This window comes from Lycorma delicatula, chromosome 1, assembly GCF_047948215.1.
Source record: "Lycorma delicatula isolate Av1 chromosome 1, ASM4794821v1, whole genome shotgun sequence".
In the NCBI taxonomy this organism is placed as follows: Eukaryota; Metazoa; Arthropoda; class Insecta; order Hemiptera; family Fulgoridae; genus Lycorma; species Lycorma delicatula.
In genome coordinates, this window is record NC_134455.1 from 8983572 (window position 1) to 9127750 (window position 144179).

The following is a 144179-nucleotide window of genomic DNA, read 5'->3' on the forward strand; positions in this document are numbered from 1 at the left end:
GAAGTAGGAAACTAAGAGTGGAAGCGCGCAGTAGGGCTGAGGCTGAAGCAATGACCAGATAGTGGTGGAAGGAGGCGTGGGATGGGGCCAATGTGGCGGCCTGGAACAGAAGGCTCATACACAATCTGGATGCTTGGTTGGACCGCCAACATGGTGAAGTAAATTTTTGTATTACACAACTTATGTCCGGTCATGGGTGTTTTAGACACTACCTTAAAAGATTTGGCGGAAGAGATACGCCTTATTGCGACTACTGCCAGGAGGTGGACGATGTGAATCACACGGTGTTTGACTGCTGGAGGTGGGAACAATATAGACAATTTATTGTAGACAACAATTTGGATGCTTGTCAAATTGAGTGGGCGCTAGTCGACGAGCAAAATTGGAATGTTTTCAAAAACTTTGCTAGCACAGTTCTTCGAACCAAAGAAGAGGAGTCAAGACGGGGGGACCGTGGGCGTATTCGGTGATAGGGAAGGGTGGACAGCCCCGTCTCTGAGAGCCTGCATGCCTTGGTGTGCGGGTTTCAATGAGGGGACGGGGACTCAAGGGGAGAAATCGCGGGCAAAGAAAAGACCTAGACCCGGCCTGCGGGCTGGTTCTGTGGGTGCGTGCGCCCCGTGTGCTGGTCACGCCGGTTAGAGGCGAAAAGGAATAAAGACCGAGACCCGGTTCCTGTCGGTTTGGGAACGGCATAGCCGGGCTTGGCTCCCCTTGGTGGGAATTAGAGGCAGGCAAACAAAAGATCTGTACCGGGGCGGTTGACCTGCCGTACCGGGTGTAAAACCGGCGGGTAGGAAGACCGCCTTAGAGTCAAAGACACGTCCCTGGACCGAGTATACTTAACTGGATGTCCGGCCCAGGGATTTAGGGGGAAAAAAATAAAAAAAATAAAAAAATAGAAATTAATTATTTTATTTCCAAAATAATCTTTTAAAACAAAAAAATCATCATTTTTTTATGTATAAAAGACAATTTTTTTTGCAGAAAAAGAAATCATAAAAAAAGAAGTTACAAAGTGTGCTTTTCAATAAGTTGTATATTAAAAAAATATTTTTATAATTTTAACCTTAAAACAGCTTTCAATTACACGAATAGAATTTTTTTAAAACGTACTACGTTTTACGTATAGAAGTAGAAGGTATTAATTTATTATCTTTTTTTAAAGGTAATTCTGATCAACGACAAATCACGTGTAAAATTTAGCTTTCTAGGTTAGTTTAGTTTATTTAGTTTAATGGGAATTTAATGATTTGATAAAATACTAATTTAAATTATTCTTAAATTACTCAATTTTATTAAATAGACATCAAAATCCTGATAATTTTTGATAATAGACTTTTAAAAATTACTCAAACTAATTATGTAAATCTTATTAGGCATGAAATATCTGAAGATTTCTACTACTGACTTGCCGATTAGAAGAAATCTTGAAAAATATTTTTAATTATAACTACCAGAAGAGGTTCCCGTCATAATAAATTTGCTTTATTGTTCTTAATTCCTAATTGTTCTTTCTATAGAAAGAAGATCTATAGAACTATTATAACTATCATATTTATTAAAAAATACTTTAAACAAAAGCTCTTTAAACTTGTAAAAATAGTTAATTATGCTAAATTGTTCTTGATGGCAAGAAAGGAAAATTATACGGAACAATTAATCGGCTGAATAACGTCCTAGACGATTTTACTTTAATATAACGTTTGCATCATTACATTTCTATCGCTGTTACTGTGGCAAGAAGATTGTGCTATTACTGGTGGTGTTTGTATTTTACTTTTTGATAGGAAGGTACACACTTAGGAAATTATCAAAAGGTGTATTATTAAATTTGAATTTTGTTAATTCATTTATTATATAGTCATAATGCAATGCATTCATATACTTCATAATGCTGTAATGCTTTAAGATGTGTTTTTATAAATGTATAGAATATCTACGTTGTTGATGTATTTACGATTTTATTTTTTGAGAGGTTGTTGGGAAAATTTGTTTTCCCAAATGTTTGTTGTTTAGAAATCAACTCGTTAACTGCAAAACTTACCCTGGAGCAGACATTGATAGCGACCATAATTTGGTGATAATGAAATGTAGCTTGGGGTTTAAAAACCTGAAGAAAAGGTGTCAGATGAATCGGTGGAATTTAGAGAAGCTTGAGGAAGAGGAGGTAAAGAATATTTTTGAGGAGGACATCGCAAGAGGCCTGAGTAAAAAAGATAAGGTAGAAAATGTAGAAGAAGAATGGGAGAATGTTAAAAACGAAATTCTTAAATCAGCAGAAGCAAACTTAGGCGGAATAAAGAGAACTGGTAGAAAACCTTGGGTTTCAGACGATATATTGCAGCTGATGGATGAACGTAGAAAATATAAGAATGCTAGTGATGAAGAAAGTAAAAGGAACTATCGGCAATTAAGAAATGCTATAAACAGGAAGTGCAAACTGGCGAAAGAAGAGTGGATTAAAGAAAAGTGTTCAGAAGTGGAAAGAGAAATGAACATTGGTAAAACAGACGGAGCATACAGGAAAGTTAAGGAAAATTTTGGGGTACATAAATTAAAATCTAATAATGTGTTAAACAAAGTTGGTATACCGATATATAATAAGAAAGATAAAGTCGATAGATGGGTGGAATATATTGAAGAGTTATACGGAGGAAATGAATTAGAAAATGGTGTTATAAAAGAAGAAGAGAAGTTGAGGAGGATGAAATGGGAGAAACAATACTGAGATCTGAATTTAAGAGAGCATTAAAAGATTTAAATGGCAGAAAGGCTCCTGGAATAGACGGAATACCTGTAGAATTACTGCGCAGTGCAGGTGAGAAAGCGATTGATAGATTATACAAACTGGTGTGTAATATTTATGAAAAAGGGGAATTTCCGTCAGACTTCAAAAAAAGTGTTATAGTAATGATACCAAAGAAAGCAGCGGCATATAAATGTGAAGAATACAGAACAATTAGTTTAACTAGTCATGCATCAAAAATCTTAACTAGAATTCTATACAGAAGAATTGAGAGGAGAGCGGAGGAAGTGTTAGGAGAAGACCAATTTGGTTTCAGGGAAAGTATAGGGACAAGGGAAGCAATTTTAGGCCTCAGATTAATAGTAGAAGGAAGATTAAAGAAAAACAAACCGACATACTTGGCGTTTATAGACCTAGAAAAGGCATTCGATAACGTAGACTGGAAAAAGATGTTCAGCATTTAAAAAAAATTATGGTTCAAATACAGAGATAGAAGAACAATTGCTAACATGTACAGGAACCAAACAGCAACAGTAACAATTGAAGAACATAAGAAAGAAGCCGTAATAAGAAAGGGAGTCCGACAACGATGTTCCCTATCTCCATTACTTTTTAATCTTTACATAGAACTAGCAGTTAATGATGTTAAAGGACAATTTAGATTCGGAGTAACAGTACAAGGTGAAAAGATAAAGATGCTACGATTTGCTGATGATATAGTAATTCTAGCCGAGAGTAAAAAGGATTTAGAAGAAACAATGAACGGCATAGATGAAGTCCTACGCAAGAACTATCGCATGAAAATAAACAGGAAGAAAACAAAAGTAATGAAATGTAACAGAAATAACAAAGATGGACCACTGAATGTGAAAATAGGAGGAGAAAAGATTATGGAGGTAGAAGAATTTTGTTATTTGGGAAGTAGAATTACTAAAGATGGACGAAGCAGGAGCAATATAAAATGCCGAATAGCACAAACGAAACTTCTATCAGAAATATAATTTTTTACATCAAAAATTAATTTAAATGTCAGGAAAAGATTTTTGAAAGTATATGTTTGGAGTGTCGCTTTATATGGAAGTGAAACTTGGACGATCGGAGTATCTGAGAAGAAAAGATTAGAAGCTTTTGAAATGCGGTGCTATAGGAGAATGTTAAAAATCAGATGGGTGGATAAAGTGACAAATGAAGAGGTATTGCGGCAAATAGATGAAGAAAGAAGCATGTAGAAAAATATAGTTAAAAGAAGAGACATACTTATAGGCCACATACTAAGGCATCCTGGAATAGTCGCTTTAATATTGGAGGGACAGGTAGAAGGGAAAAATTGTGTAGGCAAGTTTGGAATATGTAAAACAAATTGTTGGGGATGTAGGATGTAGAGGGTATACTGAAATGAAACGACTAGCACTAGATAGGGAATCTTGGAAAGCTGCCTCAAACCAGTCAAATGACTGAAGACAAAAAAAAAAGTTGGGAAAATGTTTGCATGTTTATTTCATTGATGCATTTTTGTTTGTTTGTTTGTTTACGTCTTTGTTGAAACCATCCTGTTTTTCCAATATAGGACACTGTTTTGTCAGACCATTTCGTTTTTATTCTAAGATCATTGTGTCTGTTTGATAAATATGTTTGTGCGTTGGTTTACTTGTTTCTTTCCGAAGGTTACAGTTATTTTTATAGAATGTCTATATTTTTTTTTTTGTGGGCTATTCTTTCGAAGGCTATGTTTATGTAGGGCTAAAGTGATTTTGTTTTGACTTATCTGTGTTTTTATTTATTTTATCGAGTAATTTAATGAATGGGTTTTAAAAGATTTTATTTTTATATTTTATTTATATTTTCTACTTTACAGTAGTGAATTATTTTTCTGTATGATTTTCAGGTGATATGGATGTGTTGAATGGTCTGTGGATTATAGTTCTAAAAGTTGAGAGTTAGAGGTTGAATGCATTTCTTAAAGTCTTATGTTATGGTGTCTGTTCTTTTTCCTCCAAATTTGGTCGTTTTTGGACCAAATAAATGTATATTTGTTTTTTTTTTTTTAGTTATGAACCATTTTTGAAGTCGTAACTTTTTCGGTCAGGAACAGTTGTTTTTAAAAATAAAAAAAAATCTTGGAATTATCGTTTTGATAATATGAATGAGAAAATACATATAATAATGAAAAAAATTATTGTTACTTCTTAAATAGATGTTAGTAAATAAATGTGATTAAACAATCTCCACTGTAAAGGAAATGCACCTCTTCAACAAAATAATTAGTCGGTGTATTATGTTTTGTTTAAATGAGCTATTATTTTTACCATTAAGATTTTTCAGCTGCCTATAATTTTTAAAACTACAATACAGGGAAAATGGGTGAATTACTTCTTATATCAAAACTTATGGAATTTTTCACAAATAAAATTTAATAATTCTCAAATTTCTATCATTGCCGGGTTTAAAGATTATTTAAGCGCTTTGGAACTTTTCGGAGTTTATATGAGGAAAATGTGTTTTAATATTAAAATACAAATTATTTTAATTAACAATTTATTCTTATATTAAATCTTATGTAAGTTTATTTTTTAATATTAATTAAATAAAAAAACAAGTATTTTCACTTAATGTAAATTGAATTTTAACTGAATAATTAATTAAATGAAAAATAGTTAAAAATAAATTTAACGGTAAAATTACGAATTATTATTCTTGAAATTAATTAAATTACTTTTTACAATAAAGAATTATTTTATAATTAATCTTCATATAAAGTGTAACCGGTCATTCGTATAAAATGAAATATAATCAAGTAAAGGATTTTATTTAAAATACTGGTGTATTAAACCAAATTTTTAATTTAAATTATCCATTAAAAATAATTATTTAACCTCATACATTATTTAATTTCAACATCAATTTAATTTAATTTTCGATTCTTTATTCTGTAAGTATCAACAGATACTTGGACGACTTATACTTATAGTGGAAATTAATTTTTCTGTAATGTATTAAAATGTCTGACTGTTATAAATTTTACAGACCTATTCGGTAATCGTACCAGGATATTCGATGTAGCATGGAAGCACGGAATCCTCTGTACCATCAAAATGGTCATTTTGATCTTTAAACGATCATTATCAAAAGGTATTGATGAAAATTAAAGCTGATAGAAATTAAAAAGAAAATTATAACGATAGAATAATAATAATAATTATTATTATTAACAGGCTTGTTATTTTTTTTTATAAAAAAATAATTCGCTTATAAAAAAGAAACTCACTTCTCATCCCTCAAAAAAAAGTAAAAAAAACGAAGCAATAATTAGGCATAAGCCTATAAATTTCAACCTTAATATATCGATTATCGAAAATACCTGGATAAACAATAATTACGAAGTAGTACTCGTAAAAAAGAAGTGCTCTACGTTTATAAAAATAAAACTTTAATTTTTGATGGGAAGGGGGTACCCCTCCTCGGACGTGACTCTTAGCTGTCTTTCGCTGAATTACTGCTACATCATTCTGATCAAATACGGCTCAATCCCTCACCCATGCAGCTGCCGCAATATGGCTTCCCATCTCACCGTGTTTAACGCATTAGCGACGTCAAGGAGGACAACCAGGAGAATCCTTCTAACATTATCTGGACCTCGGGCCACCCTCTCTACCACCTCTACCACTTTGGACCGCGTCCACCGAGCTTCTGCCCTTGCGGAAGCCTTATTACCTGTCGGAGAAACATTCTTCGCAGCTCCTCCTGCAGTCTGTTTGCCAACAGGATCACAAAAAGTTTACCTAAGCTGTTAAGAAAACAAACTGGCCTATAAGATGTTGGGCCACTCTCGCCTCCATCCCCTTTAGGCAAGACTACCATCGCCGCCTTCCAGGGTACAGGAATATAGTCTTCATATAGACATTTATTGAAGGCCTCTAAAAAGGTGGATGGAAAGGCCTCCACAAACACCTACATAACTTCGGCAGTCACGCCATCCACTCCTGGACTTTTCCTCGGTCGAAGTCGCAAAACCGCGATTTCGGTCTGATGAGTTGACCCCAACTCATTAGACGTGAATCATAGCATCTATGAAACCGCCAGCTCCCTCCATCTCGGAGCCACATCTCTCGGAAATAAGTTTGACAGGGTCCTCCTGAGATACATCTCAGGAAGACTGGGTAACGATCTTCCCAGCCAAACCCCAGGGATTCTCGTCCACCGGGCGCAAACCTCCCTTCACCTTCTCCTCTTAGCTCTATGTATTGCTTTCCGGAGAATCCTACTAAAGCTTTTCAATTCTATCTTCGCCCTCTCGCGTGCCTCCTGATCCTCCCTTCTCCGCATCCTGGTGAGGATACGCCTGTTGCGGACGCAAATCCTTCGCAGCTTGGCGATCTCCTCCGACCACCAGTAGACCATCCTTGGACGCCCCCGCCCAGCTCTTCTATTCGAAGCAAGTGTACACGCACCCTGAATGATGTTGTCAAAGTAAACATCTCCTTCTTCCTTCTGCTGCGCTTACGTCAATTTCTCTACGAAGGCCTGTGGTGTGAGTCACACCAGTCCAAGCTGGTGTGGCCCACACCGGAGAACACTGTGGCTCACATGCTTTGGAGTAAAAGAGAGTGGAAGTCGGTGGTCAGCCTGGTCGCTGGCATTTTGAAGATCAAGGCGAAAGTTAGCAGGGAAAGAGGAGATGAATTTTTATGAATGTATAAATCGAAAACAAATGTGTATAAATAAAATCTTGTTTTAATATGAATATTGTGTATTACTGTATTTGTATTAGTATAATATTACATTATTATATTGTATTATTTGTATTATGGTGGTGTATTATTACTGCATGACTATCAGGGTAACATTGACGTGTGTGGGTACGTCTACGAGAGGGATAAAGGTCGTATTATTTTAAAGGTTGCAATATGTTATAATGTATCACTGTATTAACTGTTGTCGTTGTAATGTGAACAAGATCGGCATTTAGATTATAAGAGGTAGAATGGTGTTTCTCTTTGCGCGTGCACGATCTGGCCACCGGGTGCAGCTCGTGCACTGTATTGTATTATTGTACCTACATGTCTTGGCCACCTTGGCTCGTCCACACGCAAGAGTGGGGGGGGGGTCGGGGTTTGCTCGATGATGACATGTGGGACCCTCGAGGTGTGAGTCGGGGGGGGGGGGGGGGGTGCAGGACATGTGTACGCATGTCTGGAGCCGTATAGGTTAGGGACGGGAAGAGTAGCTATCCCGCCGAGAGCTGTCCGGAAGAGGATATCGGGGTGCTCTTATGACGCGGGGGACTCCGATGTGAAACGTCTGAAGTGGACGAAGACAGGGGGCAAACAACTGTCACGACACCCGGGGGTGATTGATGTTATGCCTAACGGCGGTTCCGGCTACTTCTGGGGTGTTTATAAAAGGGAAAAAAATTATGATTAATCAAACATAACCTACGCTCGCTTCGCTCGCTAACCTCGTCTAATTAACAGTAATGCTTTGATTATTTAAATAAATGTTGGCATCCTGGAATAGTCACTTTAATATTGGAAGGACAGGCAGAAGGGAAAAATTGTGTAGGCAGGCCAGGTTTGGAATATGTAAAACAAATTGTTAGGGATGTAGGATGTAGAGGGTATACTGAAATGAAACGACTAGCACTAGATAGGGAATCTTGGAGAACTGCATCAAACCAGTCAAATGACTGAAGAAAAAAAAAAAAAATTCTGTCATTACTGTTTATAGTCTTGTTGTTATTTTAATATGTAAAATGTTAGTATGAAGAATACGGAAAAGACCGGTATATTTAATAAATTGTTATATATTTATTAAATTCTCCATGGAAGCGATTAATTAGATTCACCGGTAGTTATGCATTATCACCGGATTAATAAAATTTACCATAACATATACCACATAATACAAACTAATTTGTTTTTTACACTCATTGAATCTATAAGCTGCAGCTTGGTTTATCTTAAATTGTACAGATTGTTTATCTTAAATCAAACTTAAAAGAAACTAGTAAAATGCACGCGGGAATATATCTCAATATTCGGGACAAACGGTGTGTACGTTAAAATTTGTAAAATAAAATTATACAATAATAAGTCAGTTTGTGCAGGTAGAAGTAATAATAGCACCGTAATAATGGGATATATTTTATTTATAATTAATCTGATTTGAAACCTTTGAAATATAAGAAGAAATTTGTCAATGTTTCTTCTTTGCTGTATCTAATTTTAAGAAAGTGACTGTATGTAATTGATTCAAAAATACTAATCAAAAAACTTGAAGAAAAAAGCCAAAATTAGAAAATATTTTTAATAGTATTTGTTAAATTTAAGCTTTTGTTATTAGTGAGTAAGTTATGTTTGTAAATACACTTATTATTATGTGCCCGTTATAGATAATAAAAAAAAAATATTACGACTACTAGTTATTACTCAACACACTCTCGAACCACATCTAAGGTAGGCTGATGGTTATATTGCGAAAGTATCATTGAACTATAGTGCATAGACGGTGCAAAATTTGTTTAGACTCTATCCCTGCTAGTCTTGTTTATTGAAGTAACTTACTATCTCTGAGTGCGCGCTCCTAGTCGATCTACTGTTAAGTGTTGTTTAAATACAGATGATAATAGAGAAAACTTTAATAAGTGAAATAATAAACTAATACAAATTACAACGTAAGTTTATCAAACTAATTTATTTATTTTTTAAATTAAATTAAATTTTTAATAAAACTCAAAAAAATATCAACAAAATAAATATATATATATATATTTTTTATTGTAATAGAATTATATATTAATTTACCTATGTTTTGATATTACGAGTAAATATAAAAATTCCACAACAGATTCTCAATGATTTCAATATACAGAAGTACACACATTTTTTTATTATTATTATATTTAATTTTTATCATCCCTTTAAATGTTTTTTTTATAGATCATTTCCCCCCGCCCCACCACCAATCGGTTTACAAAAACATACGTAGTGTAAAAATTGTAATTTTTGTTTTAATTTTTTGTCTATAAAATATCATTCGGTTATTGTTATAATACCGTTTTTTTTTCTACAATTGTTTCTATTTATTATGTTTACGAATAATATTTTATCACTGTGACATATGAATACAGAAAACCTAATATAATGTTTTAAATTACAGGTAAGTTATATTAAACAAATCTTTAAGTCAAATGCAACGGTGAAAGGTACCCGTTCTGCATTTCATTATGTTCATACAGAATCAATAATTATTGACTTGAGTGAATAAACAAGTATGTCAATATTATAATTTAAATATCTCAGAAATAATTATTATAAAACCGCAAACAATAGCAATAAATTAATAAAATAAGAAAATAGATTAAAAAGCAAAACAATGAAATAATTAGGATTTTCAGCAATAACGATTTTTTTAAGTTAGTTATGAAACTGATACACTGTGAGTCTGATATATATACATATCAGATAGAATGTTTCATACTGAAGTTGTAAGAAACGTAATACGACTTAATTCTATTACTTAGAATTCCCTTGTTAAAAATAAAATAATGGATATTTTAATCATAAAACTATTTTTAGTTTCAGTATAACACCTTATCAAATTGTAAAACAAAAACACTCTTGGGTTCAATTATTTTTTCTCATATTACAAAATCTTAACTGAACTATTTTTACAAGAGGGTTTCAATTTAATTTTTTATAAAATTCACAAAACCATCAACAGATTAAATATAATTTTTTTTTTAGAAGAGGTGTATTAATTTACCTATTATATATTTTAAGAAGTGAACATAGGTATTTATCCGTATTTACCAGTATAAATTTATCTCTCTTTTGATATTAAGTATAAAAATTCAACGGAAAATTCTCAATAATTCCAATATACAGAAGTACAGAAATTTAGAAGATTAAAACAGTTTAAGGGGGGTTAAAATAATTTTTTCAATTATAATTGTAATTATTAATTATAATTATTTCAATTAGTTCGGTACTCTTATTTACAAAAGAAGTTTTCTTAAAAATAGTTTTATTATTAAAATATCCATTATTTTATTTTCAACAAGGGAATTCTAAGTAAAAGTATTAATTCGTATTACGTTTCTTACAACTTCAGTATGAAACATTCTTTGAAAATTTGGACGAATGCTCATTTTTTCTTGGCTTCGGAAACATTTTTTTTTTTTAATTAACGCTTGCGATGTATGTAGAGTATTATATATTTTATTCATTTTGTAGGAAATACATTTTTACATTTAAACAGGAATATAAAGGAGATATTAAATTTAAAGGAGAAACTGCATCCTATGAATTTGTCGCTAAGAATCTACAATATAAAAATTCTGCAAGTGAAAATTAAAATTAAATTTGATTTTAACAAATTTTCGTTGGAAGTATTATTCGGACTTTTGAAAGGGGCTTCGTTAACCTTTTTGAAAAAATGTTTATCCGTTCACTAATTTTTTTTTTTAATTTACTTATTCTGGATGCGTTAAAAAATTCTTCAGAAGGCAAAAACAGAAGCACATAAAAGATTGTCTAGTAACTTTTTTTTTATATTTTAACCGAATTTGTTTGCCAATTAAAAAACTAATCAATTAAGAACGTACAGTTTTTAACCAGTATGTGACCTAAATGATTTTTTTTACACTTACAATAAGGGTATTTGTTTAAGAAAATTATTAACATTGTGAATTGGAGCAAAATTAGGCTTGCATTACAGATCTTGTGTAATTCGATTTATTTCTATTATATTAAAATCACTAATATTATTTAAGTAACTAGCTCATTTTATTATTTATCAGTAATGAGTTTTCTGATTTAAGCCATATAAATGGAGTTAAATAATTATGTACAAATAAATTTTTCAAAGCACAAAAATCAAACTCAACAAAATTAATTCATAGATATTAAAAAAAAGTACTGTGGTAATTAATTATATTGCTCACAAAGAAGATAAAATTAATAAGATACAATTTAATAAGGTTCATGACTAATGTTCTTTGGTGGTTGGGTTTCAATTAACCACACATCTCAGGAACGGTCGAACTGAGAATGTACAAGACTACACTTCATTCACACTCATACATATCATCCTCTGAAGAATTATCTAAACGGTAGTTACCGGAGGCTAAACAGGAAAAAGAAAGGTTCATGACTAATAAAATATATTATTAAAGAAAATTCATATTATTTGTCTAATAAAATTTTAATCTAAATCTAACCTTTAAACGTATTAAAAATTCATATACATTGTGATTTGTGAAAAACACGTTTTAAACATAATTATAATAATGTAGTGGCCTTATATTAAAGTGGCGACATTTTGTAAATAAATTCCTGATATATACGATGAATGTAATTTAAAAAATTTAAGAAGATTTAAAAAATTTAAAAAAAATTTATTTAAAAATTTAAAAAAATTTTAAAAATTTAAAATTTAAAAAAAATATTTAAAAAATTAAAAAAAAAAAATTAGAAGTTTAGAAGGAATTTAATATATACGATAACATTTATTTTCTATGAGGTAAGAATTCCGATATGGGAGATGTGGTTTTACATATCGATATCGAAAAATTTGGACTTTTAATAGGGTTCACTATACATAAAATCAGGAGAGCAGATGACACAATTCTCTCAGTACATTTATTAAGGTTGAAGAAGAATTTTGTCAAAACACTGAAAAAATCATATAAAAATGAGATAATGGAAATAATCCCTTTCAATTTTCTTTTCACTAATACAATTTCAATTTTTAACACACTAAATTATGTATTATGAAATTTACGTACAAAAAGACAACTCGTTTCGGAACTACATTATTGTTAAAATTATTGTACTCACAATAAGTTTTGTACTTATTTAAAGTTTTTTAAACATTTTTACTTCTCCGGTGATGCGCGTGTGTATGATTAAGTACGGTGTTACTTTCGATCGCATGATGCTTAAGTACATAATTAAAATGACAAATGTAAATACACAAATATACATGTAAATGTTGAGTGAAACAATAACAAGGGTTAAGTATTTCTCACTGTATATCGCATTTTGATTTCTACATGACTTCATCTTATAAATCTGATGTACAGGCTATTTCATTTTTTAGATAAAATGGAAAATAATTATGTTAGGATCAGTATACATACTGTGTTAAGTAAGTTAGGAATTATGACTTTGGAACTGAAATATGCATAATTATGAAATTCAACGGTGAAGCGTGTCTGGCTGATGCCTGAAGGTGGAATAATCAAGAAAATTAAAAAAAAAAATTGTCTTAATTCGACCAGAATAGAAAAGAAATTTAATCTTTATATTACGGAATAAATCAAATTAATATCTAAGACACCGCTTTCTTTGGTAACTGATTTTACTATAGTAGGTAAATCAAGGATAATTTAATTTGAAAATATTTAGATTGCGATTAGCCGTAATTAAATGTAATGATCACGATTAAATCTAATGAGACTAAATATCAGGTATTCATCTTTTCAAATTAAGAAGCAATTAATTGATCATACTTTTAAAATTTTTTATCACGTTTAATACGAGCTAAATAAAATCAATTAAGAAAAAAAAATAGTGTAATGACCACGATTTAATATCAGGAATTAATCTTTTCAAATACTATCACCTGGGAGGTAATAAGTAACTCTTGACAGGAATAAATAAATTTTCTCAGGTATTTAATTTCTTTTCCAGACTTACATCTCAAGATTGTATAAATTAATTTTCTTTTCTAGAAAGATATTACTATTAGTATTTGCACTTATACAGCTCCATCATAAATAGCCTATTTAAGAATCAAGTATTATTACGCAAACTAATAAAAATTTAAATAAAATGCGCGGAAAATATTGTAGTAAATAATACTGAGAAAGAAATTAAAAAGAATATTCCTTTACTGAAAACTAATGACGTACTATAGTGATACGTACATATAGTACATATTACTTTCTAGATGAATTTAGTGAAAAAGTGTGAATCTGAATTCACATTAAAATAAATTAATTACTATTAATATTTTACGCAATAACTTTGCTAGAGAGTTACACAGCAATAATAAATTCAAAATATAAATTAAATATTTCTTAACCGCATAATTCTGTTGAAGAATACTTCTGTTTTATAAATATTTTAAGAATTAAAAAAAAAACTACGGAAATTTAGAAAAAAATTCAAAATACAAGTACATAACTTATACAATTAACTTATACTTATACATAACTTATTCAATTACCTAATGATTATATTACATATTCTATCCTCGTGTTTTATTGGGAACAATGAAAAATCTGACTACATCCATCAGTTTTTTTCTACTCTTTGCAGAAGTCCATCCAGTATTTGATTAAACTTTGACGTAATATTCAAACGCATTTTTCCGAATTACTCTTAATATAACAAGAGAGCAGGTGGAAATACATACTAAAATATAGTTGCCGATTCTAAAAGAAAAAGAATACGAGTTGCGACAATAAAGTAATGAGACTGATGTGAAAAATAATGTTGCTTACCTTTTTAGTCATGTTTAATGTTGTCTCCTTCAAAGTAGTTCCCCTCTGATTGCACACACTTATTCCAGCGCTTCTGCCATTGATAGTAACATTTCTGGAACTCATCTTCTTTAATATCCTCCAAGACCTTCGTCACAGCTTTTTGGACATCTTGTGTTGTTTGATAATGGTGTCCCTTGACCACCATTTTTACTCTTGGAAATAGAAAAAATTCGCACGGAGCGATATCTAGTGAATAAGGTGGCTGCGGTAGTACTGAAATTTGTTTTGAGGTTAAAAATTGCTTTACTAACAGAGCAGTACAGGATGGCGCATTATCGTGATGCAGAATCCAATTATCAGCAATGTTGGCACGGACACAAAGAACTCGATTACGAAGTCTTTCTAAAATTTCTTTGTAGAAATATCGGTTAACTGTTTGTCCAGGAGGCACCCACTCTTTATGAACAATTCCCTTGGAAGAAGCACACAAGCATGCATTTCCCTTTTTTTTTGACATGCGAGCTTTTTTTGGTCTGGGAGATCCCTTTGAGCACCATTGCGAACTTTGGCGTTTTGTCTCTGGATCGTATTGAAAAAACCAACCTTCATCACCAGTGAACCCAGCTCAACAAATCTGGATTGATTTCGGTTTGCTCTAACAGATCGGCTGCCACATTTTTCCGTGTTTCTCGCTGTTGTTGTGTGAGATTTTTGGGGACCATTTTTGCACAAATTTTTCTCATACCAAGATCTTCAGTTAATATTAGACGAACCGTTCCTCGATCGATGTTGAGTTCTTCTGCAATCATTTTCACGGATAATCTTCGATCAGATCGTACGATTTCACACACCTTGGTCAAGTTGATATCTGTCCGTGAGGTTGACGGTCGTCCACTGCGGTCTTCATCTTCAACATTCGTTCTGCCTTCGCTAAAAATTTTATGCCACCGAAAAACTTGAGCTCTTGACATAACCACCTCTCCAAAAGCCTTCTGAAGCTTACCACAAGTTGTCGTCGCGTCTTCACCCGATTTAACGCAAAAAGAAATGGCATACCGTTGCACAATATTTTGCGGTTTCATTTCTGTGACGAGAGACACAAACATGTGCTCACTTATTACAGCACAACTCAGGACTGAGCAGTTGCATCAATGTGCCGCTTGGACTAGAAGTAGCTTATAGACCAAGGTCAAAGATGGTGTGCCTACGCAATCTGCAGGGTTGCCACATCTTACAAAGAAAAATCAGTCTCATTACTTTATTGTCGCACCTTGTATATACATGGCGCACGCATATTTATACACGAGTATAAATATGCGTGTATATTATACAAAATAATTTTTTTTACTCTGTATACACAGTATATATATGTCACATACATTTTTGATATTTTTTTTTGTATCGACGAAATTTATTAATTACAGGTTATACAACAATGTTAATATTACGAAACTACATAAAAAAAGCTCCCGTCAAGCTGTGATTCGGTGAGTGAAGGCTATAATCGGTGCTCTTCTTTCTAACTCTTCTTGTTCCCGTTTAGAAACTGAAAACTTCATGAAAAATCGTTACAGATATTATGTTATTCACCTAATAAAGGATCTTTGCAACAGAATTTTATAAAGATTCGCATAAAATTATTTACAAGAGTCAAACAATAACTATTAACCGAATCTTATATGTTTAACTTATTAAGCGAAAATTTTCTATCCGACAATGTCGGGAAAACTGAACGATAAGTAACACGATCTCAGAGAGGTGAAAGGCATTGGTTTTTCGTAGTTGAGGCGACATCTCCATCATTCACATTCCCTATCCAAGTGCGTGTATGTACGTTTGCAGGTAATCTGATACCTTAGCTGAAATTATACCGAGTAGTTCTCATTTCTCTCTTAACTCTCTTTTTTCGTTCACTCACACAAAAACAAATATATCTTTGCTAGCGTATCTAATTTTTTAAATTTATTTAAACTACTAGTTAGTTATATAATTCAATAAGGAAAGAAAATAGAATAATTTTCAGAATACTGGTCTGATGTTCTATTAAAGAGAAGATAAATAACATTATTAGCATTTTATTTAATTTAGGTATAATTTTTAATTTAAGAGATTAACTAAAAAAATAATGAAAAACGCCAGTTTCAGAAAGTAATATTTTGAATAATAATTTTTTGTTGCTCATTACTCAAAGCCAAAATTCAAGATGAGAGGATAGTTCATAATGAAAAGAGAATCTTTTAAAAACCAAAAGGAAAACGTTTTGAATTTTTTTCTTAATTGGTTTTCACGCTCACATTAGACACGATAGAAAAATTTTAAATGTATGACCTATTAATTGCTTCTTAATTTGAAAACATGAATACCTGATATTTAGTCTCATTAGATTTATTCATGGTAATTAAACAAAATTACGGCTAATCGCAATCTAAAGGTTTTCAAATTAAAATTACTCTTGATTTACCTACTATATTATAGCAGATACCAAAGAGAGCGGTTTCTTAGACATTAATTTATCTGCTAATATAAAGATTAAATTTCTTTTAATTCTCGTTGAATTAAGAAAATCACTTTTTTTTTAATTTTCGTGATTATTCCATCCTCAGACATATTATCCAGATACGCTTTAGTAATTAAATTTCATAACTTTTCATATTTCAATCCCAAAGTCTTAATTCCTATTATACTTAACACAGTATGTGTAGTGGTTCTGAACATATTTTTTTTCCATTTTATGTAAGGAATGAAATATTGCGTACATCAAACCTATAAGGTAAAGTTATGTAAAAATAAAAATGCAGTAAGAAATCATACATATGGTGAGGAAATACATAAATTTTTGTTATTGTTTCACTCAAAGGGTTCGAATTTTACAACCACATCAACTCTGTCCGCATCGCCCAGATCAGAATTCTTACCTCATAGAAAATAAATGTTAGTGAAAAGAAAATTGAAAGGGATTATTTCCACTATCTCATTTTTAAATGATTGTTTCAGTGTTTTGACAAAATTCTTCTTCAACCTTAATAAATGTACTGAGAGAATTGTGTCATCTGCTCTCCTGATTTTATGTATAGTGAACCCTATTAAAGGTCCAAATATTTCGATATCGATATTTACAACCACATCAACTCTGTACACATCTCCCATATCGGAATTCTTACCTCATAGAAATGTTATCGTATATATTAAATTCCTTCTATACTTCAAAAATTAAAAAAAAAATTGTACATTCATCGTATATATCAGGAATTTATTTACAAAATGTCGCCACTTTAATATATATTACATTATTGTAATTATGTTTAAAACGTGTTTTTCACAAATCACAATGTATATGAATTTTCAATACGTTTAAAGGTTAGATTTAGATTAAAATTTTATTAGACAAATAATATGAAATTTCTTTAATAACATATTTTATTAGTGATGAACTCTATTAAATTGTATCGTATTAATTTTATCTTCTTTGTGAGCAATATAATTAATTACCACAGTAATTATTTTTTTTTTATCTGTGAATTAGTTTTGTTGAGTTTGATTTTTGTGCTTTGGAAAATTTATTTGTACATAATTATTTAAGTAACTCCATTTATATGGCTTAAATCAGGAAACTCATTACTGATAAATAATAACATGAGCTAGTTACTTAAATAATATTAGTGAGTTTAATATTTTTTTTTGTCTTTAGTCATTTGACTGGTTTGATGCAGCTCTCCAAGATTCCCTATCTAGTGCTAGTCGTTTCATTTCAGCATACCCTCTACATCCTACATCCCTAACAATTTGTTTTACATATTCCAAACGTGGCCTGCCTACACAATTTTTCCCTTCTACCTGTCCTTCCAATATTAAAGCGAATATTCCAGGATGCCTTAGTATGTGGCCTATAAGTCTGTCTCTTCTTTTAACTATATTTTTCCAAATGCTTCTTTCTTCATCTATTTGCCGCAATACCTCTTCATTTGTCACTTTATCCACCCGTCTGATTGTTAACATTCTCCTATAGCACCGCATTTCAAAAGCTTCTAATCTTTTCTTCTCCGATACTCCGATCCTCCAAGTTTCACTTCCATATAAAGCGACACTCCAAACATACACTTTCAAAAATTTTTTCCTGACATTTAAATTAATTTTTGATGTAAAAAATTATATTTCTGATAGAAGTTTCGTTTGTGCTATTCGGCATTTTATATCGCTCCTGCTTCGTCCATCTTTAGTAATTCTACTTCCCAAATAACAAAATTCTTCTACCTCCATAATCTTTTCTCCTCCTATTTTCATATTCAGTAGTTCAGCTTTATTATTTCTACTACATTTCATTATTTTAATATAATAGAAATAAATCGAATTACACAAGATCTGTAATGCAAGCCTAATTTTGCTCCTAGTCACAATGTTCATAATTTTCTTAAACAAATACCCTTATTGTAAGTGTAAAAAAATCATTTAGGTCACGTACTGGTTAAAAACTGTACGTTCTTAATTGATTAATTTTTTAATCGGCAAACAAATTCGGTTAAAATTTAAAAAAAGTTACTTGACAATCTTTTATGTGCTTCCATTTTTGCCTTCTGAATTTTTTAAATGCATCCAGAATAAGTAAATTAAATTTTAAAAAAATTAGTGAACGGATAAACATTTTTTCAAAAAGGTTAACGAAGCCCCTTTCAAAAGTCGGAATAATACTTCCAACGAAAATTTGTTAAAATCAAATTTTATTTTAATTTTCACTTGCAGAATTTTTATAAAATAGATTCTTAGTGACAAATTCATAGGATGCAGTTTCTCCTTTAAAGGATAAAATTCCTGTTTAAAATGTAAAAATGTATTTCCTACAAAATGAATAAAATATATAATATTCTACATACATCGCAAGCGTTAATTAAAAAAAAAAATGTTTCCGAAGCAAAGAAAAAATGAGCATTCGTCCAAATTTTCAAAGAATGTTTCATACTGAAGTTGTAAGAAACGTAATACGAATTAATACTTTTACCTAAAATTCACTTGTTAAAAATAAAATAAAAATAATGAAATTAATTCTTTGTAAGTAAGAAGACCGAACTCTCAAGTAAAATATTTTAATTAAAATTTCGTAATGTGAAAAAAAATAACTGAACGCTAATTAAAACATTGTGTTTATTTGTTTTTCGTTTTGCTAGTTTATTTTGTAGCTTAACAAATGAAATATATACATAGATTCTCCTATTGTATTATGAAGAATTCACGAAAGCAATGTTCATACTGATGAACAAATATTCATGGCCTATTGAAAATAAATGTCACGACATTTCACCGGTCTTCTTTTATTATTTAATTTGCTATTAACTAGTCAGTATTCACTTTCCATTAGCATTTTTTGAAACGGAATTAAATAACTGAAATTATTACGCCATAAATCTTTAGCGATTAACATTTAACTGTCATGTAAAATAAGGCTAGCAAACAAAATTATTAGTAAGCGTATTGTCTCATTAGGAGCGGTCTACATTGCAGTATACGTTACACCATTACATTTTACAATACTTTTTCTGCTTCGGAGTATCTATTTTAACAGTTAATAATACTAATTTTTTTCTTCAATACCAGAAAGGAATAATTTTTTACTTTTACTATGAAACGTAATTTATTATTAAAAGCTCTAAGCGTTTTTTTAATTTTTAAAAATAATCATTCCTGCATGAAACAATAGTTGCTTACAGAATAAGCAGATGGATAAATATTAGTTCAAAGATTCCGAAATTAAGCGACGCGAATTTAAATAATATTATTTATTAGACTGATATTAAAATAATTTTTAATAAAATGCGTGTGTGCGCGCGCTTGTACTTCCGTAAGTAATTCAGACATAAGATAAGAGATAAAAAAAACTAGTTCGAAAATCATATCGTTTCGTAGTATTTTTTCTAACTGCCATTTTTTAAGTATCTATTAAAATAAGTATTCACAATAAAACAGCGGTTAAAAATATAAAAGATACCAAGAAAAAATATTGAAAAATATATTAAAAGAATAAAAGGAATCATTGCCATGAAATTGGTTACCGTATTGGAAAAACTATTGAAATAACCAGCTTATGACTATTAAGCCGTTATAAGATATTTTTTGTCCAAGATAAAAAATGTCCTATTTTGTAGAAAGGAAATAATTTTTCATATTATTTTTTCCTGTAAAAAGATTTCACCGATAGAATAAATTATCTTTCTTTCGTAAAAATAAAGATTCTTTGTCAGAAAACAAGATTAGGTTAAAAACCGTTCGCAAAATGTTTTATTTAAAATTTAAATCCTCATGGCTATTTCAATTATTAAACGATCATCATCAGTGACAATGGTAATAAAGGGTCCATTAAAAAATATGTAAAAAAAATCTGATGTGGACACCACATGACTTCTTTGTACGTCTATTAAAATAAATATACGCATTTTTTAAAATGAAAAGTTTAGTCACCAGTTATTGAATCTATTTATCGATTAAATACGGTTTTTTTTTGTCTTCAGTCATTTGACTGGTTTGAGGCAGCTTTCCAAGATTCCCTATCTAGTGCTAGTCGTTTCAAATCAGTATACCCTCTACATCCTACATCCCTAACAATTTGTTTTACATATTCCAAACGTGGCCTGCCTACACAATTTTTCCCTTCTACCTGTCCTTCCAATATTAAAGCGACTATTCCAGGATGCCTTTGTATGTGGCCTATAAGTCTGTCTCTTCTTTTAACTATATTTTTTCAAATGCTTCTTTCTTTATCTATTTGCCGCAATACCTCTTCATTTGTCACTTTATCCACCCATCTGATTTTTAACATTCTCCTATAGCACCGCATTTCAAAAGCTTCTAATCTTTTCTTCTCAGATACTCCGATCGTCCAAGTTTCACATCCATATAAAGCGACGCTCCAAACATACACTTTAAAAAATCTTTTCCTGACATATAAATTAATTTTTGATGTAAACAAATTATATTTCTTACTGAAGGCTCGTTTAGATTGTGCTATTCGGCATTTTATATCGCTCCTGCTTCGTCCATCTTTAGTAATTCTACTTCCCAAATAACAAAATTCTTCTACCTCCATAATTTTTTCTCCTCCTATTTCCACATTCAGTGGTCCATCTTTGTTATATTTTGAAATATAACAAAAGTCTTTGTTATATTTCATGAAATATAACAAAGATTTTCAAAATTATTTGAAGGATTTCATAATTTATATTGTAAAATCTTTTCCTGACATTTAAATTAATTTTTAATGTAAACAAATTATATTTATTACTGAAAAATTTTATTTCATTAATAACTTCTGATATTTTTTCATTTTTTTTTTTAATTGTTATTATTGAATTATTATTTATCGTTATTTTTTTTTATAATCACATGTTAATAATTATTAATAAATCAATATAATTAAATAAAAAAAGGAGCTGAAGTCTGATTCAAACCTATGTGCCTTCCCCTTGTAAGATCCAAATATTTCATTAATTAAAATTTGTTTTAACTGTAACTCTGGAACCAATGAAATTAAGTACCACTTATGATATATCGTTGAAAAGCTCTCAATGAGGAATTATTACTGCTTTTTTGGACACTTTTAGTCCAGTCGATTGCAATTAAAAGGGGAGGTGAACAACTAGATGTTACAACAGTTCTAAATCCAAAATTTTAACATCCTACGCCTAATCGTTTTTGATTTATGATAGATAAATATGTACTCACATACGTACAGACGTAACGCCGAAACTCGTCAAAATGGTTTCAGGGATGGTGAAAATGGGTATTTCCGTTGAAATCTCATAACCGAAATTTTTCACGATCACAATAATTCCTTTACTTCGTACAAGGAAGTAAAAAATAAACGAAAAAGAAGAAATGATAAATATTGACAAATAAATAGTACTTATAAAACACCGTAAAACGAGTATTTTTAGCCGTTACAGCATTTTCGCACATTATTTTGTTTCGTAAGAATTGTTTATTTATTGATTACTATCTATTATTATTTCTTCTTTGTTCATTTATTTACTCACTTTTTATATATATACCTCTTCTGCAGTATACACCGATGATGATTGAAAAGTCCATCTACGTTTAAATTTTGAGTAAAACTTTTGTAAACATTATTGAGTTTAGCTTTGTTTTCCATTTTATTTCAACAATCGTTAAGTTCTTTATTTCTGTATATTCATTAATGTTTAACAAAACGCGTTTCTCCATACTTTTAATTTTTCTAGAATTAGATTCCTTAGTATTCCCTTTTTAAAAGTAATATTTAGAAACTCTAGTTCCGGTTCAAAAACCGGAACTAGATTTCAAATAGCTTACTCTCCAAAATTTAATTATTGTGCTACAAACTTTCATTATTTTTCCCTTTCCGTGAATCATTGACGGCTGACTAAGTTTTTATGACGTTAATAAAATTTTAATTACTTACTTACTCCTAGGCGCTACAGGCCTATATGATCCCTGGCCTCTCCCGTTCTCGTTTCGTAACAATAAATTCTTTACATGGTTAGGGTGACGCAGACCACCCTCCAGCCTGTAGGACCAGGAGATGTTAGTTTGGAGTTCCCTTCTTCTAGGAGGTTCCACATCTCACAGAGTATATCCTACCCTGGATTTTCTTCTGTTTACTCCCTTTCTTTTTCTTGTTTAGCCTCTGGTAACTACCGTTTAGATAATACTTCAGGGGATGAATGAGGATGATATGTATGAGTGTAAATGAAGTGTAGTCTTGTACATTCTCAGTTCCAGCATTCCTGAGATGTGTGGTTAATTAAAACCCAACCACCAAAGAACACCGGTATCCACGATCTAGCATTCAAATCCGTGTAAAAATAGCTGGCTTTACTAGGACTTGAACGCTGGACTCTCGACTTCCAAATCAGCTGATTTGGGAAGACGCGTTAACCACTAGACTAACCCGGTGGGTCTCGGTTTACTCCCTAAGCTCTTCCACTCTCTCCACTATTGAAAATTTCTTCCTTATCCGCCTTCAAGACCGTCAGCCAGTTTTCACCTGTTAATCTAGGCAGGCGCCCTATAACAGAGTGCTACAATCCCTAGGAATCAGATTGACCTGGGATTTTTAATGAGGTTGATACATCTCCGGCCCCTTCTTCTACATCAATCGCACGACGAGGCCCCGGGCTTGCAACCAGCAGTGCTAAAAAAAAAGTTGGCGGTTTTTACAATGATTTTAAATGTATGACAAACACGGCGGATCAAATATCAACATTTAATCACCCCTTCGGTACCAACACTTGACAATTACCGTAAATCTAATTATAAGTAGGAAAGTTAATTACAAGTATTTTTTCAGTTTTTTTTTTTTTTTTCATTATTAGGTGCCGAGTACTAAACGAATAACAATTCTCTACTCACTGGCTATCTGCAAAATTAAGTAATAAATGAATCCGGCAAACTGATTTTACGTCGTTACTAAATAAACAAACAAATCCAGTTCGCATCTAAAATTTTATAACCTTAATTTCTGTTGCTTGATTTAAGATTAATAGGTAATCCCCCAAAAAATTCAATTTTTTTTATTTGAATTATGAAAACTAAGAAGTCATTTAAAAGTTCACCACTTTTGTTATAAAATGATATTCTCATTTGTGTATTTATTAAACCGTTTTTCGTTGCTTACGATCCTTTGTATCAGTGTCCCATATAAAACGCAACCCATCAATCACTCATCCATGAAATTTCAAATGTCAAGCTTACTCGTTACTGAAATGGACTCGTCCAACATCTGAACATCGCGGCGACGCAATAGAACACTACCGATAGTAACAACATTGCAATCATAAAGTTCAGTGTATTGCTAGAGACAAGATGGTGTTTTCGCTAGATGAACGTTTTCATTGTTGAGTCGTACTTCGGTACGAAATCAGCGGTTGCAGTGCAAGATTTGTTTCGTCATAAGTACCCAGATAAACCGGCTCCTAACAAAACATCAGTATTAAGGTTAGTCGCAAAATTTAGAGAGACCGGTTCTGTTAAAAACAAGGAACACAAAAGATCTGCGTCAGTGTTGAATACAGATACAGTCGCTGAAATCAAAGACCGATTACTCGCCTCGCCAAATAAATCGATCAGTCGTTTGCCTGCCGAAATTAATTTGTCTAAATCAGCTGTTCATCGGGCGACCAAACGATTACAATTACGACCTTATCGCATTCAAACGGTTCATCGACTTCTTGAGCCCGACAAAGAAAAACGGCTACAATATTTTCAACGGTTCCGTCGATTTCTGCGTGAGGGAATTAATGTTATGGATTCGTTATTTTTCACAGATGAAGCACGGTTTCATTTGGACGGCTACGTAAACAGCCAAAACAGTAGAATTTGGAGGGCTGAAAATCCCCACGTTTATCACGAAAAACAATTACACCCGCAGAAGTTGGGCGTGTGGTGCGCGATATCGCGGAAGAAAATAATCGGTCCTATTATTTTCGAGTACACCATTAATGCAGAACGATATCAGGATATTTTATTTCAGTTCATCGCACTATTGAAAGAGGTAGACAGACACTGTCGGCTACAACATGACGGTGCGACATCGCACTACGCAGGTTCAACTTCTGTTTTTGTCGAGGAATTCTTTGGTAATCGTGTTATCGGTCGAGGCTTGTGGCCACTAAGATCTCCAGATTTGACTGCGGCGGATTTTTTTCTACGGGGTTACCTCAAAGAAAAAGCCTACAGCAACAAACCACGAACACTTGAACAATTGAAAGTCAATATTGAACAAGCTGTATTAAATATCCAGCCACAAACTGAAAAAGGTTTCAAGAAACGCTGTAAAAAGAATTGAAGCTTGTATTCAAGAAGATGGCGGCCACTTCCAATATTTACTCTAAATGTAAGGTAATGGATGGTAATAATAAAAATTACATTTACATTTACACATGCCTCTACATATTTACATATTTTAATACCTACCAATATAAGGTTGGGTTGCGTTTTATACGGGACACTCTGTAGTGACTATACAGGACGGTTATATTAACCGTTATCACTTTTCTACAAATGAAACGGACTGTATCATTAACTAGTAACATCGCTGCCAATATGGAGATAATAAAAAATCTGATACAGATATGATACAGGTACTATTGTGAAATTAAGATCGATTAAGACCAAATGAAATTAAGATAAAAGTTACAAGAAATTAGTGTGTTACTAAAATTAACGTTAAAGTTTGGTGTTTATGTGTGTATAGATTAAATTTTGGCGAGAATAAAAATTTTGCAAAATTTTTAAGTGAGGCCTGAAAAATAAATTATCGGCAAACATTTCTAAAACATATTAAAGATGAAAAATTATTTCTATTAATTTTGTTAGAAAAATTTTGGTATTTCCTACGAATTCGTTTAAAAATTCTTTCCCCAAATTATAAAAAAATAAAAATATAAAATCATAAATAAAATTGTTCTTTATTTTATACCCACCGTCTCTGTGTCTATCAACGTATGTATAATTAAACTCATGATGCGCGCATGTTTTTGTGTACGTGATAGATTGTGTGTTAAATATGTTTTATATAATAACTCTACACAAATTCTGAACAATTATGCTTTATTTTATTATTTCTTTCTTTTTTTACAAATTTTTATACGTTTATTAATTCCTCTTTATTGTTATTTTCACAATGGAAGACGCTTCAGTAAAACAAGAACTCATAATTTACTGGTATATAAAACAGTAAAAATGATAATATTGAAAATATTTCTAACGTTATCGATTTTATAAAAAGCAGTAATCATTTTAAAAATAACAAGGAGTATAAATTACATGTTTATAAAAAAAAATCTAAAGTGTGTTTATTAAATTATATATATATGTACGAGTATTATATATATATATATATTTTCTTACAGTCGCGATAATACAATTTAAAAAAAAACAAAGCAAAGCAAAGCAAAGAATTTTTGAGCCGCTCTTTTGAGTTTTTCGTGCCTCTGCCGTGAAACTTTATCTACATCTACATTTTCATTTTTATAATTAAGTTCGGGATAGAGTCTAATTTTTTAGGGATATTACACATTAACGTGACATTACCGGTTTACAAACATTAGCCGGCCTTCGTGGCGCGAGTGGTAGCGTCTCGGCCTTTCACCAGGAGGTCTTGGGTTCGAATCCCGGTCAGGCATGGCATCCCTATACGCTACAAAACATTCATCTCATCCTCTGCGGAAAACAATGCTTAACTGTGGGTCAGGCATGGCATCCCCATACGCTACAAAACATTCATCTCATCCTCTGCGGAAAACAATGCTTAACTGTGGACCCGGAGGTTAAACAAAAAAAAAAACATTAAGCGGTAAAAAAACACGAGAGTTGGTATAACGCCGTCAACGTGACGAAGTTTCTCGGCAAAATCTGTTCGAGGCTATCTCTCATTCCTTTTTCATCTCGCTTTCCAGTTATTCATCCTCATTCAAATGCTATGAGTTGAATTCTCTCCTTTAACTACTATGGAGGTTATCAGAAGAAAAAGGTGACATTTACATCTATGTAGTTTTCAAGATTTGGAAGAAAAATGGACGTTTCTAGGTATATCGGTTTTTTAGTGATAAACGTTTGAAGGGAGCATTTAAATCATGTACACTGATGAAGAGTAGAAAAACTTTTGGATGAATAGAAGTTTTTTTTTGATGAACTCGGCGCCAGAATTGGAAATATGATACGTATTATGAAAATAGAAAACATAAACCAATATGAGAATAGAATTCGGTTTAGAAAAAATGTGTGTTGATGTTAGTATAATTCCTATATATATTACAGACGATTGCTGTTCTCATATTGGTATCCTGAGAATGTGTAAATCTACTCAAACTATATATATATATACTTACTCTTACATACTATGTATTTAGTTTATATATATGAGGGAGTAAAGCAAAGGGATCATTGCGAGTAAAAAATTTGATTTTTCAGGACAGTGAATTTTTTTTGTTAATTTATCGATCGAAGATATAATTTATTAGTAAAATTGGTGTAATGAAAGTAAGCTTTTCACAAAAATATTATTACATCGTGTCCTTGTAATGTTGTTTTTGCCTTTACTAACTGAACCTTGACCTCATTTTGTGAACATAATCTATATACCCGTAAAAGACCGTCTACCATAACAAAATCTAATGTTGCCGAATTAATTAACGCAGAACAGGTTTTATTTTGGAGTATTATCTGACATAATAAAACAAAAATCAAGAAACACATTGTAATACTTAATTTTTGATTAAAAATTTTAACGCGTGACTCGAACACGGCGAAGGAAAATAAATTGAACAAAAGGGGAATACATAAAACACGAAAATTTTATTAATGAACAATCCCCGTGTTTACTAGACCAATGATCCTATGGTAATGACCTACCGCTCTCATCGAAACGTCAGCACGTTTTACAAGTCACCAGCGGTGGAAATATCCATGCCAGTCAACAGGATTATCATATTCCATATACAGTCAAACCGCCGATAGGTAACGAGCTATGCTCATTTATTACAGACGAATAAAATAGTTAACACTGATTTAAGTACTAGCTTTCTACTAAAGGCTATATCCTTAAAGAATAAAGAATTATTCTACATACCCAAAACTGATAAACTGAAAAAACTGTTAGGCATTGTAATAAGAAATTACTCCGGGCAGACAGCAGATCACAGGCAGTCGAACATTAACCCACCGGGTTGGTCTAGTGGTTAACGCGTCTTCCCAAATCAGCTGATTTGGAAGTCGAGAGTTACAGCGTTCAAGTTCTAAAGCCAGTTATTTTTACACGGATTTGAATTATCAAGTAAAGCCAGTTATTTTTACACGGATTTGAATACTAGATCTTGGATACCGGTGTTCTTTGGTGGTTGGGTTTCAATTAACCACACATCTCAGGAATGGTCAGACTGAGAATGTACAAGACTACACTTAATTTACACTCATCATACATATCATCCTCATTCATCCTCTGAAGAATTATCAAACGGTAGTTACCGGAGGCTAAACAGGAAAAAGAAAAGAAAAGAAAGAAAGAAAAGGCAGCCGAACATTAAATCTCATAATTCATCTTGCCAGTTTTTTTTTTTTTTTAAGGTAGCTGATAAGATTAATGGTATATGGCAATAAAATTGTACCGCGAAAGTAATTGATTACTTATGGGCTCATATACATTATGTGGTTGACAGCATCGCACCTGGCCGTCCGGCTGATCGTTAAGCACGATTGGACACGCGAGTAAGCTTGTTGAATAGCCTTTTATTTATGTAGATCCACTATATCGATTATCTAGGCGTTGCTACGATGTCGGAAGTGAAATCATTGTGAAATTTAATCCTTTTTGAAATGGAATTTTTTTTTTTGTAAATTAAATCGTTCCAGACGTCGAAGAAACAAAAAGAATTATTAAATTGAACACTTATAAACTATTTTTCTTAAATTAAAGAATCACGATAATAAACTTGTTGGGTATCTAAAGATGGGAATAAAATCATTTGAAGATTTGTTGACTCTTTTTCGAGAAACAATATAAGTGGTTCAGATAAAGTTTTAAAAACTGCATATCTGCTGAAAAGAAATTATTCGTTACTTTAAAGTAAATAAAAATCAATTCCTTTATTGTTTTATAGTAATTAAACGATTAACATATTTTTACTATGTATGTATATAAAATGGCTGGTATTTGTACAGTAAAACTGCTTCACCACAACTGAATTTTTTAATTTCTTTTTTCTGGCAATATTGTGGGGCTTTATAAAATTGCTGTGAGTCCCTTTCATTCTGACTGGTAATCGCTTGACGTTCTTCTTCAATAACTTATTGTTAATTGACTAATATTCACTGTATTTTTAAGAAAAAAGGTTTGTTTAAAAAATATATAACGGTTTTCTCCTTTGAATGCAGACCCAGTTTTAAAAACATTTTGCTCCCTTAACGCTTTCACGAAATTATTTTTAATATATTTTTTCAATTATTTTTAAGTTTTTGATGTGCAATTAAAAAATAAAATTGTTTCAAATACTTGGCTTCTTGGTAACTTTCGCCGATTCTTTTATCGAATTTACAGTGTGCAGATTTATAACGGCTGGTTCTTTTGTCGATATAATTGGAACTATACAAACCCTATATATATATAAGGTATATATATATATATATATATATATATATATATATACCTTACTATATATACCTAACTATCTTATACCTTCAGAGTAGAAGTCAGCCATCTCAGAAACAGTACAGCTTATGTGATCTAGATATGGCATTATTTAAATGAGTGTTTCTTCCAAAACCAATAGAAAAAGAATAGATTAATATTGCAAATGGGTTTTTTCAAAGAGCTAACTTCCCCGACTCTATCAGTGCAGTTGATGAAAAGCATATTTAAATCGTAAAACCTGAGGACAGTGTTGTGATTAAAATAATGCTTTTTTCTGATGTTATCGGTAGTCTGTGACATTATAAATTACAGCTATAGATGTTAGAGCGTAAAGTAGTTTTGTGATTCAACAGTATTTCAGAATTCCGTGTTATACAAAAAGCTGCAAGAAAATCAAGACCTAACCCCTACTGGTCTGGTATTTAGCTATACCAGACCTAACCACTACTTTGGAAAGCCAAGGGCCTTGCCCAACCCCCGTAGGGGAAGACGCCCACCTTGTGACGATTCCGGTTTTGTTTAACGTTAACGTTTACAATCCAATAAAATATGTAAAGTGATATATAGTATAAGCGGAAGGAACCTATTTGCTCGGTAAATTAACGGTCTTATTTACGAAATAAAATTTATTATTATGCAACAGAATAGAAAGAGACAAACTATCTTTATTTTTTTCTTTTCAACTATCATTTGCTTCTAAATTTAGTAAAATTTTGAACTTTAATGCTATTCGAAATTTTATTAGATAAAAAAATTTCTCGGTGGAATATATTTTTACGTTTCCGTTAGTACGTTGAGGAATGAAGAGAGTATTATGAGACATTCAGATATTACAATTACGGCAATTTATATTAAAAAAATTAATATTCGTGGAGATGTATGTTCAGTTTTAAGATTGTAGCGGCAGGAGGAAGTACAGTGTTTTTTTTTTTTTTAAGTAACGATTTGCTCGAAGTTCTGCTGCTAAAATTTTCTTTGTAGTATAAAAATTGTATAATTTACTAGACCTCCAAAAACGAAATAGCAAAGCTAACAGTGAAATGAATTCTCATTTGAAGAATGATATCAGGTCCCGGACTTACAACTAACCGACACATCGGTTACTCCTATGGAGTTATTCCAAGAGCAACATTATTAGCCGGTCAGCCTGCTCACTGCTACCAGTAGGTGCACGTCTCCTCAGGCTTTAACTCGTAGTGTAGCTAACAGTTAACCTTTACCCGTGATGAAACAATGTTCAGTGAAGGACAAGGAACCAATTAGAAAACCCAGTTACAAGGGAGTGAAGGTCAGAGGAAAATCAGCATCTAACAAAGTACACCATAGGGTAAAGGAACTGCCCAGTTTATACTTTCCCAAGAGTCATTATCACAATTCTTAAAAAAACCGCAGGATCCCGATTGGTTTGAGGCGTAGCAATGGGGGTGAGGATAATGACAAGACACATCGGTTACTGTAATAATACCAAAGTGGAGGTAATATTACAAGACAGGGAAAAGTTTTAGTAAGCAGGCTTACAAAGGAGAGTCCCATACTACCGTGGAGTTCAAATCGAGATCACATGGTGCCTATTTCCTCATATTGGTGAGATCATATTGGTGCCTATTTAGAGGTTTCTCCTCTTTCGATGAAAAAATCCTTAAGAGAGAACGGCTGATATTCTTATCCAAAATCTGATTTTTGGTCACTTAGTCTTTAGAAAATCCCTACAATCTTTCCGAAACAGCTCCACGAAATAGCTTCATATATTAGTGTGTGATCCATTTTTCAAGTGTAACTTTTACATAATACAGCTTTGTCATGCGACATTGCAGTTAATTTAAGAGCGTTTTTAGTATTTTAGGATATTAATTACACTAAAATTAATAATTATAACTAAGTATAAATTTTATAGTCAATAGTATGTGTAAATTCAATCATATATTACAAAGAAAACTAAATAAACTTTATGTAAGAAGTAGTGACGGTATATTTCAAACTCTTTAGTTATTCATCTTACTTTTAACGTAATAAACTGCATGAATTTGAATGAAAACTATTAATAATAAATTTTAAAAAATCGATTTGTGATATTAAAATTTTATAATTTATATTTTTTTACTATGAAAAGAGATTACAGTACTATTACGTAAAAAAGGTGTGAATCGATAAGATGAATTGCTAATCTTTTAATAATTAAACTAAAAATTAGACAGAGCTAATCTTTTGTCATGCAGGACCGTGTGATTGGCATACATAACTGTACGAAGTAAATAATAAAATACCCAATTGTAACTTCAAACCTATATCGTCTATGTGGCCAAACTAGGGAGCTGGTAGACCGTGTGTTTGGAGGATGCCAATTCTTAGACCCAAAAAGGTATACTTCGCAAAATAACTAAGTAGCGAAGATTTTACATCAAAAGTTTGCTCTAGTGAGAAGCCTTCTTGACGTATCTATGCCTCATTATTCGTATATCTCATTATCCGACCTAGAGAATGGAAATATAAGCTAGATTATGATCGTACAATATTGATGGATATTGAACATAATAGACTGGACATCGTCTTTGTCGACGAAGAACATAAAGCTACGTAGATCATCGATGTGACGATTCCAGTGGCGTCAACCATGAGTAATCGATATACAAGAATATCTTGAAATACAGAGCTCTAGTCGAGCAGATGAAGGAAATGTGGAGGCAGAATACTTTCAGGATAGTAGCCGTAGCGGTTGGGGAAATGCGTGAAGTTCCGCATTCTGTGCAAGAAGAATTAATTTCGCTGAGAATACCAAGCATACTTTACCTGAAGATGCAAAAGGCTGTTTGTTTAAACACCTGCTGTAACTGATATCTGTGATAAATAAGAAGAGCAACTGAAGACAAGGGATTGTGTAGCAGTAGCATGGAGAGATTCATTTATTCATACAACTTATGAATAACCACACTACCCTGAATTGAATTAAATCACGTACCCTGTTAAAATGAGAACTGAACATAATTTCACTCGACGATTCAGTTGATATAATTATAATAATAATAATAATTCGCTAACATTTTCTATTAAGTTTTATCACAGTCGGTAAAAGATAATCTTTATTTGAACGACAACATATTTTTTAAGTGAACCGATTACAACTGCAGTGAATAATGTTGCAAGAATAGAAGTAAAAAATTAGCGACTATTAGTGGAGCAGTGTGTAAATCACGTTATGCGTTTCACGTCTATGAAACGCGTAAACGTGATAGTTTTGGACAAAATACTTTAGGAACATTCATCATACTGCTTTTGCACTTAAGCACCAGTTTTTGTGAGGACAAACGTACCACAAAATAATGTCATAGAAAAATGTTGAAAATAATGTTGAAGGTGAAAGGGCTAGCGATATGCATACATAAAGAAAAATCCTTCACAGTTTTTGTTAGGTGATGATACGAACGAATAATTAATAATTCTTATTAATAGGCATAGGAAAAAATCCGAAATTGAATGATGGAGAGGGTCGGTGAGATGCTCTAATAAATAATATTTCTTCATTGAACGTAAACGAAATTTTTCAATCAAAATATTATAAACGATTAGCATAAAAAAAAACAAAATTACAACATGGAGGCTAGGGTTTCACCCCCTTCCATTGAACAAATTTAATGTGTTAGTATTTTTTTATTGAAACTTATTCAAACGATGCAGAAACAATTGAGATGATCGGTAATTAAAATTTCAAAAATGTGTGGGGCCGAAAATTTGACTATATATAGTATATAAAAGTGCACGTATCTCTCAAAACGTTTTTATTATTGCGATACTTTCTTCTATTTAGGAGAATAAATACAAATATTCAGATTCTAGATTACCAGTCTACAACTTACGTATAAGTTGAGGTTGCTGTAATCCTAATTTATGATAAATAACTGTAAATATATCTGAATAATTAATTTTAGTCATTTGGTATTAAATTTTATTATTATTGTTATTATTATTTCAAAGCTGTCTTTCAAAATTGCGGAAGAAATTAAATTAATAAATATGCACTGACATAACAGACCGAGTAAGGAGTATTTACAGATTAATTATTTCGCTTTCCTTAATTAAATAACTAAACATATGGCAGTCTTTATCTATTAAATTTCTGTAGCATTAAATAAATAAATAAAATATTGCACGGTGGTGAAAACGGAGAAAACCCTATGTCTATATTATGTTTTTATTGTTGAATCTGCTTCATGAAATAGTAAAAGGTCGAGAGTGGTCTTATTTTATTTTCCTCCTTACTTCACTGTTAATCTTCTTTTTTTTTTTTGTCTTCAGTCATTTGACTGGTTTGATGCAGCTTTCCAAGATTCCTATCTAATGCTAATCGTTTCATTTCAGTATACCCCCTACATCCTACATCCCCAACAATTTGTTTTACATACTCCAAACGTGGCCTGCCTACACAATTTTTTCCTTCTACCTGTCCTTCCAATATTAAAGCGTCTATTCCAGGATGCCTTATTATGTGGCCTATAAGTCTGTCTCTTCTTTTAACTATATTTTTCCAAATGCTTCTTTCTTCATCTATTTGCCGCAATACCTCTTCATTTGTCACTTTATCCACCCATCTGATTTTTAACATTCTCCTATAGCACCCCATTTCAAAAGCTTCTAATCTTTCCTTCTCAGATACTCCGATTGTCCAAGTTTCACTTCCATATAAAGCGACACTCCAAACATACACTTTCAAAAATCTTCTCCTGACATTTAAATTAATTTTTGATGTAAACAAATTATATTTCTTACTGAAGGCTCGTTTAGCTTGTGCTATTCGGCATTTTATATCGCTCCTGCTTCGTCCATCTTTAGAAATTTTACTTCCCAAATAACAAAATTCTTCTACCTCCATAATCTTTTCTCCTCCTATTTTCACATTCAGCGGTCCATCTTTGTTATTTCTACTACATTTCATTACTTTTGTTTTGTTCTTGTTTATTTTCATGCGATAGTTCTTGCGTAGGACTTCATCTATGCCGTTCATTGTTTCTTCTAAATCCTTTTTACTTTCGGCTAGAATTACTATATCATCAGCAAATCGTAGCATCTTTATCTTTTCACCTTGTACTGTTTCTCCGAATCTAAATTGTTCTTTAACATCATTAACTGCTAGTTCCATGTAAAGATTAAAAAGTAACGGAGATAGCGAACATCCTTGTCGGACTCCCTTTCTTATTAGGGCTTCTTTCATATGTTCTTCAATTGTTATTGTTGCTGTTTGGTTCCTGTACATGTTAGCAATTGTTCTTCTATCTCTGTATTTGAACCCTAATTTTTTTAAAATGCTGAACATTTTATTCCAGTCTACGTTATCGAAAGCCTTTTCTAGGTCTATATACGCCAAGTATGTTGGTTTGTTTTTCTTTAATCTTCCTTCTACTATTAATCTGTTAAAATTTCATTCTACTTGTTAATTCTTCTACTTGTTAATATTTAAAACTTCATTTCAATATTGAATATTCCTTCATTAAAATTAACAATTTTTTTCCTAACTCCCTTCACAAATGTCCTAATGTCTGTTCTAATTTATACTTGGATGAAATAAGCAAAACCACATTTTAATATTCCCTATTAATTGAAACTGGATTTCTTTTTTTAGGTTGAGCAGGATGGGAATCTGACTTTTTCTTTTTTTTGTCCGAGGAGGGGAAACCTTTTATAGGTACAATGTGGTCTCATTCCCATAGTAGTGTGAAACTCTTCCTTGCAAGCCTGTACAAGACTAAATCCCCTCCTCCTCTACAGCATGGGATGCTGGGCCCACCTTACGGTATTATCACAACACCCCATATATCTTGCTCCCAAGCAAGATACATAGAGTATCTTGCTTTATTCACCCGACCCCCCTCAACGTGTGGGCGAAGCCAGGGGATCCTTGTGAAGGCTTTTGCACATAGATATCCTTCGTGCTGCTCGCCACGTTGATGACAACAATTTTCCACCTCATGGTAGTTTTTTCTTTTCCCTGTTTAGCCTCCGGTAACTACTGTTTAGATAATTCTTCAGAGGATGAATGAGGATGATATGTATGAGTGTAAATGAAGTGTAGTCTTGTACATTCTCAGTTCGACCGTTCCTGAGATGTGTGGTTAATTGAAACCCAACCACCAAAGAACACCGGTATCCACGATCTAGTATTCAAATTCATGTAAAAATAACTTTTACTAGGCTTTACTAGGACTTGAACGCTGTAACTCTCGACTTCCAAATCAGCTAATTTGGGAAGACGCGTTAACCACTAGACCAACCCGGTGGGTTCACCTCATGGTAGTTGCAAACGGGTTGCTTCACGAGCTCCGACTTCTCAAAGTAATCCTCTGGCCAGCTCCTACAGACAAGGCTTACCTCGTCATCTGCCACCCACTGTGAAAGTTGAGACTTATACAAACGATGCAAAAATAATTGAGATGATCGGTAATTAAAATTTCAAAAGTGTGTGGGGGCCGAAAATTTGACTATATATAGTTTATAAAAGTCTACGTATCTCTCAAAACGTTTTATATCAAAACTTCTGACACCTTCCCCTCTCATATATGCCGGAGGAATTTGAACTAGGTTTAACCTAATCAACTCCCAGAGCTGTGTAACTGATAAAAACAACAATCTTTGCCAAAAACAAAAGGCAGCTGAACGCTAGGGCTTTTGTCGGACTACGCCGCCGGCAAAACAGATCCACCGGCAAACGCACCAAGACCGTAACAACAAACCCCGAATCACAACGAATTATTATTATTATTCTACTAAGTAGGTTAGCAGGCGACATCGGAAAGCATCCTCTGGACTATGTCACCAAGAAGCGCGCCGAGGTTTGTAACAAACCTTTTCTTTTCTTTTTCCTGTTTAGCCTCCGGTAACTACCGTTTAGATAATACTTCAGAGGATGAATGAGGATGATATGTATGAGTGGAAATTAAGTGTAGTCTTGTACATTCTCAGTTCGACCATACCTGAGATGTGTGGTTAATTGAATCCCAACCACCAAAGAACACCGGTGTCCACGATCGGTTATTTTTACGCGGACTGGCGTAAAATAACTGGCTTTACTAGGACTTGAACTTGGAACTCTCGACATCCAAATCAGCTGATTTGGGAAGACGCGTTCACCACTAGACCAACCCGGTGGGTTCTTGTGACAAACCTAGAAGCCACGTGCTTAATTTCAAAGAAAGATTAAAAAAACGAAAAGAAATAAGAAGTAATTAGTGTAAAAGAGTAGAAATAGAAATATTTGTTGAAAGAGAACTAAAAAGAAATAACAGGTTAGATAGAATGAGAGAAAAAAGTTAAATAGAAGGAGTAGATGAAGGAAAGCTGATGATGGTAGACAGCGGTGTCACAAATAAAACGGAATAGATCCACCACCTAGCGGATTAATAGGTTAGACTTTTTTATTATTTTTTTTTTAACCTCCGGGACCAGTGTTAGGTATTGCTTCAGAGAATGAGATGAATAACTTCTAGCGTGTGAAAATACCATGCCTGACCGGGATTCGAACTCGGGATCTCCGGATGAATGACCGAGACGCTACCACTCCCGCCACGGAGGCGGGATAATGATTAGAATGTCTGAAAAAAAAGGAAACCACTGTAAAGTATTAAACGGAAACGAAAAAAAGGAATAAAAAAGATATAGGTAGGAATAAATAATAAAAGACAGGTTTAGGTAAAATGAGGTTAAATAGAGAAATAAGGACGACAGAAAATCACGCCACGTGGCCCACTGGACGCACGAAAAACGCTAAAACGCTCGGAAAAACACGCACAAGACGCACTGAGAGTAAACAAGAAAAACAAGCTTACACTGCTACACGGAGATTGCAATGAAAACACGAAAAAACAACAAAACTGTGAAAATTCCGGTAGCTTCAAAAACGCACTTCTTCTTACATCAGTATCAACATAACTTCAACCATGGGAATCTCCCTGGGAGAAGCAAACGGTTCGATTTTATTTCGTGACACTTTACGACTCGGATAGGTTTCGTGTTTTCTGGTATGATTTCATTTTAAATTACTTGATTTAGTTTTTAAATTAAACTTTAATTTAAACGACGTCGGACATTTTTCTTTCATCTGGTATTTTTCTATTATTTCCTGAAATTTTATTATTTTTATGTTTATAATTTTCGACTTTCTGGGAAAAAGAAGTTCGTTACTAAATTTTAAAAAAACTAACAGAATAACTTGAGAGCCTACAATCATGTAAAAAGCTGATACCGTTAATTGAAAAGGAGAGATTACTTTGAGAGCAACTGATGGAAAATATACCAGACACAAATTATTCCTTATAACTTTTGCCTATGCGAAAGTTTCAAAGTAATTTTGAAAAAAAAGCCCAAAGCGGTTTTCTCAATAAAATAATACATTTATAAATTAATAAAAATAAAATTTGTGATTATACGAAGACATTTTGACTGAAAGGCTTGAACTAACAATTTTATTTTAATAAAAAAGTGCACAGAAAATTAACAAAAAATTCCACATATCCAGATAGTTTAAGAACAGATTTGTGTATCAGTAACTCCTTTTAAGTGATTCTAACGTATAAACTTAAAGATTCTCTTTATACATATATATATATATATATATATATATATATATATATATATATATATATATATATATGTATGCTCAAGATAAGATTCTATGTTTTAGTATGATGTTCCAAGATAAGCCGTTCATTTAGATGAAACTAAGCTAGCGAACTACTCACCGGGTTGACCAACCCGGTGAGCGTTCACCACTAGACCTAGTGGTGAACGCGTTCTTCCCAAATCAGCTGATTTGGAAGTCGAGAGTTCCAGCGTTCAAGTCCTAGTAAAGCCAGTTATTTTTACACGGATTTGAATGCTAGATCGTGGATACTGGAGTTCTTTGGTGGTTGGATTTCAATTAACCACACATCTCAGGAATGGTCGAACAGAGAATGTACAAGACTACACTTCATTTACACTCATACATATCATCGTCTGAAGAATTATCTAAATGGTAGTTACCGGAGGCTAAAACAGGAAAAAGAAAGAAAGAAAAGCTAGCGAACTATTACCCACCGGATTCATCTAGTGGTGAACGCGTCTTCCCAAATCAGCTGATTTGGAAGTCGAGAGTTCCAGCGTTCAAGTCCTAGTAAAGCCAGCTAGTTTTACACGGATTTGAATACTTGATCGTGGATACCGGTGTTCTTTGGTGGTTGGGTTTCAATTAACGACGGAATGGTCGAACTGAGACTGTACAAGACTACACTTCATTTGCACTCATACAGATCATCCTCTGAAGTAATATCTGAACGGTAATTTCCGGAGGCTAAAACAGGAAAAAGAAAAAAAAAGGCTAGCGAACTATGAGTGTTGGAGTATCAACAATGATATGCTATTTAAAAGTAATGATATCCCCTCTGCGTAAAATAAATCATAGTTGCTGATTATTGTCGGATTACTTTCATTCTCCTTTCTTGAAGTCATCTTTCTGCTGGTTGTAAACGATATTGTATGTGTAAAGTATGAAGTACAAGTTTGTATGGAACAGTGTAGTGAAATAAAGACAGTACCATCAACGTAAGTTGCTGTTGCGTCACGAGCAACATGGAAGTCCGATTCAAATTGAATTCAGAATGGGCAAAAGTATAAATCCTTGTGGGATTCCTGCCTCCATACTCTTTATATTTGAATTAGCAATACCATATCGTTATAAAAAGAATCTGCTTGTTAAAAATAACTTCAAAATAGCGTAGTACGAATACGGAAAAAATTGTTTAACTAATAAATCATTTTGCCTAACTTTGTTTTACATTGATTTCACATCAAAGGTCAGCGGAGGTAAATTCCTTTTTTAAAGCAGATTAACAGTGTATACTGTCAATCTGCTTGAAAAAGCAGATCGAAAAAGCATTCTGATTAATTAAATTCTGATTTATTTCGAATAGTTAGTATTAACTAACTATTCGATCTAATTCTTGGACAGCTCTTAAAAAAACAAATTGGGCCGCATATGATGTTATTTTTGTTAAAAATCGGCAATAAGTGTGTTCAAAGACCTTTGAAATTAAAGATAAAGACTTATAGATCTACAAGACGAAACGAGATATGGAGATTTTCCTGTTTTTGGAAAGAAATATAATATTTAAGAGATTTTCCATTGGATCGGATAATAGTATGTAGTTAAAATTCTTCTAAAAATTTGTGTAACCAACACGAATATTTTCGTTGGCATTTTCTTTAAAATTTCAAATATAGTAGCATATCTTAAGAGTACCGGTGTACAATAGTAACCTTTTTGCCCATGTTTATTATGTGATCGTTAAAGTAATTTTATATCTGCAAAAAAGCGCTACATTATTTTAATGGAGCACTTAATTTTAAAGGAATTTTTGCAGTTTCCACTTAATCCCTGTCGTAATAATGGTTATTTTTAATTAATATATACATTTTTATTTTTATTTAGCTTATAAAATGAAATGTACAACAGTTTTACAAACAAGAATTATGACTGGAATAGGCATTAGAAAATTTAAAAAAAAACTAGAAATTTATTAGTTCAGCATCCCAAAAACGTTCTAGAACATTTGAGAAAGGATTAAATTATTAATCAATTTTTTTGCGTATAGATTAATGTTCTGATTAAACGTTTGTTAAAAGAAAAATTTTATTGTTTTTTCACATTTGAATCGATTAGGATCTACAATTTTTATTCTTATTTTATTTTTCTTATTATGAGTTCATCGCTTGTCTTTTAGACCTCCACTTCTTTTTAAATTCTGATTAATATATTTTGACTTGTTAATCTTAGAAATAACTGAACTGCATACATCCTATTACTTCACAAATTAGGAGTGTTCTTACCCAGTAAACATAGTTGAACTTGTTACCGGCAGATTTCACGAATATCATATTACTTGTCAGAGTTTCGAAAGCTTAGCTGACGCGCGTGGTGAAGATGGATTACTGAACCGGAACGGCGATTCGCTTTTAGCTATCTACTACATTCTGGCGTTGTACACACCCCGTCCACTGTAATATTCGTAGAGCAGACACTACTTTTGACATCCCAGTAGAACTATTGCGCATCTGTGCATTTACGCCTTCCAAACTTTGTCGAGTATGAAGATTCTTTACTCACCGGTGTATAAAAATAAATGATAGATCATTATTAATTTTTTAGTTTTCTTTTATTATTATAGATAAATTAACAGAGTTTATTATCTTATTATTAAAAATTATATTTTGTATAAAATAATAATATTATGAATTAAATTTTCAGAATTGCATTTTAATAGCTGATTTTCAGATTTTTTCATGTGGTAAACATTTTGTTATGATATTAAAATAACTGGTCTTATTTTTGTATTTTATTCCCTACATACTTATTACAACAAAACAGAAAAAAAAATGTCAATGATATCGTCAGGTGGTCCAAGTATTATTAATTACATATTCGTTTTTCAAGAAAAATTACTGGTCTTTTCATGTCTTAATTTTTATTTTGATTTGCTTTTGAGATTTTTGAGGTTGCCGCATAATCAAAACTCCATGAAGGTTTTATTGATGAGTGTTTGTTATGGCTGTCATATTAACAGTTTACTTAAGAGACTAACCCTATTTGCTTAAACTTTTATAAATTACCTGTGAATATTTTCATCATGGCGTATCGCTTACTCAGAATCTCAGATGGTAGTGTTATTTGGAGGTTAAGACACAGAATGAAGTTTATTAAAGTAGCCCCTTATTTTTATATTTTTCTAAATATAGTACCTTAACTAAAAAAAAGGTTACTTTTTTATCTTCTATTAGTCACTACGTAAACGGTTACTAATTTCAATCGACAATAACATCAATTAATAAATACAAGCATTAACCGTATTTCATGACAGTGTGCTTGTTAATTCATGCAAGACTGTTAAATGATTAGAATGAAACATACATAGAATTCATTTTCAGTAATATTGACTGAAAAGATGTCAGAAAATATTCACAAACTAATCCCTCTCATCTATATATTTATATTTTTTATTTCCGTAATATACACATTGCTTAAATCATTCCTGGATAAAGGATTTTTTTTTGTCTTCAGTCATTTGACTGGTTTGATGCAGCTCTCCAAGATTCCCTATCTAGTGCTAGTCGTTTCCTTTCAGTATGTCCCCTACATCCTACATCCCTAACAATTTGTTTTACATATTCCAAACGTGGCCTGCCTACACAATTTTTTCCTTCTACCTGTCCTTCCAATATTAAAGCGTCTATTCCAGGATGCCTTATTATGTGGCCTATAAGTCTGTCTCTTCTTTTAACTATATTTTTCCAAATGTTTCTTTCTTCATCTGTTTGTCGCAATACCTCTTCATTTGTCACTTTATCCACACATCTGATTTTTAACATTCTCCTATAGCACCGCATTTCAAAAGCTTCTAATCTTTTCTTCTCAGATACTCTGATCGTCCAAGCTTCACTTCCATATAAAGCGACACTCCAAACATATACTTTCAAAAATCTTTTCCCGACATTTAAATTAATTTTTGATGTAAAAAATTATATTTCTGATAGAAGGCTCGTTTCGCTTGAGCTATTCGGCATTTTATATCGCTCCTGCTTCGTCCATCTTTAGTAATTCTACTTCCCAAATAACAAAATTCTTCTACCTCCATAATCTTTTCTCCTCCTATTTTCACATTCAGTGGTCCATCTTTGTTATTTCTAATACATTTCATTACTTTTGTTTTGTTCTTGTTTATTTTCATGCGATAGTTCTTGCGTAGGACTTCATCTATGCCATTCATTGTTTCTTCTAAATCCGTTTTACTCTCGGCTAGAATTACTATGTCATCAGCAAATCGTAGCATCTTTATCTTTTCACCTTGTACTGTTACTCCGAATCTAAATTGTTAATTAACATCAATAATTGCTAGTTCCATTTAAAGATTAAAAAGTAACGGAGATAGGGAACATCCTTGTCGAACCCCCTTTCTTATTACGGCTTCTTTCTTATGTTCTTCAATTGTTACTGTTGCTGTTTGGTTCCTGTACATGTTAGCAATTGTTATTCTATCTTGTATTTGAACCCTAATTTTTATTAAATGCTGAACATTTTATTCCAGTCTACGTTATCGAAAGCCTTTTCTAGGTCTATAAACGCCAAGTATGTTGGTTTGTTTTTCTTTAATCTTCCTTCTACTATTAATCTGAGGCCTAAAATTGCTTCCCTTGTCCCTATACTTTTCCTGAAACCAAATTGGTCTTCTCCTAACACTTCTTCCACTCTCCTCTCAATTCTTCTGTATAGAACTCTAGTTAAGATTTTTGATGCGTGACTAGTTAAACTAATTGTTCTGAATTCTTCACATTTATCTGCCCCTGCTTTCTTTGGTATCATTACTATAACACTTTTTTTGAAGTCTGACGGAAATTCCTCTTTTTCATAAATATTACACACCAGTTTGTATAATCTATCAATCGCTTCTTAACTGCACTGCGCAGTAATTCTACAGGTATTCCGTCTATTCCAGGAGCCTTTCTGCCATTTAAATCTTTTAATGCTCTATTAAATTCAGATCTCAGTATTGTTTCTCCCATTTCATCCTCCTCAACTTCCTCTTCTTTCTCTATAACACCATTTTCTAATTCATTTCCTCCATATAACGGCTAAAGGATAAGGATGCAAATAAAATAGTTTTTAATGGAAAGGTTTCCAACACTTTTGAATGAGAATTTCCCATTCTTGATAAAAAATATTTTATGTTTGATTGACTCTATTAATTATGAAAACTGAATTTTTGTCCACTTTATATTTTATTCCTGTCAGTAAAACCGATCGTTAAACTACAATCCATTTAGATAACAAAAGGAAACTGCTACAGCATTTTTCTGGATAGATCGTGGAATACTGTGTTAAAAGCTGTAATCATAACGCGTCGGAATATAAAAAAAAATAAATTAACTAAAAAGATAATTTTATCTTTCTTTTTTTATTTTGGAGCGAAAAACGCTTTTACTTTATCATCGCCCGGAAAACAAAAATAAAAAATAAAAAACAAAATATAAAATCTAATAAAACAACAACAAAAATTAAAATAAAATAAAATAAACACCAGAAACAAAAAAAAAACAAAATTAAAATATGAAGCACAGAAAAAAATTAAAACATAAACTAAAAATTGAATACGGATAAAAATCTAAAATGAAATTTTAACAGTATAAAAAGAAAATAGAAAATCAAACAACGCTACTAAAAAGTATGTAAAATACCAACACTTCGAAGAAATAAAAACACCCGGCCCACAACTTCTTTGTCATTGCCCAGGATTCGACGAATGTTCTTGGGCAATTTAAATTTTCGACGCAAGGCCTCATAACGCACGCAATCCTCAAGGATGTGGTGCACAGTAAAGCGGCAGTCGAATCGTATGCATACTGGTGACATCGGACCAGTATACATTACAAATAGTAATACTACTGCTGACATCAGATACCCGTGAATAGCAATCTTATGTCCTATCCGCAATCGGCATACGACAACTTTCTCACGACGAATTTTTCTGTATGAGTAATCCCATGGCAACACAGAACCATTAATCTGCCGCAGTTTGTTATTTACTGTAGCCGTCCAGTCATCCTGCCACTTTGCGTGAAGAGTGAGTTTTATATAGTTAATAATGTCGGACGTAGTAACACAGGTAGTGAAGAATGGTTGACTACATGCGTCTTTATCAGCGCAATCTGCACATTCATTACCCGGAATCCCCACGTGGCTAGGGATCAGCAGAAACTCACTTGTGCGTTGCGATGGTTCAACTCGGCGATTGCATTGTAAATTTCGGTGACGATAAGATGTCTGGAATAAAAATTTTCTTAGGCCTGGAAAGCATTACAAGAGTCACTGCAAATAAGGATATGACGGTACTTAGGGTTAATGAAAGAAAAGAAAATACTAACGTATAAATGAAGTCTATACAGAATAAGGTGATTTTTAAGACGTCAACTGACAGATACTTCCTCTTTTCTTTTTCCTGTTTAGCCTCCGGTAACTACCGTTTAGATAATTCTTCAGAGGAAGATATGTATGAGTGTAAATGAAGTGTAGTCTTGTACATTCTCAGTTCGACCATTCCTGAGATGTGTGGTTAATTGGAACCCAACCACCAAAGAACACCGGTATCCACGATCTAGTATTCAAATCCGTGTAAAAATAACTGGCTTTACTAGGACTTGAACGCTGGAACTCTCGACTTCCAAATCAGTTGATTTGGGAAGACGCGTTCACCACTAGACCAACCCGATGGGTTAACTGACAGATACTTGAGTAGGCTTAACGTAACTAAATACACTAAATGAGTGTGCAGAAACTTCAGATCTAGATAATTATAATGATTAAAAAGATCATTAATCTAGATAATTATAATGATTAAAAAGATCATTAATCTAGATAATTATAATGATTAAAAAGATCATTAACGGAATAATTATTTTTATTGAAAAAAATCTTTTGATATAATTAAATTAATTGAGGAGATCTTTTAGAGGGTTATGTAGTATATTAAGATGAAAAAGTTACAGATTTGATGGAATAGTCGGTGTGATTTTTAAATGTTGTTTTATATCCGATGTAAAGTCTATTTTTTCTACGTAAAAAGAATTTAAAAGGATTTGTAATTGAAAAAATCAGGAAATAGTATAAATGTTTTTTCAGCCGTTTAGACTACGGCTGTGTGGCATATTCATAGGGCTATAGGGTGATTCATTTATCGGTTTGGCTACAGCTACGTTTCGTTGAAGCCCTGTGATAAGTCTACTAGTGGTCAGTGATGAGTCATTTCTTTGGAATAGACGAAACCAAATAATCTGTTCCAATATAGCACGTATTAAAGCGCAACCAAATCATCCTACCTTTGATGCGGTGTTCTCCAACCGACACATCAATCGATATGAGGAACATCAAAGATCTACTGCTCCGTTAGGCGTCAGAGTTCAGCAGCTTTTCTTAGCTCTAAATATACAATTACCTCCAGTGCCATTTGTTACTCCCCTTGGCGGCCTTCTTTCGTGAATTGTTACTTTAGTCTTGGTCAATTTCAAAAAAAGAACACGAATACGGTTATCTTACGAAACAATTTTTTTAATATTGTAAATAGCATGACTCCAGATGCTATAGTTTATACAGACGGCACCACGATAATTCTGTTGGTTGTGTTATTACGGTTGGCGATAGGACATACGTGTTCGGCCTTCCCAGTATCACCAGAGTTTTCGTCGCGAACTGTTTGCGATTAATAAGACCTTAAATATACTTAGCCCAACATTTCGACACGTACTTTTCTGCTTAGGTTTCATAAGCGTCTTGCAAGCCATTAGCGATAAGTACTCCAGATGCCCTGTTGTCTGTGACGTACAGTCTATCATCTGTGAAATGACTAAACGTAATACATTTTTTAGCTTCTGCTGGATCCGCTGCCGTACTGGAATTTCAAGCAATGAGAGCGCTGACCGTGTGGCAAAAAAGGCTTGGTCACAGCCTCCTTCTTCCATTAATCGCGTTGTTTAGAAAGACCTTGTCGGTTTTCTGAAGAGTGTGTTTCGTGAAATGAACCGCACTCTACGTTGGTAACAGTGAATGGAATGCTAAAATCGATAATAAACTTCGACCAATTATGGATACTGTGTCGTCCTAGAGCTCTTCATGTAGGAATAACTGTCGTGAGGAGTTATTATTTGCCGTTTACGAATATGACACACTAGGCACACTCATGGTTATCTAATAACATAGACTGATATATCAGTTCGTGTTTGCTGCGACTGCCAACTGACAGTACACCATATACTTATGAAGTATGTCCGTTACGGGGCATTGCGTCGGAAGTTTAAACTAGAGGATAACATACGAATTATATTAGGCAACAATGTACCTATATTTTCTAATGTCCTAAGATTTTTTAAGGACGTACATCTAGATTCATACTTAAAATTGGATTAATACTATAATATGCTTTTATAATCATTTATTATAGTAATTTTGTGTTCGAGCGCTGACAACGATACCTCGTTGTGCGCCCAGGAAAAATCATTGAAATTTAGATATGCTGTAGTAGTGTATCTGAAGTTGTGCACGTAAAAATATGATGAATATTGGTCGAGTCGTTCTGGAGTTACTCCCAATTTACGGTCGACAGCAGACAACATAAGCTCAATTTGAGGTTAATTATAATAATATTATAGTATTGAGGTTTACCATAACCTCAATTTGAGGTTATGTAGTGCGTTGTACTCACTGAAATATAGAAATACTGGAATGTGCACTTGCGTTAGAAATCCGTGCCAACAAAGATAGCTGATTTAGAGGTATACCTCTCTTTGTCTACAGTCCGCTCAAAAAGTTTGTAACGATCTCTCTCATCAGAAATCGCAAGTTATCTTTCATAATTCAAGTTACTGTAGAAAGTTTTTATAAAAACATTTATATGATAAAATTATTAACTCAACATTTATTTAATATTCATAAGCATTGAAATTTTTCTATTAATTAAATAGAATTATGAGATTTTATCACTTAATATTAACTACAATTAAGTTTTATGGAATCACTTTCTGAAGGGACGGTACGTTAGGTAAAATGCGCATGCTCTGCACTGTGCGACAATGACAACTACACCTCTAAATCTATCTGTCTCACGTTCGTTTTCCGCTCACGTTGGACATTGGCAGTTCCCATTCCAGTATTTCTATATTTCAGTGGTTGTACTCTGAAAATCAGCGCGTTTGTGACCGCAAATAGCGACGACTTTGGAAACAAAAAGTCAGTTTTCTTGCGTAGAACGTGAAAGTTTTTTTTTTTTTTGCTAATAAATTAATTTACTATTTATATATATATTTAATATTGTTTTTAAATATGTGAATCACATTTTACGGCAACAATAAAGAACCGTCTACTTTTTTATCCTAAAACTAGATTTAATTATTTGAGATATATGAAATACTCTATTTTAGACGGGGTTACATGTAGGTGTAAAATAAGTACTTGGTTATGAAGACGATTTTTAGTAATCGATTAAAAACTTCAAACAACAATCGGTAAAGTCTGATGTGAGTGAAATCAATTTGATTATTAATTGTTATTATATATTATTGTAATATTAACAATTAAAATCAAATTTTAATTTGAGTGAAATCAAATTAAAGTTAAAGTTAAAGTTACGATTAATTTACGAAAATTAATCGTATAACAAAACTTCTTCGTCTAACAAAATTTCTTTCTTTACCTAACGTCTTATACCTTGTAGTAAACTTACAAGTTAAGTAGCTCTATTAAAAATCATTTGGAAGTCGAGAGTTACAGCGTTCAAGTCCTAGTAAAGCCAGTTATTTTTACACGGATTTGAATACTAGATCGTGGATACCGGTGTTCTTTGGTGGTTGGGTTTCAATTAACCACACATCTCAGGAACGGTCAAACTGAGATTGTACAAGACTTACACTTCATTTACACTCATACATATCATCCTCATTTATCCTCTGAAGAATTATCTAAACGGGTAACCGGAAGCTAAACAGGAAAAAAGAGAGCTCTATTACAGATAATTTTTTTTTATGTAGTGTGAATTCCGATAGTGAAAGAAGTTTTCATTGATTATTGGAATGACAGCTTATAAATATAATAAATAAAACATATCCTTGAAAATTTTGTAATTTTTAAATTTGTTATAGTTATTAAAATGTGCGATTTTTTATTTTAAATTATTTACTTATTTTATTTGTTTATTTCATTTAAGTATAGAATTGAGTATTTCTATACATGTTTGTTGACATGAAAATTAACGCACTCCGAGTAGAAGGTTAAAAAATTGTATTTGTTTGTAAAATTAACTTCGTGAACAATGTTTATTTTAATAGCAAGCTTGCAAACAGTAATGACCGTGAACAATTATTGTTAATTATTATTTAAAGTGTGCAATTTCTATTTGTTTTTGTTGTTTTTATGTCATCATTAATAAACGATATCTTAATCATCGTGCTGAGCTTATCGGATCGTGTAGGATCATTATATGGCAATTTCAGCATTTAATTAAACCAATTATCATCTTACATAAAGGTGAGTTTGAATATTATAATTTAAAGCATTTAGTGCTATAGGTGTTATCTATAAAACACTATATTTTGAGTTAATTTTTTTGTTTGTAACAATTAGACGTTTAGTTATACCTTTATGTTTTCACATTATGAGCGTAATTGGTAGCTATTTTATGATAGAAAAGCACAGATGTAGAAGAAACAATTTATATTAGTTGGTTATAAGTGGAACTATTACAAAAATAAAATTCATCGTGCGGTTACAGAGGAATTTGCAACAAAATGTACGTCTGTATGTTCAAAACATTACAAATAATTTGTAGGGATACAGTCACAATAATTACAAACTTTTACGAGTATAAAGATCAAAGCAAAGAGGAGTAAAATAGATAAAAAATAATTTTCTTAGACATTTCTGTTAATTTAATTATATAATTTCTGTAATCCAGTATAAAATTACACTTTTTTTTTTTTTTTTTAGAATTGGTCATTTTATTTTATTTTTTAAATCTAGGCTATTATTTTATGGAATCAATTATATTTTATTGAATATTATTATTTTTATCAATCAAGTTTCCTCAAATCCGCTTTTCATCTCAAAATACATGAAATGAAAATTTAAATTCTCAATTATTTTGGTTTTAATTACGCGTATTTTTTTATTTCTCTTCAAAATATAAGTATCTCTTTTTAAATAATATTTAAGTATTTTCGTTCAAAAAGAAAAACCGCCCAATATGTAATAAATTGAATGATCAATTATAATAATTAATAACATCCTTTTAATAGTGATTAAAATAACATTTTTTAACCTAGAAAATAGAAATATTTCAAAATTACATCGAAATTCCAAAGCAGCTTTGCAGTCAATAAGTTGTCTCCAAAGGTAAATGCTTTTTTTTTTAATAAAACCAATACATTCAGACATATAATATTATTGCTTTTTTCCGCTGTCGAAACAAACTACAGATTGTGAAAGAATTCATTTTTTGTACAAGGAATTATTATAATCGGGAAAAATTTCGGTTTTCAGATTTCATCAGAAATATCCATTTTGACTACTTTCGGCGTGACGTCTATTCGTACGTGTATATATACGTATCCACCTACGTATGTATCTCGCATAACTCAAAAACGATTAGCCGTAGAATGTTGAAATTTTGGATTTAAGACTTCTAGTAACTTCTAGTTGTGCACCTCCTCTTTTTATTGCAATCGACTAGACCAAAAGTGTCCAAAAAAGCCCAAAATCCAAAATATTTGGATTTTGGACTTTTTCTTAACTGCAGCAATAAGCCCTCATTGAGAACTTTTAAACGACATATCATAAGTGGTATGATATTGGTTATTTTCATTGGTTCCAGAGTTATAGCACAATAAAATCCTAATTAATGAAATATTTGTTCTTACAAGGAGAAAGCACATCAGTTCGAAACCGACTTCATTTCCTTTTTTTTTTTTATTCTTTTTTATTTAAATATATTGATTTATTAATGATTATTAACCTCTGATTCTAAAATAAATTTTACAATAAATAATTCAATAACAAAAAAAATGTGTCAAAAAAATATATATGTAATAAAAAATATATGTAATTTAATATGCGTACAAGGAAGTCATGCGATTAAAATTTTTTGATTATGAATAGTACGAAAATTAATCCAATCTGAAACTTTCGTCAGCATACGTAGGAAAGTTATTTCTCTCTGAAGGTTGTATGAGATTACCCCAAAATAGCGTTGTATTCTAAATTACCTTTTATAGCGTCGAAGTGATTGCCTTCTAGAAAACGACTGAGAAAGAAATTTTATTATCATTTTAGATAGACATACCTGAAAAGAGGGCAAAATAATTTATCAATTACTGTACTAATAGTTATTAATTAATCTATTTTTCATCTAATTTCTAATAATTTATCATTTTTAAAAACAAAAATACATTTTTGTTTTTACATTCCGCCGATCTTTGTGGCTGAGCAGCGCATCGGCATTTCAAACCCGAATACTAGTCAGGCACGATATCTTTTCATACATTAGCAATTTCCACCCAACTAATGACCGTAACTGTAATGCCCGCTCTTTCATAACAATAAATAAATAAAATACATTTAAATCTTCTTTAAAAAAAGTTCCCTAAATAACAACTACATTTTGAAAATACATTTAATTTTCTAAAACATTTTAATTATATGCGTATGACATTATCTCTATAATTGGGTGGAAAGGGAACAGTTAAAAAAATCTAAGTTAAGATATTTCAGTTATAAAATAGATGAAACCAAACGTTTTATTGGAATTTTGTTTGTTTAGATTAAAATAGAAAAAAACTTGCATAATCCTAAGTCAAAATTAACAAATTTTGCAATATTTACCGAACTCTGAAAAAAAAAAATATTTCGTATAAAATTATAGGATTGAAAAGCAGGAGGAAGTAGAAAATGTTAAACATCGATTTAATTTCTTGAAAAATTTTAATTTTTATCTTTTCATTAACAGTCTGTTACGTATGCCTGCTAGTTATTCAACCTATTAATATGCTGACGAGGTACTGATTTTAAAATGCTAATATGAAAATTTAACAGAAAATATTTATTGCGAATAGACAAATTAATTAAAAATAAAATATAGCAAAAAGGTAAACCGTTCAATCAGAAAAGTTAACACCCATTTTAAGCCAGGATGATTCGATAAAACTTTTTGAAAACTCAAAACACAATAAATTTTATTAATAAAAAATTTATCTAGTTTGTGAACGGTTAATTCATCACATAAGCTTTAAGCTTGTGATTGAAAGAATGGGATAGGCATTTTGTAATTCGAATGATTCAAAGATATTTTTGAATTCAGATGTAGTGGAGCTAATTTTTTCTGTAAAAAAACACAGTTTTCAAATACTGCAGGACCACCATATAAAATTGGTCTACAATATAAACAGGATCATTGAAATCTGTGTATGTGGTAAAGATTAACCGCCTGAACTACATAAAAAAAATACATTGTACCTTACATCTTTTTTGAAGTCTTGTTAAAAAAATGGATATTAAGTCGATTCCTAGCAGAATAGTGGGTGTTGGACTGGCGCAAACGGTTAGTTCTAGTCTACCTGAACGAAAGATCCAGTTACATTTAACGAAACAGTTTTTGATACCTCTAGGGTCATCGTTCTTTAACATGGTTTCAATTACCAACATCAATCGGTAGTTGGAGATCCACGGGTGAAAAAAGTTATAGGTGCAGTCATTATACGAACAAGAGATGCAGATGCCTTTCGGCTCTGAATCAAGTTAGGTGCACTAGATATTTGGAAACTGACGGAATATCATAAGAAAAGAATTTCGTTATTTGACAACTGTTGATGCCCGCTCTTTCATAACAATAAATAAATAAAATACATTTAAATCTTTTTTAAACAACTACATTTTGAAAATAAATTTAATTTTTTTTTAAATTTTAATTATATGCTTATGACATTATCCCTATAATTGGGTGGAAAAGGAACAGTTAAAACAATCATGTTTGCCGTTAATTGAACTGATAGGGAGATAGTTCTAATAATACTTCCTATTGTTTCGATTATGATTATTATTGGTGAGATTATTATAGGTGTTCACCTTGGTAACAGTTTTTTTTAAGCGTATTAATTACATTTACTATTTATGTAATGCATTTTTCTCATTTTGTTTTCAATCCCAAATTCATACAGACTCGATTATCAGCTAATTGTTGTAAATATAATTAATTAATATATGACTTTTATAACTGAGGTAATTGGAATGTAAAGAAAGTGAAACAATCTTGAGTAGAAAACTTTAAAAATGAATATCAAGATTACAGTAACTCTATGGAACAAATTTTTACAAAACGAATTCGTTTTATAAACGAATTTCTAAAATGGCGTTTGTAATATAAATTATTACCATCTGCATTTTCACTGTCATATTCTAAATAAATTTAAATTTTTCCTTTTTTCCTGAATTTATGTAACGTGTAATTACTTACATTCTTTCTTCACATTTTCATATTTACATTTCTGGTTCGGTTCGTTTATTTTTAGGTTATTCATTCATGGTTCGGTTATTCATTTTTCGTTTTGAAAACCTTTGATTATTAGGCGACAAAACTACCATCATTTCCTTTTATTTTGGACCATACCATTTTAAATGGATTTTAATCTGGATGATACGGTAAAATCGGTGATGGAATCGGTTATTTAAAGGCATAAGAAAGGCTCCTGGAATAGACGGAATACCTGTAGAATTACTGCGCAGTGCAGTTAAGAAGCGATTGATAGATTATACAAACTGGTTTGTTATATTTATGAAAAAGAGGAAGTTCCGTCAGACTTCAAAAAAAGTGTTATAGTCATGATACCAAAGAAAGCAGGGGCAGATAAATGTGAAGAATACAGAACAATTAGTTTAACTAGTCGCGCATCAAAAATCTTAACTTGAGTTCTATACAGAAGAATTGAGAGGAGAGTGGAAGAAGTGTTAGGAAAAGACCAATTTGGTTTCAGGAAAAGTATAGGGACAAGGGAAGCAATTTTAGGCCTCAGATTAATAGTAGAAGGAAGATTAAAGAAAAACAAATCAACATACTTGGCGTTTATAGACCTAGAAAAGGCATTCGATAACGTAGACTGGAATAAAATGTTCAGCATTTTAAAAAAATTAGGGTTCAAATACAAGATAGATTAACAATTGCTAACATGTACAGGAACCAAACAGCAACAGTAATAATTGAAGAACATAAGAAAGAAGCCGTAATAAGAATGTCCGACAAGGATGTTCCCTATCTCCATTACTTTTTAATCTTTACATGGAACTAGCAGTTAATGATGTTAAAGAACAGTTTAGATTCGGAGTAACAGTACAAGGTGAAAACATAAAGATGCTATGATTTGCTGATGATACAGTAATTCTAGCCGAGTGTAAAAAGGATTTAGAAGAAACAATGAACGGCATAGATGAAGTCCTACGCAAGAACTATCGGATGAAAATAAACAAGTACAAAACAAAAGTAATGAAATATATTAGAAATAACAAAGATGGACCACTGAATGTGAAAATAGGAGGAGAAAAGATTACGGAGGTAGAAGAATTTTGTTATTTGGGAAGTAGAATTACTAAAGATTGACGAAGCAGGAGCGATATAAAATGCCGAATAGCACAAGCGGAAAGAGCCTTCTATCAGAAATATAATTTGTTAACATCAAAAATTAATTTAAATGTCAGGAAAAGATTTTTGAAAGTATATGTTTGGAGTGTCGCTTTATATGGAAGTAAAGCTTGGACAATCGGAGTATTTAGATACTCCGATTGTCCAAGACAAAAAAAAAACAAAAAAAAAAAAAAAACGGCATAAATAATATAAACGGAGATCATGTCCACGTTTCGTTAGACGTTTGTCAAACAAATATACTATACTAATTTTCTAGTTTTTATGATCGAAGTTTCAACATAAAAAAATGAAATAATATTCATATTTAACTAGTTTTTTCTTGAACAGGAAATTTTTAGTTTTTTCTGTTACGGTATAATTTAGATGCGATGTCGGCTATCATCACTAAATTTTTTAAAACGTTTTTAAGATTCTTTTTAATTTTGATTAAAACGATTGTTGTGCACATTTGGTTTTGGATTAGATAAATCTTTTCAAGAAGCTAATAAAGCACAATTCTATTAGCGCACTAGGGTAATAAGCAAGGTTGTTAGGGACCAGGTTTATAGAGCAATCCATCTTTTCCTAAACTTATTATACTAGCAATTTCTGTATTGTCTTATGAAACTGGAGTCGTATCTAAAATTATCGCTTCATGATTTAATGCAAAATGAATACACGAAAGTATAACTTGTTAATATTTTACAGTAGATCAATTACCAATTCTAAATTTTTAGCCAAATTCAAATATCGCATAGATTCATTATATAACGTGTTTATAAAACCACTGATTGTCAATCAGGAGTTTTCTTTTATTTTCAATTTTTTTCCACCGGGTACCAGTTGTTTTAATATTTTTTCTTAAACTAGTTTCACTTCCTGAATAATTAATTGAACGTGTAAGCGCTAATTGTTATTCCTTAAAATGACAATTAGCGCGATAGTTGTTTATTATTTACGTCGTGAAATTCATATAAGGTTCTTGATGCGCTGCACAGTTATACACCATCAGATCCTATTAAAGTTTTTAATTACTTTTCATTTTTTGGAGTAGTGAAAGAATTACGCTTCGATTTAATTTTGTAAGTAATTATTTTTTCTTTCCTTATTCTTTTTTTTTTGTCTTCAGTCATTTGACTGGTTAGATGCAGCTCTCCAAGATTCCGTATCTAGTGCTAGTCGTTTCATTTCGGTATACCCCCTAAATCCTACATCCCTAACAATTTGTTTTACATATTCCAAACGTGGCCTGCCTACACAATTTTTTCCTTCTACCTGTCCTTCCAATATTCCAGGATGCCTTAGTATGTGGCCTATAAGTCTGTCTCTTCTTTTAACTATATTTTTCCAAATGCTTCTTTCTTCATTTATTTGTCGCAATACCTCTTCATTTGTCACTTTATCCACCCGTCTGATTTTTAACATTCTCCTATAGCACCGCATTTCAAAAGCTTCTAATCTTTTCTTCTCAGATACTCCGATTGTCCAAGAATCACTTCCATATAAAGCGACACTCCAATCATATACTTTCAAAAATCTTTTCCTGACATTTAAATTAATTTTTGATGTAAACAAATTATATTTCTGACTGAAGGCTCGTTTCGCTTGTGCTATTCGGCATTTTATATCGCTCCTGCTTCGTCCATCTTTAGTAATTCTACTTCCCAAATAACAAAATTCTTCTACCTCCATAATCTTTTCTCCTCCTATTTTCACATTCAGTGGTCCATCTTTGTTATTTCTACTACATTTCATTACTTTTGTTTTGTTCTCGTTTATTTTCATGCGATAGTTCTTGCGTAGGACTTCATCTATGCCGTTCATTGTTTCTTCTAAATCCTTTTTATTCTCGGCTAGAATTACTATATCATCAGCAAACCGTAGCATCTTTATCTTTTCACCTTGTACTGTTACTCCGAAGCTAAATTGTTCTTTAAATTGTTCCTTATTCTCTAAATCTGTAATCAGGATCATCTATATTCGGCCGAATCAACTTTTTAAAGAGATTAAAAAAGAAGATATTAATAGATTTTCCAAACCGATGATCTATTTTTTTTTTTTTTATAAAGCCGTTCACATTTTTTATTATATCTCCTGGCCTTAGGTCTTAGTTTTTTAACTTTTAATTTTCGTTTTCAATTAGCACATTTTTTTAAAACCAAAGGGATAAAATGAAAGCAATTCAACATAATAAAAATTTATTTCACTTTTCTACAAAGTAAAAGATGTAACCTAATGATATTGTCATTATTATTAAATGTCTACATTTATTAAAAACTTATATTTACGTCAATTAATTCAGTTAAGTCGTTGTAGCTAGTTTGTTAAAACAGACTTACAAAAAGTCATGATTTTATTTTAATATTGTTATATTATTCTAATTTATGAATTGTTGCAGTATATTACCGACAGTTTTGTTTCTTTAACTATTTCCATCAAGTTTACACATATGTTAAACTAACAAGTATTCTACGTTAGAATATTAATTTATTTCTGTAATGTAAAAGAATAAAAGTTTAATTTCAAAATATAATTTACTTATAATTTATTTTTTAAATATTAAAAAACTTTTATGAAAAAATTATTTTGCTTTTTGGATCAGTCATTCAGAGGTCGACTAAAGGCAGCCTAAAAAGGTTTTTTGTCTGCTATTGTTTTTTAAGGAAATTCTTTAATATTATAAAAATTAAACTTTATCCAACATTGTTATATTTACAAAATAACGGTAAAAGGTTTACAAATGCATTGTAGATCTTAAGCCAAGTTGAATTTATAGGCCGTTAATATTTTTATTGTTGCGGTTTTTTAATGATTAATCATTACACATTATTAATCCCTAATTATTTAACAAAAAAAATTAATAAATAAAAAAACAAAAAGAAAGAAATTTTGTTGAAAGTTTCATCTAAACAAGAATAACAGAATGATATGAAAATAGTGAATATAAAATAATATCTTGTTCTTCGCATCGTTTTCAATAATTATTTGTATACGTAAATAAAAATAGTTTTACAATATAAATTATGAAATCCTTCAAATAATTTTGAAAATGTTTGTTATATTTTATGAAATATAACAAAGATTTTTGTTATATTTCAAAATATAACAAAGATGGACCACTGAATGTGGAAATAGGAGGAGAAAAGATTATGGAGATAGAAGAATATTGTTATTTGGGAAGTAGAATTACTAAAGATGGACGAAGCAGGAGCGATATAAAATGCCGAATAGCACAAGCTAAACGAGCCTTCAGTAAGAAATATAATTTGTTTACATCAAAAATTAATGTAAATGTCAGGAAAAGATTTTTGAAAGTATATGTTTGGAGTGTCGCTTTATATGGAAGTGAAACTTGGACTATCGGAGTATCTGAGAAGAAAAGATTAGAAGCTTTTGAAATGCGGTGCCATAGGAGAATGTTAAAAATCAGACGGGTGGATAAAGTGACAAATGAAGAGGTATTGCGGAAAATAGATGAAGAAAGAAGCATTTGGAAAAATATAGTTAAAAGAAGAGACAGACTTATAGACCACATACTAAGGCATCCTGGAATAGTCGCTTTAATATTGGAAGGACAGGTAGAAGGAAAAAATTGTGTAGGCAGGCCACGCTTGGAATATGTAAAACAAATTGTTAGGGATGTAGGATGCAGAGGGTATACTGAAATGAAACGACTAGCACTAGATAGGGAATCTTGGAGAGCTGCATCAAACCAGTCAAATGACTGAAGAAAAAAAAAGAAAACAAATTTATGAAAACGTCCTAGATTTTGATGTTATCATCCTTAAGACTGCAGTAATTGACCAAAAATTATAAAATTCACTTAGAAGAACAGATTGGGCATGGACTGGCTTTTTTCTATCTACGAGGTTTGCGGGGTACCACCCCTTCCACTTTACTATTTGTAGCGCCACCACTACTTTAGATACCCCGGATAGAATTTTTACAAAATTGCGTGTTCACCTCTTTTTAAATTTTGATGAATGTTATAAAATTTATCATGAAAGTAAAACCTTGCCTTTGAATAGCTGTCTTTTGTCACAATATGAAAAAAATTGACTTTTATGCCACATAAAACTTGCTCTTTCTAGAGTTACTATTGACCCACCGGGTTGGTCTAGTGGTGAACGCGTCTTCCCAAATCAGCTGATTTGGAAATCGAGAGTTCCAGCGTTCAAGTCCTAGTAAAGCCAGATATTTTTACACGGACTTGAATACTAGATCGTGGTTACCGGTGTTCTTTGGTGGTTGGGTTTCAATTAACCACACATCTCAAGTATGGTCGAACTGAGAATGTACAAGACTACATTCATACATATCATCCTCATTCATCCTCTGAAGAATTATCTAAACGGTAGTTACCGGAGGCTAAACAGGAAAAAGAAAAAATTACTATTGAATTTTAAATTATTTGGAGAACATTTGGAGGAATTATGGAATATTTCGAATTTAAAATACTTACCCTTTCGATTGCTTTCGTGATAGTAAAACTGCCTGGCAGTTATGAAACACTGATTTCATAATTTAGTTAATAGGATATATTAAAATTTTCGTGTTTATATATAGTAATGTTTAATAGGTAGATTTAAACATACTTTTATTAATCAACAAACTATTTTGATTTTTGATTCCAATATGGCAGCCACTTTCGAAAATTTCTCTGCAAAGTAGGAAACATTTTAGTTGAACAATGTGCTTTAAACATATTACTATGATATTAAAATAACTTCATAATTTTAAGTAAGAAAGGAATGTAAAAATAATTATGAAGAAAAGAACAATTTTCATTACAACTGCTATTTATTAGAGAACGGTCTCATGACAATGCGCCGGCAGCGAAAGAGGTAAACAGATTCCTATAGTTTATCCAGAAACCGAAGCTGCATTAAGAAATATGTAAAAATTTATTTTTATACCTGTTCGTTGACTGAACATGATAACAAAACAATACACGCCAATAGCGATACTTGTTGAGACTGGTCGGCCAGCGATCACTGGATTTAGAACTACTTGGATATGTTTTCTTTTTAATCCAGTAAAATAAAAATAAAATCTAAATTTTCAAAAATCTTTTTTAAATATACATTGTTTTTGAGAATTTTTAATTAAATTTTTTTGTTTTAATCTAAATCGGAGTTCTTACATTTGAAAATAATGTGCTTAGTATATTCAGAATACTACATTTTCGCCTCTGATGATGTAAAATCAAAAAAATAAAGTATAATATATATATATATATATATATATATATATATACTTATCACCAGTAAAAGAATCATTATCTGAATGAATAAGTAATAAATGAATTAGCTTCTACGGCCCCAGTGGATTACAAAACGTTACGATAAATAAAACTTAAAACAACAACTTAAACATTTTATCAGGAGAATGATTATTCAAGGTACTAATATCAACCACTTTGGAGGAACAAGAACGGAGGTGCAGTTCTTTACACTCAAATGCATGCGTTCAACGCCAAAAAGATATCAGTTACACCCAGAGTATGTATTTAAATGTAATATGTTTTCTTCCCTTCCCATCTATTAACAGAAACCAAAAATGGTTTCTGAAATTTGCTTATAAATGGCATGTGAGTAATCTTAAAATTAAGCTTCACTTACAAAAGAAGCTTAAAAAATGTAATGCTTATATTGAAAATAATATACGATCAGTTTACCTATCTACTCCAGCAGACATTATTTATTATACGTTTTTAAATATTACAACTAAAATATTTTTATTGTGTAATAATTTTAAAACGGGTATATTTGCAATAGAACTAACGATGAAAATCGTGTATAAATCAGTAATCACATGTAAACGTACCTTGTGATTTAAAAGATGCATTCATTTTTAATTAAAAGCCAGAAATGATAATATAATAAAAAAATGACTACTGCGTTCAGATAAAAATTAAAAGTAAATAAATTGAGTCAGCTTCAGTATTTAATAATACTTCATAAAACATACAGATAAAAAAATATGTAACGAACATTCCAGGGTAAGAAACACGTAAATATTCTCCTGTATAATACTTCTTAATTCTTGCGAATCATTCTTAATTTAAATTTTCAGAATAAACATGCTTAAAATTCGCTGATAATATAGAATAGCAATTAAAGCAAAACTTCTCTTCTCAACAACAAATGACCGGTGTTTTTTAAAATAAATTGCTGCAACACACAATTAAACAGAAAATTATTACAAAATATAGGTTAACAATATCTTACATAAAGGATATATAAGAAATATATATATATAAAGAAAAAACTATATCTAAATTTAAAAGATTTGCAATCATTTTAATTGGAGTAAAACTGGTTTAAAAATTTTTAACTTTACTTGTTAGCTATATAATTCGGAAGTTAGAAAAAATGTGGATTTTTTCACTGTCAAGGTAATTGAAAGGGATTACAACTATTTATAAAACTCCAATAAATCCGTATAATTAGATAAATGAATACATAATTAAAATATTTTATGCCATTTAATTGCTACAAGATACTTAGTATTTCATGTGCTCGTAATTATAAAATTTTTACCTAAAAATAAATTTATTAGTTACACTGCTGTTAGATCTATGTAATGTATAAAATAACATGTTGTGATAATTCATAACCAACGCTCAGCAAAAACTACTGAAGATAAAGTGATTAAAACTTGTATACAAGTTCTTCTTAAGTTGTAAGTCCACACTAAGAAAAAAGTTTTTGAAATTTCGAATATCTAAAGACCAATTTCTTGATTCTTTGAAATTTCAAGGGTTTAAATGGATTTTTGAATCTTTGTTTTGAAACCCGACTATTTTTTTTTCAATTTCTCGGTAACAAATTAAGATATTTATTTGTTTTTTGGTGTGTAAAATCTTCATGTGAATATTTAAAAACCAATATAGCGATTAAATAAAATTCGACCTTGAAAGTAGTGAGGAAAGGTAAAATATTTTTACCAATTACTGCAAATTTTCCCAATTTCCGATTATATTAGATATTCACTAGGTTTCGGTTTGAAAATACTGTTTAGATAATTTTTTAAGGGGTTCGACGGTGTACAGCGTGGTGGATCAACCTACACAGTCATTACTACTGTTACTGTATGTGCGACGCGACTGGCTGTACCATCCGGTTACTTAATTAAAAAATATAAAATAAAAAAAGATTGATACTAGTTTTAATATAAATTACCTAATTACTTTAGATAATATATTCGTTTAATCATTATTTTAATTCAATAGATTTTAAGGTTTTCAGTTTTTCATATATTTTCACAAAAAAAAAGTAGATAAAATTAAGAATAATAATTTTACTAATAATGTATTTTCTATTAAGCCTTTCTACGACAGAAATACAGCTTCAGCCTTTATTAAATTCAAAATTAATTGGAAATAATAATTTTTCAAATCTCTCCTATTTACTGTGATAATTAAAGATAATTTTAATTTAACTTATATGAAATTTTTAACTTTTTTTAAAATAAAAAAAAATTCATTAGCTTGTATGAAAATTGGCAAAAATCAATTCTATATATTTTCAAGAGAAGGATATTCCTGGATATCCTCATTGGAGTCTTTATCCCTGGATAAAGACTCCAAACCCTTTTTAATTTTTCACATAAATCATCTTGGAAATTTTGATGAAAATTTGTACAGGTTTAAACATTCTAATGTTGTATTAAATTTAATGAAACTTAAAACGAATTTGATCTTAGAAATTATTTAACGATGTATTTGTGGTTTGCTCATAGAGTATTTTACACTGAAATATAGAAATACTGGAATGTGCACTTGCGTTAGAAATCCGTGCCAACAAAGATAGCTGATTTAGAGGTATACCTCTATTTGTCTACAGTCCGCTCAAAAAGTTTGTAACGATCTCTCTCATCACAAATCACAAGTTATCTTTCATAATTCAAGTTATTGTAGAAAGTTTTTATAAAAACATTTGTATGATACAATGATTAACTCAACATTTATTTAATATTCATAAGCATTGAAATTTTTCTATTAATTAAATAGAGAATACAGAATAATTAGTTTAACTAGTCATGCATCAAAAATCTTAACTAGAATTCTATACAGAAGAATTGAGAGGAGAGTGGAAGAAGTGTTAGGAAAAGACCAATTTGGTTTCAGGAAAAGTACAGGAACAGGGGAAGCAATTTTAGCGCTCAGATTAATAGTAGAAGGAAGATTAAAGAAAAACAAACCAACGTACTTGGCGTTTATAGACCTAGAAAAGGCATTCGATAACGTAGACAGGAATAAAATGTTCAGCATTTAAAAAAAATTAGGGTTCAAATACAGAGATAGAAGAACAATTGCTAACATGTTCAGGAACCAAACAGCAACAGTAACAATTGAAGAACATAAGAAAGAAGCCGTAATAAGAAAGGGAGTCCGACAAGGATGTTCCCTATCTCCGTTACTTTTTAATCTTTACATGGAACTAGCAGTTAATGATGTTAAAGAACAATTTAGATTCGGAGTAACAGTACAAGGTGAAAAGATAAAGATGCTACGATTTGCTGATGATATAGTAATTCTAGCCGAGAGTAAAAAGGATTTAGAAGAAACAATGAACGGCATAGATGAAGTCTTACGCAAGAACTATCGCATGAAAATAAACAGGAAGAAAACAAAAGTAATGAAATGTAGTAGAAATAACAAAGATGGACCGCTGAATGTGAAAATAAGAGGAGAAAAGATTACGGAGGTAGAAGAATTTGTTATTTGGGAAGTAGAATTACTAAAGATGGACGAAGCAATGGATGGAGCGATATAAAATGCCGAATAGCAGAAGCGAAACGAGCCTTCAGTCAGAAATATAATATGTTTACTTCAAAAATTAATTTAAATGTCAGGAAAAGATTTTTGAAAGTATATGTTTGGAGTGTCGCTCTATATGGAAGTGAAACTTGGACAATCGCAGTATCTGAGAAGAAAAGATTAGAAGCTTTTGAAATGCGGTGCTATAGGAGAATGTTAAAAATCAGATGGGTGGATAAAGTGACAAATGAAGAGGTATTGTAGCAAATAGATGAAGAAAGAAGCATTTGGAAAAATATAGTTAAAAGAAGAGACAGACTTATAGGCCACATACTAAGGCATCCTGGAATAGTCGCTTTAATATTGGAAGGACAGGTAGAAGGGAAAAATTGTGTAGGCAGGCCACGCTTGGAATATGTAAAACATGTTGTTAGGGATGTAGGATGTAGAGGGTATACTGAAATGAAACGACTAGCACTAGATAGGGAATCTTGGAGAGCTGCATCAAACCAGTCAAATGACTGAAGACAAAAAAGATTCTATATCAATTTCCAACCCGCTCTTTGAAGTCATTAAACTTTTACCTGGTGCAATACCTCTGTAATTACAGTAAAATCGTCTATTAGCTTTTGTCTTTAACAGAATTTTTTTTATTATTTTAACATATTACTAACCAGTATAATACAATGGTATATTTTTTTTATCTGCTTTTATAATTTTATAAATCTACATATCTCTATAAAAATATTTATTTATTTTAACACGATATTCTTTTATTTATATATATTTTTTTTAATGTTCAAATTTCACAAGTTTTTTTTTTTAAGATTTATTTCAAGTTCATTTCAAAATAATTTTTATTTTTATTTTTATTATTTTTTTTTTTAAATTAACATTATTTTTTTTCAAAAAAAAATAGTTATTTGCAATAACTTACCGGGGTAACTCGGGTCTGAAAACATCAAATTAAAAATTATTTTATTTCTCAGACCCTACCACTTACAGAAAGTAGTTAAATAATTTAAAACATTTTTATTTGTTTTAAAAAATTATTATTAATTAATTAATCTTTCGATCTTGACATTTATTAAGTAAAAGAACTGTTTAAAATATATTACATTATATTTTATGAAAAGCTTGTGAATTTTTTATTTTCTATAATAAATCTTCATTGATTATAAATCGAAATTCCATGGTGAAATGTAAATTGCCCTGTACGAATATACGTTACTATTAGTAAAATGCTGATATTTAAATAATATTTAATAAAACTGAAGAAAACGTCTTTATTAATGAATATAAATAATTAAGTTATGGGACTGCGGTTGATTTCAAAAAAACTTCTGAGAAACAGTTTGCAAACCTTTACTAAGTTGTCAGAAAATGGCTTTTTAAATACATTAATTTTCTTTACATTTAAAAACTAATATTAAGTTATAGTATTTTTTTTTCCGGAAAATACAGAAGTAACTAGCATGTGTGAAATAACAACGTGTGCGTGTTCAAAAAGTCTCCCAATAATTATTTTGTAAAATATCCCTTCTCGACTCATTTATTTTTTTTTATTTTACGATCAAATTTTATAAAACTTACTATTAAGAATTTCAGACACTTCATCGTGTTGATTTATATTATATATTTATATTTTTTCTGTTAATTCAGAGAAATTTGCTTTTTAAATAATTAATTTCAAATATCTTTCCTGAAATCCAAATTTTAATTATTTTGCTGTAAAAATTGTTATAATATAATACATGTAGATTAAATTAATATATACCCACTGGGTTGGTCTAGTGGTTAACGCGTCTTCCCAAATCAGCTAATTTGGAAGTCGAGAGTTACAGCGTTCAAGTCCTAGTAAAGCCAGTTATTTTTACACGGATTTGAATACTAGATCGTGGATACCGGTGTTCTTTTGTGGTTGGGTTTCAATTAACCACACATCTCAGGAATGGTCGAACTGTGAATGTACAAGACTCTACACTTAATTTACACTCATACATATCATCCTCATTCATCCTCTGAAGAATTATCTAAACGGTAGTTACCGGTGGCTAAACAGGAAAAAGAAAGAAGAAAGATTAAATTAATATAAATTATTTATGTATATTAATATATATTTTACTGATATTTAAGAGTGAGCCAAAAGTATGGAAACCCTCAACAACTTTTTTTTTAAAATTCTTAAACACAAATAAAATTGTTTTGTTACAATTTAATGAGTAAGTAAATAAAAGTAATTGTCCCATAATAATGCTGATCAGCTGATCATTGCTGGTCTCTTACCATTGCTGAAAAAATGAAACTTATTTCATCGTTGTGTAACAATCCATTTAAAGTGCATGATTACTACACTGTTAGTTTCTTATGAAAATGTATTATGATCGGTTGACTAATTGATTTTGTCTTTCTTTATCACTTTCGTTATTTACATTATTATTTTTGTTATTTTGTAAGCCATTCTTGTTATTTACATCTTTTTTACCTTTATTAAATTTATTTTTACTGAATTAATTCTTTCTGTGCTACCTGATAACATTGCTATCAACATGTCACTTAGTGAACAGAGGAAAATTACACTTTTAACGATGAGGGGCCTTCGTGATAAATTTAAGTCGTATAATGAAGTTTCTAAATTGTTCAGTGCAACATTTACTAATTGTAACCCTATTTCAGAAGGTATAATGTCAAAAAACTATCATACAATTTGAAAAAACAGGGAGCATTAATAAAAGGGGAAAACTAGGAGGGCCACCTATATCTGTAACAAATAATAATAAATCGTTAAGAGATATGCAAGAATTAATTGAGAATACTAATTTCTCGAGTGGAACAACAGCACGAGAACGTAGCATGAACTTGAATTCAATGATTCGGAATGGAATGCAAAGTTGGCAGGAGTCTATTACTCCCTACTTTATCGCAGAACCTGGACAGAGTCCCTTGCTGCTGGATCATTCTAATCGGGCTTGTTTTTAAAAGGGTTATTTTTTTTAATCTCGGATCTAATTTTTTTCAAGTTTTGTCTATTATTATTTTAGTGAATTTAAGACGGATTTAATTGCATTCCAATCCGTTGTTAAACCAGCGTTATCGAACCCATTTCATGGGCCGACCGCGGAAGGCTAGGCTATAAAGCCTGTCCTCCCGACGTAATTCCCCTTCAGACCGTCCACTGAAGTCCTTTCGGTGCTAACTCTTTAATAGGCTAGCAGGAATACGCCACAACGGGGCACTAGCTATAAGGAGGGAGCAATGCGTCCCCTTTTCCGGAGGAGTCGCAATTGCTGGGATATTTTGTCTTACTGTAAGTTTTTTTTTAAATTTAGACCGCGTTTTTGTTTTATGCGCGACTTACCGTGTTTGACGTCTTCAAACTATATAACTCGCGAAAACTTTTCACTCGCGACCCCGGAAACGCGTCTGACGCACTATTCCGTTTATGGCTCATGCGATATGGAGGCCCCTAAGCCTGGTTTGTCGATTTTCGGCTACCGCACCGCACCATCACGGTGGTTCGTCCAGTACGGCGTGAGGCCGCTTCCTTACAACTGTCGGAGTTGGGTCCTCTCGGCAGATGTCCCGAAGATGACTGTGTTCGGACACAGCCGCTCTCCCGAACAGTCTGCGCGCCTGCGCCACCCCCACCTCGGACACGGATTGAAATCTCGCATCAGATCGGAGAGTGGCGTTCCTGACGAACCACGGAGCTCCAAAGATCGTCCGCAACGCGATGTTTTGGACTCAATGATTCGTACATAAAAAAAGGAAAATTACAAACCTTTCAAAGTTCGTCTGGTGCAAGAACTTAATGAGTATGAATACGATTGAAGATTTTAGTTTTGCGAAATTATGATGAACAACATTTGTGCAGATCCTAATCTATTAAAAAGCATAGTTTTTAGTGATGAGGCCAACATTTTTTAAGTGGCAATGTAAATGCTTATAATTGACGATACTGATATTAATCCACACTGGTATCGTGAGGCACATACACAGAATCCAGTCAAAGTAAATGTACGGGCAGGTATTGTTTGTTGGACGATTGATAGGACCTGTATTTATTGATGGAAATTTAAACGTAGTGAAATAATAGGCTTTGCTTCCAGACCATATTATTCAAACATTCTAAACGCTGTTGGCCCCAACTTGCAAAACATTTGGTTTCAAGAAGATGGTACCCCGCCTCATTTCGGTCATCAGGTACGTGAAATTTTAAATGTACTTTTTCTTGGAAGATGGATCGGCCGATAGATCAAATAGAATGGCCAACGAGATCACCAGAATTGTCATAACTGAATTACTTTCAACGGGGTCGCTTAAAAAGTATTGTTTATAAGCTCCAAAATATCGATGATTTACAAAACAGAATTCGAGAATCAGCATAAAGTATCACTAGGGAATCATTGAATAATGCAGGATCATCCTTTCACCAACTACTGGCACACTCTTAAACAACAGAAGGAAGAAGTTTAAAACAATTATTACAATGTAATGTAAATAAATAAGTAAACATTATGCTTAATAAATATATATATTTTTTTTAAAATAAATTTATTCGATAATATCCATTTAATCAAATTCTTTAAAAAAATATTTATTTGCAGTTTCATTGCAGTTTCAACTATTTATTATAAATGTAATTTTTTCAAAATCCAGACTTTATTCCGCCATGTTACTGTTTAAAATATTTGAGTTACAACCCCTGGGTCACCCCCCAAGAGGGGTTGAAATTATATTTCTCGTAAAAAGTAGCTGATTTATACTTAATACTGAAAGTTACAGTCTTCTATCTGGAAGGTTTTAAAGATGTTGAGGTGTTTCCATACTTTTGACTCGCGCTCTGCGAGTTCATATATATAAATATATTATACGTATATGTAAAGCCATTATGACTATTTAAATATCATCTTTAAAGGATGAATAAAAGGCTATTGACTAGTGAGTGCTGAGTTCAAGCTATCTTAATTTGTTTTTATTACTTTTACTCTATGGCTCTGAGAATTATGTGTGTCACACTACCTTTTCTACTAAAAATAGAGAAATCAGTCATTATTTTTCTTATCATTTAGAAGCTATTAGCAAGATATTTAGTATTCCTTTGTTCGGTCGCATCGAATGAGCGTTGCGCACATTGAGTAATAACCGCGTTTGGTCAATTTCAGTACAATTCATTGTTTTACAGTTGATTCCCACCCTCGTTTTTTTATTTTGTTTCATTATTATTGTTTATGATATACACATTTTTCAATATTTATTAATTTTTTATTAAGAATTTATTATTTTTATTTTCTCTACGTTTTTTTACCTTGACGACTTTTTGTTTACTGGTGCAAGTGATGTTTTCTTAGTGCTCATTAAGTTATAACGTACTATATATATAAGTAATTTTTTTTTAATTTACATTTTTTTTTAAACTAAGTGAATGTAGATATAGAAAACAGAATATTAGGTAATCGTTTTACAACTATATATTAATAAGATAAGGTGCTTATTATTTACTTATTGATTTTATTTTTTGTTCATTCATTTAAAAAAGAAAAGTTATTCTTTTCATAAAGTTTACAAATGCATACAGGAATAGCACTCAAAAAAAATTAATAGAGTTAATATCTCCATCATTAACAAAATAAATTTATGAATTTCTTGTTTTACTGATACAAATAATCATGAACTTTTCCAAAAAGTGAATGACTTTTCCAAAAAAAAGAATATGATTTTTTTAATAATAATAATAATTAAATTTCTAAACTTATTAACGAAATTCACCGTATTACTATAGTTTAAATGTAGGTCGTCGCTTATGGCGGATGGAGCGCTTAACGGCCAAGGTATTTAACGTAGCATTAAGTTATGCTAAGTTTTTTTTTTTACCTTCGTGTCCACTGTTAAGTATTGCTTCAGACGATGAGATAAATGATTTGTAGCGTGTGTGAAAATGTCATGTCTAACCGGGATTCGAACCCGAGACCTCCGGATGAAAGGCCGAGACACTACCACTCGCGCAATGGAGGCCGGAAAATTATGCTGTCCGCTTTTAATTGGAATTGTTTAAAAAAATTGACAGTTGATTTTATTTTTCAGTCAGTTTTATTTTAATTTTTAAATACCGAATGAAATATTATTTTTGTAAGTTCGTAAGTACTATTTATGTATCTATTATTATTATATCAGAATCACTTTTTCTTTTATCTACATGAGTGTTTGATTTTTTTAATACTAATTCCTCAGTACCTACTGATGATTGTCTGAAATGGATATCTAGGTTTAGAATTCAATTAAATTTTTTTTCATAAACCGTTTATGACCGTTTTCTATTTTCAAACTTATACGTATAAAAATAAATCTATTAATATGAAACTAAGGTTTGGTGTATAAACAGTTATCATCAATAAATACAAGGCAATAGAAAAATTAAATGGAAATAGTAGATTTTTCTTTTCAAATAATAGTTTTCAAATCTAGTGTGTCATTTGTAGGGTTGAGAAACTAAAATAATTTGGTTCCTTTCTCACGAAAAAACAAATTATTTAGAAGAATTACTAGTTAATTTAAAATTGCATATTATTAACAGCCTGTGATTCATTATTTGCTATTCAAATTTATTTCGAATAGATTGTAACGTATATATTAGGAAAATAGACATAAATTTATTTTATTGTTTAAAATTACAACTGGAACCGTAGGAAAATTTTGCAAAATGCCTCTATTTAGTTTATGTAACTTCGAGTTTCATGAGAATGATGAGTTAAGGATTTTATAAAGATAAAAACAGATCACGTTAACTGCTGTAATAATTTACTTAGCCTCCTTGGCTGAGTTAGACATGGCATCTTTTCAAACACTTTCCACGGACTAATAATCGTAGCTGTTGATGCTCGCTCTTTCATAAAAAATATAATAAATAAATTATTTATAAACAGACTAAAAGTAAGTACAATGAATGAAATGTTACAGTAAATAATGTACAGAACATGAAAAATACAGCTGCTACAAAACAACTGATTCTGGTTCTATCACAGCGACCGGACGGTGGCGATTGAACAGAAAAAAGAGAGAGTGTATATTACATATACAAACACTATTTGATTAAACAGTAGGATTCTTCTTCTTCTACATAACTACTGAACACGAATAATGCTGATGGAATCCTCTTATAAAATTTTTGTGTTTAAACTTCTCTACCGTCTGGCACTTTTATCTTGTTTTCTTTTTCTCTTTTTAAATTCTCAATAAACTTACTTTCAACACTATATTTGAGATAGATTTTTAAATGTAATTTCTGAAAATCGGCACATCCTTTTGAAATTACAGTATCACAAACATATGTACGACTCATACTATATTGTCAAATATTATCCTACCTTTTAAACGAGTAGAAAGATGTGATATGTTTTCAAAGAGATCCCATTAAAGATTACCAGTAGGTTTAACTTAAAGAACCCACCGGGTTGGCCTAGTGGTGAACGCGTCTTCCCAAATTAGCTGATTTGGAAGCCGAGAGTTCCAGCGTTCAAGTCCTAGTAAAGCCAAGTTATTTTTACATGAATTTGAATGCTAGATCGTGGATACCGGTGTTCTTTGGTGGTTGGGTTTCAATTAACCACATATCTCAGGATTGGTCGAACTGAGAACGTACAAGACTACACTTCATTTACCCTCATACATATCATCCTCATTCATCCTCTGAAGTATTATCTAAACTGTAGTTACCGGAGGCTAAACAGGAAAAAGAAAAGGTTTAACTTAAAGAATTCGTCTTTGCTTTCGGTTAATCGATAAATCTGTATTTCCTTTCCGCCTCGCATGCTTTTAATGAATAAATAGTAATAAAATATTAAATGATTTATTAAGGATTGGTACTAAGAAAGGAGAAGGCAATATAACAAATTTTAAAAGTCAGTAAATTTTTGTCAGTAAAATTACAAAAGATGGAAACATTCAGGTGAAGATCAAGAGAAATCCGGCACAAATAACGAAATAAAAAATTTCTTATAAAAAGAATTTGCTGTTATGTAAAATATAACCCAAAAAATTAGAAAAAAAAATCTTATAGCTAGGTATGTTAAGAGTAGTACTTTTTAAATTAATTTTAGGTCTATGGTGTTACATGACGATTTTAAAAATGAAATGCGTTTTCACAAATTTCTTTTATTTAAGAAATATTTAAGTAATCCATGTTCTGTTAATCTTATAGCAGATAGAAGTATAGAAGGGTAAAAATTGTGAAAAAAAAAACAGAAATTGGAATATATAAAACAGTTAACACGGAATCTAAAATGTTGAGATTAAACGAATTGAACAGAATAGAAAGAAATGAAAAATAACATCAAACAATCGAAAATAATAATCGAAACACTGACGACTCAAAAAAAAAAAAAAAATGTTTACTAAAAGAAATTTCAACATACGAGTAACTTGTTAAGAGAGGGTTCAATGACTGATTTAAATTTCGGATAAAACTCAGAAAATTTACATGGCACATCCCATTTAGGGAGAGTTATTTGTAAAACAGGTTCTATATAAATTTCTTCAATCGTTGCATTTAAAGTAATTATTTTTATTTCTACTTATTACTAGAAACAAAATAAATAAAATATTAGGTAAGAAAACATAATTACGATAAAATGTAATAAATTTTCTATTAAATGACGTACCACATTCTCTTTGATTTATGAACCGGACAACTGACTTTTTAAACCAGTTTTTTGAGTTCAACTCGACTAAGAAGTGTTCTGTAATAAAACTTGTATTATAATAATAAATTCATTGTAACTATTTATTATTAGATTGTAGGTTATGTATTTATTACTAGGATATTCTAGACTGTAAATTGAATCTCATTTGTGGTAGTACACTTTTAGAAGTTAACTACAATCCATCATGCTATAAGGAAAAGTAGTAAAATTCTCTATAATCGCTGAAGTTTATTGCAAAATTCTTAATTTTGAAGTTATCTGTCTGTAATAATTTTAATAATTACTATGACATAAGGTAGACAGATATTAGTTTTTAAGTATAGGATCATCTTTCATAAATTTATTTATGTAGCCTACGTGTGATATAAAAATATTTCTTCTAATTAATCATCAAAATTGTATATTTATATATATACACAATGCTGTTAAAAAAATATACGTGCATCAATATAAAGAAAAATTATGCTATCAAATTCTCTACCACAAAGTAAAATTCTTATTGAAATATTATGTGAAATAAAATGTTCACATAATAATTATTCACGTAGGTAACACATAAGTAAAAACACTATTATTCTATTATTATTTAACACTATTATTCTCACAACCATGAGGATAACGAACACAGGAATGATCTAGGGGCTCCTTCCCCCGGATAATTATAAATTATCTTTTTTTTGGAGAGTAGAGTTGCAGGAGGAAAACTAGGAAGGTTTATATTAGCTTTTAAACTGCAGTATTGAAAATTAAGCGGGTAGATAAATTTTGAAGTGAAAAAGTTATGAAAGGAATCATAGAAAAAACCCAGGGGTATATCCTTAATAGAAGAACTAGTTTGTGGTTTATTATATTAAGATAACGAGGTTTAAATAAAATTTGAAAAAAGCATAGGTTGCAAAGTTCTAGGAAAAGACGAAGCGCATGTATAAAATAATTGATTCAAAATGTTTATGAAAATAGATACTTGAGTGCAGAATAGGAAGGAATGAAGGAACCATGAAACCAGTCATGAGGGAGGAAAAATTAATAGAAAATATATAGTAATTATGAGTATACGTATAAGAAAATGACGTAACATATTTTGCTTAAATCCCCTGAATTCTTGAATTTATTTTATTTTTGAAATAACGATTTAGATATTCCTCGTAATTAACGGAAAGTATTTAGAAATAAATCCGTAAAGAAATTTACACAGTCCAACGCGTATTACAATAAACAGTACTGGCACAAATAAAAATCTATATACTAATTTCAAATTGAAAATAAAGCGCAAGAAAGAAAACATATTAAATAAAAAAGAAAAAGAAAATACGAGTAATTACAAACTACTTTACTCGTAACATTAACAATATGAAAAGTACCATTAAATTAAATATTTCATTAAATGGGTGTATAGGTTAAAAAAGAAAAACATACGAACTCGACTTAACAACTCCTAGTGTTGTTTAATGAAAGATATAATTTGTAATTTTTTTTTACCTACATTACTGCTAAAATTTGTGGTTAACGTTAATACACTTATGCAAAGTAACAGGAAAATGGCGGTGAAATGTTTTTCAACATACTAATGTTACTAAAATTAATAGTATTATTTGTCATTTTAAATTACAATAAGTTTTTTAAATTTAGAAAAATATTTTTTCTTGATTATTTATTTATTCATAAATAGAATATAGGTATTATTCCAATTACAGTTACAGTTAGTGATTAAATATCAATTTTGACAAGACTGACCGGAAATGGATTTTTGAATCTATCAGAAATTGGTTTAGAATTTTCGGTTCGAACCTAGAATTTTCCGTATCGAAGCTGTATATTATTTATAATTATATATATATATATATATATATATATATATATTACTATGTATGTGTGTGTGTGTGTGTGTGTGTGTGTGTGTGTGTGTCTGTGTGTGTTTATTTATATGAATACGTTACAATCCGTTTTACAGGTCCACATAGGAGTATTACTTGCACTGGTATAAGAAGATCCATCCTTACATGACAATTTATCTTTTCAGTTACTGCTTTAGTTTTTTACTCGTATTTAATAGATTTGTGGAGATCACTACTTTATTAGAACTTTACTTATAACTAATTAGTATTTAGCGTTATGAGATTAATTAAAGTAGCACAAATAATTAAGAATTAATTAAAAATATATTTTTTAATTTTGAAAGAAAGTCCTAGAAACATTAAGTTATTTGGTGCACTCAAACTTTTACTAATTTTTAGACATACATTAATTTTAACACAAATACGAGTATTATGAAAAAAATTTACCGAGTCATAATTAGATGCTGAAAAGTATAACCATTTTTTTGTTTCTCTAGATTATTAATTTTTTTTTAATTCGATATTTAATCCAAATAGTTCGTGGAGCGACCAAAACGTCCTGAAAATTATTTGAAACGACTCAAGGTAATTTAATGATTACCATTTATAAAAATAGTATTTTATATATCATCTGGTATAACTCAATATACCTTCTACGTAACAACTGTGTAATCGTTCCGTAAATCTTCCATTACTGTTAACGTTAGAGGTCATTGAAAAGGAAATTAAAATTAGCGCGCAGTAATAATTTAGCGCTAATTAATTAATTAATTAGCGCTACTGCGACAGTAGCATTGCAACAGTAATAATTGAAGAACATAAGAAAGAAGCCGTAATAAGAAAGGGAGTCCGACAAGGATGTTCCCGATTTCCGTTACTTTTTAATCTTTACATGGAACTAGCAGTAAATGATGTTAAAGAACAATTTAGATTCGGAGTAACAGTACAAGGTGAAAAGATAAAGATGCTCCGATTTGCTGATGATATAGTAATTCTAGCCGAGAGTAAAAAGGATTTACAAAAAACAATGAACGGCATAGATGAAATCCTACGCAAGAACTATCGCATGAAAATAAACAAGAACAAAACAAAAGTAATGAAATGTAGTAGAAATAACAAAGATGGACCGCGGAATGTGAAAATAGGAGGAGAAAAGATTACGGAGGTAGAAGAATTTTGTTATTTGGGAAGTAGAATTACTAAAGATGGACGAAGCAGGAGCGATATAAAATGCCAAATAGCACAAGCGAAACGAGCCTTCAGTAAGAAATATAATTTGTTTACATCAAAAATTAATTTAAATGTCAGGAAAAGATTTTTGAAAGTATATGTTTGGAGTGTCGCTTTATATGGAAGTGAAACTTGGACGATCGGAGTATCTGAGAAGAAAAGATTAGAAGCTTTTGAAATGCGGTGCTATAGGAGAATGTTAAAAATCAGACGGGTGGATAAAGTGACAAATGAAGAGTTATTGCGGCAAATAGATGAAGAAAGGAGCATTTTGAAAAATATAGTTAAAAGAAGAGACAGACTTATAGGCCACTTACTAAGGCATCCTGGAATAGTCGCTTTAATATTGGAAGGACAGGTAGAAGGAAAAAATTGTGTAGGCAGGCCACGTTTGGAATATGTAAAACAAATTGTTAGGGATGCGGGATGTAGAGGGTATACTGAAATGAAACGACTAGCACTAGATAGGGAATCTTGGAGAGCTGCATCAAACCAGTCAAATGACTGAAGTCAAAAAAAAAGCGCTAATTTGCTTATATTATCATGTGCAAGATGATAATTTGGCTGAAAGTAATAAATTGTTAAAATTACTGAAAAGTTTTTAGATCCCAAAAATTTATTACATTATCCTCAATATTGGTGGGAGCCCTTTAAATTCCGACCTTGTCAGTGCTTAAATGAACAATGTTAATGTTGTATACATGTTGCTTGTTTATTTTAATGCACTTTATTTTTTAGTTCTATGTTAGTATGCTACTTCTTCTAATACGCTATAATTTCTTTGTTGATTTACAAATAAACTCTCTGGTTTATTTATTTCCATCTCGATATTTTGCATTTTGGCGGAAACGTGTTGTAATCGGTTACCTTTTTATTTCTTTATTGTATATATTTGTCACTGTTTTAGATAATTTTTTCATACGAATTCTACATACTTTATATTCGTACATACTAAAATTAAAATAAAAATATTTTTCCACTTTTCCCTTTAAATTCTCTAACAAAATATCCTAATCTGTATTTAGTATGCCGCAATTCTAAATTTATAATAAAAAATACAATCAATTTTTTTTCTACATAAAACAAGGTTATAATTGCAAAAATAATTTACTTTGTATTCTCACTAAGAGCTATAAACTATTGAAATTAGAAAGATGTAACCAACGCTTTTGTTTTGAGTGTACATATGCAATGGAGTGAAAGTATAGGGAATGTTAATTCTAACTCGTACCTCGAAGTGTGTAAATAACTTGATTTTTCTTTGTAGAGAATTGAAAACAAATATACATATTTAAAGAGGAATAGGTGTTAGAGTAAAATCTTATTGACCGAGTAGAAGTTAAAAGTCAAATATAAGTAGTAACGTGTTTCTCACTTCTAAATATATAAATCTAATGTTTTACAGAAATAAATTTAAAGTCATAAAAAAACCTATATTTTTAAACCTTGAGAACATGATAAATTTAATGAATTACGACATTATTAAAACTGTAGAAGGAATAGACAAATTTTCATTATAGTGTATATACTTTCTGCTATAACCTGGTGTTGCAGCATCGTAAAAATAATCTTAAGTTATAATTTTGAGTTAAAATTATCTGTCTGTTTGTGCTGGGTGAAGAAGTGTATTAAATAAAAACTGTGAATCGTTTTTTATTTATTTTTTATCTCATTTATTATACACAGTTGTGATCCTTCTTATTACGACTAAAAATTACAAATCAATTAAACCGTTTTTTAAAAACTGTAGAATTTTTAAATCAAAGTAAATGTTTGGTTTTGTGCGATGAAGGTAAAATTGTAATGATAAAAACTCTGACTTCGGTTTAGAAATAATTACTTTTTACAAATATTTGAAGAAAAATATTTGATTGTGCTGCTCCTATCCTGCTCCTGACTCCCAAGGGAACTGGGTACCCTACTGCTTGGAGGAGGCATTAAACTATCCTCCGATTGAAGTTGTTATTTTGTACAGTGGATCTTCGATGGATTGTCCTTTCTCAATATCTGACACTTTTCTTTAACCATTTCTCATTTTTTGTTCTATGGATGTAGGTCTAAATCCACGCCGAGAATTTTGAGACCAGTTTATTGTGAGGGGCTGTTTTTTGAACTAATCAGGAGACGTTTTCCTTTATGGTGATGCATTATTACTATAACCTATTGGCCTTAGTGAAAAATTTTTGAAAACCCATTTTCTTTTTTATTGCAGCCAATATGTTACATTTTAGCAAGTTCCATTTCCATCCTTACATGACAATTTATCTTTTCAGTTACTGCCTTTGTTTTTTACCCGTATTTATTAAATCTGTAGAGATCACTACTTTATCAGAACTTTACTTATAACTAATTAGTATTTAGCGTTATGAGATTAATTAAAGTAGCACAAGTAATTAAGAATTAATTAAAAATATCATTTTTTTTAATTTTGAAAGAAATGTTTATTATCTTGGTCACTCTTATAAAATACTCAAAACAAAAATAGCAACAATACCATTAATAATAGAGATTGTATAACTTTTACGTTGAATTAAATTTAATAAAATACGAAGCATTTGAAAGAGGTTATAATATAAATGACATTAATCGTTGACAGTTTTAATACCGGACGTACAAAAAAAAGAACATCGGGATTTTAATTATAGTAGCTCTTGGATAAGATGTACAGTGGTAGACTCAAAGAATAGAAAAAATTGTTTAGTTGCGCACCTGGCCGTAAATTGATTCCCTAACTTTCCTAATATTCTTTTTTGTACACTAAATTTTCATACGCACCTATACTTGGCGGCCCAGCCGGTGTACGAGTTTGTGACGTCACGAGCAGACTGCGAATTACTACTCGGTCTGAAAACATAAACTCGGCGTATCAAATCGAAGTACTACTTATTATCACTTATTACTTATTATCTATTTATTACCGCGTATAACTATCATATTTACATTTACTAATTATAAAGAATATGTAATTAATTCTTTTATAGCCTTTATTTGTACTTAATTATTAATTTTTAATAATAAGCCAAAGCTTACTTGATATAACGTTCTGTCATTTCATCTATCAGTGGTTCCAGTTTTTCATACTCTTTTTCAATATTTATTTTTACGTTTTCACAAGAGGGTTTTCAGTCAACTTCATTCATGGAATTAATTTTCTCCGTAGTTAATTTTTCAATTTTTGTGAATGAAAATGTTGTGTTATGACTCGCCACATGTCTTTTTACGGCTGACCATACCATCTCGATCGGATTCAAATCAGAGTCTAAGAACACGATGCCCATGTTTTTTCAAAAGTTCAAGTGATATTTTTGAACTTTAGTTTTTGTAACTTTACTAATTCATTTAACTGTAGTTTCAGCATTTTTGAACTGCAGGGAATACCGGTTTTCTCCATCCAATCGGTCATATCTTTTATTCTGGAGTTAGAATTTGGCGCTTTATCAATACCTGTACTGTGATAAGGGGAGTTATTAACTACTACTGACATTAGTGGAAGACTTGGAATCAATTTTTCACGCGCCCATTTCATGAAATCGTCTGTATTCATGTTGTCATGATAGTGGCCACTTTTCGAACTGGCTTTCCAAGTTAGTAATGCGTTCGGAATAAAACCGATTTCTCCTCCAGCATGAATTACTATTAAACGGTCACCTTTATTAATCGCTACAAAAAGTCTCTCAAAAATACCATCAGACCACGAATTTGTCGAACATTGCGAACTTAAAATGTACGTTTCATTCAAATAAACAACTGTAGCACTGCTTTGTCCGTAGTTAGCCATCGCCTGCAAATATCCAATTCTCTTCCACCTGACATCGGATTTCTCAATTAAAGGTTTTGTTCTTGATATTTCACAACCACTAGCAGTTCTTTCTTCGCATTTTTGAATGCCAATTATATGTTTGTCATCAGTTAATCTACCTAATATTAGAGATTATTATTTCATAAAATCATAAACATTATACATAATTTCATGTACTTGATTCCTACGTTTTTTTTCTTAACTATGGATTTAAATTCTGCCATAACAAACCGCACTAATACCAGACGAACAAAAATAATATATTAGAAAATGTTTGCGAAAAACAATGAATAATTATGAAATAATATGACCGCACAAAAATGCTATCCGTAACCTTTACTGAACACGATATTAACTGGACTAAATTTTATTTCTTTACACACACATTGTATACTACGAATGACGGATCTAAATATAATCGTGACAAAAGACATCATTTCTAACTGCATGTATAAATTTTTGTAGGGCTGTACATAATACCAATCAGTGCATTAGTCATTGGTTAAAGAATTGTTTTTGTTTACAAGATTTAGTCATTAAGAATTTTTATATATGTAATCAACTCAAGTGGAAAGAATTGAACACACAACAACATAAATGTATTATTTGGGCACCTGTAAGTCGAAAAATGAAATAAAAATAATAATTACGCAAAAAATTAATGTTTTGGAAAACAATAATGTAATGAGATGTCAGAATGTGACGTCACAAGGTCGTAGATTCGCTAGAGCAATTATACCAGTATCTACAAAAGACTTTTTCTTTAAAAAGCCCATTGTTTCTGAACAAGTCAATGTGAAGAAAACTCTATCTCCCACAAACTGACATCACGCATGATGAATTATTGAACTGAATAAAAACTTCTTAAATTAACCTTCGTTTATTTTTTCAGCCATTTTTAATTATATTGAAATTAATCACTTTAGTTCAACAGAAATATATATATTTTTTAAAGACCATTATTATTATTGTTACACTTTTTTCTAATTTTTTAGATACTATTGTTTAAAATATTTTATGTTCGTAAACTTACAAATTACTTTTGAAGTTAATCTTTTTTTACGCGGTTTAAAAATTGTTTTGAGAATAAAAGAAACTGATTAAAAGTATTTTTATGTTTTCACTTTTAAAATTGTACTTTTTTTGGAGTTTTATTACATATGTAATAAATCTTTTTTTTAAAACTTGATTAGAAAAACCTATAGCTTTTTTATAAAATTATTTAAAAATGTTTTTATTATTCCTTTTTTAATTTTATTTATTTATCAGTAAAATTAATAATTTTACTGACACAATTACAATTACTGACACAGCGAAGCGTGGCACATTGTGCCACGCTTCGCTGTGGTAGCATGGATGAGAAATGAGAAACAAAAAAAAGCATAAGTTTCATAGAAGTTTAATTTTGCAATACTTGTGGATATACAATTTTTTTTTCCACTGTCAGCGTAGATATAAAGGCTATCTGGTTTGCCGACTCGGGAACATGCAACATACAGTTGTCCATGTGAGAATCAATCCGCATCTAAATCTAAACCACACAATTCTAAAGATTGACCTTGAGCTTTATTGATTGCGACTGCAAATGCCAATCGAATTGGGAATTGCAATCTTTTAAATTAAAATGGTGTATCGGTCGGGATTATGGGTATTCGAGGAACGAGGACATCTTCACTTTTGAAAGGCCCCGTTAAACGTTGCTTCCACTACGTTATTCATCAATTTCTTAACTGCAAGTCGCGTGGCGTTGCAGAGTTTTGGCTGATTAATATTCCGCAACAGGATAGTTGTCATTTTTTGATCCAACCGTTGCTAGAATCAATGTAATGAGGAATGTTTTCCCAGTTCCTCCTGGCGCATCCAAGAAGAAGGTCCCCCCAACTCCGTCATTTATCATTTGCATTATGCGATCATAAATGCCTTTCTGTTCACGCGTTAATTTGGGAATGTTTGATTGGACATATGACTGAAGATCACCGATGTTGTAACTCTGTTCACGGCGTAAATCCACATCAAATGAAGCAATCGCAGCTCGGCTGGGTGCTGGCATTCCCAATTGACTAAGAACTTTATTTGCAATAGCTAAGCACTTGTCTTCAATATTTATCAATGCTTCGTTGTAAATGCCTTCTGTAAATTCTACGATCATATTGGTATTTTCTAGGCGTACTCTATGCAAAATATCCTCATCCATTTGCGATCGATATCTTTCCCGTAACTCTGTGGGAGATGAAGTGAAGCAAGCGGTCAATATAATTGCGAATAATGCGCGAATTTGGTTTGGATGTGCAGTGTTGCACGCGTCATTAATACATATATCCCACTGTTGGTCGTTTTCTAATAAATTCAGAGCTTGGTGAAAGGCGCAGCTCAATCACGACACGATCACACAAAAGTACCTCGATTAAAGTGAATATTTAATTCAGATTGTATAATAATCTGAATCAGATGCAAGTAGATACGTTTTTTTTTTTTTGTTAATAAACAATGTAATTGGGAACAGGTATTGTTTCACATGTGACTGCGGTTGTCGTTAGCTAGTATGGCGAATGTTCCCCTCGCTTCCGGCAGATGGCGCGGTCACTTGTACATAACTGACCGTTAAAAAAACTGTTTTCTTGCGGTCGCGGGTATGTGACTGATGCGAAAAATAGATAAAGCAATCTTTGATGCGGGTTATATATCGTGCTAAAATTTGAGCTCAATCGGTGCAGAACATTTTGAGTTTTTGAAGCGTACACAAACGAACTTAACATCTTTATATATAAAGATTTGTGAGCAGCGAAAAAAATCCCTTAAGACGTGCGAAAAAACACATCATTTTAAATGCTTACAAAAGCAGAATAATCAAACGGCGTTGATTTCAGATGTTAATAAACTGCTAACGTAAGTAGAAGATGTGCTGCTTCAGTGTACAAGTGATTCTCGAGTATGAATCTACTATTGAATTACGGTCTCCAAAGAAAACAAAACCCCGCAGGTCAATCGAGAAAAAGGTGAGATTTTGATAAAAACGCGATTCGCAAAAAAATTACACGAATTTGAATTATTTAGAAATAGTTTAGTGGTGAATTATGTCCTTTGGAAGAGAATTCAGTTATTGTCTTCGACAACGCTTCTTATCATTAAACGAAAAGAATTCCAGCCGTGTTATAGAAAAACAATGATATCAAAATGCGGCTTAGTTCAAAAGAAATAATTTTTGAAGAGGTTTAAGTTAATGTTCAATCATTGCAAAGGGTTTCGCGTATTAAAAGTAATTATAGTTCGTATAAAATTGGTTTGACACACAACGCCATATTGGTAAGTCGTGTTTTTATTCGGTTCCTAACGAATATGTTTGCCGGCCTCCGTGGCGCGAGTGGTAACGTCTCGGACTTTAATCCGGTGGTTCCGAGTTGGAATCCCGGTCAGGCATGGCATTTTCATACGCTGCGGTTGTCCTTCCTGGTGGCTTTTTTTTTTGTTTTGGTGTTTTTTTTTTTTTTTTTTTTTTTTTAATAAAATACAGATGTTTTGGTTGTTAAATGTAATTCAAAGAAATTTGTTACTTAATCAGTTGTGATTTTATTTACATTGGCAATGGCCAATGTACATTGGCAATGGCCAATCACAAAGAGCCCGTATTGTGATTGGTCGTTGTGTTTGACAGCGGCCATCTTGCATTGATCTGATTGGTTTTCCTTTGTTTACATTTCCATCTGATTTATTAGCCTCTTATTTATTAAAAAACTGTACAAATTAAAAATAGATAGATAGATTTATTAAAAATAGATGAAAACAATCTTTGATGCGGGTTATATATCGTGCTAAAAATTTGAGCTCAATCGGTGCAGAAAATTTTGAGTTTTTGAAGCCGTACACATATAAACTTAACATTTTTATATATATAGATATATACAGGTATAAATATAAACTCAATCAACTGAAATGAACAACAAATAATACAGTCTTGTAAAAAAGGTGTTAACTAGCTATTCATTTTCGGATTGTATCTATAAAAATTAATATAAATATTCTATGAAAAATGACGAGATTCCCGCTTGGTTCTTTTCCTGACTGCTATTTTGCAATTTTTATAAAAAATGAGCATTCCGAGATGGCTTGAGGGCTCATTATAATATCTGGTGAATAAGTTTACATCAGCATTCTTTAATAAATAAAAAAATTACGTTGTAAACACGTTCACGAATTTCAAAATGTTGGCTAGTCAAGTTTTATAATTTTTTACATTTCTGTAATCGTTAGTTTGATCAAAATACGTTTTATTAGCTAAAATGTTAAGTCTTTCATTACATATAAAATGCCATCTTACTTTTGAAAACAATCGAGTTATTACAGAAAATTGGTTACATAGTTTTCAACCAGAATTAATCTGCACTGCTACTCAGTTTAATTTGAAAAAGTTTGACCTTTTTCATGCTTTCGATATTAAATAACGAATAATTAAACTTAATGTATATAAACTGATTTGTAAATCATTATTTATATTGCAAAATGGCGCTCGTTTATTTATTAAAAAAAGTGAAATAAATTAAAATACTAATTATTAAAAATAAACAGTTTTCTGCTATTTTATAAGTTCCGCTGTTAACAATGACTAAGTGAAACTTATTTATCATAATAGGAAAAAATGAAATTTAATATATTCTACACGATTACAATAAACAGTAGATTTATTTAAAATTTAAATTTGAACAGGATTTAAATAAAATAAACATTAAATAAATAAATAATAACACAACAGTTTTTACTTTAAATTTTTCCTTAAGCAAATGTTCAAGATGGTCTCCATCAGTGGCAGTACACTGTAGCAACCGACGATTTTAAGATTATCTCACTCTTAAAAATTCTTTGCATACCTGTGATAGGTCGAAAATCTCCTTAAATTCTTTGCGAAAGATCTTTTACACTGAACATCGGTGCATTGTAAACCATACTTTTTACTTATGAAATACATCGGTTTGATTTAAATATGAAATCTCAAAAATATCTGTTGTTTTTATAGCAGCGAATTTTACGCGCCAGGCTATCAATCCTGTACGACTAATTCAACTGTAAACTCATGATCGTTTTTATTCTTCTCTTAAATCCAGATGTTAAAATTTCATTCCCGTGGCCGTTGTCTAATCCCATACTTTGCAAGAAACCAAGGTATCTAAAGGTCGCTACGCCCTGTAGCTTTCCTGAAAGCAGGAGGATTCAGAGTCAGTTCTTCAACTTGCACCCATTGACAGTTCTTCAACATATCCGACATTTATTCAGACCAAGCCTCATTCATATGAATGAGGCTTTATAACATTGGTGTTTGGTGCTTTATAACATCCGTATTTAACTATACTGACCTGATTATAATTAAAGTACTAGAAACCGTTACTGATAGACTGAACTCGGGTATGTAATGAATTCAATCCCAAGAATCTCAAGTAACTCCTCGAGTTACCAAAGTAACTCAAAGCATTGCTTCCTATATGTCTTAGTGGATAGATATACCAATCAATTTCGGTATTAGCTTTATTCGGAGTACAGTTGGAGACATGTTTGCTTCTTATATATAATCCTGTTCAAAAAATCAATGATAACAGCCAGGAGCGTGGCTCAAAGTCAATATATACTATATATGTCCATATATGCTCTTTAAATCTTCATATGTCTGTAGTTCATCAGTTAATACATCTGTAATGCATTGGCCAGTCACTACTGTCACCGTAAGAGCACTAAGGCAAGTTTGAGGACAAGTCATACAGTTATTACATAGACGTATCTTGTACGTTACTAGTTACTAAACAACTCAAGCATCCTTTAAGGGTATTCTCTAATGGTGCCATGATATTTGCAGACCACCGATTGGCAATGAGCAATGATCTGCTTTGATCTAGAATATTCTGTACCTTGTTGAAGGAAGCGCTCAGTCATTGTAACTGAACGATAAAATGCAGTGGGTTATATCGGTTTCCATTTTTATGATTTGTAGTTGGGAGCAACAAAGATATTCATTTACAAAGTTCGTTTAAACCGTTTCCACATTTCACAAGGTTAGCTTTTGATAATCAGGCGAACACTCGTCGTAGGTAGTCCAGATAGCTGGAACTAAACCACAGAGATAAGGCGCAGTTGCTCCCATCCTCAGAAATCTCATATTTATATGTTCCAGTGTTCGTCAACCAACTCATCGACCTAGGCTGTAATTCATGCTCTTGGAATAATGAATGCAAAGTAGTTTAGATACTAACTTGACCACAGGTGTATACCGGTTCCGTTGTGTGACCACTAAAGTGGATTATAAGAGCTTTCAAGATGAGAAATTGCAATTACTAATAACTTGAGATACCCCAATCCAAGTACAGAACTGGATCTATTAGAGTACCTCACTCACCACCCTTTACAAAATTAAAAGTCTTCCGTCAGCCATTAAAACTTTCCCTTAGCTTTTGTTAATGCTATTATTTTTGTTCTTATTGTATTATTATTATCATTTTGTTATTACAGTTTGTCGGCTCCCAGCTAAGAAAAATATCCAGAACAAGCGGAATTGTGAAATTTTGAAAAGACGTTACTGACATTGTGGTTAAAAATAGGAAAAAATAATAATAAGGAGGTAGGTGGTTATTGTATAAATTAATTTATGTCGATGACAATTTGACTGTATGTAGTAAATTATTGTTATTGACGTTAGTAGTAATGATAAATAATTCCATTTTAAATATAGGCAGACTCGTAATATTGCAAAAGTATGTTACTAAACGGTGATCGATTTGCAAAATTAAAATTAAATGTTAAGGTTGATTTTAGTAAACTGGAGTAATTTATTTTAAAATTAAATATTTTTAAAGAATAAAAAAAGAGAAATTGACTTCAGAGTATCTGTATAAGTTGTGTTCGAGCGTGCGTGTATATAGTGTTCAGTTAACTTTGTTGGATAAGTGTATAATTGTAAAGGTGAACTTTTTTGTTAGTCGTGTAAGCTGTTATACTGTTATTCCTTTTAATTTTATTATTTATAAATATTATTTTTTGAAAAAATAATACTCCAAGCACATTTTTATAATAATACCTGACAGACGTTGTCCTGACGCGGCATTATTCTGTAATAAATGCACACACATAAATATAAGTAACTTAATTAAGTTAAAATTAGTAGGAATGTGTTCTAAATTTCGTTAAAATGACTATTAGTATGATATTATCAGTTTGTGATTATTGTATTATTGTAATGGGTTTATTGATTAATTATGTGTAGTATGGTTATATTTATTTTCACTAAATATTGAGATGTCTGATGAAAATTGAATTAAAAAATCGAAATGTCGTAAAATTAATGATTAGTTAATTAATTAATAAATTTTCATCCACATTACTACTAATTTTCACTTAATATCATTCTAAAAAGTACCTCCTACATATTTTTTTTTTTTATTTAATAATTTTGATGTTTCATAACCATGTAACAGCTTAATTAATCAATTAATAAAAAAAATTAAAGCACTGTAAAAAAGCAACGTAGTTAAAATTTTAGTAGAAATTTTTATCATTTTTCTCATTCTTTATTTTAGCATCTATTTTACCAAATTTTAAATATTGTAAATTAAAAATAATTTTAGAAAACTTTTTATAAAATTAATCAGCTAAAACATTATAAATTCATTTTTTAAATATACTTTAAACTATATTATAAGTAACTTATATTTTAATTTTATAAATGTTATAATTTATTTTACAAACTTAAATTTTTATTTTCAAAGAGCCGTTCAGTACTTTAGAAGTTGCATAGAATCAAATGAGAACTGACAATACAAATTTGTAGGTTAAGTTGATTGTTATTGAATGCACGTGTATACAACATTAAAATTCATGAAAAATCATGTAAAATACTCAATTCAATACTGCACCTTACAAATTTACACAATGTACATTTTTTAATTAAACTTTAAAACGTTATTTCAATAAATAATAATATAATATAATATTCTTCATAAGCGCGTAATTCTAGCAATTCTCGGCAATGCTTCGCTATTGCTAGATCTGAGTATACATACAGATTAAATGACAACAATTGAAAGTTTCATAAAACCTTAAAAAACTGAACATTAGCAATTTAACAAAATTTAACCTTTCACTTTATAAAAGTCAGAATGTAAATAAATCCAAATGGCAAAACAATATCATCACCTATCGGATTTAATTCACACCACTCTCTAATCACAGCATTCGGTGGAAAATAATTTTTTAACGAAAAGTGTTGTGGCTGCAAAATCATTACAATTAATACTGAACATTAAGAAACTTACAAAACATTACGGAACCTTATAAAATTTCACCTTTAACTTTATAAAATTCGGAATGTAAATAAATTCAATTGTCAGAACAGCACTACCTATCGGATTTAATTCAAACTATTCTCTAAACACAGAAGTCCGTTACAAATACGAATTTTAATGTAAGAACAACACTAAGCTACAACGCAAGTAACTGATATGCGAAAAAGCAACAAAATAAAAAAAAATTCCTAGAATCCGATCGCAGCACCAACTACCTTTGGGTTTGACTGATAAACCAAAAATTAAAAAAAAACTTCTAAAACGCGATCGCAGCTCTGCCTACCAGACCCACACGCTGCCTACCGGACCCAATTGTGAACCTTAACCATCCCAAGTTCAACAACACATAAATAAATTTAAAAAACATTTTCACATCAATACTGTACCTTACAAATTTGCACAATGTGTATTTTTTAATTACACTTTAAACATTATTTCAATAAATAATAATATAATATAATATTTCTCAATACGCGCACAATTCTAAACGCGATCGCAGTGCTGCCTACTTGTTACTTAATCAGTTGTGATTTTGTTTACATTGGCAACGGCCATATGGGCTCTTTGGGATTGGTCGTTGTGTTTGACAGCGGCCATCTTGCATTGATCTGATTGGTTTTCCTTTGTTTACATTTCCATCTGATTTATTAGCCTCTTATTTATTAAAAAACTGTTTTCTCGCGATTTTTTGTAACACAATAATAACACAAAATTACGAAATATTTTTCTCAATTTGATCGCAGCACCAACTGTCGGGGCAAACTAAAATTAAAATAGAATATTTTATCGAATATTCGATACTGCGATGGTAGCGCAGTCTGCCGGATCCAATGTAAAACATTCCAAAATCAACTACTTATAAATAAAAAATTAATTAAAAAACCATTTTCCAGTGGACCAAATTGTGAATCTAAATCATTCTCGAATCCCCTTGAACACACACAAAAAATTTCATCAAAATCGGTCCAGCCGTTTAGGAGGAGTTCAGTGACATACACACGCACGCACACAAGAAATATATATATAAAGATTAGTTTTAAAAGTAAAAATTTTGCGATCGGTTAAATAATTTTTTTATAATGTATGTATGTATATTTTGTAATATGCGTAAGTATGACTGAAATACCAGTTCCTGATTTTGGAAAGGTATACTTTGTTTATTTTTAAACTAGTTTCAAATATCATCTCATTTCTGTATTGAACTATGAATATTGAAATTAATCCCTCTACTGATATTTGTAAACTATATTTTGTAATCATGAACATACATATATCTATCTAATAGTAGTTACATACAATTAATTGCTTTTGTATAATTTTTATTTGAATTTATAGGGCACGTATAATTTTGTCTTAATTTTTATAAAAGCATTCACCACTTCTGGCAATCAATTAATAAATAAAAAAGAAACTTCATTAATTTAATAAATAAACGGTAATTAAAATACGAAACAATATTTACTAGATTATAAATAAATTGGTGGGAAATAGTAAGGTTTAGAAATTGATGATGTAATTAAAAAATGCTTAGGAGATTTGAATGAGTAGCCTATTATTTATCGGTTTAATTAACCGAGTCGATGCAATAGTAACATAACGCTTTAATCTAGTTATTCCTGACCGTAAACTAGGATTTCATATGTCAGCTGTCACTGTTGAAGAAGGTAAGAAAGTTATTTTATCTTTAAATGAAAAAAATATCCGTGAATTGATTTATTAAGAATACCTGAATACAGGTCGAAAAATAAGTTCACTTGTAAGTGTACTATAAATATATTTATTAAAGAATGTAATTTTTGGGGTATTTTAAAGATTGTAATATTTCGACCAGTTTATAAATCTGCTTTTCTGTTTTGACAGCACCGAATTGTCGGCAAATTTCATTGCTCCCAGTTGCAAATAAAATAATATTTGAAGGTATATACAAAGAAGGCTATAAATACGTTGAGGAGAAAGGATTTTTGGAGAACTGCCTATAGGTTTTAGAAAAACCTTGGAGGTTAATAAATTATCTATGAATTTTTTTAATTATTTAAATTTGAATTACTGATCCATATTATAATTTTATTTATTGAATTTTCAAAGGTTTTATATGTTCTTTCTCACAGGAAATTTTTGGAAACAAAAAACTATTCGGTTGGAGGGAAAAATGCCTTGATTTAGAAGTTATTGATTCAACTTCTTTATTATTATTATGCTTTTACGGCCAACATGGGACCACTTAAGTCAATTTTAGTTGGATCTTTTCTGAGAAAAGCGTGTTATTTTACTCTTCCGAGCTGCCCAGTATTTCTTCATCCGTTCAGATCTTGCTTTCTTTTCTTCATCCGTAAACACCCTCTTCGTTGTATTTTGTCTTTTGTTTAAATCTAATGCTTTTGTCTTTTAGCTTTGTAATTTTTCCAGTTTTATTCTGCAGGTCAGTCAGGGAAATTATCAATTCTTTATATCTTCTCTAATTTCTTTGATCTATCCAACTTCTAGCTTTTGGAACCAGAGCTTTTCAATGATATTTCTTGACAGTCTTGTTTCCGGTGTCCTTATGAAATGACCAAAGAAAGAGATTCTTTTTTCCGCATAGTATCAGTAACAGGCTCTATTTCTCGATACACCACCTCATTTGGCACAATCCACCATTGGCCTTCTTTTTGGTGTTTTTTATTGATATTTGGTTTTTTAGATATTTAAATTGTTTTACTATTTTAATTTTCTGATTGTTTACCGTAATGTGCTCTATTACCAGAGGATCTATGGCCATTAGTTCAGTTTTTTCGAAAGAGATATGAAGCCCTATCTTTTGTGCTAGGTTTTAAAGGCTCATGATTTGTGTTTTGGCTTCTTGAATATTATTTGCTAAAAGAGCGAGGTCATCTGCAAATCCTAGGCGATTTAGTGTGATGGAGTTTTTCTTAGTACCCATTTTTATATTTTTGGGATTTATTTCCTACCAACTTCTTTATAAAAGAAGATAAAAGTTAATGATTACTTTCATAATCATAAATCGCTTCGGTTCAGTACACCACAAATCTTGGGACTTCAATTGTTTTTAATCAGTAATTTGAATATATATTGAAAACTTTTTAAAAATACAGCTAATTATTTCAGTTAGCTAATAAGATTCTGCAAATTGTAGTTATTTCAAATACAATCACCGGGTATTGATAATAACGGCCATTAATAATCTGTTCTGTAATTATAATACATTACTACGTCGGGTTCATGATATCAGGGATTAATAACTAATGAACGTAGGACCATCTAAAAAGTCCCATGTCCCATCTAAAAAGTTTAAAATTACTGGTAAAATCCTACAGTTGTATATAATCGTTGCGTATCTTAGTAGTTATGTACATGTCCTGTTGTCAAACGTAAATCGGAATATAAATTTTGAGTATTTCAGTTGACAAACTTTTTCCTGTAATCGTATAGAAATTATCTCTTATCGCTTGCGTTCGGTGCAATGTAAAATTTATTATTTGTAATTCTTGTTTGTGTTCTGAGAACGACATATGATTTATTTGACTCTATTTTGAGGTATTTAATCATTGTGTTGGAACATGTTGGCTGGAAAAAATTCTTCTTATTCAGCAATACGTCATTAAACTGATACGTCTTTTAACTGAAGGTTAAATTCAGTAAAAATTTAGATAAATTTACGTATACTTAGCGTGCTCCTTTTTCCAATGGCGCGATTGACATTTACAATATTTATATGTAATTATTTTTTCTTAACATTATTTTAAAATTAAAAATGTCAACAAGTCCAAAATCCAAGTCCAAAAATCGCAACAAGTCCATATGTTGCGATTCGAGCTAAATGCAAGTACTGGTTTTGTGAGTGTTTGGTTCATCAAGTAACTCTGTCTTGTTATCGAATGTTCTTAGTTTCTACTAGTAAAGTAATTCTAATTTATGATTAGAATATCTGTCAAATTTAAAAAATTCGGTACTGTATGGGAACAGTGTGTTGCCGCAGCGTAGTGTCTACGAATGAATTAAAAAATTAAAAAATGCTCGCACAAGTGTTACGCACGACCGTTTACCGCCACAAATGAGGAAAACATTGAGCGTGCACGTTCATGGTTTTCTTAGACAGACAAGTAACTATTGATGAAGTGACACATCATCTGCAAATTAGTCACGGTTCTGCCTACGAAATCATCCACATCAGACTTGGGTTTCATAAAGTCCGTGCAAGATGGGTCCCAAAACAACTCACACAGTCGCATAAATAAACGCGCTTGGATATCTGCCAAAAACATTTGGATCGCTATGGTAACGAACGGGACATCTTCTTAGACAGAATCATCACTGGCGACGAAATACGGATCCATCATTACGAGCCGGAGAGTAAACGGCAGAGTATGGAATGGAAACATCCAAATTCGCCCTGCAAAAAAAAATTCAAGACCCAACCATCCGCAGGAAAACTGATGCTTACGGTTTTTGAGACTCACAAGGCCCAGTACTAGAAAATTATGAGCAAAGGGGCACGACAATAAACAGTGCACGTTACAGTGAGATGCTTACTGCCAAGCTGAAGCCTGCAATTCGAAGCAAACGCCGAGGACTGCTGTCGAAAGGTGTTGTGTTGTTGCACGACAATGCCCGTCCACAAACTGCTGCCCACACTGTTGAAACGCTCCAGAAACTCAACTTTGAAGTATTGGCTCATCCTCCGTATAATCCTGATCGTGCCCCTTCTGATTACCACTTGTTTGGTCCAATCAAAGAGGCAGTAAAGGGTCATCGATTTACCTCGGACTAAACGATGAAAGAAGCGGTGCATTCCTTTCTCGCAGCTCAACCGAAAACCTTCTTTTATGAGGGCCTCAGGAAGTTTGTGCAACGATGGACCAAGTTCGTTGAAATGCAAGGGGACTATGTTGAAAAATGATGTACATGTAAGTTTCTTATTTGTATTGCAATAAAATTTATAACTACATTGCGGATAATAATTGACTTACCCTCGTATATTGACAAGCAGAACAATCAGTTATAGCTAGAAGGTTAAGTAAAATATGATAAGTAAGTCGTACAGCTGCAAACTTCGTGTACTACATAAATCATTGAATGGGTTTGTTGGCGGCTACGTCTCTTCGCTTGTTGCAATAATTCCGAGTATTTGCATCCGTAAATATAAATTAAAGTTTGAACACTTTAAGCACTTAAAAACCTTTTTTTAATGAAGTTAATACAGCTGCTCAGGAAGCGGATTTTTTTTCAGTCAGGTCATCTGCTTTAAAATACTATTACAGACTATCTGAAAAATTGTCCTTTTTGTAGTGCATAAATATAGGTAAGATAAAGTAATTTAAAATAAAAGCACTTATACAAAGATATATGACCGTTTTAACGTGCTTGTTTCCCAGATTCTGGTTGTAATGGTATCAACAGTAAAAATGTCGGGTGGGTGGAAGAGCTACAAAAAAATAAATAAATAAAGGGCTATCGTTTGATACTATTAATTATGATAAATTATTAAAAAATTAAAACAAGTCTAAATGGGTAAAATTTTATTGAAATAAATATACTATTATTTTTCTATAGAATTCATGTGAGGTTAGGTAAGTAGGATAGTAGGAGTAAAAAATACCGCGTATTCAGGAGTCATTAATACCATGATGAAAGTAACAAGGTGTCGCACACCCAGCGTTGCACAGTGGCTCGTCCCAAAATCCTTTTCCCGCCATGATGTTTAAATTCGTTTATGCGGTTGGCGCACAAACAGAAGCAAGACATCAATGTGATTAAAGGCAGAATTATCAAAAACAAACAAACTTTTGAAACATAAAATAATAAAATTTATTGACGTATATGAAAATTGGCGTCGAAATGTGGATTTTTACTCTAATATTTATAAATAGGAAGTGCCGTACTCACGTGTGCGTGTATACGCACTTTCAAATAAATATGGAGTGTAGGTTTTTTTGTTTATTTTATATAAAATTTAATTGACTGTATGTGGAGTCGAGAATTATGATCTGAATGATTAATTTCGTTTATTTCTTAACAATATAATAATTTCTAATAATTTTTCTTTATAAACAATTTACCTTGAATTAATTATTAATGTACTATTAAATACAGAGCGGTTCAGAAAATAATTAACTTTAATTATTTTAATTCAAAATGTAAATATAATGGAAACATTTTATATGAAATAGAAAATAAAATAGTTTTCATTAACATAAAAACCAAAACCGACCCTTTTGCAATTGTTCTCTTTATTGCACGCGGTTTAAAATGGTTTACCTAGAAAATCCCTTGAATTTCATTTGACTGATTAGAAAAATATGTTTATTGAATATAAAATTATTTTTCACTAAACAACAACTTTTTATTTCAGTATTATAAAGTAATATTCATTTTGGTATCCGTAAAAAAATAAGTAATATCTCATTTTCCCGTGTAAATTAGATTATTAAAAGCAATTTCTTTCAAAAATTGTTTTGCGATAATATTTTTAATTAAACTAAAAAATCATCAATTCCGAAGATTGACCAAAATAAATAATATCAGATCTAAAATTATAAAATTTTGAAATATTTTATCTCCCATTTAGTTGATTTTCCATTTTAACAGCATTAAATAGTTTCACATAATAAATGGAAAATAATATTAGAAAAAAAAAATTTATGAGCATAAAAAAAAAAATTATTGGTGATTCGATACCGAACCCCACGAATAGCAAAAGGAGTCGTTACCATAGAGCCACACACGCTACACGAAGACTTTGTGTCAGTTGCACTTGATAAGATGTGTCCCCTGTTTGTTTGTTTAGGTTTTCATTCATTATTTTGAATTTTATCTTAATTAACAATCAATTTCAATACTCTTAAGAATCAATAGACTTGTATAAAATATTTATTTTTATTAAGGATTATTAAAAAAAAAAAAAATTTATATGTTTAATAAATATTCGATTGTTAGCTCGTTGAATCATTATCATGTATTTAAAATTTTTGTACGACTAAAAACTTTTGTCCCAAAATCTCTTACTTATATGTTCAAATAACCCGGTAGAAAATGAGATTTTGGGACGAGCTTATACGCATGCGCGCCGAATACTGTGCGCAATGCTACCTTGTTACTTTCATCATGATTAATACCACCGGTATTATTTAACATTTGTATTTGACTGAAAAAAATTTGATTGATTGTTTTAAAATAGGCGGACACAGTATTAATATACATTCGTACAGATTTAAGGACTCCCGTTCAGAGGTTACGAATCAATCTAAAATCAATAAGTGTTCTAAGTGATCTGAGTCACATATTTTTTATTTAATAAAACCTGTTTGGGTAACAGTTTTAACATTACTATTTGGGTTTAAAATTGTAATCTGAAAATTACAACCTTAAAAAAATTTAACTTTGGAAAATTATTTGACATGATTTTTATATTTTGATCCGTCATATTAAATCTACCATTTTGAATTTCCTAAGTTTGATTTCATTGTCATTTTAAGCATCCAGAAAAATATATAAATATTTAGGTTTTCTTGCAATTTTTGAATGGTTTTTATAATACCCAGATCAGTCAAATGATTCACCATTTTAAATTCCACAATTCTGATATATTCAATTTCAGTGACATTGAAAACCTCATCTTAAATACTGATTCAGGTAGATCCGCTTTTAAATTATCAATATAAATTGAAAATTAGTAAATATATATATATATATATGTATATATACATACTGGTAAAACGGCTTGTCAAATCCTATTAAAAATAATTATATTTTTCTTGGGCATTATAATTATTAATATTTTTTTTTTTTTTTGCAAAAACTTACTTATGAACAGAACATAATTATGTTTATTCAATTAATAACATTCCATATAGAGAATGTTATTAATTGTTTTACTATCTATCCCTATTCAGTATATTATCTAGTCCTATATGGAATATTAGGATATATATGTAAACACAAATCAGTCATCATACTTTATTATGACAATATTAAATACCAAATTATGACCATCTAGGCAAAAAACCATGAAAGTTTTAATTGCACAATTTATAACCTAATATTTTTTTTCCTAAAAGAAAAATTAATTCAAATAGTTAATTTTTCTACAGACTTAGTTATGTATTTGACAAGAGAATTTTATTTTGGTTAAAACTAACAAGAAATATTTACTTAGATTTATAATTAGTTTGTAACAAAAAATTATCCATACCAGTCTATTTAACAATTATTTTATTAAAAATTTCATTTGAGACGTCTATCCACCATTCTTATATGTACATAGATATGTAAATACTTATATAATATACATACATGTTATTGTACGTCCATAACTTTTATATGTACTTATATAATTGATTTTTATATTGCACTGTAATAATAACCTTAATTGATCTGTACTAATTGTGTTACAGAATGGGGAGTTCTCCAAAGCTAAGTCTACAGCCAATCATATGGCTTAATGTAATATCATTAATATTGTTACATTTGGTAGGAGTTTATGGCATTTTGTTTTTGGTGACTTCTACACATTGGAAAACATACATATGGGGTAAGTTAAATAAGTTAATTTTATAAAACAGGGAAAAAATTAACAATTTCCATATATTTTATCATAAAAATTAACAACCTTGTCAAGGTTGGTTTTTTCTTCCAAATTAACTCCTTTTGTATTTCAGTTTATTAATTAGTATACAAAATGTTTAGGGTCCTGAGTAAGATGGTAACTTACATTATTTACAATCTTATTGTAGCGTAACACTGCCTCTAGTAGTAGCAACTTGGAAAATGAATTAAGTATATATATATATATATACAATTATAATACAGATGATGTTTTAGTTTTTGACAGACCAGATCAAGCACAGTGAGGCCAGAAGCTTGTGTGGTAATTGAAGCCATGGTGAAGGAGAAAAGCACATAAAAATGAATGGAATAGCAATTGTCAGGATCACACCCTACATTATTCATAACATTCTAAAATTTAATAGTTTGCAAGTTTCGTGCCATAGTAGTTGAATGTAGAATTGTAAGAGAAATATTTTGTTATCTCCAAAGAATTTTGTGGTGTACTGAAGCAGAAAGTAGTAGCTTCCTAGGAAGAATTATCACATGAGATGAAACCTGACACTACTTCCAATAATTGAAAATCGAGAAATCAAGCAAGGAGTGATGCCACACCAACTCATCTTAATAAAAAAAACTCAACACATAATCAGTGACTGAAAAGGTTATGCTGATTCTCTTTTTGAATGGATTAGAAGTAATTATACACCACTATTAGCCACTGTAGTATAATTACCCACTGCCATTAGCGACAGTCAGCCAAAAGTATGCAAACCTCAAGAATCAACTATACTCTATAACCAAATTGAAATGTCTTTACTCAAAATGAAACATCTGAATTGATATTTTTTATATTTATTTTTACATTTATTGATATTTTTTTGCAATTTGACAATGCTCACCCTATTCAACTGTTTCATATATCCAAGATTTATTTTTTCAGTGTCATCTGCCATAATTGCCAGATCACACTATAATGAACTTTTTCTCTTTAGATTGCTTAAAGATTATGAGATGCATGTCAGTCAAGTCTAATAAAAAGCTGAAGCAATTGTGTGTAAGTGGCTGTACTATTTTTTGACAAAAGTATTCATGCATTTGAATCACTTAAATTGAGTTTTATAGAAAAATTATCTGTAACTTTGCATTAATAAATTATCATAAACAAATGTTTAAAGTTTTCATCTGAGTTGCCCAAGTTTTTAATTAAATTAAACTATTCAAATATGATGATTATTCTTCTAGTAATTAAACTTTTTTCAAGCAATTTAATTTAAACATTCCATTTATAAACATCAAAATGTAAAGTGGAGATTTAAAATTAATGATGATTATTTAGACAAAAGTGAAAATACCTGATTATTAATTTTAAATACTTTTTCAGATTTTATGAAAATTAAACAATTTAATTAAAAAAACTTTAACAAGCTCTAAGCAGTCTCAAATTGTAACCACAAATGTAGTATGTTGTGTGTCATAATTGATGATGAAATCAATTTGTCATATGAAATCACTGAGATTTCAATGGTGAAATAAAAATGTATTAAAATTCCTTCAATATATGTTAATGAATAGTGTAGAGAAGCCAGATGAACCTCAGCCCCAGTCAGGGATGTCTGTATATTTACTGCATAAGAAATGAGATACTTGGTTAGGTTTATGCAGAGCAGCCAATAACATGAAAACCCACCGGTTTGGTCTAGTGGTTAACGCATCTTCCCAAATGAGCTGATTTAAAAGTCGAGAGTTCCAGCGTTCAAGTCCTAGTAAAGTTAGTTATTTTTACACGGATTTGAATACTAGATCGTGGATACCGGCGTTCTTTGGTGGTTGGGTTTCAATTAACCACACATCTCAGGAATGGTCGAACTGAAAATGTACAAGACTACACATTTCATTTACACTCATACATATCATCCTCATTCATCTTCTGAAGAATTATCTAAACGGTAGTTACCGGAGGCTAAACAGGAAAAAGAAAAGCCAATAACGTGAATTCAGCATCTTTGAGATCCCCATACCTTTAAGATGGACTTAGTAGATGTCTAATAAAAAAAACTATACAGGACCACTATACTGGAAGAGATCAAGGATAAGGGAAAGGAATGGATGGATAAAGAATGATTTAGCCAGATTGACCATATAATGAGAAAAATGAAAGCACCCAAAGGAGTACCTCAGGCCTTCTCTTAGCTCTGATCACCATCCTGCCCTCAACCCCTCAAGAAATCAGGGTGTCTAACCTAGAATTGTATGGAGTGTTCAAATATCTGACTGAAACTTATAAACCACTCAGGGAGATACTCATTAGAAGGCAAATATAATATTAATATAAAATAATATATTATATTATTATAACATTATTATTATTATTATTATTGGAGTTGGAGTTAGAGGTCTGCTGAGTACAGACGTACTTCTATGCGCTCTGTTCTTATTTTGGTTTTTTATTGGTGTTCGATTTAGCTATCTGGTCTGTAGGATTGGCAATTGTTAGTGAAATATAATTGGATTTGTTTTTTATTTTAGACTGATTTTGGAAAACGGACTTACCTTTTTATTAAGTTTTTTAGCTTTACGGCTTTTATTGGCAATAAAGTCTATAGTTGACTGTCAGTGGCGGTTTCAGATATCATCGATTATTATAATTTTGTTTCGTTCGATGATAAGAATTGGATAGAGGAATTAATTGATTTTATTTCAAATATTTGTTATCTAATGATAGCATAGACTGGTGAAGCACTATTTATTATTATTATTATTATTATTATTATTATTATTATTGTTATTATTAAGAACATTCTTTGCGATATTTTGAGGGTTTTTCTGGTTGCTAGGGACTGTTTATCTGTTTGTTTACATTTATTTATTTATTTATTTTTTTTGTTATTTCTCTTTATTATTTTGCAAAAGTTTGGAAGTGTAAAATTTGGGCCTTTTACCTCTTTTAAGTGATTTTCTTTCATTTTCTGGTTCATACGTTGTTCACGATGCCGGGCAGCGCGGATCGTTGTCCTCTATGTGATGAGATTTTCTTTGGGAAACAGAAGTATTTTCGTTGTGTGGTGTGCACAGTTCGGTGTCATCAAAAATGTTTGGGACTTTTGGCGGAGGAGGTTAGATTGTATTCTCAGAGCAAGAATTTTAAAAGTGGCTCTTGCATAAAGAAACACGTCATTATCGATGATAACACTTCTGTTGGACACAACGTAGAATCTGATAATGGCACTGTTGGTGGTTCTATTCGGGGAGATATGCTGTCTGTTAAAGGTGTTGAATGTATTTTGAATGATACGGGTCTTTCAATGAATCCACCCAAGGTGGTTTGTGATAGCTGTTATAAGCAGAGCGATATCATTGCTGATAAGGATTTGCTTCAATCTCTGCGGTCTGCTGTTGACGAGGGAGTTCTGGAAATAATTCGTGCCCTCCAGTCTGAACTTAATGATATAAGGTTTGAACTTAAACGTCTTCGATATGAGAATTCTGAATTGAAGTCTTCGATTAGCGAAATAAGAGGTGTAGTCGTGTCTGGCAAGGTTGTTCAAGGTGGAAATTTACACAGGGATGTTCTTTCCTCTGGTTCTTCTTCTCTTTCGCCTGCTAACCTTATTCCTGATCCAGTTAGACCTCGTTGTGGTGACGATAATATTAACCTCTCCTTGCCATCTCACTGTGCTACTTCTGTATTTAATGCGGCTAAGAGGAATGGCAACATGACACGAGTGCGGAGTTTTGATGCTGGGTGTATTCAGGATGCAGTGAGGTCATCCGGAAACACTTCGCATGTGGGTTACAAAAATGCTGAGGGACTTACTTCTGCTATAGTTGATGCTGTAAATAAATCCGCTAACCCTGTGAATGATGTTTTGACTGCAGCCTCCCATGATGTGGCTAAGAAATCTGTTTGGACTGTTGTTGGCTCTGAGAAGCGTAAAGGCCCCAAAGTGAAGTCTGTTCTTGAGGGTTCCATTGCTCCGTCTAACCCTAAGAAAGGGGTGAGGTCTCGAAATGCTGTTTTTGGGAAAGGCGACGTATGCTGTGATTTGGTTAAGCCCAGGACTAAAGCTCTTTTTGTTTCGAGGTTTAACTCTTCAACCAGGGTTGGTGATATCACCAAGTTGCTTGGGGGACACAACTTTCAACATCTTCAGTGTATTCGTCTGAAGACTAGGTACGAGTCGTACAGCTCGTTTCGAATTGAAGTTTGTGCTTCGGATTTTGACAGCTTAGTTCGTCCTGAGATCTGGCCTGTTGGTACGCTGTTGGCTCCATTTTATGGTCCGTTGAGGCCTGATGCAGTGTTTGTAGAAAAAGATTCACGGGAGGATGGATTGCAGCTCGGTAGCGATGGGTAAATTGAGGATGATCTACCAGAATGTTCGTGGTTTGAGGAGTAAGCAGGATGAAATTTTCGCGTCCTTGATTGATTTTCACTTCGACGTGGTTGCCTTGACTGAGACTTGGCTTGGCGATGAGCACTGTGATGTCAATCTGTTTCCAGACTGTTACCATGTTTTTCGGGCTGACCGGGATTATGCTGCTTCTTTACTTCAGCGTGGTGTTGGTTCAGTTATTCTTGTAAAATCAAGCATTAGGTGTACGAGGAGGAAGGACCTCGAGGCGTTTCCTGAGGCTGTATGGGTTGAGGTAATTCGACCAGGCATGAAGAATTTGTTGGTTTGTGTTATGTATGTTGCTCCGTTTTTAGCTTCAATTCTCCTCGACCAATATTTTGATTTTCTGTATAGGCACGTAGATATTTTAAGTTTTGATATTTGTATTGTAGGCGATTTTAATGTATCTGGAGTGTACTGGTCTACATGTTCCTGCATTTCGTCCTAAGTCAACCAAATTTCCACCTTGGTTCAATAGGAACATTGTTAATCTTCTCAAGAGGAAGAAGGCTGCTCATCGCAGGTTTAAATCTTCTGGTCTGTCGGATGATTATTTCTTATTTTCTCGGCTGCGTAGAGATGTTAAGTATGCGATAGCGGATGCCAGAGTGGTTTGGGCTCGGAAGTGTGAATCTGTCCTTTGTTCTAATCCGAGGAATTTTTGGAAATATATTTCTCGACAGAAGTCTAACTACGTAAGGACTCCAGCCCCTATTGTCGATGGGCGGACTATTTCTGATCCTTGGTTGAGTTGTCAGTATTTTGGTGAATATTTTCAATCAGTATACCAGGACTTTCCTACGCAGACTACGTCTGGTGGCGCCTGTATCAACAACCATCGGATTCTTGACATTCCGATGGTTTCATCTTCTGACGTATCCAGTGCTATAGGAATTCTTAACGCTAGATCGGCGGTCGGCTTGGATCGGATTCCTGCGTTTGTTATCAAAGGTTTGAATGAGATTGTTTCTCCTATCCTTGCTTCCCTGTTTAATTGGAGCTTGTCGTCTTCTTCTTTTCCGTCCCTATGGAAACACGCAGTTGTTACTCCTATACCTAAGCCTGGTGTCCCTTCCCTGGATAATTTCAGGCCTATTTCTATCATCGGTACTTTTTCCAAAGCCTTCGAGAGGATTCTATTTAGACATGTTTATGACCATGTTCTCCCGATGTTGTCGTAATTTCAGCATGGATTTATTAAAGGTCGTTCACCAGCTTCTAATTTGGCCGCCTTTTTGCAGGATTCAGTTAATGCAATTGAGCATAGGGGTCAAGTAGATGTGATATATTTTGATTTTACCAAAGCTTTTGACAAGATACCCCATCATTTGTTGTTAACAAAACTTTGACTTGGTTTTCTTTTATAAAGCTCTGCACAACAGACTTCCGACGCGTTACCGTGTTGTCTTGCGGAACCAGGCCAGGTCAGTGAGGTCTTTTAGGCAATTTGTGACGCCGGTTGGTTCCACCGTGTCTCCGATTGAGGGGTGTATCAGTGTTGCAGTGAAGTTCCAGGATAAGCTAAGCTTTTGGGAAGATGAGGCAACTTACATTAAAAATTTGAGAGGGTTACGTGGCGATGGATCATTGTCCTTGGTGTAATTCTCACTTTCATGATTTTAAAATTATTGTTGTTTTTTTAAGGATTATTACTTATAACTTGCTTTATTTGGAATGTATTAGTAATGTTGTCTTTTTGTTTTTGTATGTTTTCATCTATGTGTTTTTATTATCACTCCGTAGCTACCGTTTTTAAAGTTCTAATTATTTGTTGTATTTGACTGCATAATTGTTATTATTATTATTATTATTATTGTGTTTTGAATATTGTATTTTTAATTTATATGTGGGTTGTTGGCTTGTGGCTGTTCTTTTGTGACTTTATGTGATATTGTGCGGCATACAAAGGTTTTGTAACTGTTCTGTTGCACAAACAAGGCAAATAAAAAAATAAAAAATTTAAAAAAATTATTATTATTATTATTATATATTGTAATATAATATTAATTCAAATAAAACTTGAGTACTATAACTTAGATCTAAAAATTACAAGAAATTTTTTATTATTATTTTTTTTTTTAATTATCAGCCTGATTCTTTCCTTTGCAGGTTACACTATTGGCACGTTGAGTGGAATTGGAATTACTGGAGGTGCACATAGACTATGGTCACATAAGGCATACAAAGCAAAAACACCACTTAAAATTATTCTTCTTATTTTTTATTCTATGGCAGGACAGGTAACTACCATGTTAAAATGTTATAGTGGTATTTTAATGAGTTCAGTAATACAGAACATCTAGTAAGCTTAATCTTATCATAAAAATGAATAGTAAAAAAATTATGTGTAGAAATGAATGGTAATAGGGACTGGAGTACTGGAATAGCTCTTCCAGTTATCTGTTACAAAAAGTAAGTTCAAAACTATTTCAGCCATGAAACTAGTGAAAAAAGAGAGATACAGAAATATCCATTAAAATTTTACTTGGAAATATTTTTTATATTGTAGTATCAACATTTAATAAACCTCAGTGTAAATGAATAAGAAATTTAACGAAGTATTAAAAATAATTTTGTTGTTTTAGTTTGTTTACATAATGAAAAACCCTTAACAAAATTGTTTGGAAAGTTCACCAACTGCACAAAACTAAAAAGTCGCTTCAAAACAAGTATTGCCCAAAACTAAACTTCAGTGCAATAGTAAAAAAAATGTACAAGAACTATCCTAAAAGTTATTAAAAACAGTAAAATAAAGTAAATATAAAATCTTCAAGTATTAACTGTTAGTATTTTTTTAAAAATCAATGAAATAAATGTGGTGGGTTTGGTTAAAAACTCAATGATGATGTATATAACAAAATTTCAGAATTGAAATAAATTTTTATATTACTGACCATTACAATCATTATATAGTTAATATTGTTCATTTAATTTGATTTGTATCTACATTTATCAAAGCTCTAGGAGCCTGAGAAAAGAATCTAATGTCTGAAATGTCTCAAATGCCAAGTAAGACTACAATAAAAAGTATAATCTTCCAATCTTCTCTATATTCTTTTATAACTTCCTATGGAAGTATAGAAAGTCCTTATAGAAAATTTGTACTATAATTATGTATGAGGTGCGACAATAAAGAAATGAGACTGATTTTTCTTTGCAAGATGTGACAACCCTGCAACTTGCGTAGGCACACCATCTTTGACCTTGGTCTATAAACTACTTCTAGTCCAAGCGGCACATTGATGCAACTGCTCAGTCGTGAGTTGTGCTGTAATAAGTGGTCACGTGTTTGTGTCTCGTCACAGAAATGAAACCGCAAAATATTGCACAACGGTATGCCATTTCTTTTTGCGTTAAATTGGGTGAAAACGCGACGAAAACTTATGGTAAGCTTCAGAAGGCTTTTGGAGAGGAGGTTATGTCAAGTTAGTGAGAGAGCTCAAGTTTTTCGGTGGCATAACATTTTTAGTGAAGGCAGAACGAATGTTGAAGATGAAGACCGCAGTGGACGACCATCAACCTCACGGACAGATGTCAACTTGACCAGGGTGCGTGAAATCGTACGATCTGATCGAAAATTATCCGTGAAAATGATCGCAGAAGAACTCAACATCAATCGAGAAACGGTTCGTCTAATATTAACTGAAGATCTTGGTACGAGAAAGATTTGTGCAAAAATGGTCCCCAAAAATCTCACACAACAACAGCGAGAAACACGGAAAAATGTGGCAGCCGATCTGTTAGAGCAAACGGAAATCAATCCAGATTTGTTGAGCCGTGTTATCACTGGTGATGAAGGTTGGTTTTTCAATACGATCTAGAGACAAAACGCCAAAGTTCGCAATGGTGCTCAAAGGGATCACACAGACCAAAAAAATCTCGCATGTCAAAGTCAAAAGTGAAATGCATGGTTGTGTGCTTCTTCGATTCCAAGGGAATTGTTCATAAAGAGTGGCTGCCTCCTGGACAAACAGTTAACCGATATTTCTACAAAGAAATTTTAGAAAGACTTCGTAAACGAGTTGTTCGTGTCCGCGTCAACATTGCTGATAAATTGGATTCTGCATCACGATAATGCGCCATCCCATACTCCTCTGTCAGTACAGCAATTTTTAACCTCATAACAAATTTCAGTACTACCATAGCCACCTTATTCGCCAGATATCGCTCCGTGCGACTTTTTTCTATTTCCAAGAGTCAAAATGGCGGTCAAGGGACACCATTTTCAAACAACACAAGATGTCCAAAAAGCTGTGACGAGGGTCTTGGAGGATATTACAGAAGATGAGTTCCAGAAATGTTACCATCAATGGCAGAAGCGCTGGAATAAGTGTGTGCAATCTGAGGGGAACTATTTTGAAGGAGACAACACTAAACATGACTAAAACGGTAAGCAACATTTTTTTCACATCAGTCTCATTACTTTATTGTCACACATCATATTCCATGTCATCAAAAACAATTAATATTATACGTACATATATGGAATGATATGTAGGCACAATGTAGGGTTAATATCTGGAATATCTGGTTGTTACAGAATACAATATATGATTGGGTAAGAGATCATAGAGTGCATCATAAATATACTGAAACAGATGCTGACCCACATAATTCTAAGAGAGGATTCTTCTTTGCACACGTAGGTTGGTTAATGCAGCGTAAACATCCTGAGGTACTCAGCAAAGGAGCACTTATTGATATGTCTGACATAACCAATGACCCAATCCTGGAATTCCACAGGAAGTAAGTATATGTTGGTTTTTTCTTCAGCATACATTAAGATTGATGTAACATATTTTAATTTACAATTTTTTATGTAAATCATTTTTTTTAAATTATAAAACTGATTTCATAAAACATAATAAAAATTAGAAATTAATCATCCATTTTTTTATTATTCTGACTTCACAATTTTGTGCCAAATTAAAAACAATTATCAACAGCTCACTACTCCTTAATTAAGTTAAAAGATTTAAAGTTAAAATCTAAAAGAATTGCAAGTTATCGTTTAACATTTTTTTGAAGTCAAATAAATTTTTTAAATTTAATTTACTTTTTTAGTTTTATTTTTATTCAAAATACAGATATACAATTAAAAAAAAAATTCCTTATGAAAAACTGTTTCAAGAAACACACATGCTTCATAAAAACCAATGTCTTCTTAAAATTAAGAAAAGGAATCGGAGAGTAAATGTGTGGGTCCTTCTTTGAAATGCAGTTATACTATGTTTACTCAATCCTTTTAAATTAAATTTCTTGAATTTTCATGTGATAAAACTATGAATATCAGAATGAAATCACACTATGTATCCCTACACTACAGCATCCAGTATTAAGTAATGATGAAGAATGTCTTCAGGCCACCTAAATAGTAAATGCATGTTTTCATAAAAGAAAACTTTCAGTTAATTATCTGAAAAAAACCTACTACAGCACAGCCAGATGATGATCATCTACCAAATAAAAAAAGAATAATTAAAAATCAATCAATTTGATTGCGAGTAAGATTTAAATATTCATAACTAGTACAGTTGAATTGAAAACCTCCTCTTTTTTTTAAATCAAGAACTATTTTATTGCAGTAGAAACACTCATTATGGAAAAAAATACTTTATTTAGTTTCACTGCATAAAGGCATCTTTAAAATATGTTATTACATTTAGGATGATATTAAACTGATAACTGAAAAGATGATTTAAAATACTCAAAAAAGCTCAAAAGGCAAATCAAATTTATGCATTGATATAATGTTTATATGTTCCTCCAATGTACATATTAATTTTATTCTGAAAATTAATTTCTGAACCCAGTAGGTACTTCAGTCTCTACTTTGGCTTTTTTTTCAGTCTCTAAATAGAAAACAGAGTTCTTAGACAATTCCCAGTTGCTACCATACTAGCTCCAATAAAGAAATGTCTGCTTTATCACTACTGTAAATATAAGTATTATATAAGTATTATCCAGGTGAGACCAGGCCAATTTCTATGCAATTTACCCAAATAAGAAAGAAGGAAACAGTAAGGTAAAGATGAGAGTATTTTTTTATCTTGTCCTTGACCTGATATGGAAAGGTCAAACTGTTCCTTCAGTTATTCCATATAGAGAAGGTATTCTAAAAGTAATTAAATTAAAAAAATATAGTGTTTTACAAAATATTGCACAGCAGATATTTGTCACTGATAATTTTCTAATACCAGTAAAGTTTACATTCATTTTATTCTTTACATCTCTCTTTGTCTCCTAACAATTACTTCATCATCCCCTGGTTGCACCCCTTTGGTAACTAAAGATCACATAAATAAATAGAATATCAAACCATGTATATAATAATAATGGTTTACCACTCTACAACTTAAAATGAAATGTTAGAAACAAATGTAAATTAACACCCCACTTTCTAAATTTATGGAATGTGCCACTAAAAAACTTTTTCATGGCTTTTATTCAGCTTTTTCATTAGTTATAATAGGTGGGTGTAGTTGGGAAATCAGTGTAGGTTTGCAGTTGTTAGTAATATAATTTTGAAACGGTTAGAAAACATTATGTTATTAAAGAACATGTTCGATTTGTACTATGTTTGTTACTTGAGTGTTATTTTTTATGCCTCATTGCTTGTCAGTTTAGGTATTTGTGTTTCACTTTGTGTATTTTTTTGTACTTTGACTGTTTCTCTGAAATTCTAGATTAATTTGAATACAGCTTTTATAAATAATTTTTGCTTTCTTGGAAAATGATTTTGATTTCTAAAGCATTCAAATTTATTTGAAACTAATTTTTAGTAGTTCTTAATCTTTTTTTTTTCCATACAGCTTCCTCTTCTTATATTAACATATTTTGTATTCAAGTTATTAATCTTGAACAATCAAATTGGTTCCATTAATATCACTCCTACCCTATTTAAGTTTGTATAGTCATGTGTTATACCTGTGTTACTAAAACTATGGTCCTTGGACTGCAACTGATCCTTGAGGTCTGCCCTTGTGATCCTTCAAAAAAGACAGAAGAGAAAATAAAATTCTAATGAACTGCATATCACACTACAGCTGCAAATCTCAGGGTTTTGAAATTACATATAGCAATCGCCTTTCACTTTTTGTCCCAGTACTGACATTTTATGAATTTATTACTCTACCTGCCTACCAACTACCCACTCTGCTCTAAGCAACAAAAAAAAATTAAAAGCAGTATGACCATGGTGTGATTCTTGCCCTCTTTTCCCTGTACATCTTGAATCGCACCTGTAAATCATCCAGGGACTACCTGAATTCAATAACAGCGGATCAAAGTACAGAACCTTCTTCTCATGTATTTATGATTTTCTTAAGTTTTGTCACCCTTTCTTTCTTTTTCCTGTTTAGCCTCCGGTAACTACTGTTTAGATAATACTTCAGAGGATGAATGAGAATGACATGTATGAATGTAAATGAAGTGTAGTCTTGTATATTCTCAGTTCGACCAATCCTGAGATGTGTGGTTAATTGAAACCCAACCACCAAAGAACACCGGTATCCACGATCTAGCATTCAAATCCATGTAAAAATAACTGGCTTTACTAGGACTTAAACGCTGGAACTCTCGACTTTCAAATCAGCTGATTTGGGAAGACGCGTTAACCACTAGACCAACCCGTTGGGTTAAAGTTTTGTCACCCGATCTTAGCTATCTGCACAGGGTGAAATTGTCACATACATCACACACCAATAATAGAACATGCCAAATTGCATCTCTATTTGTTGAAAATTGAGCACGTTTCTCCATTTATTTTATTTAATTTCTGATTTTCCAGTTGACGATATGAACAATTTTAGACTCTGCCTGTTTTAAAATCCAAGTGAATCGGATCCAGAAATTCAAATTGCAATACTTTTCGAATTCTATTTTTTGAAGCCAATCACAATTAATTTATAACAAATTTTTGTGTGTTGTTGATTCATTGCTTGTCTGATAACAGTTAATTGTTTGAAATCCTTGTTACGTGATATATGCTAGCTCTTCATTAAATACTGTCCATTATACATAACAGAAAACCGGCTTCAATCCAGATCTTTGAAAAAAGGAAAATGATGATTCGCTTCAGTTAGACAGTGCTAATAGTTCAAAATCTGTGTGTAACGATACTAATATCAGGGATTCTAGTGCCATAATAGAAATATCTAGCGGTAGCTGTTCAGAAGAGGAAGTTGAAGAGGATGAAATGGGAGAAACAATACTGAGATCTGAATTTAAGAGAGCATTAAAAGATTTAAATGGCAGAAAGGCTCCTGGAATAGACGGAGTACCTGTAGAGTTACTGCGCAGTGCAGGTGAGGGTGTGATTGATAGATTATACAAACTGGTGTGTAATATTTATGAAAAAGGGGAATTTCCGTCAGACTTCAAAAAAAGTGTTATAGTAATCACACCAAAGAAAGCAGGGGCAGATAAATGTGAAGAATACAGAACAAGGATGTTCCCGATTTCCATTACTTTTTAATCTTTACATGGAACTAGCAGTTAATGATGTTAAAGAACAATTTAGATTCGGAGTAACAGTACAAGGTGAAAAGATAAAGATGCTACGATTTGCTGATGATATAGTAATTCTAGCCGAGAGTAAAAAGGATTTAGAAGAAACAATGAACGGCATAGATGAAGTCCTACGCAAGAACTATTGCATCAAAATAAACAAGAACAAAACAAAAGTAATGAAATGTAGTAGAAATAACATAGATGGACCGCTGAATGTGAAAATAGGAGGAGAAAAGATTATGGAGGTAGAAGAATTTTGTTATTTGGGAAGTAGAATTACTAAAGATGGACGAAGCAGGAGCGATATAAAATGCCGAATAGCACAAGCTAAACGAGCCTTCAGTAAGAAATATAATTTGTTTACATCAAAAACTAATTTAAATGTCAGGAAAAAATTTTTGAAAGTGTATGTTTGGAGTGTCGCTTTATATGGAAGTGAAACTTGGACGATCGGAGTATCTGAGAAGAAAAGATTAGAAGCTTTTGAAATGCGGTGCTATAGGAGAATGTTAAAAATCAGATAGGTGGATAAAGTGACAAATGAAGAGGTATTGCGGCAAATAGATGAAGAAAGAAGCATTTGGAAAAATATAGTTAAAAGAAGAGACAGACTTATAGGCCACATACTAAGGCATCCTGAAATAGTCGCTTTAATATTGGAAGGACAGGTAGAAGGGAAAAATTGTGTAGGCAGGCCACGTTTAGAATATGTAATACAAATTGTTAGGGATGTAGGATGTAGAGGGTATACTGAAATGAAACGACTGGCACTAGATAGGTAATCTTGGAGAGCTGCATCAATCCAGTCAAATGACTGAAGACAAAAAAAAAAAGCTGTTCAAAGCGAAAATACTTTCATAAATATCACAAGTAATTTGGAACTTGGATTTACTTAGTGTGACAATGAGAGTGAACCAAAACCTCAGTATGTTGTTTGTTACAGAGCGCTTTCAAATGAGTACATAAGACCTTTTTCCTTTCTTTTTCCTGTTTAGCCTCCGGTAACTACCGTTTAGATAATTCTTCAGAGGATGAATGAGGATGATATGTATGAGTGTGAATGAAGTGTAGTCTTGTACATTCTCAGTTCGACCGAGTACATAAGACCTACAAAACTGAAATGGCACTTACAGGTGAAATATGCAAGTATAAAAATTAAATCTATTGAATTTTTTTCAACAATTTGTTGAAAAAATGGATAAAGGAATGAAAATTGTTTCTAATGTAGGTTCAGCAACTAGAAAGGGCTTAGAGAGTTCTTGAATTACAAATCTTCATATCGCAAAAAGCAGCTCACCTCATTCTACGGGATAGACATTAATTCTTCCAGCTGCAAAAGATACAGTTAAAACAATGTTTATTCAAAAATTACATGAGAACATTGTTTTAATACCACTCTCAAACAACACAATTACACACCGAATCAATAATATGGCTAATAATGTAGAATCTGAACCTATCGTAGAATAAAAAATATTTATTTTATTCACTTCACAAAGATGAGACAACAGACATTTTGAATGATGTGCAGTTGATTTGTTTAACAATGCTTTCAAAGGGAACAAGAGTAGCATGGTATACAGAACTGTTCTGACTTATAAAGTAGTCCCCACTTCAAAAAGGTTTGAGAAACACTGTTATACAACTCTAACTGACTATTACACGTTCTTGATTATTTAAAAACATAGTAAAACAGTAATGTTTTATCGAACATGGTGTTATATTTAATAATCATTATAATTATATTTAAAAACACATAATTAATTTTTTTTTTAATTTATACTTATCAAATAGCATATTGATAAATTTTGATATTTTTAAGTTAAGTTACAGATTTTTTGAGCAATACTTCCTTGTTCCGACTGACATCTGTGTGTGTACATTCTGCTCTATTGTGTGGTTTGGAAAGGTTGATTCTGTTGCTGTGTATCATGTTTGTATTTGTTCTCTGGGACTAGTGATTGAATGCAGTACATCTAGTCTACCAAATCTAATATTTGTTCCAGTCCTTCCAGTTTAATACTCTTGAACTGTAGTGTTTCTATCCGTGTTTATTTTGTGCATATCTAATCTTTTATCTTGTAGGTTTTAAGTTCATTTGGAAGTTTCAGTTAATGAATAATAACATTATCACCAGTTGTAGTTTTCATTTTATATAACATCCAGTTAATCACTAAGAGTGTGTATCCTTTAGTTTGTGCTAGAAATATAAAAATAAAAATACTGATAAAATTAGTGCCAAACAACATGTTAGACAGACTGATGCTTCATAATGACACATAAAAATTTTGAGCTATGTAATGAATTAATTAACTAGAAAAACGAAGAAAAAAAGAACAGTAGGTTTCATAACCACCTCATAACAGATACCATCAACAATAAAAACAATGCTGCTAATGAAGGAAATGAATGTTTCCAAAAAAAAACACTTCTGAAAGCATATTTCACAGACTTAAAAGGTGTGGTGTTCATGTGGTTTTTTATTCTTTTAATTTTTTTTTTACATTTTGTAGCATAAAATACTAAAGTCAAATAGGCTATTTAAAATAAATAACTTTAAAAAATTAAGATTTGAAAACAAACCTCTAAATTTATTTTTCAAAGTAGTGTTCCAAAATTTCATTAACATGGTCAATGAATTTAAAAATGCTAACTGTTTTAGTTTCTATTATAACATTTATCAAACGCATTTTAACTGAATTCTATGTTGTGATATGCATCATTATAGTCATGTACCAATCAAGGAATTGAGACTTAACATTTTATTTTTCACTTTTCAATTTAACATTTTTTTTAGCTTTTTAGTTTTAAATAAAAGTAAATGTAAAAATGAAATTATATTAAATTAACTACCACAAAACTTGTAATAAGTCATTCACTAGTTTTCATAGTTAACACCCAACGAACGAGGTCAGAATCTACTAAAAGTATAGACATATTGTAATTAATAAATCATTAGCAGCATTCATAAAGGTTTTCAGTTTTATATTTTTAAATCATAAGTAATTTATTAAATCAAATTATTCCATTAATATATATCTATATAACAATATATATTTATTTATCACATTAATATATTTATTAGTAAATTTAGTTTTACCTTTACCTGATGAAGATAATTTTTTTCTTTGTATCCTGTAGTTATGAATTTTAGAATTACTAGTCACTGTGTTATCATTTGCCACTAAAACTTAAAAAAGTTATATCAGAAATGTAGAGTTGAAATTTTATGGTTTTGTTGACACTGACAACTCGGTTTCCTACTAAACATTCTCTTAAGGCTCTTAAGAAGAATAAAAACAATATTTAGGTTTTATTTTGTTATTACACCTCTTAATTACAAAAAGGATAGAAATGGAAAAATTACAACTACTTCTAAATAATAAGAAAATGGAAATCTATAATTACTGATTTTCCAATAACTTAATCCTTTTCTTTCATCATGTTGTTATTGTAAGAACATATGCAGTTTTACAATATCCCTTTTTGCAGTTTTGTTATTTTTGTAAAGAAGCCAAGTGTTACAGAAAATCATATCAATAATCTTTTGTGTTGAATATAAAAACTGAAAGAACAGAAAACCTTTTACTTTTTAGTAAATTTAGATGTTGTATTTCAATAGTTTTTGTTTTCAAATTATACAAATTTCATTAAACATACATAGAAATGTTTTTTGATTTTTATTTACATAATATCTGATGAGTTTTGAACAAATAATAAAAAATGGTAAAGTAAAAGTATTTTCATTATTGAAAAACTTTTCCATCTATATTAGAAGATTGATATCTTAATATTAGAATATTTGACACTGAAAAAGTAGCCTTATGAGATACTGTCATATTGTTGGGTATGACAATTATAAGCTCCATTTGCTCAGCATTCTAGAAATATGTCCAAATGCACCTTAACAAATATTGTACTCATCACATCATATGGTTGTTTATGGGTATCAAGGGACCTGCCCTTTTACCAAATCCATTTTCATTATTTTTTATTTCCAACTAAACTTCTAACTCTCCGACAGCTCCATTTTCGTTTTAGATTATGGCCATCTTTTTAATCGTTTCCAGAAGCTCCTTCTCTGCTTCTTACCTTCCATTAATCTTTGTAGCACTCTTTTAATAAACGTTTTTCTATCACGGTATGTCCCAGTAAGTCAACTGATTGACTGCTAAAAAAATAAGTTCTAATTTAGTAAAAAATTATTTTCTATAAATTCTATTCTGATTTTTTCTGATTAACCACTTATTCCTGTTGAATCTCATTAATTTATTCTTCACTCTGTATATTTAATTTTCTCCTTCATGCCCAATATTCAATTTCAACTCTCTACTATAATATTTATTTGTTACTGATGAAAGGTTATTTTATCCATCTTAGCAAAATAAGATATGACAATAAAATATTTTATTTAATGCTTACAATTAGTTTTTTGTAATTACAAAATTAAAAATGAATATATATAAATACATTATTTTCAAAATTTGTAGCCTTCTAGAAAAAAATCACACCAGCAACTATGGTCTCCGAAGTTGTTCTATGAGGACATACTTTTATATCTACTCAGTGAATGGATAGAATTTATTAATATATCTTATTTTAAGTATTCCTGCAACCTAAACTTACTTATTTTGTATTTGATTATAAAGTCTATCTTTTGCTTTTTTATTATAGGAAAAAAAATTATTTAATCATAAATAATTATTTATACATTATTGTAATTTTCATTCTGTTGATATTTATTTCTCAGGTACTTTACAATCTTAAAAATCCTCTTCTGCTTTATTATTCCTGTGGCAGTACCATGTATATTTTGGAAAGAGAAGCTTAGTTGTTCAATCATAACAATGGGATTTGTTCGCTACATGTTAGGTCTGAACTTCACTTGGTTGGTTAACAGTGCAGCGCACATCTGGGGAAACAAACCTTATGATAAGTAATGTTCATAATTTATTTTTGAAAATTATTATTGTTACTATTACAACAGAGTTTTTCCTACATTGCAGGACATTTAAAATAAATTTCATTTTGCATTCTGCAATTACATTACCATTTAATTACATTAACAATAGCAACAGACTTAATATTTGGAATACGTTTAATTAAAAAAAAATTTAAAGCTAAGAAACCAGCAAACAAAACAGAGGATAAATCAGTAAAATCTTGAAAAAACTTTTGGGTATAAAAATTAATTTTTATGTAATCTTCTTATTCTGTTAAATGGTCATTAATATAAATTTAGAAATAACCTATTTTTCAAAGTTATATAAAGTGCAAATTAAAGGTGGCAATATTTGGAATTTTGCCTTTGTTAATTAAAATCAAGTAAAAGCAGCTTGATTGAATAAAACATGGATGTGTTCCAGGTGACGCTGTCAATTTCATCTGTCTTGAAATGATTAGAAAATTATCAAATTCTGGTTAAATATTATTGTGAAATTTGTTGTTCACTTTGTTTATTTTACATGGAATTAGAATGTTGAGATCATAGCTTTTATGTGCTATATGTAAAATTTATGTCTTACGGTTAATATCTGGAAAACGTGGTAGCTGGTGGTAAATGTTTAGCAATGAATGATAAGATACTATCTAAAAATCCCATGATCTGAATTTAAAAAATGGTTGTAGGAAATTTAAAACTTAATTTAATGATTCAAAAGAAATTATTACAAATTTTTTTATCTGATAAGAATTTTCTAGTTTTTGAAAATATTAAATATAAATTCTGTGGGGAAAGGCAGTTGAAGTTATCAATTTGAAGTTATGAATGTTTTTTTTTACATTAAATCAGTATCCAATTAGGTGGTTTAATTAATTACCGTTTTGACTGATAAATGAGTGCAGAAATATAAAGAGATTTTTCTTCGGCTATTTGACAATGGAATGGTTTTCTTCCTTGATCCAATAACAGATTATGAAATATGTTACACAATTACTATAAAAAAAAAGACCTGGTATTGATGACTTATTATTTGTTAAATTATTAAAAGAGATTGCCACCGCAGTGATTATAATATAAAATGCTGATATATTTAACACAAATATCTATTCTCTTTCCCTTCATCAACCTAATACATATCCTTTATAAAGGTTGAGTTGAATAAGAAAGAATCTTTTTCTCTTCAGAGATATAAGCAAAATGAAGCTTAAACCAATCAAACAGAGCGCTCCTCCTATGGATAAAATTTAAGGAAGGGAATAACCATTTAACATTTGTATGATGGAAAACATTCTTAAACTGATTTTTAAAAGTTTCTTTTTCTTCACGGGTACTAGATGTTACCTCCTATCATTATTCAACAATGAAATTTCTCCATATTTTTTATGAAATAGGCCAAGTTTTCCAACTATCTAAATTAGCAATGCTCATCTCCAATAAACTCACTTTACAACTATTCCTCAGGCAATATTGGGTTACCACCAGCAGCTAGCTTCGTTGGTCTTGTACATTTATATTGATCCAACTCATTTATTCTATTTTCATTTTTTTATTTTTATTTTTTATTTAGCCCCTTTTTCCTAAATTTTAATTATTGTTTTTGTAAGTCAATGCTTCTCTTAATGTTATTTGTAGCATTACTAAAGATAGAGGCCTATTTCCTAAGTATAATAAAGTTAAAGTTGTAATTTAAAAAAAATATTTTTTAATTTGCTGCTATAAAGATGGCTGTAAGTTATGCTTATTCATGATTCTCTGATCCTTCTTCTCTGTTATTCTGAAATAAGGTTGTTTTGCTATAAATTTTTAGTATATATTTTCTTTGTATTGTCAGAGATTTCTCCAGTTAAACCATTGAGTTAATTTTATCTTTATTACAATTTAGTTTTCTACTGAAAGCTTCCAGACCAAGTAGCACCTGATTAGCTTGATTAACAGAGACATTAAAAGCTGCCATGCTTCATAGCATAGGATGAAAACAATCACCAGTAACATAGGTGTATATATCAAAAGTGATTTTATTATTTTTATTAATTCATTAAAACAAAAATTGTAACATCATTTACTTTCAATTTCAAAAGTAAAATTATGCTTTTATTAATTTTGTTTAAGTTCCAGCAAATCTTTTAGTTATTATCAAAAACAGAAAAAACATCATACATGTGTCTCAACCAAGCTTTTGAAATTCTTTTAAAAACTTTTCAAATTCACTTCTACATTTAATCTCATTAAATCAATGATTTAATGATTAGATCAATGATTAAAATTATTTTTAATAGAAGAATAAGATGATTTCTATAATTTAAAAAATTATCTTAATAACCATTTTCTTAAATGGTATATTGTAGCATTTTTAACAGAAACAATTGTTTACATTTGACTACCTAGTTATGTGTTTTTGTCTGTTCTTAAATCTTTAGAAAAAAGTTACATATTTTGTTTTATAGTTTATATCTGCATATCCACATGTGTGATGAAACAAACTAATATGTCAAAAATTTTTAGTAACATCAGAAAATATGAATAGAATGCTATAATTTAACTATAAAATAGGAATTATTTCCATTGTTTTGGATAGTTTCCGTTGCAAGTTAAAAAATAGTCTTTGGTACTGCAATGAATATGAAATAGAACGTCAAGGCAGCTTTTTAGTGTAACAAAATATTTATCAATACCACTTTATTCAGTTTATCTGACATAATTGTTAGGGTACAAATCTATTAGATTCCACAAGACACTATTTGAAGCATGTAATGGGAGGTGAAATTACTGTCTTACTACTTTTTGCAGTTCCCAATGCATCTGTCATTTTCTTACAGATCTTTAGAGGAAAAAGTTTTTTTAAACAATTTTTATAAGATACATATATTAATTGCTGTGATAATTAGGTAGATTAAATTAATTTTTATAAAGAATAGGAGACATTAGGCTTTACCATCCAGATACCTCAGCTGATAGTTTGGCATGTGGACAGCTTCTGAATAGGAAACAATTCTCCTTGCAAGAGGCTTACTACCACATTGAATTTCAGTAAAGCAGTGATTACCTGCTGGCTATTAAAAAGCATCAATATGATGTAACATGTGAAACCAGATTGATATCTAATCCAATTTTAAGGTATTCAATTAAGGACAGAGTAATAAAAAATAAGGAAAGGTGGAGTGATGAGGGAGGATATGATCAACTCACAGGAATATCTCTGATTGAGACAGTTAACTACATTCCTTGGCCCAACATTTGAAAGAAAATATTTTAACTTAGTCAAAGATATGAAGTTTAACCCTTTGCACTCCTGTGTCCTGCATTGCAAGCAACGGTGTTCTGCCAGTAGGTTGTGATTTGTTTGAGGGTGCGTGCTCATTGGTATGAATGGATGCATTGCAGGCCGTAAGAGCTGTGGGGACACTTAAGAAGAATTGTTTTGGAGTGCAAAAGGTTAAAAATTGAATAGATGTTGTCATCTAATAACTTAACCCTCTATGATAAGACTGATTATTATCAGTTACTTGGTCTTATTTCAGTGTATGAAATAAGGTTTTTACATACAGTCAGGTTTTTTCTCATCATGTAACATTGATTTTATTGCTATTACTTACTTTTTTAAATTTTGTTTTAACAGGAAAATAAATCCGTCAGAAAATAAATCAGTGGCCATTCTATCACTGGGAGAAGGATGGCATAATTACCACCATGTATTTCCTTGGGATTATAAAGCAGCTGAACTGGGTGATTACACTTTCAATATCACAACAGCCTTCATAGACTTTTTTGCAAAAATTGGATGGGCCTATGATTTGAAGACACCTTCACCGGAATTAATTAAAAAAATTACTTTGAATCATGGAGATGGTACACATCCAAAATATCATCAAGATTCTGATCATCACGAAGAAGTGCCTTGCCCAAATGAAGAAGAAAATTTAAAACAAGACTGATTTTTATAAATGAATTTTGTTATGTTGTATTCTAGTGAGATTTTACTTCTCTTTTTAAAAATGTGTGAACATTTTGTGATAGTAGATAATATGCATTTTTGATAATACTTTTTTTTTAAACTGCAATCACATTTTTAATGCTAATTGTAACTAATTTAAAATGTTAAGTCCTCACATTTACAATTGTTATTTAAGTACCATTACAATTTTTTTTTTAATATGCAAAGTTTTAAAACTGTTAACACTTATGATCTTTTAATAATAAGATTAGTGTTTAGAAAAAAAAATACTCAATATTAATTTATGACAATCTGTAGATTCATGCTAGTGTATAGGTTTAATTAGGTAACTTTATTTTTATTTTGGAAAAAATCTGATTTGTTTATAATGGATTTTTTTGTTGTAAAATTATTATTATTTTAAAAACTGATCTTTTTGCATTGAAGACAATTTAAATTTCAGTAAATTATATTGAGATGTTAAATAAAAAATATCACAGGATATAACAATCACAATCTGTTACAGTACATAAAAAACATTTTTTTTAATTTTATTTTTATTTTTAATAAGCTGTAAATTTATAAATTATTATAAACTAGCGTTTCTAGTTTTATTGGGGTCGGTATTGACGTTTTATTAAAGTTAAATTTTGTTAGTATTTTTTTGGGGTCCACTACAACAATAGCAACTTCATTAGTCGTTGGAGCATTGTACCGACTCAATAATCCCTGCCAGTTTCTCGTCCGCGTGGATGCTACGTTAAAATCGTGAACTTCATTCCACTGCGCTGCTGCCTTCAATTCCCGAACATATGGATTGAATTCATGTAGTTTATAGAGCTGTAACTTATATGAAAACGCAAATTAGTGTTTAAATTACACCTTACGTCGTCGGCCTTTGCGTTCGAGTCTTCCATAAAGTAAATCTGAAGAAATTTCGATGTTCGTTTGCAGAGGGTGGGAGGGATCCAATTCGATGATGAATTTTTGGCCCTTCGCCAAATGACTTCGAATGTCGGCATAAACCGCCTTCATCATAGACATTTCCTATGAAATGTCGCTCTTCTGAATCAGTCGTTCTGCTGGTCGAAGGAGAGCGGCTGAAAAAAAATCAGAGCGGCATGACAATCGACTTTGTTCGCAACACGAGAATAGTGGAGTATTCATATCCCTCTATTAATCGCAGAACCTAGACAACATCCCTTGCTGTTGGGTCTTTCTTACAGTCGAGCGAAAATTTATTTGTTTAATGTCGATTATATCAAGGCATCTTTTTCCACTTTGTTCTTCTTGTTCTCGTGAAACCCCACTGAAATACAGAAATACTGGAATGGGAATTGCCTATGTCCAACGTGAGCGGAAAACGAACGTGAGACAGATAGATTTAGAGGTGAGTTGTCATTGTCGCACATTGCAGCGCATGCGCATTGTACCTAAAGTACCGTCCCTTCAGAAAGTAATTCCGTAAAACTTAATTGTAGTTAATATTAAGTGATAAAATCTCATAATTCTATTTAATTAATAAAAAAAATTCAATGCTTATGAATATTAAATGTTATCATATAAATGTTTTTATAAAAACTTTCTACATTAACTTGAATTATGAAAGATAACTTGCGATTTGTGATGAGAGATCGTCAAAAACTTTTTGAGCGGACTGTAGACAAAGTAAGAGAGGTATACCTCTAAATCAGCTATCTTTGTTGGCACGGTTTTCTAACGCAAATGCACATTCCAGTATTTCTATATTTCAGTGTGAAACCCGGCTACGCTTATTCGATCTCTTCTTAGGGGGCATAATAAAAAAGATTGAATTAATACATCGAACGAAGGAGAAGAAAAATGGATATGTTTATACTATCAACAATGCTCACAGAAATTTAGCTGTAACAGAAAGCAAACTAATTACAAAAATCGATGACTGTTAAATATACAGAAAGGGTTATGTACAATGAAAGGGGTACTTTATTTTCAAGAAAAGAGACGAGGAAAGGACGAAGAAGGAATTATACAGACTTACAAATACTGAAAAAGAACTAAATTTCAGACAGAAGAGTAGTAACTAAATACAGACTTTTGTCTTTACCTAAAAAAAAAATAAAATTACAAAAGAACTAAGAAAGCAGAATATTACTAATGTTTAAAAGACTAACCGTCACCAATTTTCTAAAGCTATATGTACAGCAACTTAAAAATACTAGGCTTTCTGTATAGCCTATACTTTAAGAAATACTGTTAATCTTTTTTTTCTATAATCTAAAGTATGTACAATAGAACTCAATAAACCGATCGGTGCAGAAAAATACGAAAACGTTTTTCTAACACAATACCGATTTAATATATAACGGCAGATACAGGACTAATTTTCTATTTTAACTATTTCATGTACACTTAACAGATTTTAAAATCTGATCCTTACCATCTAAAATCCCCACTTTTTCTGCAAAACACGGAGTTGTGAGAAATTCAAATAAAAAAAAAAGAAGGAATAAAACTACAACATGAATGAAATACAACCCCACATTCCTTTTACAGATCTATTTCTGTTCATACATTTACCTACTGTTGAAAAAAAAAAAATTAAAATTCTAAAGGAAAGAAAAAAAAGGAATGTAAACGAATAATATTCATTTGGTAGAAAAATAGTTTGAATGGACCACTACGTGATATCACAAAATCCGTAAGGCCTTTCCGTTCCTTTTACCGTTCTGTTGTATTGTCGAAGTCAGTTATGGGTACAGTTAGTTAACTCGCTAAAATACAATTTAGGTCACGTTTCGATTTTTACTGTATTTATTGAAAGCTTTGACGTTTTTATTTACGAATAATTTTTTGAAATAAATGAAAGACAGAGAGTCAATCGAACAGTTTTTTGTTACCGTATAGGTAACAAAAAATATGGTGGATATACCTGCCGTATATCCACTACACAACACGCTCCAACGAAATGCTGGTCTCTGACGGCAAATGCACACAAAATAATCAAATTGCACCTAAACGTGTTAGTAAGATTTCTTAGACTTTACCCCTATATTTCGGGAAGGGGTCCAGGCAAAGAGATGAAAATAATCATTATGTTACTAAACTTATAGTATATTATTTTTACGTCGAAAAACGAAATCAAAAACGGTATAGGTCATCGTTTATGAGGAAAAATTTTTAATCGGAAATCGTAGTCTTCTTGAACTCTTACCATAATTGATAAAAAATTATTTCTAATAATCTTAGTTGTGGAAAGATTAATCTGAATGCAATATTTTATGTTTATGAATACAGTGGTATATTTTTTCTATAATTGTTACTACATTATTACTGCCATAATCACAGTCAACTCATAGATTGAGTATACTTACAAAGAACAAATATTCATTCATTGTTCAAATTTCATGAAAGAAACTTTACTAGTACTATTCTGCCAGTTTAGTAGAAAATAGAGATTTTTTTTTATTAAAAAATACCAATTCACTATTTAAAAAATGTAATTTAATATCTGTTTAAAGTTTTTGTTTCTATAAAGTACTAATAAAAATATTTTCAAAATCTGGGTATGTAAATAAAAGTTCATAACACCTTCTGTTCAGGTGAGTAATATATAACCTACAAAAATTGACATACAGCATATCTAAATAATATTATAAATAGTAAAAATAATATTATTTTTAGTATATTATATTAAAATGTGGTTGCTGGCATTTTAAAATGCCAGTGACCAAATTTTACAATTCCTAAAGTGGAGTCTAAGGTCAGATCTGTACATTTTTAAAATGGTGCTTCAAGAAACCTACATCGAACAATATAAAGTTCAAAAGAAAAGTAATTTTATCTTTTACTCCATGCAACCTAAAATCATTTTTAATAAATAATTTATAAGATGTTACATTTAGTACAATATTTTTAACAACACTTCTAACAACTGCAAAAGGATGAAAATTTAACTGATACAATGAAACAATGTATTGAAAATTGTGTATCATTAAATTGTGATGATTTATTGTAAATGATTGTATGCAAATTCTGAAATATTTATGAATAGTTGTTTTTTTTTTAATTTAAAATCTCATATCTGCAGTTTTTTCTTACTTTAACCAGCCTTTACTAAAATTCATGTTTCTCTGTGTTAAACTCACAAGGCACTAACATATTTTAAAGAATTTTAATGACATGTAGTTACTCCTCTTCATGAAGTCATATGTGTTTTTGCAACCTACAGAATAAACACCAACATTTATTCATTGCAAACATTTACTTCTCCAACATAAAAAATTGAAACAAAATCAAAAAAAATCTTAAATTTGGATTCTTATAAAGCTAATCTTTTTATTTTTATTTTTGATCTCAAGTGTTTTTCTTCCAAACGCTACTCCTGAAACAAGAAAATAAAAGAAATATAAAGTGTTACAAGAACGTTATCAAATTGTAAAATAATGAATTATGTTAATGATGTTTTTTGTAGACCTTTACAAATTTTGCAAGGAGCTTTTTTTTGTAAAGTCTGTTATAATAATTATAATGTAATGGAATAATTTATTATGTGAATGTAATTAATATATATTAAATATAAAAGATATCTTTGGAATATTTATTGATTTTTAAATGTAATCAAACTAATAGTATTGCATGGATTTAATTTTATATTATGTATTTGTTAAGCTCAGTAAATTTATGCAGCATGAACATTAATTTAAAATGATCTGGAAAATAGTGAAATCATTTCTTATAAAGTAACTTAACAAGGACTGAATTTTAAAACCTAATAAGTAAGAATACTTATTACTTTATGGTTGTAATTAAGATTAAATTGAGTAATATTACAAATTTTTATTGGACTGAAATAATAAATTGTCTTCATACTCAATTGATTTGCTCTAGAGTACTAATATTACTTAAATTTGTTAGAAATATTTATGCTAATTTTAGGAAATGGTAAGCTACAGTAACTGTTTTAATTAATTAGACCTCAAACACTTTGTATTTACTTATTATCTGAGATAATGAAAATGTTTATATTTCATCTAAACTATTTTGTGTTTTGAAAATTATGGAAATTATAATTTTATAAGTAGCATTTCTTGCTAACTGTATTAATGGTCAAACAGTTAAGTTGGCTGGAAATTTAAATTATGTTTATTAAAGTGATGAAACAGAGATTGAAATAAAATCAATTTTGAAAATTTTTTAACACAGTTATAAGCCATTGGTAAAATTTAACTTATGTATAAAATATAAATTTAAAAAAAATTTTCAAGTAAGAACTGAATGACAATTTCTCGAGGAAGTTCTTGTATTTTCTTGAATTTCTGATCTATCCATAGTTTTTTAAACCAGTAAAAAAATAAACCACGATCTATGAAATTGAGATTCTCAGAAATAATAAAATAGAAAATATCTGCAACAGAAGAACTACTAGACCGGTGACAAGTGGAAATGGGATATGCTTTTGTTATATAAATAAATAATTGGAAAACAGAAATTAAATGTTTGTTACTTAGCACGGTATTTTCAATGAATTTACAAGCAACTATGAAGTGTAATGTCCTAACAGGGTTTGGTTTGGTAGGTGAAATAATAAAAAGTTAAAAATTTCTTAAGATTAGAGTATAACCAGCAATTTCATTGTGTTTTCATATAGTTCTTTTCAGTAATATAACTTATTTTTTATGTTTATATTGCACTGTAAATAATTATTCTATTATGCTTTAAAATTTTTTAAGAATGTTTCTTAGAAAACACATGGTATTCAACGATATAATATAATATAAAGGTTATAATGCATAAATTCCAGTGCCAGGCGTATTCCCAGGTACAGAAAATTAAACCAAACTAAAATTGTATTATGAATTAATATTTTATATTTAAACTATTCCAACTTCTGTTTTGAGCTTAGTTTTTTTGAAAAAAGCAGATGAAAATTCAATTACTTTCTGGATTGTAAATTGTAGTTAATAGCCCAGCCAAATGCATTTTATGATTTATTTTATCCTGCTTTGTTTCTGAATCTGTGTACAGGCATTCAGTCACTAAACTTATGTAAAAAACTGTTGTTTACGTGGATGATTGTGTGAGGAACAGTGGCAAGCTTTATATGTTTATTATTCTATATATGCCTTCTGTCTTGTATGATCAACATCATAACTAGGCTAAAATGTTAGTAAAGGATGAATCCAGACAAAAATGTATGATTTTATTTATCTTTTCTAGGCATTGTTTCCAAGTTATCACACTAACCAATTAATTAATGTTGCAGGTGCATAACTGTTTTATTCATCTATTCTTTAGCAATAACAGATTTCCTGTTACATTTCGGAACAGCTATGATTGGATTCCCTTGAGTAATATGTGATCATCATTGTAATCAAACTACCTAACCTATTGTCAATGTTACATAGGTAAATCCATAGCATAATTTTGTCGTTTACCTTGTATATTTATTCTTAATGAGGTTCATTTACTGGGCATTAAAAAAATGCTTTTAGCAAACCCAAAATACACACAGTAGCTCTATATTTGACTACTTGAGACTACAGATATCAAAATGATTAATATATATTTTTTTTTAAATTTAGTATTAGCAACTGTAGTAAACTTTTTCAAGGTTCTATTAACTGCACTATTAGTTGTTTTCAGAAACAATAAAATCAGATTTAAACCAGACAATTAAAAATATTGTTTGCTATCAAAAGGAGGAGTCTCTAATCCATAATAGAAACAAATGGAACAATCTCCATGTTTACCAGTCACTAGTTTCAATGTGGCCATCTATGTACCACCAGAATTTAGTACATGGTCATCTTGACAGTTAGTAAAGTATGTGTTTCATTTATTAGTATTGCAATGTTCAAAATAGTTTTTTAAAATCTTTTTATAATGAACAATATACCTCAGAAAATTGTGAGTTAGGAAAGCAGTCATGTGGAAAATAAATGTAGCAAAAAAAATGATTGTAAATGTAATTACTTTACATTAAAAAAAAATCCCTTTCGGCACACCGGAAGGCGGAGGGAGATTTCACTGGTGCTAAGTAGGGGATAAAAAAGATTTCCACCTTAAAATTAAGAAAAACTTCAAATTTACTCAATATGACAATTTTTTCAAATGAAAAAAGTTTCACATGTTTAGCATACAATAAGTCCCATCTTCCATTTTGGTCATCCCTTGCTGTAAGAGTTGGTCATATCAAAATATGTTTCAGAGTAAAGTTTTAGGTAATGTTTAGAGGACTAATAACCACTTTAAAATGATTTGATGTTGTACCTATTAAGGCAGGTATGATTTTTTTGTCTTCAAGATCTCGTTTTTTTACCTCCTGGGCCAATGGTTGGTGTTACCAAAAAACTTTAATTGTATAACTTTTAGGCCTTTATCCAAAGAATAGTAGGGACTTCAAACAAATTTGATATTTTACTGAATAAGAAAGTTATAGCGATATTTTGTTTTTTCAAAAAAGCCCCTCCATTTCCACCCCATGTTCTGATTTTGACCGTTAATGAACTCGACTAAGATTTTGGGACAAATTATTTTTAAGGAACAATATGAAAGTGATTGGTGCAAAATTACACACACACACACACACACACACACACACACACACACACACACACACACACACAATATATATATATATATATATTATATACATACAATGCTATGTACACCTCTGTAGGAAGAGAAATTTCCATCCTGGTTCTGATTTGACTATTAATGTCCATTTAATTCAATACAAAGATAATGTACGCTTTTTAGCTCTATTATTAGATAAAACTCTTACCTGGAATTACACATACAGGATTTGAGTGTTAGAAAGCCTTTAATATTACTAAATGTTTATCAAATATCAATTGGGGATCAGATAAACAGATATTATTATGGTTTTATAAAGCATTGGTTCAATTGAAGCTCAATTAGGGGTTTATAGCTTATTCGTCTGCTATAAAATCACTTCTAGGAAAGTTAAAACATGATACACAATTAGGAATGCCACAGACACTTTCCAAACACGCCTGGCAACTATTCTAATGTCTGAAGCTGGCATATTGCCATTATGTTATAGAAAAAAAATTCTATTAAGATATATAGCAAATGTATGTATGTATCCTATCCATATAAATTATAAAACATTTATAATAATCCATTGGCTGCTTTATATGAACCCTGTATTACCTATTCTGGACCAGCCAGAATACGATACTGCAAGTTAGCAATTAAACACAAAATTACTTTGCCTGACTCGTTAGCAATTTCTATAAGAGAAATACCTCTATGGCTTTTGTCAAATGTAAAAATTAGCTCTCTCTTATAGCAAAATAAAAGAGAATTTTCATCAATCCTCATTAGCTATGAAGGATGTATGACAACTTATACTGATGGTTCTAAAACTGAATGTGGTGTTGGATGCACTACATAAGTTAATGATGCTCATTCCTGGAGACTGCCAGATATGACCAGTGTTTAAACAGAAGAATTCATTTCTATACCCCAAGCTCTTTAATTCAGAGAATATTATTCTGGAAAGAGAGTGTTTATTATGTTCCAACTCTTCAAGTACGTTAACTGCTACTCTGAACAAAAATACAAAGCTGACAAAATGCTATTAAGAAAAGGATAAATTTTGTAAAAGATCAACTGCAGCCTATATGATAGTTACAATATAATAACAAAGTAAAGAAATATCGATTAAGGTGATTTGAATGTAAAGGAAAAAAGTTCTGTATGAATCAGAACATTATAATCAGTCATTTATCACAATAATTGTCAAAATCCGGCATCTGATTAATAAATGCAATAGTATTAAAAAGAATGACATAATACATCTTAATGATAAATATAAATAAACATGGAAATGTTAGACAATATGCAATATCAAAAGTAAGCTTTTCATTCCTTTTCCCTCAGCTGACCATGGGTCAAAAATGCAATTTTTTTAAAAATAATAATACTTCAAGTAATCTCCATTAAAACAACAGTCAACTATATGCGTCATTTAGGATATATGTTTGTCCTTGTTCTTTACCTAGTTAGTATTTTGTTTGCAATTAAAGTGTTAATTCTCAAGTTTTAAATTGTCTAATTGTTTCTGCTTCAAGTATTTCTTGCTTCATTTCTCTGCTTCAGTATTTATAATAATGTTAATATTTATAGCTATTTATTACATACTGTTCATAAGTAATGTGTTGATGAACTATTATAAGTTTTTCAAATGTTATACCAAGAAATTTGACATCATCTTGTTTAATTTCAATGCCATTCAATGTCAATTAAAGGTCTTCATGTTGATAAGAACAACGAAAGTCGATGTAATTTGTTTTTTTTTTTTCAGAAGAGAAACGAAAAGCGAGCATAAATGCTGCTGTAATTAAAGCATCTATGACATGTTAGAATCATAGTTGTTACAAGTCTCTCTCTCTTTTTCCGTTTAGACTTCAGAACCACCATCAGGTATTACTTCAGAGGATGATATGAATGAATGTAAATAAGTGTAGTCTTTTACAGTCTCAGGTCGACCGTGGTTAAGTGAAACCCAATCACCAAAGTGCACTGGTATCCATAATCTTGTATTCAAATCCATATAAAAGTAGAAGAATTGGTTTTGGAATATGCAACATATTCACGCTCAAGCTCTGTTGTATACAAATGATATTGTTCTAATTGCTGAGTAAGAGGAAAAATTACAAGTGTCAGTAACAAAATTATCTTGATATGAACTGGATAGAAGAGGAATGAAACTCAATAAAAAAAAAGTAAATTTGTGAAAATTGATAAGTAGGGAGAGGCATCATTAATAGTCAGAACAAAGGGGAGAAGCTGGAGTAGATAGATGGTTATAGATGTATATTTGGGCACATTTTTTACAAAGGATGTAAAATCGGAAGTGAAGTCAAAAACTGAGTTTGAAAAGCAAACTATACATGGTTTTTGGTAAAAAAAAATGAATACAAAAATGAAGACAAGACTTTATAAAAACATTTTAGTCCCAAATTTTTTAAATGTAGTTGAGAGTTGGCAAGCACAAGAAAAACACATGAGCAGAATAACAGTTACTGAAATAATATGTAAAAGGAGATATTTGGCATCATAAAAAAAGGAAGAATAAGGAGTGAAAGGATTAAAGGACAGTTGAGACGAGAGTCCATTGAGGAAGGTACTGGATGAAAGACAGTTGAAGTGGTTTGTCATTTGATCTGAATGGATGAGAACAGAAAGTCAAAGGAGTTTTTGGAAAGCATGAATTTAAGAAAATTTTTAGCATGGTTGTTAAAGAAAAACTTATGAGTGCAGAATTGGGAAACTGGAACTCAGAAGAGGAAAGAGATTGAATGAGATGAAAAGATTGGTAGAGAGATGTAGAGGAACTGGTTTACGACACCCCCAACACTGTAATGGTATAACGTGTAGAAAAAGAATTTCAATGTATTTGGTATTAATCATTATAATCATTTTGGTTTGCTGTAAATTAGTCTGTTTTAATACTCTTTTATTATTGGATGTATATATTGTTGATTTCTGTGACGGATTGGTATCTCGGCCTTTCATCCAGAGGTCCTGGGTTTTAATCCCAGTCAAACATGGCATATTTCACATGCTACAAAATTCATTATCATCAGTAACTGTAAGTGGGCGTAATCCTGTTGTTATTGTACAAACAAATAAATAAATATTTGTAGATATCAATCAGTTGATTAGTTTGATGCTCTTCTTCATTTTTTACATTCTTACACATCTTTGAACTTAAACATTTTTTTTAGAGGTGGGGAATCCATTTTGCAGACGCCTAGCAGTGTTGGAGTCGCTAAAAAGTTCTGCAATGTGTTATTAAGTGCATATGTACTTCTGACTAAACCTCCACCCCTGGCTTCCCAACCTTCCTAGTAACACTAATTTATCATTTCATCTGGAAGGGAGAATAACGCCAACTCACACATTCATACATCACGTTATTACATCAAAGAAATAATTTCATGTTAGACAGAAGATCAAAGCAATTATTGTACAACAAACAATATCATTAGTAATAATATGTAACATCAATAATTATTCTTACAACGTAAGAAGAGCAGCACAGTGATACTACCATTATTCTTCTATATGAAAAGAATGCTGTTCATACAAACAGCATATCAAACATCAAGTAAGCAATCAAATACAGCATAGTGAACATTTTTTTTTTCCAAGATTGCGTAAAATAAAACATGTCATACAACGTAATACATTACACGGTACAATTAATAAAAGTAGATAAATACTACACTTCTAAGTAAAAACCAAAGCTTCGCAACACCTACATGGCACAGACATCTGTTTTATCTTCTAAGGCCTCTGTCAGGGTGCACAGGCAGAGTGCCCCTGGCCTCCACCTGTGCACCCTGACGACACCTTCACTTGCAGGGGCCCCCTGGGCTCTCAACTGGGATCCTGTCCTCCCACGCACCCTCCAGCAACCTCTATCCAAACATGCCTCTTCCGCCTCTTGTAGTTTTTTCATCATTTTCTTTATATATTTTTCTACTACCTTCCATGGTTCCTCACCTCCATCCAGAAACTGTAGATTCTCTTCAGGCATAAACATTTCCTCATAGTCTAAGGCATCTAGCAACACTTTCTGTTCTTCACTGAACCAAGGACACTCAAAAAAGGCATGAAGAGGGCCTCCTCTTCTTCACACTCTGGGCACATATCTGAACTTTAACATATGTACTAATGTCCTGAATTATCTCCTTCATACATTCCAAATATTGTTTTCCTCTAAAGTTTTTACTTCTATATACCTCTTCATCACTAAATTAATTAAATCTGTATAAAGTAATGCAGACTTTTAATTATTATGCATTATTATGGTGTGTTGGTCTTAAAATGGTAGTTCAAAAAAATAGATTTGATTGAATCAAAAAAAGGTTTCATAAGTCAACAGCTACATTTCTATATGAAATAAAATTATGCTCTAAATAATATCAAAAATATATTATCTGTTTAAATGAGACGATAAAAATATAAATTTAAAAGTTTATATAATCAGAGAATATTTACAAACAAATTATTAAATTAAAACCTGTAACAAAAATGTATCATGTTTATAAATGACGAGCAACATTATGATAATATAAATATTAAAAACCTTGGTTTGAGGGGAAAAAAGTGTCGTTTCATTATAATTTAACAAAAACCACTATTTGCAATAATCAAGAATAAATTACATATGATTCTAATTTAGACAATGTAATAAATTAAATTTGATAATCTATGACCCTACCATCCTGGTTAACATGATGCACGTGTACATTAGTAGATTTTTGTCATTGAGAAGGTCAATTATAGAACATCTCTTTCTAATAATAAGTACATAGCACGTCCATCATAGATTTAAAAACATGCCATAGATATAGGAAACTAAATTTAGTTATCTCTAATTTACCTCCTATTCATTAATTTATATTTCTACCATTTTAAAAGCACAATGTAAATTATTGTTGCAATATCTCTTTCGCACTTAAAAAAAAGATTACAGGAAAGTGTAACGTTTTTACGACAAATGTTTCAGACATATGAAAATGTTAAATTATGTTAAATTACAATTTTTTTATGAAGTAAAACACTATAACAGCTAGTTACATTTTATCGTTTTATTTACCAATAAATACATTAAGTAATAAGATTAGAAAGTTTGAATCTTGATTACACTTAAATAAATAATTTCTATATAAATAATCTCAACAATAAAAAATATTGTCAACATTTTATTAACATCATCGATAAGATCTTAAAAACAATAAAAAATGAAATTTTTAAAATTTTGAAAATATATATTTATATTTTAAATCTTTTTTCTTTTGAAAATATTTATATCGTAAATACATGTACAACAGAAGTTAATTTAAGTATAATGATAACATTCACAATAAGTTTTTTTTAAAATAATAATATCAGAGTATACCATTTCTACTAAATTATTACTTTAATTACAATCAAGTGCTTGAAATATTTTAAATTTTTTAATAAAATTTTCAAAAGTATTATATAGATAATGAAATAATTACAGTTAACTTTTGCTGATTAATTAATCTTAACAAAACTGATGAATGACATTAGATTAGGAAATCCTATATTGTACAGGACTTTACGGAGAGATGTTGTAAATATCATCCCTTTACATTACAATTGTTTATCTTAAATTTCAATTTTTTTTTTGTCATCAGTCATTTGACTGGTTTGATGCAGCTCTCCAAGATTCCCTATCTAGTTGCAATTTGTATTTCACCATAGCAGTCTTTTTGCTGGCATACACAATTGCCACATCATCAACATAGACGCTTTTGCTGATTTCTACTGGAATGGCTAAAATCAATTTATTAATGGCGATCATAAACAAGGTACCCCTCAACGGTGAACCTTGTGGTATGCCATTTTCCAAGCTTCTTTCAGATGAATATTCATTGTTGACGAGTACTTGGAAAGTACGGTCATTCATATAGTTGCTGAGTAAAACAGGCAGATTCCCATGAATGCCCCATTCATGTATCTGGAACATTATTCCATGTCGCCAGATCATATAGAAAGCCTTCTGAAGATCACAAAAGACTCCAACACGATGTTTCCTGGTAATAAAGCTGTTGTATATAATGTTCTCTAAGTTGATCATTTGATCAGTGGTAGAATGGTATTGTCGAAAACCTGCTTGATATGGTGATATCAGGTTCTCTTTTTCTAAAACCCATACGAGTCAATTATTAATCATTTTTTAGAGTATTTTTCCCATAGCGCACGTCAAAGAAATAGGACGGTAGCTATTGGGATCTGTTAAATTTTTTTTTTTCTTCGGTACTGGAACAACATGTGCTTTTTTCAACTGCTGTGGGTACATTCCATCCCGCCATATTTGATTATAGAGTTCTAATAATCTGCGTTTTGCAGTGATATTCAACTGCCTGATCATGTTATAATGGATTTCATCCGGACCAGCAGCTGTGTTGCCTGCTTTCTCCAACGCTTTCACGAATACTTCCATTTTAAATGGTACATTATATGAGTAATTATACTCAGTTCTGTAATTTAGTAGACCTTATTATTATTATTATTATTTATTTATTTATTTATTTATTATTATTATTATTCATTACAGAAACAATTCTATTCTGTTTATGACAGTATTATACATTAAGAGTAGAGTACATTAATTTTGTTGCTTTAACCTACCTGTTACAGTAATTTCTTCTTTCTTTGACTAATACATGTAAAGTATTTAGGTACAAGAATTACTGAGAAGAAGGTTTCTTCTCTGTGAGTAACAGCTTTTGAGTTACAGCCAGTTCCTGTAACAAACAAATATGAGGTGTCACTTTTATAAAGCTTATTATGTCAGTGAGTTTATCATAATGATATACTAAGATGTATTTGATTCAATGAAGAAGGTAACAGGAAACCCTTACCCACATCTCTCACTTGCAACTCTGTGAATGTTGAAATTATTGCATCATATAAATATTTTCACGAAACTAAATTTATTAAAGTTGTTAGTAACATGTGAAGATGATAATAAAGGTAATGAAGGTAAATGCTCTCAATTTGTATGTTTCAAGTTATTCTTTGAGGACTCTCCTTTAGCTTTTCCTTTTTTGTGCCTTACTCTTCACTCCAGCATACCCATCTTCCATTTTTCTTTTTCTTGTTTAGCCTCCGGTAACTACCGTTTAGATAATTCTTCAGAGGATGAATGAAGATGATATGAGTGTAAATGAAGTGTAGTCTTGTACATTCTCAGTTCGACCATTCCTGAGATGTGTGGCTAATTGAAACCCAACCACCAAAGAACACCGGTATCCATGATCTAGTATTCAAATCCATGTAAAAATAACTTGCTTTACTAGGACTTGAACGCTGTAACTCTCGACTTCCAAATCAGCTGATTTGGGAAGACCCGTTAATCACTAGACCAACCCGGTGGGTTACCCATCTTCCATCTACAAGTTGTCAACCTTACATTTCTTCTTTTTATTTTAGTACTTCCTTTTAAATTAATGACAAACAGATCTCATAGTTAAGAGGAGATTTAGGACTAGAAAACATTGGCTAAAATTAAAGTAACATATGAAATCTGTTCTAAAATCAGAACAGTTTAAACAGCTAAGATATTAATATTACATGATGTAAAGAATGAACATGGAAAAAACTTCTGAAGCAGATATTCAAATGGATTTCACATGAAAGAAGTAGCTGCAGGTTAACAATGACTTGAAGAAACTACAAAGTTGGCTTTTTCATTAGTTGGAAGTAAAAGAAAGATTGAATAGTTTGGTTGAGTTAACATAAATGAGATATTGAAATACAACTTACAGGAAAAACCACTTTATTTTTATAATAATTAAAAAAATTATATATTCATTCAATAAACATTTTTTTAATATTCAACATCTTCATCAGATAAAGTGGTTGAGTACATATAAAATCGTAATTACTTGTAGTTCCCAACTTTGTTGTATACAGCAAGTGAAAAAAATAAAGATTACATTGGAACAGCTTAGCTGAAGAAAAATTTAATTGTACATCTTTTTTTTACAAAAAATAAATAAACATACTTTTTAAAATAATCAGCCACACTTAATCAAATATGTAATTTTATTTGTTTCAAAAGATATTTATTATAATTATAATTTATTTATTAGTATTGTTCTTTTCTTTTGTTTTATAAAATATTATCCACATGTTCTTTTGATAAAAAAACATCCTACTAACTCTTCAATAATAATAAATGTAATTAATTCTTTACCTCTTAAAGGTTAAATTTTGTATTAGCATACGTAATTCAACACCAGTAAAGGACGAATAAAGAGTTTTAAGATTACATTTTTTGTTTATTTAACACTTCAATTTGAAATACTGTAAATTAAATTACTTCTATTCATCTAGGAGATTTTAACTCTATCAAGGTGATAAATCTCTTGATTATCATAACAAAAACTTAAATGATAGCTAATAAATACTTTTTACTTAGTATTCTGTGTGTGATATCAATCTCCAAGTCACCTCCTCTATTAATTATTCAAAAATTTACTCAGTGATAATAGTACAGTCATTAAAGAATATTAACTTAGTAGAGTAGTATACTACCTAAGAGTCATTAGAGAGTTTGTACGTAGATAAACTTCATATCAATGTATGTTTGTCCTTTCAATTTTATGATTGAAAATTGTAAAGATTTTTAACTGAAATATTTTCAACTAAATTATGTTGTTAATATTTTTAATAAAAAAGCTGGAAAAGTATTTAATGCTTTCCCAAGCTACACCAATCAAGTTATTATTACCAAAATAAGATTTAAGCATCGAAATTCCCAAATTTAGAATAAAAAAATTTTTGATTTTAAGGGCTTCCTGACTGTGTGTAGAAAATTTAGGAAAATCTACTTATAAAAAAAAATCCCTAACAAAAACAAATTAATTTAAAAGAGAATAATTGTTTAAAAATATTGAAAAAGTAACTTTTATGAAATTGATGAAAAGAATTGCTTCTCTTTTTGGATCTGAAGTATAATATAGGTAAGGTATAATATAGGTATAAGTATAAGTATATAGTATAAGTATAATAAAGTACCAAAACTACTTTAATTTTCATAGCCTGTTAAGTGATGAAGAAAGTACAAACAATTTGTTTTAATATTAAAAGTAAAAAAGTTAGTGCCAAAAAACACAAACACAGAATTTATTTTTTTTAGAGGTGAGGATAAAATTTAAGAATCTTTGTTTCCAAAAATATTCATATAGAGGTTAAGCTTAACAAACTATTTAGCTTATTTGCAATAACCTTAAGAAAATTGACTGTATAGAGAGAGAGAGACAGTGAGAGAGGTATAGTCTTAATCAACATTCCTAACGAGCTGTGACACCGACAGCTTTCCTTTGCAAATTGATTACATTTATTCTTGTAGAACTGTACTATAAATCCATTCATTTCAGTTGCAATGTATTCGTTTTAACTTTATTCTGAATAAAGAAAGTTGATTATTCTCTTTTTTTTATCAGGTTTTCTCTAGAATGTTTTAGTTCAGCTGTTAAGAACAGAATTGGTGATTTCTTAATAAAATTTAATTTCAGATTATACAGGTTCAATATTGTATCAATCTGGTGTTCAGTTAGAAAATAACTGGAGAACTAACCAATAATTTAAGAAGGGTAAGAGAACCTCAATTAAACATTTTTTGAAACTTTTTTTAAATATGTTTTTATAAATAGAAAATATAAACATAAAATATTAATTTAAATATATAAATAAATTGTAAATGAAAAATATATGATATATAATGAATTTAATTTGACTTCTGAAGAGGAGGATGTTCTAAATTCAATTTGTAGGTTCAAGCAGTTCACCATGTTCACCAAGTGACAAAGAATTGATGATTCTTTTATATACTATAGCGGAAATTCTTATTACAGTAACATTATACGAGTTTTGCAGATAACTTACGCAAAACATTTTTTAAATGAAAAATGACAGTGCTTACATAAATAATTTAAGATTTTTTTCTTTTATGATTTTAATCGTTATCATTCCTTTGTATTAGATTATTATAATAATCCAGTGATGTAAAGACAAATATACTGATATTCCCAATATTTTCACGAAAAAAATTAGTTTATAAACATGAAGTAAAGTGATAATTTACACAGGTATTTGAATATAACAGTGGTCTACAAGAGTTTTGTTAAGCAGATAAGTATGGCTTATTCTAATGCATTTTTGATGTGGAATCCAAATATTACATCAAAATTTGCCCTAAGGGCATATTTTTTTTTAATTGTCAAACATAAAAAAAGATAATTGTTAAAACGATTTTATTTCTCTATTAAGACTAAACAATTGAAAAATTTATTGTGAGGCGATGTTTACTTTAATAATGAAATATGAATGTCTGAAGATATTTATAATTGGTTCTGAGTAGAATAATCTTGAGGAGTGATCAGTGCATCTAATTACATCATAGAATGACATACTAACTGTTTATAATGACTTATAAAGTCATATAAGTAATTTATATAAAAAATTCCACGTAATTGTATAAATGTAAAAGTTTTTTATATGTGTAAGGTGAATTAATGTTTAAATCTCAACAAAAGAATATTACTTCTTTAGATAAAAAAAAATCATATCAACTTGGATGTAAAAGAGACTTGTCAGAACTACTCTTGGGCACCACATATTTGCTGAAATTCTTGTTAAAGAAGCAAGCTGCTTGCAAATTGCAAGCAACATGTACTAATGCTACTCCTAATGACCACTCGACAGACTGTTATTTTTGTATCACAAAAATCAAAGGTAAATTCAAGAAATCTGTTACATATTCTAGTATTGCTTCAGCCACAAGATCCACTCTAGCAAGTGAAGAGTTACCTACTCCACTCATGCCAGAAACATGGAATTTGGAAGAAAATGTTGACGATAAAGATGGCTATGGAGGTTTAAAAAGTACTGAAAAAAAAAGAAATCCAGATTTCCAAACTAAGAGCACTGCACTACACAAAATTACTCAAGCAGAAATTAATGATCTGGTTTGTGAACTTACTTTATCTGAATGCTGTCAGAGTAATGGGTTTTAAGGTTAAAAGCCTGAAACCTCCCAAAAAGTGGGACTAAAATATGTTTTTTTTCTATCAGGCAGCTAGAATCAGTTCTCCTTACAAGATAATATAATGTAGTGGATTATGGTGTTCTTCTATAATGGTCCTTAAAATTTGTATCTAAAGTTACAGTTATAAACCTGTCATAATAAATTCTAGGATACCTGTTGCAGGTATTTTCAACATTTCTTAATCTGATTGAGAAATACCTGGAAAATTTCTTACTACAATTTAATTCTTTCCATTTCTAAAATTACCAGTGGGGCATAGTTTTTCGTATGAGGAAAATTCATTTTAAAAAATACAGCTGAGGTTTTCTATTTTTTTTTTTTTTAAACTCCCCCAAGACGACCAGCCCACACTAAAAAGCTTAACACAGTCGCCTCAGGGTTTCATGGCAGTGCAGTCTGCCCTCCCTAGCTCGTCCAAACTCGGACATCTCATCGGGGTTTCCTGTGCCTCCTTGAAAACATACTAATCACCTCTTCCGGTGATCAGAATTTTTCTCCGCAGGAGAGCACCCTTCCAGTCCCTATTGTACCTGATCAAGACACACATTTCGTTTGCCCTGGAGGTTTTCTATTACCTCCACCAAAACCCCTGAAACCCTCGGCATCTAACAAAACTGACTGAAATAATATTGAGTTGTAAAATGAAAATTTACTATCCCATACTTTCAATTTTGCTTTTTTCAGGATACTGATGACAGACTCCTTAATCTCTTTTTCCTTATCTAATACCCTTTTACAAAACATCCAAACTGTATTAATATGCTAATATCAATCCCCAAGTACGTGTAGTTTCTACAGATTTTGAATCTTCTACTATAGTTAAATGATAACCTACCTTTAAGGCTATCTTTTTCAAAAGGTAAGTTAACTCAGTCTAAATATGGAAGAAGACCATCATAAAATATAACTAATTGGACTCTTTGTATGGTTTATCAAAACATACAAATTGCTTTTTTATACAAAAAGGTATTCTATGCATATAAAGCACATTATTTTTTGGATGTATTCCTATCTTTAAATTTTTTATTACCCACCAAAATTCTGTAAAGGATTTAACTTAGTCAAACTTTCCCAAACATTGTTACAAAAGTAATATTTTTCTTTTCAACAAATGTTTATATTTTTTCTTTTTAGAAAGAAAACATTAGCTCTCAAAATTCCGACGCATCACTATTCTAAGAAAGCTTATCCAGTTTCCAGTTGAATAAATTACTATCAAGTTCAAACCACTGTTTATTTATTAATATTACACCACTCGTTTCAAATATAAATACATTTAATTGTTTTGCTTCCTCGTTTATTGCTTGTACTGGATTATGTCATAAAAGCAATGTGTTTAGGTTGCTATTACGTTGAATATTAGGTTTAGAAGATAACTCATTCATATTACAATTTGCTATCTCCTTGTTATCTGACCAGACTAGTTAAATTTAAAGTGTCTGTTATTATTTGGAGAAAAAACTTCCTTATCACCTTTAATATATGTTTTAATTGAAACCGCCAAATGATCCAAGCTAAAAATAAACAAAACTAAATATCCAGCAAAATAACATCAGCTACTTAAAAGTCAAATACAGAATTTAAAAAAAGTATGATGATGAACAAACTAACTTTATTACAGTAGCTCAATTAACATTTATGAAATTAAACCACCTAGAGTAATACTGATTGTCCTACCATTTATAGCACAAAATAAATTATCCTCCATCACCATCACTAATTTTTGCCTGTAACATCCTTAATTTTGTCTTGTGAGAATCTTTGAGGTAACAGATAAGAAAAACAGAAAACTGCATCATCACTTAGTGGTCCAAATGATCTAAATACCTATTTTGCTATTAAAATTGTCACCTATTAACGAGGAAGCCTAATTAAACAAAAATCGATTATTTTTCAAACAGTATTCCAAGTAAGATAAATTAATTCGACTGCTACTGATTTGAAATACAAGCCCAAAAATCACATCTTTTTTTTTTGACTGACCTCATCTATCCGAAAATTCACTTCATCTAAAGTAATTTCATCGTTTTCAATTTCCGCTATTTCATTTCCCTCACTGCTTTTTTCAAATACAGGAGGCTGGGCGCTTACTTTATTGTAGCTCTTCAGAAGGCAGTCATTGTTCACTAAATTCCAGTTCCTCTTTTTGAAGCTCTTTCAGTGAAAGAACGATTATCGAAAATCAGTTTATCATAATTCAAAAAAAGCATTCCGCCCTTGATTTTTTCCTCCAACCTACACTTTTAAAGTTGTTTACGGATTCATGAATATTGTTAGTGAAATCTTCCGACACAGAAAATTTAAGTCTTTGTCGTTGCCTTAATAATTTCCAATTTTTTTTCTCGTAATCATTTAATTCTACTGCGATTGGCCTATTGCATCTACTCTTCTTCCCGACTCGATGAGGCCGTTGAACATCGTATTCAATAATTTTAATTTTTAATTACGTCGATCAATTTTCATTCTGAATCCTACCGATATTCCCTTTTTCGCTAATGAAGCCGGTAGAAAACTACATTAAACTTTCGAAAATTCTTCTCGACGATCGCTTGTTTTTACAGCGAAATGCACTTTCCGAAAAAATTCCATAGTATTTTTTGTATAAATCTTCTAATTTATTCTTAAATTCCGTAATTATAGTTTTAATTCAATTGTAATTTAAAAAATAGTTATAAGCCTTATGCTAAGTCGTTTGGCCTCTCGATAAGGATTTTTAAGTATAACTTTAAAAAATAAAAACTCATTAACTGATTAACTCATTAATCATGAAGGAGAAAATTTTTTAAATTAAATAATGTTGATTTCATTGATTATGATAATCAGAAAAAAGTTCTTGAATCAAAGGAGAGGTATTAATCTGACGGCTGATATTGAATAAATTAACGTTAATTTCAATAATCATCTGATTAAGACTAAAGATTAGTTTACATTTATGTCAATTTTTCGGTTTTGAAATTGAACAGATTTGAAATAAGGCAAAAATGAAAGCAATAATGCTTGGGTGTTGGTGTAGATCTTACAAATTTGAGATATATTATTTCTTATGTAAATAAATTTCTGGAACATACGAGGTGCGACAATAAAGTAATGAGACTGATTTTTCTTTGGAAGATGTGACAACCCTGCAGCTTGCGTAGTCACACCATCTTTGACCTTGGTCTATAAGCTACTTCTAGTCCAAGCGGCACATTGATGCAACTGCTCAGTCGTGAGTTGTGCTGTAATAAGTGAGCACGTGTTTGTCTCTCGTCACAGAAATGAAACCGCAAAATATTGCGCAACGTTATGCCATTTCTTTTTGCGTTAAATCGGGTGAAAACGCGATGACAACTTACGGTAAGCTTCAGAAGGCTTTTGGAGAGGAGGTTATGTCAAGAGTTCAAGTTTTTCAGTGGCATAAAATTTTTAGTGAAGGCAGAACGAATGTTGAAGATGAAGACCGCAGTGGACGACCATCAACCTCACGGACAGATGTCAACTTGACCAGGGTGCGTGAAATCGTACGATATGATCGAAGATTATCCGTGAAAATGATCTCAGAAGAACTCAACATCGATCGAGAAACGGTTCGTCTAATTAACTGAAGATCTTGGTATGAGAAAGATTTGTGCAAAAATGGTCCCCAAAAGTCTCACACAACAACAGCGAGAAACACGGGAAAATGTGGCAGCCGATCTGTTAGAGCAAACGGAAATCAATCCAGATTTGTTGAGCCGTGTTATCACTGGTGATGAAGGCTGGTTTTTTCAGTACGATCCAGAGACAAAACGCCAAAGTTCGCGATGGTGCTCAAAGAGATCACCCAGACCAAAAAAAGCTCGCATTTCAAAGGAAAAAGTGAAATGCATCCTTGTGTGCTTCTTCGATTCCAAGGGAATTGTTCATAAAGAGTGGGTGCCTCCTGGACAAACAGTTAACCGATATTTCTACAAAGAAATTTTAGAAAGACTTCGTAAACAAGTTCTTCGTGTCCGTGCCAACATTGCTGATAATTGGGTTCAGCATCACGATAATGCGCCATCCCATACTGCTCTGTCAGTACAGCGATGTTTAACCTCAAAACAAATTTCAGTACTACCATAGTCACATTATTCACCAGATATCGCTCCGTGCGACTTTTTTCTATTTCCAAGAGTCAAAATGGCGGTCAAGGGACACCATTTTCAAACAACACAAGATGTCCAAAAAGCTGTGACGAGGGTCTTGAAGGATATTACAGAAGATGAGTTCCAGGAATGTTACCATCAATGGCAGAAGCGCTGAAATAAGTGTGTGCAATCAGAGGGGAATGAAGGAGACAACACTAAACATGACTAAAACGGTAAGCAACATTTTTTTTCACATCAGTCTCATTACTTTATTGTCGCACCTCGTATACTTAATTTTTCTTCATCAAAATCGATCTGGCCGAGACCGCTGATATCATTCCAATCTGTAAGTCTGGTGGTAGGAACTTGCAGAAGAAATGTCTGCATGCTTTTTTGATATCTGAAAAAGTATTTGAAAACAATTACTTATGAAATGATCAAATGAATCTTTAACTAATAATAATTTTTTTTCTAATAAACACTTCGCTTTTAGTCAGGGTAATATTCCAAGACGCTCTTGTTTTTGCATCCAGTTACATCTACGGAAATTTTAACAGTGATAATGTTATAGTAGCCACCTTCGTAGACCATGCTACGACTTTGACACCGTCAATCATACATTGTTACTGCCTACGTCAGAAAGTTATGGAATTTAAGGTGCAGTTCTTAACTTAAGTAGCAGTTATTTGAATTATCGGATATAAAACTCATGCTATGAAATTTAGAAATAATAGTACTGAACTGTCCAATGTAACAATTGAAACTGATCGAGACACATTAAGAGCGTTTGTTTTTTATCCTGTTTATCAAAAATTTTTCCGAATTATTATTCGAAAATTGTATTATATTATCCGCAATGGTTCCGTGGTTCTTTATTCGAAAATTCTTGGTCATTCGTTCGACAGATAATAAGAGAATTTCCCTGCACTCTATCGATCCACCAGTAGCGAAGAGGTGCATAGAGTGATAGGAGAATACTTAAGGTCTCCAGCTGCCTGTGGCTCGCTGTGGGCAGTCGTCACATACGTGGGCTTGCCCAATTTATACGTAGGTGGAAGACAGCTAGATTTCGTTTATGTTTATGCAGGTTAGGGAATCTAGAGCCATGGAAGTTTCCAGGTAGTGGCTAGCAAGCCCAAGGGAGGAGGAAGCCGAAGCCTGTGCTTCGATTTCCTCCGAGGATGAGGTATCAGAAATGGAGACAGGGACACCCACCCGGCTTAAATCAATTCCTGTGGTAGAGGCTTTTAAAAAGGCGAAGGGCAGACCTGGCAGTTCTGCCCCGCTGGCTAAAGTAGTTCAGGGCGACCTGGAATACTTAATTGAATTCTTGGTCCTTCCCGGTAACGTCAGCTCAGGCGCGAGGAAGACCATTCTTCCCCGACTGACCAAATTGAAAGAGGCCTTTTCTGCTGTGGAAGAAGGCTTTGAGACCCTAGCCTCCCAGCTTAAGTTGGTCAGGGCCCTTCCGAAGGTAGTTCAGGCCCCAGCGCAGCGCAGGCGCTGCGCTGATGTCCTTAAGACCAAGTGGGAAGCCAGCAAGACGGTTAAGAAGCCGGAGGTGATTTTCGTTAACAAGGCGGAGGGATGGAAAACCAGAAGTAAGGAATTAAAGCGAGACTTCCAGGTTGCCCTTCGTGACAACCGGAAGCAGCTGAAGATTAGGAACATAAAGGAGACCAGCAAGGGGCTGGTAGTTGTCGCTGAAAACAAGGAGACGGTCCACGTCATTACGGAGTCTCCCTCTGTCCAGATGCTTGAGGTGAAAGTAGACCCCAAGCGAATGCGTAGGTCTTGAGTCATAGTATATGACATTGATCGGAGACTCTCTGACCAGGAGGTTCTGTATCTCATTTGAAAGCAGAACACTGACTTGGACTAGGTCTCGTTCAAAAATGAGAGTAGGTTGGTCTTCAAAACTGGTAAGCGTGATGCCCCACGCTATCACGGAGTCTTTGAGTTAGGTGCTAGTCTCCACCAGAAGTTTGTGTCTTACGGACGAATCTTCGTGGATTTCGCATCCTGTTGCATCAAGGAATACCTTGACGTGCAGCGGTGCTTCAAATGTTGTCGTTTTGGCCAAAGGGCCAAGTTCTGTAATTACGCATCGGTTTGCATGCAATGTGGTCAGGAGGGCCACGAACGTAACGACTGTCCGCAAAAGAAGGAGGCTCCGTCTTGTGTTAATTGTAAAAGGTTGCGCAAAAATCATAGACATTCGGTTAAGAGTAAGGAGTGCGGTTGTTACTTAAGAGTTGTTGCGATTTATCTCAACTCTCTTGATGGTTAGGTTCGGTCAACTTAATGCCCAGGGTGCCTATGTAGTCCAAGTTGAGTTAGGTGAAGTTGTCGAAAAACAGAGCCTCGATGTTGTTCTTCTGCAACATCCATATGTGGTCAAGGGTGATCTTCCAGGTTTCCCAGGCTGGAGGAAGTTTTATGTTGGTGACAGCATATACGCCGTACTGTCCCAGGAAGTCTTTAGATAGCGTCTTCATTCGGCAAGCCTCTGACACGAATCACGTCGTTGTCAAGCTTACCTATTCAGCAGGGGCGCTTCCTGCACAAGCGGGCGGATAGGCCTAGGATTTCAAATATTCTTGCGACCATGCTTCGAGTTTTTTCTCGAAGTCTGGATGAGCCCTCATTAGGGGACCTGGCAGAGAATATTTCTTCTGCAGTAGTTGAAGCGTCTGATCAGTCGATTCCCAGAGGCACGGATCGAGAGAGAGTAGCTGGATGGTGGACTTAGGACTTGACCGCGATGAAGCGGACTGTGGGCCGGCTCAGGAGAGCCGCATAGCGTGAGGGTTATCCTGATCGGGTGCGGTTTTGCTTGAGGACTATCGTCGGAAAAGGATCGAATATTTTCATAAGGTTAGGTCTTCTAAGCGTGATTCCTGGCGATATTTTGTACAAGAGCAGGGAAATTAAGATCCATAGAGTGTTGTTTATAGAGTACTTGGTCTTAAGAAGAAAAAACACATTCTTCTGTCGGCTCTCTCGACCCAGGATGGAGTTGTTATAGACAAAAATCGTGTCCTCTCTCTTCTGATGAACGATCTACTTCCAGATGATACTGAGGTTGGTGAAACATCTTATCATCGACGTGTTCGCAGGAAAGTCGTAGGTTTTCGCTCTGAGAATTTGTCTTCTGAGATTACTGAGGCGGAAGTCCGCCAAGTAATTTATAGCCTGGCTAGGAATAAAGCCACCGGATATGATGGTATCACAATGGAGCTCCTTGTTCGCACGTTGCCAGTAATTCTTGGTCCCTTGAGTAGGATTTTAATAGGATTTTTTTTGCTGGATATTCCCCAGCGTGTTGGAAACGTGGTGAGAAACTGCTCTTCAAAGTTGGCGACAAAGACCCTACTCTGTAAGTTCTTCTTACCGTCCTCCGGCTCTCTTGCCTGTAGTAGGTAAGGTTTTCGAGAAGATCTTGTACTGCATAGGACAGAATTTGGTTGTTCTAACCAAATGTTGATGGACGACCAGTTGGTTTTCGTCCCAGTAAGAATACAGAGGACGCAATTCTTAGGGTAATGGATCTGGCTTCGACCAGTGAGTTCAAATATGTACTCGGCATCTTTTTTGACATATCCGGGGCTTTCAATAACTTGTGGTGGTCTTCTGCCTTGTTTCAGCTACAGCAGCGTTGCTGCACGCAAAATGAGATTAGTACTCTCTCGAGCTATTTCAGCAACAGAACCGACATCCTTCGGAAGTAGGAAAGACCCTGTCAAAAGGTTGTCCACAGGGCAGTGTTTTAGGTCCACTCGTCTGGGTCGTTGAGTTCGACTTTCTCATGCGGTTGCAGATTCCCAGTGGATGCCGCATCGTGGTTTATGCCGACGATGGTTTGCTGCCGGTCAAGGGAAAATCGCGTGCCGAGATAGAGTTCAGAGCGATACAGGCATGAAAGGTTTTCAGATTGTGGAGTATTCAGCATAAGATGGTTTTTAGCGCGGAGAAAACAACTATGATGTTTTTTAAAGGTGGTCTAGCTGAAACCCGTCACCCGCGGGTCGTGGTGGACGGCCTCCGATTACGAGGTTGAACGTACCAGAGTTGTTAGGAAACTCGAGAGAGTGGATTCTTTCTTTGATCTGCGAGTCAACTGGAAGACATGCAAAGAATGGAGTTCTGTGGCTGGCTTCCTCCGTTTTCTCGCCCTGAGCAAAACGGGTGAAGGCGTATAGTAGAGTAGCACGTCGGGTGACTAGGAACCGTCTGGATAGTTGATTGGCCGAAGGTAGGCATGTTGGCATCGAGCCACGGTTAAATAGAAATTGTGGTGATTATTATTAGATGTTAGCTGTTGACCGAACGGCGACTGCACTGCCGAGGGTATTGGTTACCATGCAGCAGCGAGGTGTAGCGTCATTTTGACGAGGGCAATTTTCAATTAGCAAATATCATTGTCGGCGGGATGGAGACTGCACAGCCGAGGGCATGGACTCCCATGCAACCGTGAGGTGCAGCAGCATCTCGACTACTGTAGTAAGACTAGTAAATGTCACGCGGGACTCTGCGATGGAGCTGAGTGGGAGTAGGAGGTTTGTCCGCCTCTCACTTGTAGACCAGAGCGGAGTACGTAAATTAACCAAGTCAAGGGTATGAACTGAAGTTGAGTTCATTAAGGGAAATAGGACAAAATATCATTGTTGCGTACAACATTTTTTGGTGGTATGTTGTTTTTCTATTTGCCTCGAATCTATGAGACATTTACACGAAAGTGGCTCAATGAATGTAGAACTAGGCGCGAGGTTTGTGCTTCCGCGAACTCGGTTAGCTAGTTCAGAGGGCAACGATGTAGGACATTCAAAATGTCCAGATGAGGTCTGCAACGAAGGCAAAAGCTGAGTTTAAAAATCACCTGTAAATTTCTACCGAGGCATTTACATCGGTGGC

At 31.5% G+C, this 144179-nt stretch overlaps 1 protein-coding gene across 1 annotated transcript; it reads left to right on the forward strand.

Moving 5' to 3' along the window:
- The first annotated feature begins 48362 nt into the window (after window positions 1-48362).
- LOC142325017 (acyl-CoA Delta-9 desaturase-like) lies at window positions 48363-116753 on the forward strand. Its single transcript, XM_075366301.1, has 7 exons — window positions 48363-48466; window positions 84420-84528; window positions 94639-94775; window positions 101296-101426; window positions 103727-103932; window positions 112448-112633; window positions 116256-116753. Exons 3-7 carry the CDS (start codon window positions 94640-94642, stop codon window positions 116569-116571), a joined length of 975 nt encoding a protein of 324 aa, XP_075222416.1. The 5' UTR covers window positions 48363-48466; window positions 84420-84528; window position 94639; the 3' UTR covers window positions 116572-116753.
- The last annotated feature ends 27426 nt before the right edge of the window (window positions 116754-144179 follow it).

Excerpts from the sequence above, each read along its gene's own strand:
- LOC142325017 (XM_075366301.1), top strand. The coding sequence starts at position 94,640 with ATGGGGAGTTCTCCAAAGCTAAGTCTACAGCCAATCATATGGCTTAAT. Across the intron at positions 103,933-112,447 it reads ATCCTGGAATTCCACAGGAA|GTACTTTACAATCTTAAAAA; the intron begins GTAAGTATATGT and ends TTTATTTCTCAG. Across the intron at positions 112,634-116,255 it reads GGAAACAAACCTTATGATAA|GAAAATAAATCCGTCAGAAA; the intron begins GTAATGTTCATA and ends TTGTTTTAACAG.